Source organism: Physella acuta, unplaced genomic scaffold (assembly GCF_028476545.2).
Source record: "Physella acuta isolate Inbredline_101_S28 unplaced genomic scaffold, ASM2847654v3 ptg002051l, whole genome shotgun sequence".
NCBI lineage: Eukaryota > Metazoa > Mollusca > Gastropoda > Physidae > Physella > Physella acuta.
The window spans coordinates 1-117500 of NW_026733554.1; the positions used below are offsets into that span (position 1 = coordinate 1).

Sequence of the window (117500 nt, forward strand, 5' to 3'; positions counted from 1 at the left end):
TGGCGAAATAAATCGACGTTAGCTCTGATTAACTAAATAGTCTAGCTAATTACACTTATAGACTTTAAATACAAAATCACACATTTGGTGAAATGGTAAGGTTGAAATAACAATTAAAATACGAACCATCACGCCTAAGACTGGATTATAATTTATAACTACCGGGCGATCAAACCTTTGTGTATATTGATGTATAATAAAAGTCATAACATAACACCGTCTATGTGAGCGTTGGATGTATTTATGGGCGCGATATTGTCCACACCCACCCCTCCTCCTTTACCCCACACCCTGACCAACAACCAACCACTTTCTTCCAGCCAACCTATAAATAGTTACCATGTAGTACAGGGAAATTATACCAGGTACACCGTCACGGTCAATGGTTGTTGGCGCGCTAAAGGGAATTAGGTGATTGGCGTCGGACGGGGGGGGGGGGGGGGGGGGGGCGTTAGTCTGTAATTAATGTTGGTTTAAAAAACTTAATTAAGCATCCAAATTACATCAAATTTGACGCCACATTGCATTGGAAATTTACTCACGTGCCAAGTTTTAAAACATTTGGTCCGTTAGAAGTGGTCAAAATTTCGCTCGCGAGTTGACGGTGCATTTGTTTAAAAATTAGCATAGTCCACGATTGACTAAATCGTTAGCTATTTTTTTTTTTTAATTTAGTTTGGTTGTTGTTTGTTTTTTTTCGTTTTAAGATACTATTATTTAAATTAATCATGTTTTTTTTCCTTCAAGTTCTATTAAAACATTATAAATATTTAATCTATGATAATAAGACCGTGACAATGGCTAGATGATTAACAACACAATTGTAATAATTAGGGATAATTTTAAAACATTGTAAATATACGCGTTCTAATTATTTTATTACCCAAACAAAGCCCTCTGCCCTAACGTTACTTATTTACACACATACCCCCCCTCCCACACACACACACTTAACCCTACTACCACATACACGCGTTTGTGTAAAAGAATGTTGACTGTATTTAAGCTGAATACTTGTGATAACGTTGTCAGCTCTCGGCCATTGAACTACGCCGCCATGTTTGTTTTACCCAATGATGTGTTCAGTGTAAACATACTGTCGCCTTAAAGATGGTGTCAAATGTTATAAATATTTATTGTAAAATATTTTCATCCACTTTTTTTATATTTATTATCATTCATACAATATTGTACAGCAAAATAGAATACTAAATTTCTTCTTAGAATAAGCTAGTAAAGTTTAAAAGTAATGTTGAAAGATTTTTGTTAATTAAGATATAATTTACTTTCTAAAGTATACTTTTGTTCAGATTAAGTCCCTTTAATTAAATCACTATGTGAAGGGTAAAATCCAAAAAATATTATTTTAATTTTTTTTTTATTTTTTTTTTAAATTTAGACTAATGTACATACACAATTTGTATTCTTTCATATGTATATATTGATGTTTTATACTTTTTTACCCATCCATGTTCATATTTATATATAACCAACACATTCATATTTTTATACCAACACAGTCATATTTTTTATACCAACACATTCATATTTTTTATACCTACACAGACGTTGCTATATAATAAACTGATGCTGAATAAATCTTACAGTGTCTTAATTGTTATTCCAGTTGTGATTCGCGTGTTGTTTCTAAAGTAGAGATTTATTACACTATGAAAGATAGTTTGGGACAGAGTGGTAAGATGGTAGAGTGTAGAGTGTACAATTGCCAACCCTAAAGTCTCGAGTTCGGATCCCGGGTTCGAGTCCGTAGGGCATCCTTAATAAGTACACCCAACTCTGATGGGTACCTGACTCAGGTTAGGGAAAGTAACAACGGTTGGTCATAGTGCTGACAACACTATCCCTTCATATGCCGAGGTCACAGAGACAGGTGAACTCTACTTCACTTGCACAATGGATTGTCAGGTTTTAAAAAGTAACATTAATGAATTATTGTTGTTTATAAACAAATCAGCACCTGATAGTTTCTCACACCGTATTCTGATCAATCCACAATCCAGTCTACAGTAACATGAGCGGAAGGGGACCACTACCATATTTGTATCTAATCCAAAGACATATTTTTACAATGTCTTTACAAAACAATGTTCCATATTTTTTAATATAATATTACAACTAATATTTAAAAATTCAAATTTCATTTCTACCAAGTTGTAATTTTTTTTCTTTAGAAAATCGTTAACGTTAGGCTAATTAAATATATTAACTTTGAAATTTGGGTAATCAAACCAATATTTAGACGAGCGTGTGTATTTTTGTATTCAAGGGTTTATACCCCCTTGCTGGCCATAGGTTATCCAAGGCATGATACAGGTGTAATGAAAGAGAGAAGGGGATGAAAGTATTGAAAGCGGTGAATGTTATGTTTACGTGAAATCCGTCTCGGCCCCCAGAGTTCACCACTCGTGTTGTGAGCTGTCTTTAATCACGTGGTCATTGTCCGGTTTGTACTTGTTTGTGTAAGGGTATAAAAGGTGTGGAGCTGGACTGCTAACCCCTAAGTCTTGAGTTCGAATCCGGGTTCAAGTCAGTAGTATGTCCCTGAGTCCACCCAACTCTGATGGGTACCCAACTGACTTTAGGGTAAGTAAAGGCGGCTGGGCATAGTGCTGACTACACTATTCCTTCATATGCCGAGGTCACAGAAACAAGTGAACTCTACTTCACTTGCCCTATAGACCGTCAGGTTTGGAAGGGACCTTTATTTTAGAAAAGGTGTGTGATAACGTATTTGATTGTCTCAATCCAGTACTTTACATCTATCATGTTAATGTAGGTTAGTACTTTAGTTCTACACCCATTGTATCTTAGTTTCATTTACTGATTTGTACTAGTATTTAGAATAGGCTCTGAGTAGATAGTGTAGGTGGTATTAAAATTTTATTTCAGTATTGTAACCAGCCTTTGTTTTTTTTAAGTCTTGTGTTTTCTAACCTGTTTGTTGTTGTTCATCTTATATGTTGTGTGACACACTTGAATACACGTAACAGCGTGTCGTTGTGTTCACAACAACAGGTCTTTGGGTAAAGATGTATGTTAATTAACGTACGTATGACGTTAGTGTATTACAATGAATATAGCTTGGTTAAAAAACATAGAACATTGTTTTTTTAATAGTGTTTTTTTTTCTTTTTGCCATCCAAAGTATTTATTCAATAACCCGGTTAAAGTAAGGGTTAGGTAACCGCAAATCATTACATTGTTACATACGCAGTATATTGTTAGTGTAGGGACCAAAAGTAAGGGTTAGGTAACCACAAGTTATTTCATGGTTAACACACGCAATATATGGTTAGCAAATACTAAGGGTTATGATTTGGTATCTGAACAATGGATAACACTGGTATTTGTAAAGCCGTATCTCTCCTCGGTATGTCTAGGTAGTGGTTCTTAACCTGGGTTCGATCGAACCCCAGGGGTTCGGTGAATCAGTCTCAGGGGTTCGGCAAAGGTCAAGACACACACCCATGTCGTATGATTCACGATCGGATTGTTTCAGTGCAGACAGTAGACCTATTAAGAAGGTTTCGGTAAATGCGCATATGAAACTAGTGGGGTTCAGTATCTCCAAAAAGGTTGAGAACCACTGGTCTAAGTGTAGAGGTCAGACACAAGGCGAAGCTGGACTTGTCGGTCTAAGTAAGGAGATGATGGTGGGGAAAAAAAGAATGCACCAAACAACAGCTGATGCACATGGATATACAGTAATAGTGTATAATTATTATACATTTGCCAGCAAATAGGGATGTATCGCCAACGCCTTGGGGGGGGGGGGGGGAGAGAATGTAAAATAAGATAAGCAAGCGTTGGACTGGAACCAACAGCGGTGAAAAAGGTGGACAGACGTAAACAATACTGGAAAAGGTCTGTAGAAAGAGAAGCAAGGGCAGCGGGGATTACATGGGCTCAGATGAAGAGAAATGCCCCGAGTCCGGTGGAGAAGTGGCTGGAGTTTTTGGCTTCTTAGGGGTTCCACAGGATGAAGTCAAGTAAGTGAAGTCAGGTCAGATAAGTAAATTCGTGCAGAAAAAATTGATCTTTCTCATTTCAATTCGATTTCGCGTTTAAAGCAGAACCATCTGTATATATATATATATATATATATATATATATATATATATATATATATATATATATATATATATATATATATATATATTACAGACATATATATGAATATATACAGACATATATATGTATATATACAGATATATATATATGTATAGGTCTATATATTATATATATATATATAATATATATATATATATATATATATATATATATATATATATATATATATATATATATATATATATATATATATATATAGCTATATATATATATATATATATATATATAGCTATATATATATATATATATAGTATGTCAGTTGTTTGTGTGAGATAGAGCCCACGTTCAGTAATTGACCGGGTGATCGCTTCTCCGTTTAACCGCAGATCGCTTATAAAAAAAATGTGTTCAAACTTCACATATTCCCCCAGCTAAACATACGATCATCAAGTGCTTCGGTTTTAAGGCTCCACTACCCCAAAAGTGCATGAAGCTTTTGTCACTGCGACCGTAACATAACAAGGGCGACACATTCGGAAACCCGCCGGACAAGTTTTTCAACGACTCACGTTTGGCTCCCAGCTGCTAGGTGTGGTAAAACACAACTGCTACATCCGTGAATTTAAAAAGTATGGTTTTCATCGTTTGTTAATAGTTGCAAAGGATGGTTGAGATATATTTTTAGAAATCGTGTACAATCATTGATTAAGTAGGATTGTGGGATTGGTTTATGATTTTGTTATTTGCACTTTATATGATAGGTTGGAGGTGTGGAGTAATATTAATTTGATTTGATGATTTGGTCTAGATTACAGGGGTCTCCAAACTTTTCAGCCCGAGGGCCGCATTAACTATCAAATATCTGCTCGGGGGCCAGAGTTTCCAGGCATCTGTTTGGTGTAGCAGCGCCCCCCCCCCCCTCCCCCCACCGAAGAACGTCTAGCGCCGCCCCCGACTAAAAATAAATTATTTAGAAATGTATACAAATTTTCTTGGAGAAAAAAGTCTGAAAAACTGAAAAATAAACACTCTCGGCGCCGACAAAATGTCAAAGTTTGTTCTCAAATTGTTCTTCACTTATTTTATTCTTGAAAAGGTTTGTTCACACAGGTATGTTGCTCCAAACTTTGAAAGGTAGTTTAATGTAAAAGTTTAAATATTAGGAAGGTCTTTCTTGAGCAAAAACTTATAAAATCGCACCCGCCCTTCTTTGAACTTGTCTCTAAGGAGGTCATTTGCCTGCAATTATATGACCTCCAGCTGTAGTCCAACTGGGCACATTTGCTTCAAATGTATTTTGAAACAGTTTCACTTCTTCTGCCTTTGAATCCAAGTCAGAAAACCACTACTGAAACTGCAGCTGGGTGTCTTTGCTGATCTCGCATGAACATGACGTAAAGGTTCCTCAGCCACCTCCAACTAAAGTTGATTTTTTTCATGGACATCAAGATCCCCGCGGGCCGGATGAGAGGACCTCGCGGGCCGCATCAGGCCCGCGGGCCGTAGTTTGGAGACCCCTAGTCTAGAACAACGAGATTAAAATATTTTGAAAACTATTTCTAAGTCCTCTGCGTTTCTGTCGGCATATCTGTAAAAAAATAAAAATCCATGTAACGTTATTTGCGGTAGTGGTGGACAGGGGTGAACTGACCCAGCGGTCTACCGGGAAAAATCACGGTAGACCCCTAAGATCGGTTTATTTTGTAAGAAAAGCTTCATTAAAAGTATCTTCCATTAAGTCAAAACCTCCTATAAATAAAGCCTCCATTCAGTGCAACAACTTTAAGTAAAGCTTTAAAATAAACCCGTTGGGCAATAGGATTTTGTGCAGAATAAACCATGTTTACATAATCCCCAGGACTCTATAAACTTTTTCTAAACCTCAGGACATTATAAACCTCAGGACATTATAATCACCAGGACATTATAATCACCAGAACATTATAATCACCAGAACATTATAATCATCAGTACATTATAATCACCAGGAAATTATAATCACCAGGACATTATAATCATCAGGACATTATAAACCACAGGACACTATATTTCTCATGACATTATAATCATCAGGACATTATAATCCCCAAAACATGATAAACAAATACCATGTTGACCTAAAACCAACGACCCCACACCGCAAATTACCTAAAAAACGCTGGCGTGTTTCAGTAGCCAAAACTTGCAGCTCAACACAGACTTGCTCAGTATTGATAAAACAGCCGGCGTGCTATTTGAATCATAGCAGTGTTTTATCTGGCTCCCCGCTACACACCTGCCAGACTTGATTGGACTACTGTTTACCTGCCCCATTGGTAAGTCATACATTTTCTCATTGCCTCACTCTCAAACACTCGAGAGACATAGAATCATAACATTATAATTATATACCTAGTGTATCAATATATCTTGCATATACTTGTTCTTCTGTTATACTTAGCAAAATGTAGTTTTAAATCGTTTTTCTTTAACGTAACGCGATTATAACTATATATACATATATATATATATATATATATATATATATATATATATATATATATATATATGAAGTATTATATTTTGTCTAGCTTATACGATGTAATCATAACACAAAGTCAATATATTATTTTAGCTTATTAAATTTACTAAAATAAATAATTTATGCCTATGTCACATTACGTTTAGCATGTTATGTAAGCATAAGATTACACAGTCAGCACATTACATGTAGCATATTATTATTACATACACTACATAGTGTGTAAACTTATTATTACACAGCAATATAGTATGTAAGTGTATTATTACACACGCCATGTAATATGAAAGCATATTATTACTCTCGTATGTAAGCAAAGTATTACACACGCTATATAGTAAGTGAACATATTGTTACACAGTTAACATATTTTTACAGTTGGAAACATTTGGTCTTGCTCAGTTTATTTAAAACAGAGCTTTTAATCACGATCCACATTGGTTTTTTAAAAACGAGTTCGCCTCTCCCACTCCCATTGTCACACAGTGCAACACCCCCTCCCATAAAATGACTTCACACCTAAGCCTACCACCTGGCTATACATATTGTTCGAAATCCTTTTGTGTATTTTTTTTTGCCTCGTGTGGGGGGGGGGGGTCTCAGCCCCCTTTTCTTTTAGATTCGCCCCTGCTCCATTCTTTTCCACATGCTACCCGCCTCACATATTCTTCTAAGATATCCAGACAATTAGTTTCTGTCTTGAGGATTTATCACCACAATTGATCTACAGTCGCATTGTTAAGCATATTTAGTTATCCTTATTATGGTTATCTATTAAAAAACAACTTCGTAACATACATTAAACTTTGTCATACATCGCTCCACTTCTTTTCTTTACACAACGGCAACTTACAGTAGTTGTTTAAGGTCAATGACCTATTGTATCAGATGGGCATTGAAGCAGTACATATAAACTGTGCATTGAAATAACAGACATTGAAACTACTGAAACTTAAAGCACAGAAATGCTTGATAAAGTATCCATTAAAACAGCAGATATAAGAATGAGCACTTAAACAGCACATTGAAACAAGTGAAATTTTTAGCACTGAAACCACCCTAGAATCAGTTAATAAGTCATTCATTGAAACAACAGACATTATAATTTGCACGCATACAGCACATTGAAACAAGTGTAAGTTTAAACATTGAAACAGTTCTCGAAAAAGCTGATAAATTATAGATTGCAATATCAAACGTAGTAATTGGGCACTTCACAGTATTTAGAAACAGTTAAACATTTAGCACAGAAACAGTTAACATTTAGCACTGAAACAGTTAACATTTAGCACTGAAACAGTTAAACATTTAGCACTGAAACAGTACATAGAAACAGTTAAACATTTAGCACTGAAACAGTTAACATTTAGCACTGAAACAGTTAACATTTAGCACTGAAACAGTTAAACATTTAGCACTGAAACAGTTAACATTTAACACTGAAACCGTTAAACATTTAGCACTGAAACAGTACATAGAAACAGTTAAACATTTAGCACTGAAACAGTTAACATTTAGCACTGAAACAGTTAAACATTTAGCACTGAAACAGTTAACATTTAGCACTGAAACAGTTAACATTTAGCACTGAAACAGTTAAACATTTAGCACTGAAACAGTTAACATTTAGCACTGAAACCGTTAAACATTTAGCACTGAAACAGTACATAGAAACAGTTAAACATTTAGCACTGAAACAGTTAAACATTCAGCACTGAAACAGTACATAGAAACAGTTCGAGATTTAGCACTGAAACAGTTAACATTTAGCACTGAAACAGTTAACATTTAGCACTGAAACAGTTAAACATTTAGCACTGAAACAGTTAAACATTTAGCACTGAAACAGTTCAACATTTAGCACTGAAACAGTTCAACATTTAGCACTGAAACAGCTAAACATTTAGCACTCAAACAGTTAAACGTTTAGCACTGAAACAGTTAAACACGGTACTTGATTAGAGCACTTATTTTGTCTACACTTAGAGTGGAGTCGTTACGTCTGATGTGGCGCTTTGGTTAATTTATGTTTGAAAACAATATTTCAAGCATATGTTTGCACAAAATTTCATAGCATTTTAAAATTGTCTAATGTTATAATTTCTTTCGAAAGTATTGTTAATACGATTACAAAATGTGTGTTTTTCTTTTATAACTTATTTTTAACCACGAAAGTATTTTCTATTTTTCTGGTTTTTATTATCTATATTGCCATTTCCTGTGGTATTTTTAAATCTGTGATTGTGTTGATGTGTCTTTACAACAACTTTGGATTGTGGGATGTGGTTGTCGCTTCGAAATATTCATTTTGGTCGAGAATGCAGTTTCATTTTTTAACGTTTTTGTGGTTTCTGTATTAGCTCATTCGTCTTTCGGTAGTTGGACCGGTCTCTGTTTTTCAGCCAGTTTCTGTGTCTTTAATTACATCTTTTGTTTGTCCATCGTGTGTTCTCATTGTCTCCTTCGTTTGTTATCTCGTCGATGTGACCCAACCATCTTCTAACGTAATTATGGTGTCTGTATTTGCTGATGTCCTCTTTCTGTCTAAGACTGGACTTTTGTGGTTTTTATGTTAAATTATCCATTTGAGTTTGTTACTGTATGTTCTGATCTGCTGAAGTTTATCTTGATTTGTTCCTTTAATTCTGTACACGACATTGACTTGTGCAGTGGTCAGTGACCGCTTAGCTTCTAACTGACATTAGAGATGAAATTGTGTCGCAATAGCATTGAAGGCCATTCATAAAGAAAAGTCTGGTGAACTTGTTACAAAAACGTAACCGTCACATCGCCATACTCAACCGCTCTCGCCTGAAAACGCGTAGAATTATTTGAAATGTCTTATATTTTCCTAGTAATTCATATCGGTGTGCGCGCAGTTGAGGCTCGTAAACTGTGGACAGCAACCCAGCTAAGAGACAACTCCAAAATCAAACAACAGCTGCTTTGTAGTTTATTTCTTGGATGGACAAAGGCTATGGAAGCAAATCTAGAAAGTAAAGCAGGCTGAAATCTCTCAATATTTGTGGTGTTCTCTTCTTCTACGATCTTAACTGTAATATTGGAATGGATTTCCTCCAACACAATTAAGAATTACGTGTCAGCATGTTATGGGCTATATAGGCTGTTGACTCCGACTAGAGGCGTAGCGACCCTTCTCGGCGCCCGGGGACAAACTTTCAATTTTGGCGCCCCCCTCGGGAACAACCTTTCAATTTTCAATTTGCACCCCCCCCCCCCCATATGTTTTTTACATTTATAATGCAAAACTGCAGCTAAAATGAGATTTTAATTTGTTTTTACAACCCATTTTGGCGCCTCCTAAGGTCGGCGCCCGGGGGCAAATGTACCCCCCTCGCTACACCCCTGATAGCTATCTCTTTCACTCTAAAGATGTGCACATATTACACAGGTTATGCGCGATCTCCAAATGTGGAAATTAAAGATTAGAATTCGGGAGAAGAGAGTAATTTATTTTTTCGCCTCAGACTTGTAATTTACAGCGTCAGTTTGCCTTGTATGTTCGCTTTGGTTACAATTTTCATCATCGGCTTGTGAGGGCTGATAAAGATTTACATGTCTTACATGTAGCCTACTTTCCTTCATGTAAGATGGTTTACTTATACATAGATCTAATTCAAAACGTCTAATTACAATTTTATTTTTACACCTGAAAATGCAAATGTGTTATTAAATGGTGATTCTATGATTTTTTTTTTCATTGGCGTGGTGGATTGATGGGGTTAATAAAATATTTCAAATATTATAAGCAGCTGGAATGTTATTTTATTTAATTATTTATTTTTTCTTGTTATTTGGGATGTGAGGTAAGTTGAGATACAGCAACGCCAGATTAATGAGAAATGATGATTTTATTCTTCATTTTACTCACAAATATTTCTTCACTATAGTTTATTAAACATGACTAATAACTGTTTATAATCCAAAATCAATAACAAACGAAAATATTCTTTAACCATATGTTTCTATTTTAAAAATTGCATTTTTTATAACCAGTTTTTAAAAAAGTCTTTCTCCCTCTAAATAGATAATTATTCCCATTCTTCGTAAGTGAATACTAAGCCGTGTTTACCTCCCCTTCCCATGTATAACCCGGTCTATTGACAAAAATAAAACGCATAAAACCAGTTTGGCCTCTTTGGCTGCTCGGGCGCATTAGATTTTTTTTTTCAGACTTATGAAAAGAATTTTTTTTTTGTATGTCATAAAAAAATGTTTGGCTGTATGTTTATGTGTGCGACATTCCGGCCTATATGTATGCGCGGTTGTATGTTAAGTTTGGTCGTGTTTGACTGTTTTGTATGTGGGAGATGTTTTGCTAGATGCTGCGTAGTATGGGAACTGTATATGTAGTATGTGTAAATTATGAGGATAATGGTTTTTGTATAGTAGTGATACATTTATGATTTTGTATTACGGTGTGATTTTGTCTGATTTCTGTGTCTTGTAGCATGTGTCTTGTAAATGTGTCTTGTAGCATGTGTTTTGTAATATGTGTCTTGTAACATGTGTCTTATAACATGTGTCTTATAACATGTGTCTTGTAACATGTGTCTTGTAACATGTGTCTTGTAACATGTGTTTTGTAATATGTGTCTTGTAACATGTGTCTTATAACATGTGTCTTATAACATGTGTCTTGTAACATGTGTCTTGTAACATGTGTCTTGTAACATGTGTCTTGTAACATGTGTCTTGCAACATGTGTCTTGTAACATGTGTTTTGCAGCATGTGTTTTGTAGCATGTGTCTTGTAACATGTGTCTTGTAACATGTGTCTTGTAACATGTGTCTTGTAACATGTGTCTTGTAACATGTGTCTTGTAACATGTGTCTTATAACATGTGTCTTGTAACATTTGTCTTGTAACATGTATTGTATCATGTGTCTTGTTTCATGTGTCTTGTAAATTGCTCTATAACACACTCTTTATAAACAACAACATAAGATTACATAACTGAGAAAAACTAAAAGCAATACAAACGTATAACTAATCCCCCTATTATATTTATATCTGATGCATTTTATATATGCCTTTTAAACCTAGTTCATCTAATCTCTTGAAGCGTATCGGAAGTATATTTTTAAAATGCACATTTCAATAACAACACTTGCATGTACTTTGAAGAGAAAGTTAAACAAAGCCTTCCCTCCCCCTCCTCCCTGATGCCTAACCTCAGTGTTAGACCGCAGAACATTTTCTACCGTCACGCTTCAATGATTGGTTGGGGTATATGACCGACAACCACTCTAGGAGGTATTGGCATGGGTTGTCCCTACTGGTTGGTATTTAATGGTATGTAACTGTCAACCCCAATAGGAGATATTGGCACGGGTTGTCCTGAATGTTTGGGGTATGTGACCGTCAACCCTATTGTCACGGGTTGTCCTGAATGGTTGGGGTATGTGACCGTCAACCCCTAATAGCACGGGTTGTTCTGAATGGTTGGTATGTGACCGTCAACCCCTATGGCACGGGTTGTCCTGAATGGTTGGTATGTGACCGTCAACCCTATTGGCACGGGTTGTCCTGAATGGTTGGGGTATGTGACCGTCAACCCCTATGGCACGGGTTGTCCTGAATGGTTGGTATGTGACCGTCAACCCCTATGGCACGGGTTGTCCTGAATGGTTGGTATGTGACCGTCAACCCCTATGGCACGGGTTGTCCTGTATGGTTGGTATGTGACCGTCAACCCCTATGGCACGGGTTGTCCTGAATGGTTGGTATGTGACCGTCAACCCCTATGGCACGGGTTGTCCTGAATGGTTGGTATGTGACCGTCAACCCCTAAAGACACGGGTTGTCCTGTATGGTTGGTATGTGACCGTCAACCCCTATGGCACGGGTTGTCCTGAATGGTTGGGGTATGTGACCGTCAACCCTATTGGCACGGGTTCTGCTGAATGATTGGGCTATGTGACCGTCAACCCTATTGTCACGGGTTGTCCTAAATGGTTGGGGTATGTGACCGTCAACCCTATTGGCACGGGTTGTGCTGAATGATTGGGCTATGTGACCGTCAACCCTATTGGCACGGGTTCTGCTGAATGATTGGGCTATGTGACCGTCAACCCTATTGTCACGGGTTGTCCTAAATGGTTGGGGTATGTGACCGTCAACCCTATTGGCACGGGTTGTGCTGAATGATTGGGCTATGTGACCGTCAACCCTATTGTCACGGGTTGTCCTAAATGGTTGGGGTATGTGACCGTCAACCCTATTGGCACGGGTTGTCCTGAATGGTTGCGGTATGTGACCGTCAACCCCTAAAGGCACAGGTTGTCTTGAATGGTTGGTATTTGACCGTCAACTCCTGTAGGAGATACTGGCACGGGTTGTTCTGTCACGCATGATAAAGTACATTTCAGGTGTGATGGTGCCACTCAGAATTTCTTTCAGATATCTCTTCTGTAGATGGTACACTCAATCCTCCTTCCCCCCCCCCCCCCCCCACTCAATCCTCCCCCCCCCTTACCTCTTCTCCAATATATGATTTATGTAGAAAATATATACTGAAGCAAGCATCCGCACTGGAAATGTCATGTGCCACCCCCCCCCCACCCCCTAACGTTTTAAGAGCACCCATCCCTTCCCAGAAAAAGAAAAAAATGTCTGAAAGAAACTCTCGCGCCAAACTAGATGTTCAGCACAGTAAATAGATTCTTGACAAAAGTAGAAACTACGGAGTAAAAAACCCGGGCAAGATATCTCAATTTCATTAAGGAAAATGAAATACGATATTTGTAATGGGAATTAACTCCATTGAATTACAGCTGCAAAGTTACGTTACTTGAATTCTTCGTGATTGTAAAATAAACAAAATTGCCGATTATATCTATAAGGGAAACTACTCAGAAGTATTTTGCCAAAGTTTTTTTTTTTTTTTTTTTGTAAAATAGGCCTACGACATTATTTATGACGTCATAAGGCGTGGTGCGCTAACAGCTCTGATAAGGTAACGACGTCACGGTTGGGTGATTTCCTAAAAGGAACTCTCCTCGGCAAATAAAAATCAGTGAAATACGAAATAGCGCGTGTGAAGTCAAGCATGTCATTGCTTTCTTGCGCAACCATTCAACCATAGAAGCGTGCAACCAACCAACTACTTCAATCTAAGCTAAAAAAAAATTTCCCACATTTTTTGTCACATTTTTTTTTGTTGTTGTTGAACTTTCCTCAAGTTGTAATCACTGACCCATGAACAACAAAAAAAAAAATTCATGTTATTACGTCTAACTTCTTTTCAAAACCTTTCAAGGGTGATAACTCCTCGTTATTGTATCTTCAAAGTTCATTCTTTAATATTTTTTTATGCTTCTAGAAAGTGCGAGAGGCTCAGGTTTCAAAACAAATCATTCCCGTTACATGTAAGATTATCATTTTAGTGAATTTTATATATACGTAATATAATATTTTTAAAAAAAATAATGTTCAAATTTAAATCATAAACACTTAGATAATTTTCTTAGCCGTGTGCAAACAGCAAAGGGGGGTAACTCGTAGGAATAATTCACCCTTTGACCTTAGTCTACGTCACTTGTGGAGACCACTCAGCCTTGAGTTGTACCTGACCTAACTCGTTGAGTCGTTCTTGTACACACACCGTGACCACAGATGAAATGTCTGCCCATCTTCTCCTATAGGTCTAATCGTGTCTATAGGCTACTTGAAAAGTTTCAACTATGTTAGTCTTATGTGTAAATACTCATATATAACCTAAGTTTATTTTTTTTTTAATTTCAGCCATATTTTACATATGAATGAAACATTACAATTTTTTTTAAAGCATGCGTATTTAAACTTAGGCATATTTTACTTTATACAAAATTTATTCACTTTTACGTAGTTGTAAAGTAAGCCATTCATATTGTCCATGTGTACATAACTTCATCAAAATTGTATATGTGCTGAAATGATTTCATTCATGTTTTGTAAATATTTCAATAACTTTAGCCATTGTTTAGTAAAGTTCCCTTTACAAACCTGACGGCCCGGGGGTCAAATTAAGTAGAGTTCACGTGTTTCTGTGACCTCGGCCAGTGTCGTCAGCACTATGCCCACCCACTTAACTTTCCCTAACATGAGTTAGATACCCGTCAGAGCTGGGTGGACTCAGGGACGTTCTACTGGCTGGAACCCGGATTCGAACTCGCGACTTTCGGGTTAGCAGTCTAGCGCTCTACCGCTAAGCGTATCCTTCCCATTAGCCATGTTTATGTGTATCAATAATTTTATCCATAGTATGTACTTATGTGTAAGTATTTTCCTCCATCTTTAAATCAAGTCAAAGATAACCGAAAGTGCGAGCTTTACACACACACAAACACACCAAAACAACCTCCATCTTCTCTTACGTGACAACCCATACACACACACACACACACAAACACACGCCCTGGCAGAAAGACAGACCAAACATAATTCTTTAGAAAAGCCAAATTTTAAAACAGTCCCACCAATTGTCTTTTTAGTCGCTATTTTTACATCGTTATTTTTTCTCCCCCTTCTTTTTTTAAATTCCCCAGTCCATTGTTTACGTCTCACACGTGTATATCAATATTTACTTTCCAGGCTTTCTCTCTGCCCCCCCCACCCACCTCCTCCCTCCTACACACCCGCCTTCCTTCTTTCTTCGCCTGATTAAGAAACAAAACAAATTCTCACACCTGGTCAGTATTTGTTGTGGTCCACTGTTGATCTTATTCCTACCTGCGACAGGTTATTTTAACCGTTTTGTTTTTCACGCATATCTTCAACTTCTTGCCGTGTAAGGATTAAAATTGCGTCGGTGCGTCCGTTGATGCGGCTATTAATACGTCATCTGTGACGTTTACATCTCAGAAATGCTAATTAGAGCTGTAATCTTAAAAGGGCGGTGTTTGAAATTGTAATTTCCCTGGTGTGTCGGTGTTATGTGTTGTGTCTGCTAAGATTTACGTAACTGTGTTGGGTCGGTTGAGATTTACGTAACTGTGTTGTGTTGGTTGAGATTAACGTAACTGTGTTGTGTTGATTGAGATTTACTTAACTGTGTTTCGTCGGTTGAGATTTACGTAACTGTGTTTCGTCGGTTGAGATTTACATTGCTGTGCTTTGCGTATGAGACATAGTATATGATCTTCTGCACTGTAAATAGTCTTGTTGTATAGTAGTGTTGTGTCCCCTACATAGCAACTAGCCTGGTTGTATAGTTGTGTCCCTTACACTGCAACTAACTTGACCAGAGTGTGCGAGTCACCTTGTGTGGTAACTGAAGGTGTCACCCCAACCCACTCCAACAATTTTGCTTTGGTGTCACCGCTGACTGGCCAGGTAGGGATAACCTGGGGTGCAAACAAATTCTAAACTTTCCGGGTTTGTTCTCGTTTGTGTGGACAAATCTGACGGAAATCACACAGCTGTTTTGTACGTTACCTAATGAATATTTCATGGAAAAAGTTTTGTTTTAGACAAAGATTGCACTAGACGACAAGACTAGATACTACTTTCCATTTAGATAGAGACTGTTTATTAAAGGATAAGGCTAGACACAGTTTTTGTTTATACAAATTATAGCGATGTTTTTCCTATTGACAACGAATGCCTTTGGTCAAAACTTTTTTGTTGAGTGTGGCAGTTTTCATTGTAGAGTACCAGATCAGAGATTCAGCGCCCTTAAGGCGATATGATGTACATACATTTTAATAAATAACCTAGTTTGGAAAGTGGTGTTGAGGAAGAGAATATGCACATATAATTATGGGGCCCTTAGGATGTGTGCCATTTTGTCATTTCCTCACCCTAGCTTTTGATAAGTATTTCGAAATAAAAGTCTAAATTAACACAACTGTATACAGACGTATTTTATATTCTCGATGCGTGTCAGATCATTTAATTGTCAGCCATCTTGTTTAAAATATTATAAATGATTATATAACATATAAACCTAAACTGTGAAATTGCATTCAAAAAGATGACAACGTGGTCGGGCAGGGAAGCTTATTCCAGAAGTTTCGAGTTCGAATCCACGGGAATGATGAGTTTCTTTGGCTGTGGACAGCAACCCATCTATGAGAGACAACTCCAAAATCAAGTATATTAAAAGTACATATTTACTATATAAATTCCATTTCGTGGGGGGGGGGGGAGGCAAGAGACTTACTTCGAAGAGATGCCTGGAAGAAACTCTTCATAAAAGTGTTGATTGAACTGTATGTCGTCCATTAAAAGAAACCCCCACTAAGTGTGACACAGTAGGATTCAAACGACATACATATATATCCAAGCACAGTGCTCACTGCTGCTCCTAATCAAAAATTTCCAGGCACCCCTCTCCCGCCCCCCCCTCCCCAAGTCACCTCTCCCTCGTAACGCCACTAAAGCCCATACGAGAAATCATATACTACGGCTGTCTGATCGATAAAAAGCTGCATCTAACAGCAAACAGCCCTCATAACAGCCCTCACAACAGCCCTCACAACAGCCCTAACAACAGCCCTCCCAACAGCCCTCACAACAGCCCTAACAACAGCCCTAACAACAGCCCTAACATCCACCCTCGCAACAGCCCTCCCAACAACCCTAACAAACAGCCCTCACAACAGCCCTCACAACCACCCTCACAACCACCCTCACAACAGCCCTCACAACAGCCCTCCCAACAACCCTTACAAACATCCCTCACAACAACTCTCACAAACATCCCTCACAACAGCCCTCACAACAGCCGTCACAACAGCCCTCACAACAACTCTCACAACAGCCCTCACAACCACCCTCACGACCACCCTCACAACAGCCCTCCCAACAGCCCTTCCAACAACCCTAACAAACAGCCCTCACAACAACCCTCCCAACAGCCCTCCCAACAACCCTAACAAACAGCCCTCCCAACAGCCCTCCCAACAACCCTAACAAACAGCCCTCACAACAACCCTCCCAACAGCCCTCCCAACAGCCCTCCCAACAACCCTAACAAACAGCCCTCACAACAACCCTCCCAACAGCCCTCCCAACAACCCTAACAAACAGCCCTCACAACAACCCTCACAACAGCCCTCACAACAGCCCTCACAACAGCCCTCACAACAGCCCTCACAACAACCCTCCCAACAGCCCTCCCAACAACCCTAACAAACAGCCCTCACAACAGCCCTCACAACAGCCGTCACAACAGCCCTCACAACAACTCTCACAACAGCCCTCACAACCACCCTCACGACCACCCTCACAACAGCCCTCCCAACAGCCCTTCCAACAACCCTAACAAACATCCCTCACAACAGCCCTCACAACAACCTTCATAAACATCCCTCACAACAGCCCTAACAAACAGCCCTCACAACAGCCCTCACAAACAGCCCTCACAACAGCCCTCACAACAACCCTCACAACAGCCCTCACAACAGCCCTCACAACAGCCCTCACAACAGCCCTCACAACAACCCTCCCAACAGCCCTCCCAACAACCCTAACAAACAGCCCTCACAACAACCCTCCCAACAGCCCTCCCAACAACCCTAACAAACAGCCCTCACAACAACCCTCACAACAGCCCTCACAACAGCCCTCACAACAGCCCTCACAACAGCCCTCACAACAGCCCTCACAACAACCCTCCCAACAGCCCTCCCAACAACCCTAACAAACAGCCCTCCCAACAGCCCTCCCAACAGCCCTCACAACAACCCTAACAAACAGCCCTCCCAACAACCCTAACAAACAGCCCTCCCAACAGCCCTCCCAACAGCCCTCACAACAGCCCTCACTACCACCCTCACAACAACCCTCCCAACAGCCCTCCCAACAACCCTAACAAACAGCCCTCACAACAACCCTTACAACCGCCCTCACAACAGCCCTCACAACAGCCCTCACAAACAGCCGCGATAAACATTTGCTGCAGGCACACAAGCTCTTGCGCATGCTCAAACTTCTGACGCCGCGCCTTCAACACGTCCTCTACCATCAAACTGTTGATCAGCTGGACAATATTTGGTGTGATGGTGTTCTTCTGTTTTTGGCCTTCTCAAAAATTTAACCACAATCCTGCAGCCGGTAAAAAAAAACCAAAAAAAAACATTTAGAATGTTTCGATTTTTGTGTGTATAAAAATACCTTGATCTAAATAATTCTAGGAATATTCTACAAAAATATTGGGTTTATTTGGCATAAAAAAGTTGAATGTGAATGTTTTGAGTTTCAGTGATATTAATACTTAACGTCTTTTTGGGTGTATATATTGTGGGTGTTTAGATAGGAAAACATTATATAGGGCCTATTTTGGTGGAAAGAGTATAATTAGGTAGGTATGGCATATTTGGGTGGGCAAGTATATTTAGATGGAAAGGGCACATTTGGGTGGAGGGGGCACGTTTAGGTGGAGTGGGCACATTTAGGTGGAGGGGGCACATTTAGGTGGAGAGGGCACATTTAGGTGGAGAGGGCACATTTAGGTGGAGGGGGGCACATTTAGGTGGCGAGGGCACATTTAGGTGGAGTGGGGAAGTACATTTAGGTGGGTTCAATTTAAAAACCAACCGTTTGTGTGTGGTTCATTGGGAGCACGCAGAGTTCTTCTTCTTCTTCTTTGTTCTTGATATTAATGTTGGAATGGATTCCTCCCAACAAAATTAAGTATTACGTGTCAACTTTGTATGCACCATATAGGCCGTTGATTCCGCTTTGCTTTTTTTTTACATTTGCTTCCATAGCCTTTGTCCAACCAAGAACAAACTAGAAGGCAGCAGTTGTTTGTTTTGGAGTTGTCTCTCATAGAAGAGTGGCTGTCCCCAGCTAACGAGCCTCATCTGTCTGGGGGTTTGAACTCGAGACTTTTCGATTTAGCAAGCATGACCCGACCACGCCGATCTCACGCAGAGATCGAAACCCTGAACTCACCTAAGCAATCCGCCCCTCCACCCCCCCCCCCCCAAAAAAAATTTCCAGACTTTTTTCTCAGGGGTGCACTTGATATTTTCGGGGGGGGGGGGGGCGGACAATGGTAAAAGTATATGTTTTCTATGTAAATTACATCATTTCGTTCTGGGGGCGGTAAACTTTCTTTGGGGATGGGGGGGGGAGATGCCTGGAAGAAACTCTGCCCCCTCCCCCCTTCCCACCTACCAAACGGCTTTTATAAAACATGCTTTTATATAAGCTAAGAAACAGAAAGCTATAACTAAATTAAAACCGGTGAATACGAATAATTTTGTCCGTCAATATGTACACGAACAGCCTCCATACCAGCAGATCAATGAAATAAAAATATTGTCAAACGTTTTTCCATTGATGACCAGCTTTAGCCTGAGTGGGGAAAAAACTTAGTCAAGAGGAAAAGCAAGGGGTAACCAGTTGGGTAGACAAATACAAGGCGAGAATTGGTGCGTGAAGAGTTGAATCACGCCCTACCTACTGCTTGGCCGTCCTACACCCCAACTCTACTCCACTCTACTCCGCCTTACCTACATACACACACACACACACACGCACGTAGGCATACATACACGAGTGTGTAAAGAAAGTATTGTTGTCCCACTCCCTCCCTCCCACCTGCACAATATGTTACTTATACACACAGACAACCCCTATATATATATATATATATATATATATATATATATATATATATATATATATATATATATATATATATATATATATATATATAAGAGTAGTGGAAGGGTTTTAAAATAGAAGACTGATGATTAGGTCGTCTAGAAAGAAATAGGTTTAGTTGGTGTCTGGTCAAGACCTCAAAGAAAAGGCCAAAAAGGCAGACATTGGCTAAATGATGTGGAGACAAAACTACGACAGCTGGGTGTTCAGCCATGGGAGAAGGCAACAGCATACAGACTTGAGCACAAGAAGGTAGAAAAGCAGGCGAAATGTGTGCTGTAGAGCCAGACAGACAAAAGAATCCTAGTCACACATGATAGACAGACATACAAACCAAACCTCACCCATGATAGAAAGACATACAACCACACCTCATCTATGATAGACAGACATACAAACCCTTACATGCTAGACAGACAGACATACAAACCACACCTCACCCATGATAGAAAGACATACAACCACACCTCACCCAGACTACATATTCATACAACCACGCCTCACCCATACTACATAGACATACATACAACCAAACCTCACCCACGCTAGACATGCATACCAACCAAACCTTAGCCATGATAGACAGACACAGTGGCGTAGGCAGGGGAGGTGTTAGGGGGGGGTGCAAATCGAAAGTTTGTCCCCGGGTAAAAATTGGAACACCCCCCCCCCCCTTGAGACGATCCTGGCTACGGCACTGGACAGACAAACCAAACCGTAGCCGTGTAGGTACATACTACACAGACAGACAAGCCGAGTGAATATTATTTAACAGATCCAAATCATCTCCCCTACACATATCTGCGATATCTCTTTATGTTTGTATATTCGTATTTGCACGCCTAGACAACCGGTTCTTCCAGTTACCGAAAACTGAAAAAAAACTATCTTGACTTACTATCTACTTTACTGTTGTGTTGGTCTGTTATTTTTTATTTCGTGTGTAAATGTATTGACCTCGCAATCATGTTATTTTTAAATGTAAACAATGGTTTACACATTGTAAAATATGTAATAATTTTACGTGTATAACTTGCAATGTTATTGCTTTTAATTCTTTTAATGTCCTATTTATAGAACCCATTTTTCCCCATAACTTGCCTCCGGCTAGTCGATTGTTGACTCCATTAATGTATGCTATATTTAGCTGTGTAGTCACGTGACTCTGTACAACGAAAATCAATTAATGATTATAAATGAGGTCATTTTTTAGATATTAAATAAAGCGGTTTTTTGTATGCTGAAATGGTGGGGAAGAGGGTTGGGTGTCACAGACCTAACCTCGCCTACACCATATTTGCTGTCTTTTTCTTTCAGACTTTTTTTCTCTAGAGTGAGTGGGGGGGACACTTGTAACTTCCGGTGGGTGGGGGTGGACTTAAATTCTGGGGGGGGGGGGGCACAGGTTGGAAAATATACTTTCGATATAAATGTAATTGCAATTGGGCAGGGGTGGTAGACGTGCTTCTTGTGTTCCGTGGGTTCCCCACCCCCACCACTCCCCCGGAAAGATACCCGATATAAACTTTACGTCACATAAAATACAGATCCATCTAAATATGGTTTAACATCTTCATCATTATCATCAACAACAGCAACAACATCATCAGCAGCATAGTAGCATCATCTTCATCAGCAGCAGCATTATCATCATCATCATTTCTGTAAATAGAGACACGACCGCACCTCTCCATCGTACTCAGTTTTGATCTATTCCTCCAAGTTGGGCCCACGACTTTCCGGCCACTGATACTTCACTCGCAACTGATCTTTTCCAAGTTTGCTTTTAATCTATCTACTTTCCTTTCTCCTGTTATAATTGCGCTGAAATCGCGAAGATCGAACTTCTCATTGGACACCCACGCTGTCGTTTCAGTGTCTTGGAAGAATTGATAAACCACGAAGATCAAATTCCACTCTACACCCACGATGTAGTTTGAGCATTGAGAAATCTCCCGGATCGAATTCCACAGCCGACACGCCCAATGTGAATCTACAGAAAAACGTCAAGGAAAAAAATATAACGCTGTGCAAACAAGACGACCTGACCTAGCTGATAAAAATATATCGCATAGCTACACGTTTTCAACCGAGATTATGCAAATATTTAACAACACACACCCACGTGACATCAACAATGGTAGAATCGGTGGTATCATTCCGCTTTCAACATTCTCTCTGTGTCTTTTTTATCCGGTTTATCCTGGCTTTCCTATTGGTTAACTACGTGTCACGTGATGTCAACAATGGTAGAATCGGTTGTATCAATTCGCTCACAACAATGTCCATGGGTGTGTTACAAATCCAGCAGATCCTAGCTTAGTAATTGGTTAGCTACGTGTCACGTGATGTCAACAATGGTAGTATCAATTCGCTCACAACAATGTCCATGCGTGTGTTACAGATCCGGTAAAACCTGGCTCAGTTATTGGTTAGCTACGCGTCATGTGACACGGTTTTAACCCTTTATCTCGCTTCTCAACGTGCGCAACTTTCTATTTATTTTGTCATAGATATCTGTGTATTTTCCTTTAGAAAGAAAGAATGCTTCAGTACTCTGTTGCAGAGTTTCTTCCAGGGGTCTCTTTTCATGTGGGCTTCACCCCCCCCCCCCTGAATAAAAATCTACGGTCCCCGAACGAAATGGAATTTATATAGAAAATATATACCTCTACCAGTGTCCAGAGGCGTAGCGACCCTTCCCGGCGCCCGAGGACAAACTTTTCGATTTGCACCCCCCCCCCCCCTCAAGATTTCGATTTGCACCCCCCCCCCCCTCAAACTTTCGATATGCACCGTCCTCAACCTTTCAATTTATTTTTCCAACCCATTTTGGCGCCCCCTAAGGTCGGCGCCCGGGGACATATGTTATTTGAAAGATCCAGGGGTCACTTGAAAACTTCTGAGGGACGGGGACAATGGTCAAAGAATATATTTTCTATATAATTTTTTTCCGTTTCGTCTGAAGAGGGAGGGGGTGGGGTGGAAACGCAGAGGGGGGTAGGTCATTCCCTCTACCCGAAAGATGCCTGAAAGAAACACTGATCCACCAGCGGTCAATATACCTATATCCATTCAGGGACTATATTTTTTTTACAAGAGACCATTAAAGACGAAACACTATTGTGACTATTTCAGTGCCACTTCGTTCCCACATACCAATTGACAAACTCCCCTAAGTAAAAAAAAAAAAAAAAAAAAAAAAAAAAAAAAAAAAAAAAAACCAGAGTAAAAGCCCTTGGATTTTATAAAGTAAATACGGTACTATTTACCTACACACTGAAACGTACCGATCCAAGTACCGATACGCTTGACGTAATCGATAAGATCGATATATCAATCAGACGCGCTTGATGCCAGAAAACACGATCCTAGCTAATTGATACTTAGCTGCTTGCGGCGTTTTGTTAAGATCTTGATTGTGTAACATTTTTGTAGTGGTATTTTGTTACGATTGTGTGACGTTTTTTGGAGTATTATCCTGTAGTAGAGTTAGCTGAGTTGAAGTTACTGTCTTTGAAATATGACTGCTTTGTTTGCAGAACGACTGAGTATTCGTGAATGTAAGAAGAAGTGTAAAGGACGGTAGTTCTTGTATTAAGCTTAGCGGTACTTGGTGAAGATTTAGGAAAACGACGAGTCTTGTAATTTTTACGGTAGTGTCGATGTGCAATTGGGGGAATTTGTATACCAGTGTCCGATAATAGAATCTTCTTTAAAAAGGGGGTATTAGGTTACTGGTAGTTAACTAAATATACACACTGCTGGCTCATGTCAATGCTAACCCTGTCCCTAACCCTAACCCCAACTACAGTCCTACCATACGCCTAACCCTAATTTCTGACCATAAAATTAGTCGAGATTAGAATACTTTTATAATACTACTAACAACCCAACACACCTATTTTAGGGAAGAGCCTATTATCAGACATCTGTATCTAAAATCATCCGTGCAATTATATTCACGGATGGATGTTACGTTTTACAAGCGTTGTGTGTTGGGTCAGATTATCAGAATATGAACAAAAGAAAGAAAAAGAAAGGCTATCGATATATTGATAATACTAATAGGCTTACTACTACTACTACTATTGTTACTACTACTACTACTAGTAATAATAATAATAATAATAATAATAATAATAATAATAATAATAATAATAATAATAATAATAATAATAACAATAGTAATAATAAAAATAATATAAGTAATATTAATAATAATAATAATAATAACAACATTAATAATAATAATAATAGTAATAGTAATAGTAGTAATAGTGGTAATAATAATAACAGTAACAATAATAATACAGTAGCGTAGCGAGGGGGGGGGGGCGGGGGGGGGGGGACATATGTCCCCGGGCGCCGACCTTAGGGGGCGCCAAAATGGGTTGGAAAAATAAACTGAAAAGGTTGAGGGGGGGTGTAAATCGAAAGTTTGAGGGGGGGGTGCAAATGAAAATCTCGAGGGGGGGTGCAAATCGAAAAGTTTGTCCCCGGGCGCCGGGGAGGGTCGCTACGCCTCTGTAATAATAATAATAATAACAACAATAACAATAACAATAATTAATAATGATAATAGCTATAGCTATAGCTATAGTAATAATGACAGTAAAAGTATTAGTACTAGTAATTACAACAATAATAATATTTACAATACCAATAAAAAAAAGTATAGTAATAATAGTAACAATAACAAAAAAGTGCCGGCATAGTTTTAAAGAAAGTCTGTTTAGACATTGATTGTACTTAGGCAATTTGTGTTAAGTTTAAGCATCCAATGTATCAAAACATAATGTTGTTAAGGTAGAGGTTGTGTTAAAGCTGATGTTGTGTTTAAACTCAGATCATGTGTTCATATGTTGTGTCTCCTTTGAATGTTTGCGTTTATTCGGAATTTTTATCGTTAGAGATAAGCACTTCCGTTACTGTACTATCCGTTGTTTTATTTTAAGCGTCAGACATTGTACTGAAGCCTGTCAGCTCTCATAATGAAATATGTCAGCCCTTACACTTAAACCTGTCAGCCCTTATATTAAAACCTGTCAGCCTTTATACTGAAACATATCAGCCCTTAAACCTGTAAGCCCTTATACTGAAATCTATCAGCCCTTACACCTGTCAGCCCTTACACTTAAACCTGTCAACCCTTATACATGTAAACCATTATACTTAAACCTGTCAGCCCTTACACTTAAACCTGTCAGCCCTTATACTTAAACCTGTCAGCCCTTAAACCTGTCAGCCCTTATATTAAAACCTATCAACCCTTATACGGAAACCTATCAGCCTTTATACTGAAACCTATAAGCCCTTATACTCAAACCTATAAGCCCTTATACTTAACCTCTAAGCCCTTATAGTTAAACCTGTCAGCCCCTACACTTAAACCTGTCAGTCCTTATACTGAACCCACATTAAAATATATCTCCTTTTAATGCTGTTTTTTTTATTGCATTCCAGATACATAATGGGCGAGAGATAAGAGCCAGAATGACGTAACGAATGACGCAGCTGAACACACACTGAACCACAAACCACACACCACCATGTCAGGTCTAGAGGTCACCAAGAAGGTCAGCCACCTTGACACCTTTCACGAAGATGTCTTCACCGACGACATCATCAAAATCATCGCCGCCTCGGCAGTCAGTCAGAAGGGCAAGAAGAAAAAACTGGTTCTCAACAAAACGGGGATGAAACTCATCCAGTCCAGGTTTCTCCAAGAGCGAAAGGTTGAAACTTTTCCCATCTCCGAGATCAAAGCCGTTGAGAAAACTCCAAACTCCAAGTCAACTATCATGTTTGTGATGTCGGATCCTAAGAAAAAGTATAAAATCTTAGCTTTCAAGTGCAGCTCTGAAGAAGATGTGATTCTTCTGACTTCCATTTTCTCCAAGATCAAAAGCGACATGCATTCGGCTAACGTGGAGTTAAGAAAAAGAGAAAACGGGAATTGGACTTTGAGCCAGAGGAGCGCCCATAACGCAAATCGCCATCTGACTGAGATTTTTGTTGAACGTAAACAACCCTACGACGAAATTGCGACGAAATCTAACGGTAATGTTGCGCATGTGCCTGTTCTAGATCGCAGTAAAACGGAACCAATTCAAACGCAGTCGACGAGTACTTTTATCAAACGCTCCAATAACAACAACAACAACTACAATAACAACAACAACCACCACACAAAACCGGTGACCGTCACTACCACGGAAAACGTAGTGACCATCACAAACGAGCATGGGCAGACGAAGGTCAAGGATTTGGATGATGATTACGTCATCGAGACGGAAGTCTCCCCGTATCCTTACGCGTCGATAAAAAAGAAACCGCACGATGTCCAGGATGTAGAATCTGTTCGCGACGAACTGGAGAATCTGACGTACGAGGTTCGCGAGCTGAGAGCCAGGTTAGACTCGGACCGACCAGACGGCAGCGTCGTGTCCCACAGTCTGGCGCCCTCCGTTCGGTACCACTCGGGCCCGGTCGCCCTGCCTTCGAGGCCGGTCGTCTATGCGACGTCATCCCACGTGGCCCAGCCCGTAGTTTACCGAGCGCCGCCGAAGACGTACGAGGCCAGGATGTCGGTGCACGCGGGCTACTACACAAATCCATGGGCGTCACATCGCAGACTGACGGGGGAGTTCGCCGGCCCGCCCAGGGTGCTAAGGCGCCATCTTTCAGGTAACAACAACTGCTTATTTAATTAATGTACATTTACATTAATTACATTTACCCCCGTGAATATAAATAATTTTTTAATCCACTCAACAATCATACAATTCCTCAAACAAAACAAACTTTGGGTTTAACACAAACATATCTAAACATATCTAAAAATCAATTCAGTAGGCCTACTAATAGTATTTCAAAAGATTTTTTTTTTGGAAATGACAATAATATTTATAGAAACCCTATAAATGTGTAGTAATAGGGCTGAAAGTAGGTCACCAACCAGTTCTATGGCTCATGCAGGTTTTATTTAGCCGTACAACTGGTTGGTGACCTACTTACCAGCCCTATTACTTTAACACCATAATAAATACAGTTATCAATATACAATGTTATAAAAGGAAAGGGTGTGGTTTATCAAAGTGTTATATTGTTTTATATGGGGTGGGTAATGATATAGAATAATGTTATAAAACAGCGTTTTATGTTCTTTATTATTATTACTATCTATATTGGATTATAAAGATAAAAAAACTGGCTAAAACGTTATTTCTTTGAACGCTATGCCAGGCTTTGTGGTTTTATCACACATTATTTTCCCTATATTGACAGATTCCCAAAAATTTTAAAATCACTTTGTGTACTGTGAAATGGTGTTGTGTGTGAGGGTGGGGGTGGGGGTGGGTGGTGTGGGGGGGGGGGGGCTCCTAGGCATATCTGTGTGGGTGGTGGTAGAGCCGGCATTAGGTACGTACGGGGTGCTGGGATATGGAAATTATATTTAAAGTAAGTAACAAAGGCTGCGGTGTATCAAAAACCAGTGGCGTAGGCAGGAGGGGGTTAGGGGGGGGGGGGTCATAACCCCCCCATAGACCCCTCGGTATATATATATAGTTTGAGGGGGGTACAAATCGAAAGTTTGAGGGGGGTGCAAATCGAAAGTTTGTCCCCGGGTAAAAATTGGAAACCCCTACCCATTGAGACGATCCTGGCTACGACACTGTCAAAAACTTTATAATTTTTGTTACATGCCTATACATTATACACAGTGTGCAGGATCATGTATGTCCTCTTACTCTCTGGTACCCTTCAATGACGCTACAGCATGACGTTTTAAAAAAGTAACCTTCATTAACATTTACATAACGAATTGTATTTTTTTGTTCACACAGGAGAGTCAGACCACAGCAGCAAGATGAAATACGAGACCGACTCGGTCATCTCCAAGTCCAGCCACCGGTCAAGATCGACACACAAATCCGAATTCTCCATCCCGACTACGATACCTAGGACGATTGAGGATACCTACGGCCGTCACACGATTGTCAGACGTCGCGACCCCGCCCAGGTGTACCTGGTCAGGCCACGCCCCCACACCTACCACGATGTTGTCCTTTGATGTTGAGGGGTGGGGTACTGTTGTTTTAATCATTGTATCATATTACTGTGTATCTCTAGCAGGAATGTGTAAGTTGATTTACGTATACCGATTAATTTGAGTGGGGCCAAGGGAAATAACTCGTTTTTTAAAAAGGTAATTAACTCACTATATTTTTACTTAATAGATAACTTTGTAAAAATATAATCTTAAACCAAACAAAAAGGTCTATATTTAAATACTTTGCAATGTTTTAATTTGCATTCTTTTAATTCTGTTACATTATTTAAATAAGCATAAGCTCTTTTTTGTGTAAATTTGTTTAATTACTCTGTGAAAACCTATATTTGTTTTAATTGACAAGCCTAATTAATTAGCAACGTGTTTCTTGAAATAATTACTGGGAAAACGGTGTTCAGAATCCAAATATTTCATTCAAACAACATTCATTTAAGATGGTTTACTTATACATAGATCTAATACAAAACGTCTAAATATTTTTAAAAAAAGTAAATTTAAAAATAAAAAAAAAACAACCTTAAAATGCAAATGTGTAATTAAATGATGATTCAAGGGTTTTCGTTCCCTCGGCGTGGTGGGTGAGGGGGGTACGGGGTGGCATTTGGGTTTTTAAGTAGAGCTGAAATACATTTGTGATTACAGAGCCGGTGATGAAAACTGTAATACTAAAGCGAACACACACAACTGACGCTGTAAATTACATGTCTGAGGCGGAAAAAAAAGAAGAAAAAAAAAGAATTTTTTTTTTTTCAAACTATATTTAGTGTTTCCTGTTCAAATACCAACCTATAAAAGAACTGAAGGCTTTATGTTATGCCCTGTTATGGACGTTACGAAATTGAGGCCGATTGCGAAGCAATTCATCTCTCACCCCACTCCCCCACCCGTGATTGCTTATCGATTACGAGTTGGTGACGGGCGAGCCTACCAACACAGACACCTTTCCAATAACTACACTTCTGATCGGAATAAATTATTGGTAAAAATCAATGCCATCGGGTCAGCGTTAAAACATGGTATTCAGATTATGGAAACATGTCCTACTTTTGTAAAAAGTATCGGATCAAATATTAAATAATTCAAAATGATTTCAATTTCATTTTTCAATATTAAGTTTTCAAAACACAGTTGTGAATTTATTCATCTTTTCGGTGCTTTTAATGTTGATAAATGTATTTTCGTAGCTTATCAACGAATATATTGTTATTGTTGTTGCGTTTTGTCAAAAAAATAAAATTGTACTAGCTCGGTATTTAGTTTAGTGTAACCTTTAACCCCTATATCATAAGACACGGTGGTGATTTTCTGAGGGCTGAGAACGGTCAACAGCTGAGTTGACATTCACGTCATCACGTGGGTGTGGTTCATTAAAGATGAGGGGGGGGGGGGGGGGGTGCATGAGTATTTTGGAGACGCGCTACATAGGGGGAAGGGGAACGAAATGTGACGTACAGCCCAATTCCTCCGACCCAATATTTTGTGTTTCATCTGTTTCTGTGACCTTTGCTTATGAAGGGAAAGTGTGGTCAGTGCTTAGGCCAGCCGCCTCTACTTTACTAATGTGGGTTAGGTACCCGCGGTGGTCTCATGGGCGTCTTACAGACTCATGCCTGCGATCAGGCTTAAATAACACAAAATCAGACATTTGATACATCAAATCATCACAGATAACCTAAAGCTTAACACAAAATCAGACATTTGATACATCAAATCATCACAGATAACCTTAGGCTTAACACAAAATCAGACATTTGATACATCAAATCATCACAGATAACCTTAGGCTTAACACAAAATTAGACATTTCATACATCAACTCATCATAGATAACCTAAAGCTTAACACAAAATCAGACATTTGATACATCAAATCATCACAGATAACCTTAGGCTTAACACAAAATTAGACATTTCATACATCAACTCATCATAGATAACCTTAGTCTTAACACAAAATTAGACATTTGATACATCAACTCATCACAGATAACCTTAGGCTTAACACAAAATTAGACACTTGATACATCAAATCATCACAGATAACCTAAAGCTTAACACAAAATCAAACAATTGATACATCAAATCATCAAAGATAACCTAAAGCTTAACACAAAATAAGACATCTCATGCATTAATTCACCTCAGATAACGTAAAGCTTAACACAAAATCAGACATTTCATGCATTAAATCACCTCAGATAACCTAAAGCTTAACACAAAATCAGACATTTCATGCATTAAATCACCTCAGATAACCTTACTTAAAAATACACGACCAATCCTAGCCTACATCGGCGCCCTACAACGCCCCAAAAGCAGCTGGGCGCCGGTTTACCCAAGCCTACAACCACGCCTTACTACACCACAAACCTGCATATGTTGTCATATGAAATCGCACCACATAAAGACACGGTCCTTTAAGTTACTTGTAACACATCGATTAGATAACTGCTCTTATACAAGGTCTAACCCTAGGCCGAGCAAAGAAGCAGAGTTTCTATGAGGCGTTTCTCTGGGGATGTAATTCCACCACCCCCACCACGAAAAAATAAACCACATGATGTACCCCAGAGGCGTAGCGACCCTTCCCGGCGCCCGGGGACAAACTTTTCGATTTGCACCCCCCCCCCCCCCTCGAGATTTCGATTTGCATCCCCCCTCAAACTTTCGATTTGCACCCCCCCCCCCCCTCGAGATTTTGATTTGCACCCCCCCCCCTTTAAACTTTCAATTTGCACCCCCCTCAACCTTTCAATTTATTTTTCCAACCCATTTTGGCGCCCCCTGAGGTCGGCGCCCGGGGACATATGTCCGCCCCCCTACCCGAGCCCCCCCCCCCCCCCTCCACTCGCTACGCTACTGATGTACCCATAGACTCTGTTAGTGAATTCGTTGCTCACTCTTTACATTCTATAGCTTAGATTTTAGGGCAACCCGCCTATTTAGAACACTACCTAAGATTTCGTTCAATTTGTAAATATAGCCTATCAATTAATTAACTGTATTTAGAATCTACTTTGTTATTATTAGTATATATTTTTTTAAAAATCACATTCAAAATTTACTCACACAAATTTGGATAGGTCGGTTAAAGCAAGCAGATGTTTGTTTTTTTGTTGTTTTTTTTTATCCGAATATTCTAGAATTACTAGGCTCAGTGTGATGTCACAATGTGTTGTAAGTTAATATATACAACTTTCATCAAATGTTGGATGGACATAACCAATTTTCTCATTGAAATTTGAACATTTTCGTTTTTCTGTCACCCCCTCGGATGGCGTCACTTGGTTAGCGCCCCCTTCTCCTCCTTGTGACGCCACTATAAAACCATATTTACGTTTTTATCGGTCCCTGTAATAAATATAACCAAAACTGGATTTGTTTCCATATGTGTAATTGATCTTGGTATATTTGTCAGATTGTTACTATGTTCAAATACCAACCGATGCCAATAAAAAAATGAGTTCGTTTGTTATACAACATTAAGTGTATAGCTTTTATATTATTTATAACATAGATCTAGAACATTTGACTTTGATATCATTGTATATGAACTTGACAATATTAAACATGCGAAGTTTATTTAATTAAACAATTTGACAATTATAATATTAAATTACACTTATATTACACAACAGTAAGTGATGTATTTGAGTGTACAATTTGTTTGTATACTGCTTTTCAGCATCAAAAGAACTTTTTTTTTATAAATGTAGCCTATAATGGAGTATCTCCCTTTTACAGTTGTTAGAACATATAAATAAAAAGTACACCGAGTTGTCTATCATACATAAAACAATAGAAATAAAACAAACTGTTTCGCCTCAAAATTATTTTTGTTTCACTACTCAGCGTTTATCTGGCCAGTTGTTTAACTTTTTGAGAGTGTTAAAATACAATCAATAAAATCTCTCTGATACAAATATGTTCACGTTGTTTTTTTTTTTGTTATAAATGTGTGAACTAACAAATATAATATCCTGTACAAAATGTATTATTTATTAATGTAAGAAGAATGTACTAATAAAAAAACTGAAACAATCACTGCGCTTTTTAAAGCTTATTGAGAATCTTGGTTCATTATGTTTTTCTTTTAAAAGCATGTTTACATCGTTGAAAATATATATTGTTCCTAGGCACATGGTTAACCTTACATGTGTTAAAACTATATAATTTGTTGTTGTTGTTTTGGCTGTTGTAGTAGAACAGTTTAAAGCATGTCATGAACTAAAAATGTTGGAAATCTCCAAAATCGTAAAAAATATGAAAGTTGCTATTAAGAGTACAGAAATTTGAAAGTATTAAAAAGCTGTTAGATTTGCAATTTTAAAAAAAAACAGCTAATTTTAAAAATGCAGTGCTAGATTTGACATATAACAAAAATCTTTTTAAAGGGTCATTCAGAAATAGTCACGCATTTTTTTTTACTGAGGTCACACATCGTCAATAAAAACCAGACGCCCCCCTCCCTCCCCCCCCCCCCCCCACACACAACCTACACACACTTAGAAATTACCTCAAACCTCATTAGAATTTTTAAATAAATAATTTAAACATTTTTAGTTCACTTATTAAAAAAATATATATAATGACAATTTAAAAAAAACGAATGCGTAAAAAGCTATAAATCTATTTTTAGCCATAAAGCACATGTGACATTATGTGATTTAGGCGTTTAGCTAAATATGCGCCGAACATGTGTTTAAAATCATTCCAGAAACTCCTCAGTTAATAAAACTTTGTTTTTTAAATGTTGTGAAAAATAGAAGCTACTCAATTATAGTTACAGAGAAGAGGGGTCATCCATAAATGACGTCACGATTTTCTGGACGATTTTTACCTCCCTTCTCCCCTCCGTCACGCGTCGTCAAAGCCAGACCCCCCCCCCCTCCTAAAATGACGTCACACCTCAGACTACAACCCCCCCCCTCAAAATTGCTGTTGAATTTTTCTTAAAACATCGATATTTTTCCAAAATAATGTCAGAACTCTGTCAACATAGAATACTTTAATCATCAATTCCTATTAAAATTTATTAAAACCGTTTTCTAAAACGCGAAATAACGGCTAAAACTCATTTTCTAACATTGCTTTTTTATAATGCAAAAAAAAAGTGACGTCACACAATCTGACCCCCCCCCCTCCCCCTCGTCACACACCGTCACAAAATTACGAACCCCCTCCCCCCTACGAGTGTGACGTCATTTATGGACGACCCCAGAGGACGGTGGTGATGTGTGTGTGTGTGTGGGGGGGGGGGGCATCTTTAAAGACGTCATAAATGGATGCCCCATCAGCTGTCCCACCACTAGACGTACACAAAGTATGTGCTAATTATTTTGAGAATTATATCTACACATTAGGCACAGCGTACAACTGCTAACCCGAAATCGCGAGTTCGGATCCCGGGCTTTAGTCCGATACCCTGAGTCCACCCAGCTCTGGTGGGTACTTGACTCATGTTAGGGAAAGTAAAGGCAGTTCTACTTTTATATCTTTCCCATTGATCGTCAGGTCCGAAAGGGTAAGTTCGCTAATGACAGATTACAATCAACCTGAGTTTCTTCCAGGCATCTCTTCGGTGCACAGTCCGTCCCCCCCCCCCCCCGAAGAAAGTCACCCCCCCCCCTTCCCCGAACGAGATGGAATTTATATAGAAAACATATACTTTTACCAGTGCCCCCCCCCCCCGAAAAATGTTGTTTCCCTTTCCCCCCCCCCCCCCCCCCCCCCCGAGAAGAAACGCTGCAATCAACGAAGGATTAATTAAATAAAAACAAGTCACTGTTCTTCAGAAACACTAAAACTAACACGCCATTTTGTACGGAGACAAATCTTTCTGTGCAGTTATTTAACACAACATAAGAGTAGAAGAGCTAAATGGCAGTCCAACTTACAATGAATGATGAAGATTATTGCAGGTTACGAAAAGAATGCGATCAACTCTACTCCCCTCCCCCAGACTGACAACAGACATCGAGCAATCTCACAACAATAGGACGCCTATAGTATTAGCAATATAATATAATATAGCCCACCTTGTAATAAAGAAACATAAAAGAAATAAGGGGTCATCCATAAATGACGTCCCACTCGTAGGGGGGAGGGGGGGTCCGTAATTTTGTGACGATGTGTGATGAGGGGGAGGGGGGGGGGGGTCAGATGTTGCGACGTCACATTTTTGCATTATAAAAAGCAATGTTAGAAAACGAATTTTAGACGTTATTTCGCGTTTTAGATAACTGTTTTAATAAATTGTAATAGTTTAGACAAGATTTTGGAAAAATATCAATGTTTTAAAAAAAAATCAACTGCAATTTTGAGGGGGGGGGGTTGTAGGTTGAGGTGTGACGTCATTTTAGGGGAGGGGTCTGGCTTTTTGTGACGAAGTGTGACGGAGGGGAGGGGGGGAGGTAAAAATCGTCAAAAAAAGCGTGACGTCATTTATGGATGACCCCCAAAGTTTAAAAATTCTCTTTCATTAAAAAAAAACGAGAAAAAAAGTGTTAAATCTAATTAGTTAATTACTTTAAAAGAGCATTCTAGAGCAAATTCTAAAAAAAAATATTTTGCTATTAAATATGTAAAACAATAAACCTAACGCCAAACACATCACCATTTGCCTCAGATTCATTTACAGTTTAAGAAGATTCTTAAATCTGACAAAACTTAAAAATATAATACAAAAAGGAATTCAGCCCACGAATCATAACATTATTTCATGCATAACAAATAAAATAACAAAACTATTTTAAGTGTATCGCCTTAACACAAATTAGTTTAAGCGAACTTGCACAGACAAATTTACAATTATTCTTTCAGATGTCACCTGCTCCATACACACTTTCAAAAAACTGTTGTAGATGATAAGTATTTTTTTTATTGATGATCAATTACGTATCAGACACGACCAACCATGGATTCTTATGTTTGGTGTTCAATTTTCAAATGTGGTGTCACCCCAATCTCCCTTCGATGGACCGTGAATTTAATCCTGATCAGATTATAATGCGTTGTCATCTCTATTACATTTGCAGTTGTTGTCATCCCTTTCTTTATATCTATGGCGTCAATCTGTACACATGTAAGCCCTGCTAGGGGGGAGATACCTTAAAATCTACCCTTCCCTAGGCTTAACTAACTAATCTGTCCGGTCAGTGCAACCGTGGTAGAACCCACAGTGGTTAAACCCTAACCTTAGTCTAAATAATAAGCTACTAAAATAAAACAAAAACTTTTACAGTTAATAAAATTTATTGCATGGAACCAAAAGTTATAAAAAAGAATAGATAAAACTGACACAAAACAGAACCAAACGAAACAAACTTTTTACATCAAACAAAACATTACGTTTGACCATTTGCTGGTGTTGCGCCGACTTATGATGTCTAGGATGGTCCAGGCCCTGACACACAGAAACCTCCCTTCATCCATTCTCGACATCCAAAAGTCCACACCAAACAAAACACTACGTAAAACCACTACGTACAATACATTACGTAGAACACAATACGTACACAACAAACTTTTTACACCAAACAAAACAATTCATATATAACAAAACAATTCATATAACAAAACAATTCATATAACAAAACAATTCATATAACAAAACAATTCATATAACAAAACAATTCATATAACAAAACACCCAGCCAAGTTGCCCAAGCAACCTCACTGGAAGGGGGGGGGGAAGAGAAAAAGAAAAGGAAAACATAAGAAAAATGCATGGTAATGGCAGATATATACATAAATATATACACAAGTTCAAAATGCTACCTACTACTACTATCTAGCTAAAGCCTCGAGTAAAACTAATCCTTACTATACAATTCTAAAAGCAATTCTCAAAAACAACTAACCACTGTCTAAAGAAGAACTAGCAACTTAAAAATAACGTGTAAACAAATTCATCGTAGAACCAATCTTTCCTACACAAGGAGCAGCCCGAAGCCATTGGTCTACATAAACAATATCCATATTGATAACATTAAATTAACAGACTCCGCTAAGGCCCCAATGAAGGCAGACACAAAGCAAGCGATACTCAATACGACGTTGCACGAAACAGCACACACATTAATTTTAAACAACCTAAAACTCGAGGCAACTAAAATATACTAATCTAATTACTGTCTAACCAACTGACTATTGACTAATCCAATCCTAGTCAATAACACATCATAAAACAATCAAGTAAATGCACACACGCATTCACACCAGTTTAGGAAACACCCCTAAACACACTGGCCTAAACCACGTGGTCCGAAACACACGCCACGGGTTTAGAAAACACAAAAATACATTTTAATTCAAAATAACACATCACGTGCATACCAGACATGCCGATGCTCACTATCTCGTTTTAGACGAAAATGAAAGAAAACGAGAAACATCGACAGTCGCATTCATACAAATCACATAAAGATAAAGTATAAAAAAACAAATACCTCCACGCGTGCGGTGCGCCACGCAGAAACCTGACCCGACCTACATCTCGCCGCGGGTCAAAAAAAAGGAAGAAAATCACTCCGAGCGGTCAATTTATACTGACCGCTTCGAGCGGAAGGGGGACCCCGTGCTGTTCCCCATTGGACCACCATGCACTCCCAGATTCGCAACAAATAAAATTAATACAAAATAAATAATCCATTCACCCGCTCACATTCACCCCTTTTAAAAATCTTACAGTCCCTGTAAGACAAAAAAATACATATAACAATCTTAAAATAAAACATGCACCCATCTCTTACACCAAGCCTATCAGCTTGAATGCAAGAAAAAAACAATTTCCATTAACATTAATCTTGTGTCTCTGTGCTCCCAAAAAAAAACTCAAGGCACCAAGATAGTGTTCCCTTTACTGAAGGCTGATCCGCGCTACTAGTCCTGTCGATCGTTCATCCGGAAGGACAAGGGGGGAGGGTCAGCCTAGACCCGCCCAGTGCTAATGGCACACGTTGCCTGTCCATCCCGTCCACATGGGTCCACTACACAACACACCGTGTTCTGGTTCTGGCCTCAGCGTAAGCACACCGGTGGAGCGTCCGCTTGGTTGGTCCGGAGATGACGCAACCGCCTTGCCCCACTGGCTCTCCGACTGTTACCCGCCCCCAATGATCGTGCCTCCGCTCCGACACACCTGTGGGGCGGGTGTCCAGTAGCCCTCTTTGTGGGTCAAGGAATTGACGTCATAGGCCTCTCGTTGTTCACCGGTCTGCCGTACACACCAGATCCGTGCCACGCCCGTGTGTGCTGTCCAGTCTAGACCACACGAGGCCGCCATCTTCATCACACGCCAGGTCCAGTGCCACACACCGTGCCTTGTCCAGCCACGCACACTGAAGGCTCGTCGAGGCACGTCTCTCCGCCAACCTGACTGGGTGTTTAAACAACAAACAACTTCTACACAAGTTCACACCAAACAAAACACTACGTAAAACCACTACGTGCAATACGTTACGTAGAACACAATACGTACACAACAAACTTTTTGCACCAAACAAAACAATTCATATATAACAAAACAATTCATATATAACAAAACAATTCATATATGACAAAACACCCAGCCAAGTTGCACAAGCAACCTCACTCCACGCGTGCGGTGCGCCACGCAGAAACCTGACCCGACCTACATCTCGCCGCGGGTCAAAAAAAAGGAAGAAAATCACTCCGAGCGGTCAATTTATACTGACCGCTTCGAGCGGAAGGGGGACCCCGTGCTGTTCCCCATTGGACCACCATGCACTCCCAGATTCGCAACAAATAAAATTAATACAAAATAAATAATCCATTCACCCGCTCACACACATACACACCATATAAACGCATTTAGAATAGACATTGTTTTCTCTGGAAAAAGAATGTTCTCTTTCCCCTCCATCAGAACCCCGCCCCAATGTTAATCTGTTCTTAACTATTCAATTAAATCTATTTTTTAATGTGTTCTTTTCACATTGAGTTATCAATGTGGTGTCACCACCACACGAAGTCGGGGAATGACGTATCAGTTGTTGACACTACTCAAAATATTAGCAAGCTTTTCAGTTGGTATTAGTATTACCTTCCCACACTACAACATTCTGGTGATGGCTTTAAACCTGCAGTTGATGATAACAAACAATGATTATTACTAATACAGCTGGAAGTATAATTGTTTTCTCTCAAGTTAGCAAAGTTTACGTCATGGTGTCAGCACTCCCTCCCCCTCTCTCGTTCGTTATTCTAAATTTGGAGTTAAAAGACTATTTAACTAATTATATAATCATTAATTAAACTGTTTTTAAACAAATCTTTTTTTCCGATTTTTGCTTTGGTTTCGTTAAAACATAGATCTAGATTTCTCCTCTTTCAGAAAATAAACGAAAAACGATAATTTTGCGTTTATTTTCGTTTTTTGCTAGGCCCCATAGCAATCAAGGTGAATGTCAAAATGGCGACGCTGAAGATCTTCAGTGCTCGATCTAGCCGTAAGTGTTTACTAAAGCGAAGCATTAACTGCCTACTAGACTGCTAATGTTGTTATGTTTTATTTTAATATTAAGCCAGAACTGAAATAGCCGCTGCATGGTTATTAATTTAGAAATCACGTCTCCTCACTCTCTAGGACTCTACTCAGGCCTCTCTCGGTGCAGTCAGTGCTGTTGTCACTGTCAGTGTTGTTTTGTTTGTTTTGATTTCTTGTCTCATGAACTTGCTTATTACTAGATTCTAGATCTAACTAGAATACTAAAAATCTATATCTATACTTGGGCATTATTTGGCCTAACTCAGACACTAAGAGTAGATCTGTTTAGATCAGATATACTAGACTAGAAAGTTGAAAGTAGTCACTGAAAGTAGAGATCTAGTTTTAAACTTTTAGTCATTTAGATCTAAATTTTTCTAGATTATTTTTTTATTCTGAAATTCATTTCATGATTTATTCTGGTTCAAGACTTTAGACTAAATCTAGATTTACCTCAGATTTAGTTAGGCATCTAAAACGCTAGCAAAGGTACAAATTCCTGCAATAGCTGCAAAGTGCAAACACTTGGTTTTTGGCACATAGTCTACTAGCTAGATCTAGATCTACTACTTAGTAAACTTACTCTTAGACTTAAACAATAAAATTAAGGCCGATGCTAGCCAAACAATAAAATTAAGGCCGATGCTAGCCGGTATAAGATACGCATGCGCAATGGAAACTACGACTTGCCATTGCGCAGATGTTTTCGATGGTACTGCGCATGCGTGTGTTTACAACTGCAGAACCCTAACACTAATCCTATCTCTATCCCTAATCCTAGCCCTAATCCTATCCCTAATCCTAATCCTATCCCTAACCCTAATTTTAGCCCTAACCCTAGCCAAGGTCACTGCGCATGCGCAGAGCTATCTTTTGCCGACTAAGTGGAGACGTTGGGGAGAACAATCTTCTTCCGAGTAGTCACTTCATAAAATTAATAGGTTGTTTTTGAATGCATTGCAACTTTTTTATCTGAATATACTTGAATGTAGATCTAGTTCAAAGTCATTAGGCCTAAAGTCCTAAAGGTTTAACCTATTATTTTTTACAGTTGGAGGTTTGATGCGACAAGGGTTGATGCCTGTGTTTGCCACACAGCACCGAAATCATTACAGTTAGTATATCTTTCTATATTATTATTTAATTATAGTTTAGTTTGTGTTCCTTACATGATGTTGGTAATAACAAGAGTAGATTTGCTTATTATTGTTGAATATATGTAGCATTGTAATTTGTTTGCTTAACTGATATTATAACACATTATTTTTAACCTTAATGTTACAGAGCAAGTTGGACAAAAAGAAGAATCTTTAGAGTGGGCACCCATAGCTGATAGATTTGCTAATACAAATTTTTGGAATGACATGCTGAAAGGTGAAAGTATTTTTGAAATATTTTTATTTTACCAGGTTCGGGTTTTATGAAGAAATCACTTCTCTCCGGGGATTTTTGCTTGTGATTCTACTCATACCACATTCACTTAGCAGTATATAGGTTTTTGTTTTTTTACTTACCCGAGTTTGGGACCAGGCAATATTTTGAGTAAATTGATCCTTATTTGTAATAGACACATGAGTGCCCTACATAAGCTCTAAATTTTAGGCGGTCTGTTTGAGTCCACCCAGCTCTAATGGGTACCTGACTCATGTTAGGGAAAGTAAAGGTGGCTGGGCATAATGCTGACCTCATCATCCCTTCATATGCCAAGGTCAAGAAACATGAACTCTATCTGCCCTATGGATAGTTAGGTCTCTGAACCTTATTACTTCCCACATGAGTCAGCCTCTGACTCAGTTTATTCAGTCTTGTTTGCATTTTCTGTTCTAGGTATGGGTGTTTGCTTGGGTATGATTTTGAAAGAGCCAGCTAACCTCAACTATCCTTTTGAAAAGGGACCTCTCAGTCCTCGTTTTCGTGGAGAGCATGCCCTCAGGAGATACCCCTCAGGTGAAGAGAGATGTATTGCTTGTAAGCTTTGTGAGGCCATCTGCCCAGCACAGGTATAAACTTACCTCATATGTTTGAGTATTTTAATTAATCATTAAGCTAATTAGGGGTCAGGTAGGTAAAGCTCATAGTTACAAACCGAAAAAGTCCCAAGTTCGAATCCCGGGGCAAAATTGACTCAATAGCTGGGGACAGCAACACGTCTATGAAAGAAAACTTGAAATTCAAACCACTGATGCCTTTTAGTTTGTTCTTGGTTTGACTAAGGCTATGGAAGCAAATCCAGAAAGAAAAGCAGGCTGAAATCTGAGTCAATGGCTAATGGCTCATAACAAGTTGAATTGTAATACTGAATTGTGTTGGAAGAAACCCCTTCCAATATTACAATTAAGAATAAAGAGGAAGATTTGAGCTATACTAACAAGCAATGTAGCTTTTCCATTTTGTGGCAGAGATCTAATGTTTTCTCTACTGAAGGGAGAGATTTTTCTGTTGAAAAAGGTGTTACTTTTCTAGTGCCTGACTTTAAAAATAATTTGAAATTATTCCCACTATATTTTTAAAGAATATTTTCCCCTTATTTTTGTACATCCAAATGCAAACAAGCAAAATACTTATTCTATGTTAATGATGTTTAGAAGGTAAATAAATGACATTTTACTTTTCGGAACACTTTAGCTACTGTTTTCATTTTAGGCTATTACAATAGAAGCTGAACCTAGAGCAGATGGAAGTCGCAGGACAACACGCTATGATATTGATATGACAAAATGTATTTATTGTGGCTTTTGTCAGGAGGCTTGTCCAGTGGATGCCATTGTTGAGGTTTGTATCCAAGTGTTAAAATAGTCTCCTACCTTTATTATGGTTTAGATTTGTATCCAAGTGTTCAAATATTCTCCTACCTTTATTATGGTTTAGATTTGTATCCAAGTGTTCAAATATTCTCCTACCTTTTTATGGTTTAGATTTGTAGCAATCTAAAAGATTGGATGAGTGAAATAAAGAGTGTGCGCTGGGATAAGTAAATTTTAAAAGACTTGACCAAAGTCTTTCTTGTTGTTTACAGGGCCCAAACTTTGAGTATTCGACAGAAACACGAGAAGAACTTCTATACAATAAAGAGAAACTACTGAGCAATGGTGACAAATGGGAGACGGAAATTGCCGCCAACTTGCAGGCAGATTATCTCTACAGATAAATATTTTTTCATTGCATTAAATGTTGTATATAAATTATAATTGCAAGATATTTTGGTTAGCGTTTTATTTTCTGAGAAGGTGGTCAATAAAAAAATTTAATGTTAATTATTGATTGACGTCATTAAATGAGTTACTAATAATGACACGACAGTGATAGTGAAAGAGTTAATAAAAATTATCTTCAAGGATAAAGGAAATATTGTTAAAATTGTTTACTAGAGTTTCAAGTTGTTGAATGTGTATCTGGTATAGATGGAATAGTTTTGATATTTGTCTGCTGATAATTACTTATCAACTGATATTCATTGTGTAGAAACATTGAAAAAAATAAAACAGGAGATTAAAATGTACACAGCTGATATATTCAATTTATTTGGAAGAAAAATAAGTGAAAATACATAGTTCTACATTTATAATGTTTACTACAACTTGTATAAAAATCCTTGCAATTATCAACACTAAAACAGTAAAATAAAACAAGATTAAATTAAATGGTGCTGTTGAAGAATTTTGCCAGACTAATTACTTTTTGGGCCTCAGCAGCGAAATGGTATTGTTTTAATACACTCAATTTAGGTTCAGGCAAAGACTAGAAATTAGCTTGTCCAGCTCCCTAAAAAATTAACACATCCCTTTTTACCCATTGTAGCTTATCACAATTGTTAAATTGATCTAGGTATATAAATCATTTAGCGATAACTATTGAACAACAAAATATTTTTCTTTATTTCTGGTATATCACATATTTAAAGGTATTAGGTCAAATAGTAGAACATTCAACTGCTAACCTGAAAATCTTGAGACCCCTGAATCCACCCAGCTCTAATGGGTACCTGACTCACTTTAGGTGGCTGACCATACTATTCCCTTCATATGCAGAGTTCACATCGACCATAGGTTCAAATAAATTATTCAAATTAACGTCAAATTCATACTCCATTTTAGAAAGGCTATACTTTTAGTTTAGTTCATTTATTTTCTCACTACCAAATCCAAACCCCATTCATTATAATAAAAAGGGTACAGTTCAGTTGACAGTGTCGTATGGAACAGCAAGTCCTATGTTGTAGTCATAAGCCTCTGGTTCTGTGTATGTGGACAAACAAATGTCTGGTATTCCCTGAGTCTGTTGATTGGCCAGGAAGTCATACACTTGTACAGTACCGCGGTACCTGGGCAGTGAACAATAAATTATGACATAAACATTTCACAAACTTACAGGAGGTCATGTGTTTAATGAGAAAACATAAATTTTTTTTAACTGTAAAGGCCAAAAAAAATTTAAGGCTATTCGAACACCTTACTCAAAGTTATATCAGTAAGTGTAGTGTAAAAAAAGTAATAATGTTCGGGTCAGAAATTAAAATTTTGAGTTTAAATATAACTTCTACTCATTCCAACTGAAGTAATATGGGTATTTTAATAAAATGGAGAAGTTCCATAATTAGTCTTAAGTGCTTAATAGTTTTGACTTCTATAAAATTGAAAAGTAAACAAGTTTTTTAGATTAGGCTACAATACTCCACAGACCTACCTTAGTAAACAAATGTTTAGACTAGGCTAGAAAACTCCATAGACCTACCTTAGTAAATAAAAGTTTAGACTAGGCTAGAAAACTCCATAGACATACCTTAGAGAAGACACAGTTTCAAATTCATCTTGCTGAGGGAATTTCAGATATGGAACATTTCCAATAATGAGAAGTCGATCATCAAAATGGCAATATTCCACAGGATGTCTGAGGGGTAAAATAATGTACTTTCCTGGATACAAAATTACAAAATTCCAACAGAATATATGGAATGACAAGAAACACTGACATTTAAGTCAAGTACAAGCCAGAGGTAAGAAATGTCAGTGTAACAATCACTAATCTCATTAAGAACAAAGTAGCAATTCAAAGAGTTTAAAAGATCTATTTGACTCAGATTTTCAGAAGAGCAACCATGTGCTCTATCACTGGTCCATCCCATATCTTCTAGTCTTATTTTACAAAAATCCAGTAGTTTCCAACAAAACTGTGCGCTAGTGAAGCCTTGAGACACACTATTTACTGTACACATCATCACATTCATAATTGTAATGTTGGGATTTCCTCCAACAAAATTTAGCAGTATTATGTGTCAACTTGTTATGTGCCATATCGGCTGCTGACAACAATTTCAGCCTGCTTTTCTTTCTGGAGTTGCTTCCATAGCTTTTGTCAACTCAAAAACAAACTTCAAACATGAGTTGTTTAACTTTAAAGTTTTCTTTCCTAGATGGATTGCTGTCCCCCAATTCAAGCATTCCTTTACTTGATATAGAGTTAAATTAAAAACCTGTTGTGAATATCCCAGAGCTTTCTGCACATTCTCTGGTCCCAAACGTTGACAAAACCTGCCTCGTCAGCAGAAACAACCTTCCAGTCATCCATCTGGACAGTTTTCACTCTAGCTATGTGGCCCACCAAGGTTTGGGCCGCATAGGAGCCAACTCTAGTGTCATACAACCTAATTCTGTCATAGAAATTTAGAGTCATTAAAATTAAAAAGGTTTAGACAGATATGACTTGTGTATGTTTAAATATCAATTTCACTTCTAATTTTATAATTATTAATAGTAATTAAATTTATAATAAGTCTAAATTTAAAATTGATATAATTAATTCTTAAAAATTGTTTACTTTCTATCTCCACTTCCCGTGACCAGTTCATGAGGCAGACAATCTGGCATATGGATGCAGGAAATAAACCAAGTGTGGCCAGTTAATGTAGATTTTAAATGGCTTGTATTTGTGTCATAAATGTTCACCTTAATGTTTGGAAAAATTGGATTATGAATATTTTAAAATTTCTATTACTGAAAGTAAAAAATCAATTAAAAATCCGAAGATGATTTTTTAAAATTTGAAACTTTGATGGAAGGTAAAAACTGTTAATTACAAAAAACTACAAGAATCTAATGAACTTGTTTAAGCCTAACAACCCTCTGCCTTTAACTCCCTGTACAAACAAACATTACTAGACCTTGACTTGTGTTGATGGGGTGTGCACATTAAATCCAACAGCCAACTCAGACAAGCTCTCTCGTAGTCCAATAGAGGAGACTGGAGCCCAAATTATATTGTGAATCTAAAAGAAATTTGTATTATTAAAAATTATTTTTGTATTATCAATTTGTGGGTTTTCTATATATATTTGATTGTTGGGAATTGTAACTGATTTAAAATTTTAGAAAAACAATTTTAATCTTGGTTTAGCTATTAACTATGTAGGCCTAATTTTAAGTAATTATTACAATTACTTAAGTAATCATCAACAATATTTAAGCAACATTCAATTTGCAGTGAACCTTAAAATTTAGTGTATGGGTGTTGATAAATGTGAGGGGAAAATACTTTGAAACTGTGTGTATCTTCAAGAAAGTCGAGAACTTTTTATTAAAAATAATTTATTTTTAAACCACAAACGTTTAATCAGATAAAAAACGGTAATTTTAGAACTGCAACCATCTAAATTATTTTACAATCTTACTTCTGTGAAACTGTTCTGTTCAGGTGAAGTTTTAGCTAAATTTGAGTCCATGGCAATCTTTTTTAAATGCACAGAGCTGTGGCACGTTATGACAAGCAGGGCACAATTGTCCTGGCAACTGTCCTTATACCAGTCCACTTGGGATATCTGTGACAGAAGAAGCATAGCTATATTACAGATAAATTAATAAACAAATGTCCTGCAACCGCCCTTATACCTGTTCACTTTGGATATCTATGACAAAAGAAGTATAGCTACACTACAGATAAATTAATAAACAACGGCAACGGTCCTTATACAAGGCCTCTTGGGATATCTGTGACAGAAAAAACATAGCTACACTACAGATAAATTAATAAACAATTATCTATTGAGAGAATGAAATAATAAAAGAAAATAACATGAAATTCACAGTCCAATTTGTCTATTCTCCAAAATGCTACTCTATTTCATTTTTTCTGAAATTATAAAATTATAAAATAATATTTTTCTTTTTTTTTTAAATTATCATTAGCACAGGATAAAAATGCTTACTGGTGTACTCATGTCAAAGTCCTGAATGTTTTCTGCGTGTAACCCTTGCATACATGCAACCTGCACCCGAGTGGCTTGGGAGGCAGCTACCACAGAACATTTGTGACTGAGATCGTGGGTGGACAGGCTGGTTATGTCTGGGTTGTTGAACCTACAAGTGTGGACTGGCTCTGTGCCTGCATCATTGCTCCAGATATCCACAAAACCTGAGAAATACATCGGACAAAAAATTATTACATCAGAAATAAATTAGATTCAGAGTTTAGTATAATCATTTGTGATAAATTACGGGATTAAAAAGTGATAGCGCAAAGTAAACTTTATGCAAAATTTTGAAATATTAACAATGAGTAGCCTACATCTACTTTAGATGTACTATATGGTGGCTTTAATGTTTATTTTTTTATTTTTTCAAACTTAGATTTTAGATGAATACATTGAATGTACATTCAACAATAAAGTTAAGCTAGTGTATAATAATTTTACAAGCAGAGTACTCAGTGCAATTATTTATTATTAAATCTTAAGGGAACACTAAATTTGCTAACATGGGCACAAAGGGAGCAAAGTGAAACTGAGTCCAGAGGAAAGGTGTTACTGCAACCCTTTGCTCCTCAGGAATAAGTCAAGTCAAATTAGCTAAAAACAAGTAATATTTCTCACTCAACAACAACAAATAGTAATTGTTACCAACCATGTTTAAATGAAGCAGCTGTGATTAGTTTTGTTGTGGATACATGCTTGATTTCATTGTGAATTCTACCAAGTTCCTCAGCATTTTCATCAAGGACTAAAGCAGTGTTGCTGGCATTTAAAGTACACTCATCTCCAGTTTCTATGTTCCATGACCTCACATTACAGCTTGTGTAGCTAGAGTAAATTTAGTAATAATGATCATGCTAAAATAGTTGAGAAAAGAAATAAACATTTTACTAAAGTAGCCTATACAAAATTCAAATAACAGTTTGCAAAACTAATACTGTTTGTTGTAAATTTAACTATACACAGTAGTATAACTGTATTATCAACTTTAATGAATTTTGCCATAAATACACTATGTGCTGTAGATGTACCCTGCTAAGTTATTTCAATTATGTTTAATAAATATCAATACCAACCCAGCAACAATGATTGAGCTGTGTGAATGTACCGCACAGAGAACACCGCCTCTGGGAAAACTTAAATGATAGGGTTTGCCGATTCTTGCCTGAATTAAAAAGAAAAAATAGTAACCAATTTAAAAATAGTAATAGTTACCAATTTAAAAATACTGTAGGCAATTAGTAGCGACAATCAAAAAATTCCAAGATTTCCATTTAAGGCATCCTAAGCTACAAGCATTGTTTAAAAAAAAGGTGTTTTCAAGAAGTGTTCGATATTTAGGCTTTGCACATTCTACCGCGTAGGTTTTTCTTTATTGTGGAAAATGTAACATAAAACATTCAAAGTAAAGGTATTAATCTTTCTTACAAAACATCAGAGAATTATTTTTTAAAAATGAATTCATAAGTTACTTACCTTCCAATTAGCTTTCTGTATTCTCTTTTGCTCTGTGTGCCACCGAGCTTTTCCTTTCCAGTTTTCTCCATCAACAATTTGAAGTTCTGTATCAAATCCCAAATTATGACATATCCGACACCAAAGAAGTTCATCCTCTGCTAAGCTACGCCAACTTCGACTAACCTATAATTACAAATTTATCAAAGAATAAAAATTTTCTTTAATAAACAAAGTTTTTTTTTTTTTTAATTGTATTTTAGTGTAGCAAAGTTTACAAATCTATCAAGCAATTTTAATATATTTCTTAATACTGGTTTAAGTGTTACTAAAAAAAATCAAAAGTGAAAAACTATAGTTTCAAATCTGTGTCAAAATAAACATAGTGTATTGGTCATTAAAATGTGTTATCAGATCATGGGCTACCTACTTAATACATAGATGATTACCTGAGAACAACTGCATAATGACTTCAAGTCTAAGTGTTGGAATATTTGAAGAGCTAGCTCCCTTGGAAGATTGATGTCGAAAAAGGGGATTTCAGTTATTTCATCCTAAAATAAATATTAAGTATTGATTAAATTTAGACATGAGATTTTAAATATTGTAATCGAGCAGTTACAGTATTATAATTGTTGACAAGGCCTTATCAAAATCTCAGTTTTTTTTTTTTTGGAATCAGTGCTAATTAGTATCATTCATTTGTAGTATTATTCACATTCATTATAGCTCACAACATATATTAAATTGTATATTATTTGTAAATTAAAATAAATTGAATACTACATTACCAGATCCGCAATAAACAGATCCAGAAACTTCTTCTCTGCTTTTTTATCATCATTTTGTGGCTTTAATTCTTGTGCATTGTCCACTTTCAATTTTTTATTATCATTTTTATGTTGCAAGTCATGTACAAAATATTTTCGTTTAGAGTATGAGAGTCCTGCCGATTTAATGTCAGATTTTTTATCTCTGACTTTCAACCTCTTTGGGGCTTCATTTAAAAACTTTGTCAGGATTTTAAAAGGATAATATTCTCCAGCTTCGTCTGTAACATTGGCTAGTGCTTTAACTGCTTTAGTGTCATCCACGTCTTGACTATTATCGTCATCGAAGTGTGCATACTCTTTTCTGACTGCAGGCAAATAGTCATTCACAAAATGGCTTAGCTCACTGGTGCCCAAGTTATGTTGGACATTGTCATTTTGATTGGGCCCACTTAATTTGATTGTATCTGTTGTTGTGTTTGACGGGTGTGATTTCGAACCGATATTTTCTTGGACACTGCTGCTACAAACTAGATCTAGATCTACATGAACCTTTGAATACTCTGTTATATTATTGCTATTGTTAGTATTACTACTATTAGCACTAGAACAATGCTGTAACTCTTTTTTCCACTCTTGGCGAAATTTTTCTAAGTCATAGTCACTACCAGGCTTAGACATTTTTCAAAATTAGGCCCTAGCTGTTTTAGGGGCTTTTTTTTTTGGTATGCACTGTATTTTAGTCTGCTGGTAACTTTTGGGTAAAACAATAAGGCGCAGTATTATGAGTGTTAAACTCAAGTTAACTGTTAGGTGTAACAACTGTTAGTTGTCAGGGCCTCCTACTCAGTAGTAACTACTGTTTTAATTATTTCATGTTTTGTCTAGCCGTGGTAGCCCTAGCAGTTAGCAGCTAGTCTGGCAGCAAGGCTTTTAATTTGACTTTTGAGTCCTGTAGACTTTCACTTTTGAAGTTTTCACACTTTTGTTTTATTATATTAATAACTAATTACTAGCTATTAAGCTACTATTAGTATTAGTATGCTTCTTGGAGCTAAAGACCTGAGAGAAGTGTTGGTCAAGTAGACTAGATTACAAGAATCTAGTTTGCAGCATATATTAACTTATTAGGTTATAACTATTGACTAGATATTCATTTTTATGCCTTGGTCACCATTGTAAATAATGGTAGTATTCAAGATTACATTATAGTTTTCTCCCTTTACAAAATAAAATTAAAAATATAAAACTAAAACAACTTATTTCCCAAAACAAAACCTTAATGTTGTTCATGTTTACATTACCTTTTGATTGATTTGCAATATAAAACAGCGGCACTTGTATATTTAAAAATGTGTAGTAATCACTTATCTCTTTTTAAAGATTTATGATACTAAAAAATTATTTTTTAAATATAAATTTCAATAGATCTTGATCTAGAATTAGATCAAAGAAAAAACTATAACGAATTTCGCTTCCGCTTTAAAACGAAAGTAAAAGTGGATAAATAATCATTAGTTACATAACCTTTATATATTATATAACTATAGAGTAGAATCTAGTCTTAGAGTTGACAGAACTATTTCTTCAGTCATGAAAATATCATTCTACTTACCTAGTAGATCTAGATCTACTACTACTGCAGTAGACTAGACTGCTGAGTCACTTTGTATGTTCACTTTTTTGGACTTGGCTTCTTTGTCAAAACTTGTCTTCACTCACTTCAGTGTCAGAGTAGTTCAAAAGTGTAATACTAGTAATAGAGTTATTGAAGTTAGTACTAGTTTGTTAGTTAGGCCTACTCGTAGGTGTGCATGAATTACTAAATTAGATCTGTCGATTATACTTTAGGCCCTATAGAATTTATATTATAGATATTTATTATTTTTAGGCCTACTCAATAAAAATAAAAATGCTGAAAACCATAAGTTTTGCTATTCTAAAAGAAAAACATAGATCTATAGCTCGTAGCTTGTTTAATTTAAAATCAAATCTACACTATCAATGTGTGACTTTGACAAACAACTTAGCAGAATCCCATGGATCATCTAAATTTGTACCAGCCTGTGAAGATGTGGATGTTTCACAACTAAAAAAACTTCAAGAATTTATCTCTACTTACGATAAGTTGTTTATCTTGACTGGAGCAGGAATATCAACTGAGAGTGGAATCCCAGATTATCGGTCAGAAGGAGTGGGCCTGTACGCAACAAGTACAAACAGGCCTGTTCAGTATATTGATTTCCTAAAGAAACCTCACCTACGTCAAAGATATTGGGCTCGTAACTTCATCGGCTGGCCCAGGTTCTCCTCCTTTCAGCCGAATTCTTCTCACTACACTCTCAGCGACTGGGAAAGGAAGCAGAAAGTCCACTGGCTAGTAACCCAAAATGTGGATGCTCTTCACTACAAAGCTGGCTCTCAGTGTTTGACAGAGCTGCATGGCAGCGCACACCGTGTTCATTGTCTGTCGTGTTCGTTCAAAATCTCTCGGCACGCCTTTCAAGACATGATCAAAGAACTTAATCCGACTTGGTCTGCTGATGCTGTAAGCATAGGTCCAGATGGTGATGTTGATTTAAATTCAACGCAGATAACAGAATTCAAGGTGAGACTCGCTGATAATGATTTTTTTTTTATCCTCTATGATTTCTAACAAAGAGATACTGTAATGTAGGACTAGCACTTTTTTTATTTGTTCTGCTTGTATTGCTGTTAGGATTAGGAATTTAGGCCAGTGTAAAAGTAGCAGTCAACAAGAAGCTCTTATATAAATTATATATTACTAGTAGCTTGCCCATTTCTTCAATCTCAGAAGAAAGGAAATTCAGAGAAAATTCTATAAGACAATATTCCATTGCCACGTATGGTGGTATATAATATATGTATAGACAGGTCACCTCATTTTCTGGCCATGCTTTGTTGTAAAAAGTAGTTACCTTTTGAAACATAAGGGAAGTGAAGTAGATCTCACTTGTTCCTGTGCCTTCGGCAGTGGCCTTTACTGTCCCTAATGTGAGTCAGGCACCCCTCATAGCTGGGTGAACTCAGGGATGTTCTACGGATTTGCTTCTCATTCGAGAGAGAGAAAGAGATTATAAACATACAAGTACATTACTGTTTGCAAGAGATTTTTAGAACGTGTATAAACTATCTCCATCAAGATAGCATATGTTGTTGTGATTTTATTACACAATCTTTTCACAGGTACCAGACTGTCCACAGTGTAAAGGCATCCTAAAACCAGAGATCATCTTTTTTGGAGACAATGTTGCTAAGGACACTGTACACTTTGTCCTAGAAAAGATGTTTGAAAGCGATGCTGTTTTAGTCATTGGCTCATCCCTTGAGGTTAGCGGAAAGTCATGTTTTTTTTGTTGTTTTTATATAACTTTCTGATAACTAGTTGAATAAAAATATTACCAACTGATGTTTTTAACACTTATCCTAGCTATAAGATCAGATATTACTTATATTACACTGTTTTTAAGACACTTTTTTAGTCAATGACTCATCCCTTGAGGTTAGCAGTCATTTTTCAAGGGTCTTTTTATACAACTTTCTGATAACTAGTATTTCCAAAATCATGTTGTTTGTAGTAAACTAGTCTACGTCAACACTTATAGCTCTGAACTATGATTTAACTTTAACACTGAATGGTGACAAAACCCCCATTTAGGAGCATCATCACTGGTTAAGAGGTGGTTGGAATAATACATATTTTTCTGTTCTTTTTCATATTCTAAAGGCAAAGGTCATTTACACTTGATATGATGGTCAACAATAACTAATAACTGTTTAATGCTGAATTTAGCACATATTTTGGTTTGGGGGACTAATACCTTTAAATTTACTTTCATTTACCCTCATTATTAAAAACTAACATTTTCCAAAAGTTCCTCAATAAAAAATGACAAGGTATCAACATAGCGCTTATTATTTTAAGAAAAGTATAAGTAGATTGATAGTGATAGAATAATATAACTACATATAATTTATTAATTATAGAAGAAATTATATTGGACCCAATGTGTTAATTTAATATAGATCTTTTATAATTTAATTACTCTTTTTTTCCAAAGCAATTATAAATTTTAATATCTATTAAAACAACCTCGTTACTCCCCCCCTCCTTAAAATAGCCATAATTAAATATGAAAACAATAGTTTTAAAAAATCACTTGGCATAGTGCTGACCACATCTTCCATTACTATGTCGAGGTCAAGAAACACATTAACTCTGCTTCATCTGCCCATTGGATAGCAAGGCCTAAAGAGGAATCTTTTCTTTTACTTCACTATTTCAAACGCTTTTATTTTAATAACTCTTCAGGTGTACTCAGGCTTCAGATTTGTGAATCGTGCAAAGGAACACGGAATGCCAATTGCTGTCATCAACATTGGGCCCACAAGAGCAGACAAGCTTGGGATTTTAAAAGTTAGCGCCAAGTGTAGCGACGTCTTGCAAAAACTGAAGCTTCATTGATTGTGATTTTACTTTATAAAGAAGATTTATTGTAATAAAAACGTGGATATTAAAAAAATCTAATAAGCATAGCCTGTTCATCTTTGAATATTTCTTTTTGTCAGTACTGTAATACAAGGGTGGTGGTGATGTTATTTCAAATTACAATACCATTCAGAATTTTAAATTTTTTGTTTACCTTAAAAATGATAAATTGATATTAAAGATGTTTATGTAGCACAAATCTCATCAAAGTTGTATAGGCTGAAGTATATTGGGTGCTGAATGGTAAATAAAATTATGCTAACAAACAAATACAGTTCAACATGTTAATTATTTTCTACACCAATTTATTTTCATGATCTTTTAATTTAAGAATTTTTTTTTTTCTCTTGAAAATTTTGGGGTTAATGGTCTAATAGGTGTAAGTAAGTAAAGTAAAGTTCCCTTTCAAACCTGACGGTCTATGGGGCAAGTGAAGTAGAGTTAACTTGTTTCTGTGACCTCGGCATATGAAGAGATAGTGTGGTCAGCTCTATGCCCAGCCGCCTTTACTTTCCCTAACTTGAGTTAGGTACCCATCAGAGTTGGGTGGACTCAGGGAAGGTCTACTGACTTGACCCAGATTCGAACTCGAGACTTACGGGTTAGTAGTCCAGCTCTCTACCGCTAGACCACTCCGTCCCATCATAATAGATGTACAGGATTAAAATAAATTTGGTTTAAGTTTAAGACAAAAATTTTATTCCATTAGAATTTCTTCACACCCTCTCCTACATTCAAGGCAGGATGATGTAACTTGTAAATAGACTTGAGTTTATAGATTTTATTGAACCTTAGGCAAACAAAGAATACACCAAAACTTGACGGGATGGATGTTGATTTCAACACTGAGAAGTTACTCTACATACTTTTAAAACCTTTAAAAACTATGCACACAAATAAACAATTTTGTACAAAACAAATTTTATCTCTGTATGAGGAAACTTGAAAAAGTTTATCATACAACATATCTACCAGGAAATCATTAGCAACAATATGAATCAGTTATACTCATTTTACATATTTTAGAAACTTAACACAAATATCCTCATTTCATTCATCCGCTCATGTGCAAAGCAATTACTTTAAAATAAATACTTGTAATTCGTATACTTGTAATTCGTATCGGTACGGAATGATCGGAAACTAGATACATGGAAAGTATATATGAGTTCCTAGTTACTGTAAAATTAAAAAAATAAGTTTCATGTACTTGGTAATGTTTCTTTATAATCTTAAAGCATCAATTTTCATCCTCGTTCTTTAAGAAATACTTTTTTTAAATATTTAATTTTTGGAATTTAACACACAAAAAATGTACAACCATTACACTTTGAATTAGCATTGGACACTGCATTGAGTGAATATAATTAATTGCATCTAGTGAATGTAAGAATAAAATCAATATATATTTCAACATTTAATTATTCTCAAATCATACTTTGACATTAGAGACACAGATGCAGATATCTACAAGTGCTTATACACTAACATTACACCTAAACTCCCAAATTTAGGAGACAAAAACAGAACAATACTAGCAATTATAAAACTATTTGCAACATAATTTACAAGATTTTTGTAACATTAAAAAATTGTTTAACATGAAATGCCATCAACAAAACAGTTGCCAAAATAGTTTAAAATCACCCACTCAAGCTGTTGATGTTTAAAATGCTCTATATACACTAGTTAAAAGCTTTTTATACTTTGCTATTTCTTAAAACTACTATAATATGTACTTCACAAAAATAATAAAATATGTAAATATTTAGAGACATTATGAATGTAAAAATGTGTAAATGCTCTACAAAATGGCGAATTATTTCTACTAATTTAATTAAAGCTTAATGGCATCTCTTCTGTTGGTTGAAAAACTTTATTTTTTTGGGTAACGGAAAACTTTTTAAAATATAAAAATGCATGAAACTTCAAAACACTTAGAGAATAAATATTTTTATGCAGAAATTTTAAAAATTTATTTCCATGGCAAATATGTGAACAAAAATATTTTTAAAAAAACAAATTATATAATTACTGTATGCTGTTTTTCAGAGCTGTAAAGCTAATATTTGACTGCATACCATTAGTAGTTTCCATAATTTAAAAAAAAATAAAAATGTCTGCGGACATTATCATGTAGCAAGAAAACATAAACCAGATTATTCTAGTTTTTATTCCAAATATTGATCAGCTATCTTAAACAATATGAACACAAAACAAATCAATATGGTACAAAAGTTGACTTTTTTAAAAACACCTTCAACACATAAGATAACTAAGAGGATGCCATTAATAAAAAGACTGCTTTTATTTCACTCCAAATAAAAATTTTGCATATAAAATACCAGCTCAATCAGCAGAAATCAATCAACTCTTCATATAAAAAGTTAGCATTAGTTTAAAAAATTGTAATAAAAAGAATTTTAAGTATAAAATAGAGTACAAAGCATAGCAAGCAGTTGGGCAAATTGAACTTCACATGAACTAATAACATAATCATTAAATAGAAGTTTTCATATTTTCCAACCCGATACATTGTTCCTTACATCAGCAGTTCCCAAAGCATATTGTGTAGTAAATTGTACCTACATAGTCACCTCGAGGGTACAGAAACACCTCTCACAAAATGTAAACAAGCAGATCCCTGACAACGTAGCAAGACAAAATCAATACTGGAGTGAGAAATTTATGACAAATCTACCAAACTTTTACTATGAAAGTTGAGACGTCTGTCTGATGCATCAGACAAACAAACAGACGCAGCAATAAAGACAAGGGTATCAATGGCTACCACACAAAAGTTTGCATACAGCAAGGCTCATGCAATATGGTGGTGTGGTTTCATTTTTAAGGGACTACACAAGTACATCAACAGAGTGCCCTGAAAACTAAAACGCAGTCATTTAAAAAAGACAAACTGGAAAATAAATTCCATGCAATTGTCCACCTTCATAAAAAATTAGCACAACTTTTCTTTAAAAAACAAAATTTAAAAGCCTTATGTCTCATCATACAAAATTCTGTCTTCATTCTTCTTTACAATTAAAAAGAACCCCCCCTCCCACTTCCCCACCCCCCAGTGATGTAATGTCGCCGCTTGTCAATAAGAATAAAAACTAAAAATGAGCCATGTTCATTTTTCCGTCTCTCCATCTTGTGTTACATCTTCGTCCCTTTTCCAGATACAAACCAAGTTGTTGTCTGTTCCCCCTGTGATGTACTCGTGACTACTACTGATGGCCACTGTGTTTACCACCAGTTCCTGTACAAACAAATTCCAAATTTTTAATCAGCATGTAGGGAAAATGAAATAAAGAGTTTATAAGTTTCAGTGAACACAGAGATACCAAAGTTAGACAGCAGTCCATACACAATGTTATCAAAAACCAGCTAGTGGACATGGATCAGGAATGCCCTGAGGAGAACTGAAGTCAATATTCCAAATCAAGCGCTAGAATGGAACCCAAAGGGGAAAAAATGGGTAGACCTAGAAAATCCTGGAGAAGGGCTGTTAAAAGGACTGAATGGCTTAAATGGGAGAGAACCACCAAAATTGCATCTGTTGGAGGTCTAGTTGCTGCCCCTTTTTCCCCTCAAGGCTTTACTTAATTAAAGTGTTCAGTTCTTTGCCCAGTCCCCTATTCTTTTCATAACATAAGTCAGATACACATCATTGCTGAGACTCAAGTCCTTATTTTTATCTCAAATTTACCAAACGTATCTCAAATTTACCAAAAGTATCTCAAATTTACTATAAATGATAAAATAATAAAAGTTATTTATTTCTACAAGCTTTTATTACATACCTGTCGTGGAGTGTTTGTTGACTGCAAATTTACAATATTTGGCCACTCAAGAATCTGAGGATAAAAATGCTACAAATTTATAGAGGTAAAACCTATAAACTAAAGCTGTGAATTATTAGCGGGAAGAGATTGTTTAAAAACCCCTTTCATCAATTGTCCAGTAAAAACAATGACTTCCCCTTCAAATTAAGCCTTCACAATGGACATTGTGATTTCAAAGCTATGGAAATTGTTATGATTTCAAAGCCATGTGAATTGTGATTTCAAAGCCATGTCAATTGATGTGATTTCAAAGCCATGTCAATTGATGTGATTTCAAAGCCATGTCAATTGATGTGATTTCAAATCCATGTTAATTGTTGTGATTTCAAAGCCATGAAAATTGTTATGATTTCAAAGCCATGTGAATTGTGATTTCAAAGCCATGTCAATTGATGTGATTTCAAAGCCATGTCAATTGATGTGATTTCAAAGCCATGTCAATTGATTTGATTTCAAAGCCATGTCAATTGATTTGATTTCAAAGCCTGTGAATTGTTATGATTTCAAAGCCATGGAAATTGTGATTTCAAAGCCATGAGAATTTTATAGGGAGATGCCTGAAAGAAACTCTGAATGCAACCTTTAACATGGGTGGCTTGCCCCCCCCCCTCCTCCCCAGTTTTCAAACAACTTGTTCAATAGTATTTATACATCTACATGCTAGTCTAAAATGAGGAAAATAAAACTGAAACTGCAAGTAGTCACAATTTGTTTCATCCAAAAAGACAAAACCTAAAAATAATTACTCTTTCAGAAAGTTTTCAATTTAGAAGTACAGCTAATGCATTTTAGGATTTAAAAAAAAATTAAAAATTAAGTACGCACATTTGAAGCCTCCCACACATTTTCTTCATCCTCGCTGTGTTTTTTCAGGACGTTCTGTATGTTGTAGAGCAGGAGGTTACCCTGGTCATCTCCCACTCCCAGCAGACCTGAAACATTGGAAACTCCATTTTGAAAGCTGCGGCTTCAATTTTATTTTGTTTTTTTGTAGTGTTAAAAAAAGTCCTAGATTGAACACCTAGCAGTTAGGAGGAAACAATAGGATCTCAATTTTTTTAAAGCAGCAGCTAAATCAGTTATTGAATAATGTATTTTATGTCTTCCACAAAAATAGTCAAAATGTACGCCAATCAATTTTGCAGCGTACATAAATGTTCCAGATTGAACACCTAGCAGTCAGGGGGAAACAATAGGAATCTCAATTTTTTTTAAGCAGCATTTAAATCAGTTATTGAATAATGTATTTTATGTCTTCCAGAAAAATCCATTTTAAATTTACTTCAATCATTTCTGCAGCGTACATAAATGTTCCAGACTAGCAGTGATACAACTTCTAAAGCACAATAAGGAATATTTTTGGTGCCTACAGACTCGAACAGCATGTAGTGCGCTAAACTACTAACCCGAAAGTCTCGAGTTCGAATCCAGGCTCAAGCCCGTGAACATCCCTGAGTCCACCCAGCTCTGATGGGTACCTGACTCTTGTTAGGGAAAGTAAAAGCAGATGGGCATAGTGCCAACCACATTATCTCTTCATATGCCGAGGTCAAGAAACAAGAACTCTACTTCATCTGCCATATGCTCTCTAGGTCTAAAGATAAATCTTTACTTTTTTTTTACTGACTAGAAAGAATTTTTATTCCCACCATTGCTAATCACTAAAAAGCTATTTTTTTGTTACCATTGTTTAGCTCATGTATCTATTACTGACTTCTAAATCCCTAGAAAAAAATGTGTTATACTCTTTTAAAATGTATATATATTGATGAACGCAGATTAATTTACTGACCGTTGCTAAAGCCCAGGTTTAGATATTTAACACTTGTCTGGGGGTATTTGAGTTTTATCATTGGTTCAATTAGAACCTCTTTGATTTCTTTTTGTACATGCTTGGTGAGGTCCCATATCAGAATTTCTCCAGATCCAACTTGTTTGGTAGCTGATAAAGAAAGCGATAGATAGACATGAGACAGTGTAGTACTACTAATATTAAGGCTTTAATGTAAACACATTTTTGAACTATTTTTAAATTCAAGATTATACAGTTAAAACTGATTGACCAAAAAAAAAAGTCAGCTATAAATTTTATTGGTTTTTATTTTTAGGTCCCTGAGTCCACCCAGCTCTGATGGGTACCTGACTCACAATAGGGTAAAGTAAAGGCGGCTGGGCATAGTGCTGACCACACTATCTCTTCATATGCAGAGGTCACAGAAACAAGTGAACTCTACTTCACTTGCCCCGTAGGCCGTCAGGTTTGAAAGGGAAACTTTACTCACTTTTACTTATTTTTGGCATGGAAAGAACTGATATTTTATCAAAATATTCCAAAAATTCTTACCTATTAAGTCGCCAGGCAAGTTAATCAACCCATCAATAGTTTGTGTTTTAGATTTCGGGTGTTGGAACACAATATCTGCACGCCTGGAAAACAATTTGCAGGAATATAAAATTGTTTTTAAATGGTGATGAATACACCACAGAGACAGAAAACACAATACAATTGAAAAACTACAAAACAATGTGATCTTTGACCTTTCATGAGCTAATATTGATGTTTTAGTACACCTCTAAAAAAGACCTGAATAAGACATTTATAATGCAAAAGGACTAAACAGTTTCAAGCCGAGAAACACTGTTTTTAACAACTAAAAACAAAGAAATAATACTTTACTACATTAAAAAGGCTACGATCACCCATAAAAATTAAAAGAAAGAAATTACATCATTTATTTTAAATATAGTCCAAGGTGCATTTAAACTTGGCTTATAGAGGAGGGGGAGAGGACTTGAATATGCAGCACTATATCCAGTTATCTTTACTTTCTATGGCTACACCACCACCCAGCCCTCCAAGCTAGATGGACAGGGGTCATCATACAGACTCAACTCTGTAGCCCAACTCATGTCATTCTAGCAGACACCTTACCTCTTAAAAATATTACTTACTCAATGACTTTAGCCCTTCTGACTGGGGTTAGAAGCTGGCAGTCACCAACCACCCAACCCACACAGCCCCTCTCAGCCCCAGCAATCAACAACTGCGACCTCTCACAAAAGATGAGATTGAGAGCATCACCAAAGGAGTCTTGGAGGGAAATCTTCAACAGTGGCCTATGGGAGAAAACATAAGGAAAACAAATAATTTACAGGGGTGTGTTAAAAACACATATGGGGAGTAAATAAAAAGAAAACAAATAATTTACAGGGGTGTGTTAAAAACACATATGGGGAGTAAATAGAAGGAAAACAAATAATTTACAGGGGTGTGTTAAAAACACATATGGGGAGTAAATAGAAGGAAAACAAATAATTTACAGGGGTGTGTTAAAAACACATATGGGGAGTAAATAGAAGGAAAACAAATAATTTACATGGGTGTGTTAAAAACACATATGGGGAGTAAATACAAGGAAAACAAATAATTTACAGGGGTGTGTTGAAAACACATATGGGGGAGTAAATACAAGGAAAACAAATAATTTACAGGGGTGTGTTATAAACACATATGGGGAGTAAATACAAGGAAAACAATTTAGCAGCCTGAGTTCAGTATCTGGTAAGACTTTAAAAACAAGATATACAGAGAACAAGTAGAAAAATTAAAAAGTGAAAGTGAAACCGTTTTGTATACTTACACATATGATGCACTTGGTGCTTTGTCTGGGATTCCTATATCCCAAAGATACACAAAACCATCCCTTGATCCACCTGAATAATTTATAAACATTTAGTCAGGTCTTCACAACACATTCTAGCTGTGACTTACAAATGTTTTGTTTACATTGTTATGGTGGTAATTAACACCACAGAAAGTCACAAAGTTTCGTTTATTTTTTTAAAAGTAAAATTAGCGCTATTTTTCTTTTAAAATGAGAAAATCTAAAAGAACAAGGTTAGATCCAGAAAAAAGGTGGACAAAAAATGTCAAAGGGTAAATTTTAATGTTGGTATGTGTTAAACCAGTGTCCAATAATGTCACATGAATAAGAAGTTTCTTATATAGATTACTGGCTAATACAAATGCAAATTGCTAATGTCAACACTAATCTCATCCCTAACCCAACCCTAACCAAGCGCTACCATGGCCTATATGCCAATTTCTGACCATAACACTAAATCTGAGATTACAATACTACTAACAACCTATTTTCTATATACCAGTACTCCTTAAAATAATTAAAATTTTGGTAAAAGATGAAACTTAAACCTATGTTAAACCAGCAGTAAAGACTTACTAAACAAGAGTCTTGTCAGGGTAGGATGGAAGAGCAAACAGCTAATGTATTTCTTGTGGCCACGAATGGTTGCATACATCAACAGTTGGCTGGGGTAAATTAACTTGATGGCGGCCCCTTCCCCTGTAAAACAAGAAAAACTGGTAAATTCACTTGATAACGGCCCTTTCATCTCTAATACAAAAAAAAGGGTAAATTAACTTGATAGCAGTACTTTCATCTGTAATACAGAAAAATGGTAAATTAGCTTGATAGGTGCCCCTTCTCCTGTTATACAATAAAAATTTGGTAAATAAACTTGACAGCGGCCTTCCCCTGTAAATACAAGAAAACCTGTTAAATTAACTTGATAAAAATTCAAACTGCATTTGCATACGACTAAAGCTAAACGACTTTTCTTTATACTGGAGAACCTATGTAGTGAAAACATGTCATTAAAGTAGTAGGTTATAGGACTAAATTAGTTCCCTGAAATAAATTTCTTATAAAAGAAAATCATACTAACTATAAAAGAATCATATAACATAAAGACAAAGTATCCAAATAGAATACAAACCTTCTAAGATTTGATTGTATTGCTAATATTTTGCCTTAACATACAAGCTTCACTTACCTGCAACTGCTAGTATGTTTACTTTTTTCTTGCCTGCTAGCTCAATGCTGGTCCAAGCCAATGTGTAGAAATTCTGAAAGTTTATAAACATAAAATCTTTCATAACACAAATAAGTCATGTGATTCCTTTGTTTATTTTTGTTTTGTTGCAATGCAGTAAATGGGCACTTTTTAAAATTTACTTAAGTATAACGTAGGTTAACTCAAAGGGGAGCATTCATCTATTTATTCAAGACCCCAAAATTTTATCTGTGCTATTTTCAAAGTTAAAGGATGGATTAATTGGAAAATTGAGAAATAAATGACAATAATCAATTCAATATTCAAATAAAACAATATGGTTTTGAACAACCCCATGTATCAACTCGTGGTCGAGTCGGTAAAGCTCATGGTTGCTAAACCGAAAAGTCTCGAGTTCGAACCCTCGGGCAGATGAGGCTCGTTAGCTGGTGACAGCCACTCTTCTAGGAGAGACAACGCCAAAATCAAACAACTGCTGCCTTGTAGTTTGTTCTTGGTTGTTGGACAAAGGCTATGGAAGCAAAGCCAAAAAGAAAAGCAGGCTGACATCGGAGTTAATAGCCTCAATGGCGCATAACCAGTTGACACAAATTCAATATTCAAATAAAACATTATGGTTTTGAAAAACCCTATGTATGAAATACTTTTTTTACCTTGAGATTAATATAAAATATTAACAAATTTTAACAGATGAGGTTATGTAGTCTATGTATTTTACTTGTGAATAGATGTTAGAAATGCAGCTATAAAGGACAAAGCATACTTCATATTTATCTGTGTCCTGGAACCTTTTTAGAACTTGCTGAGTGTTGACATCTATGATGCAGACAGTCTTTCCCCCGCACGTTGCCAGGAGATTGGTCGTTTCATCTAAAATAAAGTCCATCAATTTTCTTTTATCAACTTTTATAGGTCTTCTGATGAACCATACATATTTTGTTTTATCAAAAATAAAGTTGGTCAATTCTTTATCAACTTTCATAGGTCTTCTGATGAACCATACATATTTTCTTTTATCAAAAAAAAAGTTGGTCAATTCTTTTTTATCAACTTTTGTATGTCTTCTAAAAAACCATACATCATATTTCATTGTATCAACAATAAAGTTGGTCAATTATTTTATATAAACTCAATTGTATGTGTTGGTGATTGAACTATTCATTGGTCGAATATTTTTCCCCACTATTGTATGTTATTGGCTAAACCAGGGGTGGCAGTTTTTTAAATAGTTTTTTGTCAAAGTATGATATAGGAGAAGCAGCAAATAAATTATCAGGACTTGATTTCAATGTTATTTATAAATCATGTTTTAAACTCCAGCTGTGTCAGACTTAAATAACTAAAAGATACAATGTAGAAAATACAATTTGACTTTCGAGAAACTAATAGCGATAGATCAACTGTTTTAAACATCATTATCAGATGAGATTTACCACCTTTACACTTATGAAAACTTACCTGGATTTTCAAGAGAAGGCTCAAAAGCACATTTCCAAATTTTAGTTTCGTCATCTTCTTCCTTTTGGTTGTGACATCTTAAAAACATAGTAGGTGTAAAATCACCCAAGCTAGGCTGGAAAATAAAAGCTGTAAGAATGAGTTCGTACTATTTTCAGTTTTTAGTTTCTGGATATTTAAAGCTCAATATTAATGCTTGATTTTTAAGTATGTAAATGCATTAACTGAAAGAAATTTTAAATAGGAAATAGTTTTAAAAACTATTTTAACTAAACATGTATGTTAATGGGTTGAGAGTTGTATAGCTTGTGAAAGTTATAGGCTACGTATTTTATTTTTGTCGTGTGCGTTTTAAAATCAGAAACACAGAACTAAAATTTTTAATTTACAAATGACACTTAACTTATAGTTTGTAAATGGTTTAGGAAAATGTTCTCAAATACTTACCAAATGACCTAGGTCGGGTGCTTTCCTTTTTATGCCTCTCCTAGCCATTTATATGGTTGAAACTGTTGAACGAGCAAAACATAAGGGTTTAAAATAAAGAATGCAGTTAAATTGTGTTGGTTCATCTATTATGCATATACTTTTTTCTGCTGACAGTATCAATGTTAGTATAAATATAAGGCAAGGCATGTTAGTATTGTTAAGCCTAATTTTGATTACTGTTTAATTAGACTAATTAGTCTATTTTTGCTAGGACAGTTTTTAAAAAAACTTAAATGGATCCTATTCAATAAAAAAAAAGCTAAATAATAAATATAGGTCTAGGCCTAATGGCCCAATGCCCAATAAGCTGTAGAGTACTACCGTAGGGGCATAGCAACCCATTTCAGCGCACGATATATATTAAATATTTTATCGTTTTAGGTACGTAAAATCGCCCGCGACTAGTAATGTGAAAAACAGGTGACTCCTTAAATTTTAATAATCATTTCACATTTTGAGGAGGATTTATGTTTTGAAAAATACAAAAATGTTTCCATGTTTCATTTATGTACCTGTTTTCAAACAATTGAATTAAAACTTTTCAATAATAAATGAAGACTAGCGATGTTTCCAACAGATGGAACCATTCTCATTTACTATAGCAGCCATCTTGTTTAAGTTCTTTCTTTTTTAACTTATAGCACGAGATTCAGGGAAAGGCAACTCTATTTTACAAATGGCTGCTGTTTATATAGGAAATCTTGCTCGCAAACACTGCTGTTTAAAGTTAATTTCTGGCCTATATTGATATATTTAGCCATTGATTTAGGTTTATTATTCATTTATCTATGATATTTGACACAAATATATCACAATATTAAATTTAAAGCCTTGACAGTGAGGTAACTTTTTCGCACATTTCTAGCCGAGGGCGATTTTACGTACCCAAAACGATAGATTACCAACTTTTTCTCACATTACTAGTCTGAGTACTCTAGGCTACGCATCCTTGAAGTTGATAGACTCGGATAGAGTTACTGAGTAGATTAACCTGCCCTGGAATCTAACTAGATCTATTTATTATTTAAATTTAATTAAATTGAACAGTCAGTCAGTGTCATCGGCCACTTACTACTAGATCTAGATCTACTTCTTAGTAAGTTCTTAGCGCTTAGCCGAAGGGCTTAGATTTTAGATTCTAGAACTAGATCTTCTAGATCTAAATTTAGCTAGACTCTCCAAAATTTAGAACACTGCAGTGCTGGTTGTGCACACAGACAGCAGAGTGTTAGGCCTACTGTGTGACACAGTAGAGAGTAAAGAGTAGTCCGTAGTCAGCCGTAGTGTCATCACGACATCAGTCAGTAGTGTGTGCAATTTGCTGCAAAGCAATGTCTGAGAAATGTCTCACATCTCAAGTGTGCCTGTAGTGTAATTTACTAAATTTATTACGACATTAACTTATAAGTAGGCCTATTGCTTTTTTTTACCTATTTAAATTATCTAAAACTTAAAGATTACTAGATCTAGCCTAGATTTAAAATTTAGAATCTAGTACACAGTAGAGACTTATCATCAGCATACAAATTCAATAAAATAATACAGATGCCTTCTACTATGGCGGTTTTAGGTCGGCATGTAAACAATATTTAAAAATAATTTCGCATTTTACACTACGAATTTCTTGCTAGTATTTTGATTGGGATAAAGAAAGAAGATTATAACTAGAGTCTAACTAAGGCAAAAGAAAAAGTTCATAGATCTAGACTGACTAGAGTTAGTTATTTTTAAACTACCTTAGAATGTATATTAAAATATAAAAGAGAACGTCTATTCAGCCCCCCCCCCCCCCGAAAAAAGGCGCAATACTAATTAAAAAAAAATCCATTTGATCTTTTTCCTCAGGTCCAACTATTATTTTTATCTTAATAATTAAGAACGAAGAAGAAGAAGAAGATTAGAAAAAATCCAAAATCAAAACTATTAAAGGACATCAAGGCGTCATTCATATTTATTATACGACTTCACGTTTTTACAGGCGATTTTTTAACTCCCCCCTCCCCACCATTTTACATAGCGTCACAATAAGTCCCAACCTATGAGATCGTAAACAAATGTCACACTTGTAGGGGGAGGGGGTCACGTTTTTTTTTACGATTTTCCCCTCCCCTACGTCTAAAATGACGTCACACCTCAGCCTACAATACCCCCCTCACCCACCCGAAATTGCAGTTTAATTATTTATTTCTTTAAACATTGCTTTTTTCCGAACATTAATTAAATACTGTCTGAACTCGGTAACAAAGAGTATTTTATCAGTTCCCATTACAATTTATTAAAACAGTTTTCTAAAACAAAATAACGCTATCTAAAATTCAGTTTCTAACTTAACTTATTTTAAATGCAAAAATGTGACGTCACACTATCTGAACTGCCCCCTCATCACCTATATAATTATTTGAATTAAGGTTTGTTTTCGAGCATAAAATTTGAATTACATTTTAATTACATCTTATTTCTTTGAGAAAACAGGTATTCTTTGATATTGTGCTAATGGGGCGCCACCCAACAGCAAAAGAACGTTTTAGGGGTCATGCATAATGACGTCACGCTTTTTTGGACGATTTTTACCTCCCCCCTTTCCTCCGTCACACATCGTCATAAAAAGCCAGACCCCCCCCCCCACCCCCCATAAAATGACGTCATACCTCAGCCTACAAACCCCCTCAAAATTGCAGTTTTATTTTTCTTAAAACATCAATAATTTTTCCAAAATCTTGTCTGAACTCTCTCAACATACACTATTATAATCAATTTCTATTACAATTTATTATAAGTTTTCTAAAACGCGAAATAACGGCTAAAATTTGTTTTCTAACATTAGTTTTTGTTCATGCAAAAATGTGACGTCGCACCATCTGACCCCCCCCCCCCCCTCCATCCCCCTCATCACACACCATCACAAAATTATGGAACCCCCCACCTCCCCCCTACGAGTGTGACTTCATTTATGGACGACCCCCTTATAATAACAATGTCATTCCCCTTTTTCATTTTTTGTTCAGATTTATTTACCGCTCGTCGCCCTAACTGGCACGCCATAAATTTCATATACGAGCCGACCCGCTGCGTATCATACGCCGCTATTTAGTTGTTTTTTTTTTCTACTTTTCAGTAATTTACCTATAATTTGTGAATTCGACAGTACCAATGCTGCCACTGAAAATATTTGCTTAAAAACACTAAACCCCCCTCCCCCCCACGTGAAAGCAGCCTCCTCTTAGTTACCTCCTCTAAGTTTAAATCGTTTCAAACTAAATTATCTGCCCCTAATAGCCGTCACCAAACCCGTCTCTATGATTGTAAAATGTAAAAAACGTGACCACAGCTTACCAGACAATGTGGGGGTGGGGTGGGGGTGGTAGTGATAGTGATAGAGAGAAAGAGAGGGGACTGCAAGGAGGCGCTTGCAGCTTGTTTTCTAACGGCTCCCAGAAGAGAATTATATATATAGATTCTTTGTTCCCCCACCCCCGAAAAGATGTCTGAAAGACAGAGGCGTAGCGACCCTTCCCGGCGCCCGGGGACAAACTTTCGATTTGCACCCCCATCGAACTTTTCATTTGCACCCCTCCCCCCCTCAAACTTTCAATTTGGCGCCCCCTAAGGTCGGCGCCCGGGGACATATGCCCCCCGCCCCCCTCGCTACGCCTCTGCTGAAAGAAACACTGATTGCAGCTAGGCCAGTAGATCTGGAATATGTTGAATATCTTTGTGTGCTGTTTATCTAGACTTTTGTATTGAAACTGATAGTAATTTGTATTTTGGAAAAGCTCCAACAATCAAGAGACATCTAGCCATCCATATCTTCTCTGTCGTAATTCATTTAAGTTCAGAAATTTAAACTTTTACGGGTGGGGGGGGGGGGAAGCACCAGTGGCGTAGGCAGGGGGGGGTTAGGGGGGGTCATAACCCCCCCATAGACCCCTCGGTATATATAAAAAGTATGAGGGGGGGTGCAAATCGAAAGTTTGAGGGGGGGTGCAAATCGAAAGTTTGAGGGGGGGGGTGCATATCGAAAGTTTGAGGGGGGGGGTGCAAATCGAAAGTTTGTCCCCGGGTAAAAATTGGAACCCCCCCCTTGAGACGATCCTGGCTACGCCACTGGGAAGCACACTGGTAAAAGTTTATTATTTTCTATAGAAAACATCTATATCCGTTGTTGGTTGAGATGTGGCATAATAATATGATGTCACGAGTACAGGTTCTTTCAGACTGTTCTTTCTGGAGGGGGGGGGGGGCATTTGATATTTTCGGGGAGAGGAGGTGGGGGCGGACTAAATTTACCGGGGGCGGACACTGTTAAAAGTATATATTTTCTATATAAATGTCATTTCGTTCGGGGGGGGGGGGGGGGGGTGTAGCCCCGAAGAGTTGCCTGGAAGAAACTCTGGTCACGGGTAGGTCTCAGAAAGTTCACCCATCTCATTTTGTGTACACTTTTGTAGACATGCAGTATGGAAAAGGTGGAAATGTAAAAGAGAAAGAAGGCTCTAATTATTTGCGACATTGGGCAGCTTTCAAAACTACCGTGTGTTTAAAAGTATAAAAAAATCTTATTGATAAATATTGGCGACGATGTTGAGACGTTATGTAAAGGCACGTGAAAGCTCTGAATTACCGGAAATACAATTAGGTTATCAGCGCTTTTGTCTTATTGGTTATTATAATATTACTGGTAAACTAAAATGTTTCAGATTTTTAAAATACAATAAAAATAGAAAATACCATAAGGTTTAAATTTAAATTGAATGTCAAAACGTACAGCACAATAATAACGTCCATTCATGATCATCAGGAGTATAAAACCACGACAAACTAATGCTATACACCAGGGGTCGGCAACCTGCGGCTCGCGAGCCGCATGCGGCTCTTTTGATATCAAGATGCGGCTCTCCAGCTCTTTGAACAAATACTAATAATCTTAGTAAAAAAATAAAATATTTGAAATAAAAAAAAAAATGTTAGTGGCTCTTTAAAACCAGGGAAATTTTGAAAATTGTAACTTTTGGCTCTTCCGCTTCAAAAGGTTGCCGACCCCTGCTATACACGATATTCCATCTACAGTACGTTGTAAAGTCGTGTTCCATTGTAAAATATAGATCTAGATCTAAATATAGATCTAGATCTAGTCTAGTCTAGTCTAGATTCTAGAACCTACATATTTTTAAAAACATACTTAATAGGCTATATTATAGATCTAGGCCTACAAAGATTGTTTCAGATAACAAAATTTGGAAAATTATATCCATACCTTACAAAGTACTGTTGTAAGCAAGTTTGAGCTAGGCTGTTGCGCTACTTGTATGAATCCGATGAAACGTGCGGGATTATTTTATGTAACTTTTGTATTAAGCTAATAGGCATATTAAAGGCCCATTCGTGTTTGATCAATCGACTAGGCACGTGCACATCTGACAAAGTAGCCTAGCCTGGTCTAATGTGATAAACTCTGTGGTCTTGTTTTATAGGCGAGGTCAATCACGAACCCACTTTTTATATAGGCTTATTTTATAAGGCTATTTTAGGGAGAGCTCACTTTAAATAAACAATGTCTGACATAAAGCGATGACAGATGCAGTTCGCACCGTACAGCCTGTGCAGTAAAAATGGTGTCCAGCTAGACCTTGGCCTAAGGAAAAACAGCATAATTCAATTATGGTGGGAGGGGGGAATATATTTGTGTGTTTTTATAGGTTATATTAAAAAAAGTGATGGCGTGGTCGGACGGCAGAGCTGCTAACGACTGCTAACCTGAAAGTTTAGAGTTTGAAACCCAGGCTGGAGTCTCAAGGATGTCCCACGAATCCACCCTACTTTGATACAGTGGCGTAGCGAAGTCGGGTGTCATCCGGTGCGGCACTTAATGGTGTCACACCCCCCCCTCCCTCAGAGACGTTGCGACCCTTCCCGGGGACAAACTTTCAAGTTTTCGATTTGCACCCCCCCCCCCGTTCAAACTTTCGATTTGCACCCCCCCCCCCCTCAAGTTTTTCTCTATATATTTTGCTATTTTTCGCCTTGGTGTCACCCCCCTAAATGGTGTCACCCGGTGCGGTCCGCACCCCCCTCCCCCCCCCCCCCTCGCTACGCCCCTGCTTTGATAGACCCCTGACTCACGTTAGGGAAACTAATGCGTCTGGGCATAGTGCTGACCACACTATCCCTCACATTCCGATCAGAGTTTCTCTCCCCCCCCCCCCCCCCGAACGAAATGGAATTTATATAGAAAATGTATACTTTTACCAGTGTCCGCCCCCCCCCCCCCCCCGGAAAATGTTGACACTCCCCCCCCCCCCCCCCCCGGAGAAAAAAGTCTGGAAGAAAACACTGATTCCGATTTTGTTGAAACAGAAGAAATCTACTTTATCTGCTGCATACTGCATGTGTCTTGGGCACGAACGGGAAAGCTAAAATTCGAGGAACTACCGATGTCTGTCTGTCTGAATGCTTGCAAGTGGAAGCCAGCTGACGGGCTAACATAGCTACGACAGAATGGATAGGTCTGGGTCTATCACTAATAGGCCTCTACCTATCACTACCTTGTAATTTTATTATTATTATTTTCTTGTTAATTTTTGTATGCAACTATAGCTATTAAAAAAGACCACCCCCCTCCCTTTTCCTCAACCCGCTGCTGCGCGCAGTTACTAAACCATATTACGCAAACTAGGCTCAGAGGCGTAGCGACCCCTCCCGGCGCCCGGGGCGAAATTTCATTTTGGCGCCCCCATATATATATATATATATATTATATATATATATATATATATATATATATATATATATATATATATATATATATATATATATGCGTGTGTGCTTGTGTGTGCGACAGTTTTAAAAAAATTAACAATTACGCTGATTGTCGTTCCCTAAAACTTCACTGGACGCCAATTAAATTCCCCTTAAGATGCCGAAACGAATAAAAAGTAGAAAATCAAGAGAGCTTAGAACAGTGGCCACCATTGAACCCGAGAGGTTTGGTAATTCAGTCTCAGGGCTTCCGCTGATGTCAAGACCAGAGTTTCTTCCAGGCATCTCTTCGGGGGGGGGGGGGGGGGGCTAAGCCGACCCGAAAAAATTCTACCGCCCCCCGAACGAAATGAAATTTATATAATTTATATAGGAATTATATACTTTTAACAGTGTCCGCCACCCCCGCCCCTGAAAAAAGTCTACCGCCCCCCACCCCGAAAATTTCAAGTGCCCCCCTCCCCCCCCCCCCCCGGAGAAAAAAGTCTGGAAGAAACACTGGTCAAGACACACACCCGACTCATATGATTCACGATCGGATTTTGTCATTGTGGACGATACAACTATTAAGGAGGGTTCGGTGATTGCGCATATGAAACTGGTTGGGTTCGGTACTCCAAAAAGTTAAGAACCACTGCTTTAGAGTGTATTTTGTAGAAGGTGCAAGCCTTATTTGGTCTACTTTTGGTCGTGTCTTTAGAACAATTTCAATAATAGTAGGCCAATATTGCAATTTAGAATTATCAGTTAGGTTGAACAAAGTAATAATCAGTACAATATACTAATTTTCTTCTCTCTTAAAATTTTGGCAAAGAGTGTCGCTTCCCATCCACCCGCTCCGACAGTCTGCTAAATCTTTTTTTTATGTTACACAATCGTAAAATACGCTTTAGTTCAATGGATTACTTTTCTGGGTTATATCGGTTTATTCCTTAATCCGGTGTGAATTTTTCAGATTTTAGTCTTCGAAAAAGCGCCCCCCCCCATCTAGTCAAGCTGGAAAGCGGTTTTTCCGGTCAATGTTTCTTAAAGATATACGTTTTAGAGTTACACAACCAAGGTAGAAAACAGTTAAATCAGTATGCAGAGGCTTTTTGCCGTTAAATTTCTTTACTTTGACTGTTTATAATTCAAAATTGCAGCTTAAAATGAGCTTTTAATTTTTTTTTCTACCCCTTTTGGCGCCCCCCTAGGGTCGGCGCCCGGGGCGGCCGCCCTCCCCGCCCTCCCCTAGCTACGCCTCTGACTAGGCTATGGTGGGAATCCTCCCCATCTTACATACACATATATACACACATACACTAGGCCTAATTGATAAGGATTATACCGTTGTTCATATGGGCCTTATACATAGCAATTACGGCATCCAGTTATAATTACGTGAAAATCTTACATTTTTCTATATCGTGTCACCCATATAGTGCCCTTATACTGTTTCAGTGAATGATGTGTTTAACTATATCATCTGTCACAAACAGATGTTTACGACATGATAATAGGGCCAGAAAAAAAATCCAATAAAGACCTGTGGCAACACACCTTAATCAACAGCCAATAGACAGGGATATAAAAGCTAGAAAATGGGGATGGATAGGGCATACCATCAGAGGCGTAACGACCCATTCAGGCGCCGGGGCGGACTATTAACTTTGCGCTCCCTCCCTCCAATTTCTATATATAGTTATTTCTATATAAAGTTATTCCTATGACTGTGTATAATTTGATACTTCATCTTAAAATGAGCTTTTAAATTATATTTTCCTACCCATTTTGGCGCCCCAAGGGAAATCGCCCGAAGCGGCCGCCCCACCCGGGGGTACACGAAAGTAGACCGGCCAAGGAAATCCTGAAGGAGCACAGTAGAAGATGAGAGAAGGACTGCCGGGCTAACATGGGCGAAAATAAGGAAAGCAGCCCAAAACTGAGTCCGATGCAGAGGCGTAGCGAGGGGTGGGGGCGGGGGGGGGGGGGGGGGTGGGGCATGAGGTCGGCGCCAAAATGGGTTGGAAAAACAAATTGAAAGGGGGGTGCAAATGAAAAGTTCGAGGGGGGTGCAAATTGTAAGGTCGAGTCGGGGGGGGGGGGGGGGTGCAAATCGAAAGTTTGTCCCCGGGCGCCGGAAGGGTCGCTACGCCTCTGGTCCGATGGAGAGGTGTGTCTGCATCCCTTTGCTCCCCAGGGACCACAAATAAATAAGTGAAGCAAATATGATCTGTAAATTATCTCTTTTTGTTGAATTGTTATTTTTTTTATGTTTTAGCTGGCGTCAAAATATGCATATGCATATCAATCAATCGCGTTCTTTGTACATTCTTTAATCATTCTAGTGTCACCCCTCATCGAGATAAAGAAATACAGAAATCGATGTAGTAAAAACTGCAATTTTGAGGGATGGGAGTTGTTGGAAGAGATATGACATTAGACATCTTTAAAAAGCATGACGTCATTGATTGAAGACCCCCCCCCCCCCCGGGGGGCGGTAGACTTTTTTCGGGGGGGGGGGGGGCGCCCCCTGGATGAAACTCTGCCCCCGATCAAATCAGATGAGAAAACAGACATTATACACTAAACAACAAAAGAAAACTAACTAAAGAACACGGATGTAGATCTAAGCTTTATTTGTTAGGCTATAGATATAGTAAATTGGAATAAAATAAAAAATATTGGCGGTTTAGGAATCGGGTATTTGATTTAGGCCTAAAACACGATAGGCAGGGCATAGGCTATACGTGGATTATTATTTTGTAATTCTGTGTTATATGGGGTAGAGCTGGAATAGAGTTATTTTATAAAACACTGACTTTGATTTTCAGGTTTTTAATTTATGCTACGTCGCGTTTTGCGAAAGAGGGGCGGGTTTCTAGAAATTGTATAGGCCTATTTTAATATGAGGTTTCGTGGTCTATGTAAAATAATACAATAACACTGTAGCGGGTCGGGGTGATAAAACTGGAATATTCTTTTATATAGTCTAGACTATAGATCTAATACGTGTACAATCCCGTAGAACCGTAGTCAATATAGTATTTAGGCTATACATTGGAAATCCTAAAGTTAAAGGGGGGGGGGGTGGGTCTTGATTCGTTACTGAGAAACAGCTGCCCTTTCCGACCTCGCCACCATCTGTGAAGATAATAAATAAGGTTTTTGTTTTGAAACGAAATCTTTATTTATTGTAGATAGGCATAGATCTTGATCTATGCATATTTATTAAACAACTTAGCCTAAGCATGAAACTCGCGAAACTTTAAAAAAATAATATCAAATTCCGGTGATACTTTTAAATTTGTTGATAAACACAAGATCTAACTCTAAATTGTAACTTCCGTTTTGAAAGTAAAAAAAAAATTATCACGATAACAAACGGTGGACACAATGTTAGTTTAACATTATTATCAGAAATCAATAAAGGCTTATTTCTTTGGAATGCTGAAGCTGATTTAGAATGCCACTGTTTCGACGCAAAACCTGTAAGACAAAAATAGTAGGCCCTAATGTAATTTAACCTTAGCCTCAGCACCCCCCTGTGAATTAGGTCCTGGGAGTAGGCGTTGCCCATTCTCGGCATTCTCACTCTTCTTCTTAGGTCTTAGGACTTAGGATCTTAAATCTTAGCAGTTGTAGCCTAAATTCAAAATCTAATAAAACATACAGAGATCTAGGCGTAGGTTCTATGTAGTAAATTATTCAATGTACCAGCTTTTGTGACTAGTCTGTCTGTGTGAAATAAAGTCATCAAGATCACACTTAGTCCTATAATTTATAATTTATTCTTTTTTAAAATTTAAAAATCGTAGGCCCTAGGCCTACTTTATTTTTTAATTTTTTATTGATATTAGTTTATGAGTTATGAATAAATTCAGATCATGTTACTAAATTAGAATACTTATAGATCTAGAACATGTTTAGCTCATTCTCTAAGTCTAACAATGTAGTTTTAGCCTATTCTTACCCTTGGTTTTAACTAAAAATTTTGTATCTAAAGCTGAGAGCAAAGCGAAGTCACCAAGTTCTGGGTCAGGGCTGATACGAACACCATCCAACAGATCCAACAAAAGTTCTCCACACTCACCCACATCACCAGACTCATGGGGGGATGAAAATGATATGGGTTAGTGCATAATTTCTTTTTAGGCCTACTTACTTGTATAATGTGCATTTGACTTTTGGTAGATTGTTGTGGAATTGGAAAAAATAATTCAGTTTGTATTTTTTTTTACAATGTCAAAAATTATACTGTTTTTCTCATGGTTGAATTTAGTTATAACATGGTAAATACAGTTAACCCTAATGATGAGATTACTTCACTTTGAAAACCATTATTTTTATTATCAGTATTTTGATGTTTTTTTTTACTATTTGTTGTGTCAATGTCAGGTGTATCACAGAATCTCCACAATGGAAGTATTCCATGGGAGCACAGGCCTAAAACACTTATACTCTCTGATTCTGTTCTTCAAGAAGGTCAAGGTTAGTGACAATGTTAAAACAGATGACACTGGTGTTCTCATGATTAGACTATTAGATTATAGACTGCACAACGCAGAGTTGTATTGTTTTGTTGTATTGTTGTCAGCTGTGTTGGATTTGTATAATGGGTAGAGCAGACTTAAATTTTCTCTGTTTCACTCAGTTTACTATATAAAAAGTCTGGCCATTCTGAGATCAAATGTAGATAGTTTATGGCTGAGTTTCTTGTGACCCAGGGTACAATTTGTCAGTGTATAAACTGTCATTTTGACTCAACTTACAAATTGTCATTTTGACAACTTTACCAATTGCATAAATTGGGCAGGTTTATGCTACTTTGATGAAATCTGCTATTCTAAAACTATCTCTAACCACGCAGTATAAATTTGTATCCACTGACACCTTCAGTAAATAATTTATGTGTTACTTTTTTACTACACAGATATACCTGAAGGGGGCACAAAAATGGTGCAGTTTTATGCTACTTTGATGAAAACTGCTATTCTTAAACTTTTAAACTAGCTCTAACCACGCAGTTAAATTTGTATCCACTGACACCTTCAATAAATATTTTACTTTTTTACTACACAGATATACCTGAAGGGGCCCTGGAGTCACCGCTGAGAAATTCTTCTCGGCTGTCAAAAACGCTGCAGGAGATTTTACGCGACAAGCATGCCTTATCATGTTTCAAATCATTCATGCGAAGCCAGGCAGCCGAGCATATCATACAGTTCTGGTGCGATGCAGAGTCTTTCCACGCCTCGACACTTATGCGCCTTCGTACTCACTCTCTGCAGAGCATCTCCAAAAGCTCTCTTCACAAACGACGCTGTCTCAGTGACAGCAATAGGGCGGATAACTCTAGTTCAGGTTCTAGCCTAGTTTCTCCTGGCGTGAATTCCCTCCCCTCACCCAACACGGATGCACCAAGTGGGGACCTGCACCTGATTAGAGTTAAAGAGCACGATCAAAATAAAACTGAAAATTGTACAGATTTAAAATCTTCGCAACCTGACAGTATAGTTTCACAAACAACAGAATCTAGTGAAATAATTGTAACCAACGAGGAACTCAAAGACTCGTCTCCATGTGAATTAGAAGAAAACACCAGCTTAAATAACAAACCTCAAGAAAAGTCTGTGTCAGACTCGGTGCCGGTACTTAAAATCTGTGATAAGAACTTGCCCACTTCCTTAAGTGTGACAACCCATGGGGATGGTGGCAACCATGTTGTATTGAACCATGAACTTTCACCCTCCCAGCAGTATGAGGTGCTAGAGAATGAAAGCCTAGAGGACCAAGCAACACCTTCAGAAAGCAGCAGTGAAGACATTGGGACAAAGCTTAAAAAAAGTAAGCACTATTGTAACATGCTTTTGAATGTTGCTTTTTATGTTTCTGTATTTTCTTTTTATACATATAAATTTGACTTCAGTGTTTCTCTATGAATTGCTTGTTATCACAAATGTGTAAATTTGATTGTTTTATTTTAATTGAAGGAACATAATTTCTATTTAGATGACATTAGCAAAAACTTCTGTATAAAGAGTATAAGTAAATATTCCCCTTTTAGACCTAGTTATTCACTGGGCAAATCAATTAGTTCATATGTTTCGTAAACTCAGCATAAAGGGATAATGTGCTCAGGAGTACTATGCCCAGCCACCCTTACTTTCCCAACATGAGTAATCTCTATATTTTTACAGGTATAGAGAGAAATACTGTGAATGTGACCATATTTTCTAGTTCTATGAAAATCTATATTTCACAGGTATAACGAGTGATGCTGTGACCATATTTTCTAATTCTATCAAAATCTCTATTTTTACAGGTATAGAGAGAGATGCTGTGACCATATTTTCTAATTCTATCAAAATCTCTATTTTTACAGGTATAGAGAGAGATGCTGTGACCATATTTTCTAATTACATTGCCAAAGATGCACCAAAACCAATAGGAGTGGATGACAGTCTACGTGCTGAAGCTATTAGTAAATTTTTTTTTTATGAGAAGGTTTTATGTGTTAAGAAAATTATTTACTATAAACCAGTAACAATATATAAAAGCAGATCTCACTTGAGTATGGAATTTGTTACTGAATATTATTGCTAGATAAATGTGTATGTTGTAAAATTGAAGTATCTTTATAATGATAAAAAAATTTTGATTGAAAACTATCACATATAGAAATAGTTACTTTTTTTCAGTCAAGCATAATATGCTTAATCATTAGGGGCCTAATTAAAATTAATTAAAATAAAATTAATACAATTGTTGTTTTGTTTTGTCAGAATTTAAAATGTTTTTATTTGAGGCTTGTGCCATCATGTAGAAGAAAGTGAAAATGATACATTTTAATTTTTTACTTAAAACCTCCCCATACACAAAACAGTGCCCATAATGACCACGATGATTCTGCATTAGCATTCAACTTTATTGACAATAAATGTATTTCAATAGCCATCTGTACTCAACATAGTTTTTTTGATCCCCAGGCAAAATTTGTAAAGAAAATGGTGAGGTGGACCCAGAGTGTTTCATCTCCTGTCAGAACTTTGTGTTAAATAAACTTGATTCAGAGTAAGTCATCCTTGTATCATCAGCTTGTTGTACTACACCACTTGTTTCATTTATCCGGTACTAGACAGTGAATTCCCAAATTTTTTTGTAGGTATTACAACTCTTTCAAAGACAGTGAATATCCAATTTTATTTTAGGTATTACAAGTCTTTCAAAGACAGTTAATTCCCAATTTTTTGGTCAGGTATTATGAGTCTTTCAAAGACAGTTAATTCCCAATTTTTTGGTCAGGTATTATGAGTCTTTCAAAGACAGTTAATTCCCAATTTTTTTGGTCAGGTATTTCGAGTCTTTCAAAGACAGTTAATTCCCAATTTTTTTGGTCAGGTATTACGAGTCTTTCAAAGACAGTTAATTCCCAATTTTTTTTGGTCAGGTATTACGAGTCTTTCAAAGACAGTTAATTCCAAATTTTTTTGGTCAGGTATTACGAGTCTTTCAAAGACAGTTAATTCCCAATTTATTTTGTCAGTTATTACGAGTCTTTCAAAGAGTAAATTCCCAATTTTTTTTGGTCAAGTATTACGAGTCTTTCAAAGACAGTGAATTCCCAATTTTTTTTTGGTCAGGTATTACGAGTCTTTCAAAGACAGTGAATTCCCAATTTTTTTTTGGTCAGGTATTACGAGTCTTTCAAAGTCAGTTAATTCCCAATTTTTTTTGTCAGGTATTACGAGTCTTTCAAAGAGTAAATTCCCAATTTTTTTTGTCAGGTATTACGAGTCTTTCAAAGAGTAAATTCCCAATTTATTTTGTCAGGTATTACGAGTCTTTCAAAGAGTAAATTCCCAATTTATTTTGTCAGGTATTACGAGTCTTTCAAAGAGTAAATTCCCAATTTTTTTTGGTCAGGTATTACGAGTCTTTCAAAGACAGTGAATTCCACTGCCGGCACCAGGTCCATGTTTTGACAACAGAAAAAGTTTTCCTGCCAGACATTCTGCTCAATGAGAACGCCTTATGTTATTTCATGGAGGTGAGTCATTTAGTATGGGGGGGGTAGTCAAAATGCCTTATGTTACTTAATGGAGGTGTGTCCTTTAATATGAGGGGGGAGGGGGGAAGTTGTTACTATGCTTAATAATACTTCATGGCGGTAAGTCATTGAGTATGGGGTAAGGTGGTCCTCTTAACTTCTCACTTAAAAAGGGGACATTTTTATCTTATTTTAGACAGTTAAAAGTAAAACATTCAAAGGTCAGAGACTACTTATTCTAAATACTAAAAGTTTTTCACAATTGAAAAAAATAAATAGAGTGCTTTACTCTTAACCAAATAGGACATAATAACCTCAAGGTGCAAAATGGCTCTTGCAGTGATGGGGGGTAAAAAAATTGCTCATCAAATTATATTTAATTTTAAGAAAATAATTTACACCTTGCCTCAAAAGATTTCTTCCAGAAATTGTTCAGTAAATTAAAAAAAAAGCATGCTTATTTAAACAAGGTTCTTTGGAACAGTTTATAATGACACTAAAATGATTGATATACCTTTACATGACCCAATTGTTTTCTATGGACCAGTTTATAATGACACTAAAATAATTGATATACCTTTACATGACTCCATTGTTTTCTACTGATCAGTTTATAATGACACTAAAATGATTGATATACCTTTACATGACTCCATTGTTTTCTACTGATCAGTTTATAATGACACTAAAATGATTGATATACCTTTACATGACTCCATTGTTTTCTATGGACCAGTTTATAATGATACTAAAATAATTGATATACCTTTACATGACCCACTTGTTTTCTATGGACCAGTTTATAATGACACTAAAATGATTGATATACCTTTACATGACCCACTTGTTTTCTACTGATCAGTTTATAATGACACTAAAATAATTGATATACCTTTACATGACCCCATTGTTTTCTACTGATCAGTTTATAATGACACTAAAATAATTGATATACCTTTACATGACCCCATTGTTTTCTACTGATCAGTTTATAGAACAAGAAGGGGCCAGTGACTTAATGCAGCTGTGGCTAGCTGCTGACAACTTTCAGCAACAGCTGACCATCACAGGTGGTCAGTATGATGGAGAGCAGGCCCAGGTTGATGCCATGGTTATATATGACAGGTCAGTTTGGGTTAGTCAGGCACACAGGTGGGTGGGTGTAAGGCTTGGAGATGGGTTAGTGCAAAGCTTAGAAGTGGATGGGGGGGGAGGGTATAAGGCTGACAGGTGGGGGGGGGGGGGAGGTGTAAGGCTTGGAGATGGGTAAGTGCAAGGTTTAGAAGTGGATGGGGGTTATAAGGCTGACAGGTGTGGGGAGGTGTAAGGCTGGCACTTGGGGGGTATAAGGATTACTGGTGGGTGGGTGTAAGGCTTAGAGGTGTCTATTTTGTCCCCACAGAAATTCCCCTCTAACTGTATATTTTGCCCCCCCCCCCCCCAATACCTTCTCTAATTTGTCCCCCCCCATACACCCCCTCTCACTGTATATTTTGTCCCCCCATACACCCCCTCTCACTGTATATTTTGTCCCCCCATACACCCCCTCTCACTGTATATTTTGCCCCCCCCCCCCACCCCAGGTACCCCATATCTCACTGTATATTTTGTCCCCCCAGATACCCCCCTCACTGTATATTTTGTCCCCCCAGATACCCCCCTCACTGTATATTTTGTCCCCCCAGATACCCCCCTCTCACTGTATATTTTGTCCCCCCAGATACTTCTCCCTGCAAGCAACACACCCAGTTGGTTTTGATGACAAACTAAGGTTTGAGATTGAAGGCAATATCTGCAGGGAAGGTGGACCTCTACCTGACTGCTTTGTTAAAGCCAAGAATATTGTCTTGAAAATATTAGAGAAGGTATTTTGGTTACCACAAGAATATTTGTGTGTAAATTTTAACTCACATCATATATGGGCTTTATATCTTTATGTGGGAGAGTATATGTTTCCATAGTTGTATTTCAAGTATGCTTGCCTATATTTCCCTAGTGTATTTCCAATATCAAGTCTACTTTGCTTATATTCCTCTAGTTGTATTTCAAATATCAAGTCTGCTTTGCTCATATTCCTCTAGATGTATTTCTCCAACTACCTAAAAAGTCTACTTTGCTTATATTCCTCTAGATGTATTTCTCCAACTACCTAAAAAGTCTACTTTATATTCCTCTAGATGTATTTCTCCAACTACCTAAAAAGTCTACTTTGCTTATATTCCTCTAGATGTATTTCTCCAACTACCTAAAAAGTCTACTTTGCTTATATTCCTCTAGATGTATTTCTCCAACTACCTAAAAAGTCAAGTCTACTTTGCTTATATTCCTCTAGATGTATTTCTCCAACTACCTAAAAAGTCAAGTCTACTTTGCTTATATTCCTCTAGATGTATTTCTCCAACTACCTAAAAAGTCTACTTTGCTTATATTCCTCTAGATGTATTTCTCCAACTACCTAAAAAGTCTACTTTATATTCCTCTAGATGTATTTCTCCAACTACCTAAAAAGTCTACTTTGCTTATATTCCTCTAGATGTATTTCTCCAACTACCTAAAAAGTCAAGTCTACTTTGCTTATATTCCTCTAGATGTATTTCTCCAACTACCTAAAAAGTCAAGTCTACTTTGCTTATATTCCTCTAGATGTATTTCTCCAACTACCTAAAAAGTCAAGTCTACTTTGCTTATATTCCTCTAGATGTATTTCTCCAACTACCTAAAAAGTCTACTTTATATTCCTCTAGATGTATTTCTCCAACTACCTAAAAAGTCTACTTTGCTTATATTCCTCTAGATGTATTTCTCCAACTACCTAAAAAGTCAAGTCTACTTTGCTTATATTCCTCTAGATGTATTTCTCCAACTACCTAAAAAGTCAAGTCTACTTTGCTTATATTCCTCTAGATGTATTTCTCCAACTACCTAAAAAGTCTACTTTATATTCCTCTAGATGTATTTCTCCAACTACCTAAAAAGTCTACTTTGCTTATATTCCTCTAGATGTATTTCTCCAACTACCTAAAAAGTCAAGTCTACTTTGCTTATATTCCTCTAGATGTATTTCTCCAACTACCTAAAAAGTCTACTTTGCTTATATTCCTCTAGATGTATTTCTCCAACTACCTAAAAAGTCAAGTCTACTTTGCTTATATTCCTCTAGATGTATTTCTCCAACTACCTAAAAAGTCTACTTTATATTCCTCTAGATGTATTTCTCCAACTACCTAAAAAGTCAAGTCTACTTTGCTTATATTCCTCTAGATGTATTTCTCCAACTACCTAAAAAGTCTACTTTGCTTATATTCCTCTAGATGTATTTCTCCAACTACCTAAAAAGTCAAGTCTACTTTGCTTATATTCCTCTAGATGTATTTCTCCAACTACCTAAAAAGTCTACTTTGCTTATATTCCTCTAGATGTATTTCTCCAACTACCTAAAAAGTCAAGTCTACTTTGCTTATATTCCTCTAGATGTATTTCTCCAACTACCTAAAAAGTCTACTTTATATTCCTCTAGATGTACTTCTCCAACTACCTAAAAAGTCTACTTTGCTTATATTCCTCTAGATGTATTTCTCCAACTACCTAAAAAGTCAAGTCTACTTTGCTTATATTCCTCTAGATGTATTTCTCCAACTACCTAAAAAGTCAAGTCTACTTTGCTTATATTCCTCTAGATGTATTTCTCCAACTACCTAAAAAGTCTACTTTATATTCCTCTAGATGTATTTCTCCAACTACCTAAAAAGTCTACTTTGCTTATATTCCTCTAGATGTATTTCTCCAACTACCTAAAAAGTCAAGTCTACTTTGCTTATATTCCTCTAGATGTATTTCTCCAACTACCTAAAAAGTCTACTTTATATTCCTCTAGATGTATTTCTCCAACTACCTAAAAAGTCTACTTTGCTTATATTCCTCTAGATGTATTTCTCCAACTACCTAAAAAGTCAAGTCTACTTTGCTTATATTCCTCTAGATGTATTTCTCCAACTACCTAAAAAGTCTACTTTATATTCCTCTAGATGTATTTCTCCAACTACCTAAAAAGTCTACTTTGCTTATATTCCTCTAGATGTATTTCTCCAACTACCTAAAAAGTCTACTTTGCTTATATTCCTCTAGATGTATTTCTCCAACTACCTAAAAAGTCTACTTTATATTCCTCTAGATGTATTTCTCCAACTACCTAAAAAGTCTACTTTGCTTATATTCCTCTAGATGTATTTCTCCAACTACCTAAAAAGTCAAGTCTACTTTGCTTATATTCCTCTAGATGTATTTCTCCAACTACCTAAAAAGTCAAGTCTACTTTGCTTATATTCCTCTAGATGTATTTCTCCAACTACCTAAAAAGTCAAGTCTACTTTGCTTATATTCCTCTAGATGTATTTCTCCAACTACCTAAAAAGTCTACTTTATATTCCTCTAGATGTATTTCTCCAACTACCTAAAAAGTCAAGTCTACTTTGCTTATATTCCTCTAGATGTATTTCTCCAACTACCTAAAAAGTCTACTTTGCTTATATTCCTCTAGATGTATTTCTCCAACTACCTAAAAAGTCAAGTCTACTTTGCTTATATTCCTCTAGATGTATTTCTCCAACTACCTAAAAAGTCTACTTTGCTTATATTCCTCTAGATGTATTTCTCCAACTACCTAAAAAGTCAAGTCTACTTTGCTTATATTCCTCTAGATGTATTTCTCCAACTACCTAAAAAGTCTACTTTATATTCCTCTAGATGTACTTCTCCAACTACCTAAAAAGTCTACTTTGCTTATATTCCTCTAGATGTATTTCTCCAACTACCTAAAAAGTCAAGTCTACTTTGCTTATATTCCTCTAGATGTATTTCTCCAACTACCTAAAAAGTCAAGTCTACTTTGCTTATATTCCTCTAGATGTATTTCTCCAACTACCTAAAAAGTCTACTTTATATTCCTCTAGATGTATTTCTCCAACTACCTAAAAAGTCTACTTTGCTTATATTCCTCTAGATGTATTTCTCCAACTACCTAAAAAGTCAAGTCTACTTTGCTTATATTCCTCTAGATGTATTTCTCCAACTACCTAAAAAGTCAAGTCTACTTTATATTCCTCTAGATGTATTTCTCCAACTACCTAAAAAGTCTACTTTGCTTATATTCCTCTAGATGTATTTCTCCAACTACCTAAAAAGTCAAGTCTACTTTGCTTATATTCCTCTAGATGTATTTCTCCAACTACCTAAAAAGTCTACTTTATATTCCTCTAGATGTATTTCTCCAACTACCTAAAAAGTCTACTTTGCTTATATTCCTCTAGATGTATTTCTCCAACTACCTAAAAAGTCTACTTTGCTTATATTCCTCTAGATGTATTTCTCCAACTACCTAAAAAGTCTACTTTATATTCCTCTAGATGTATTTCTCCAACTACCTAAAAAGTCTACTTTGCTTATATTCCTCTAGATGTATTTCTCCAACTACCTAAAAAGTCAAGTCTACTTTGCTTATATTCCTCTAGATGTATTTCTCCAACTACCTAAAAAGTCAAGTCTACTTTGCTTATATTCCTCTAGATGTATTTCTCCAACTACCTAAAAAGTCTACTTTATATTCCTCTAGATGTATTTCTCCAACTACCTAAAAAGTCTACTTTGCTTATATTCCTCTAGATGTATTTCTCCAACTACCTAAAAAGTCAAGTCTACTTTGCTTATATTCCTCTAGATGTATTTCTCCAACTACCTAAAAAGTCAAGTCTACTTTGCTTATATTCCTCTAGATGTATTTCTCCAACTACCTAAAAAGTCTACTTTATATTCCTCTAGATGTATTTCTCCAACTACCTAAAAAGTCTACTTTGCTTATATTCCTCTAGATGTATTTCTCCAACTACCTAAAAAGTCAAGTCTACTTTGCTTATATTCCTCTAGATGTATTTCTCCAACTACCTAAAAAGTCAAGTCTACTTTGCTTATATTCCTCTAGATGTATTTCTCCAACTACCTAAAAAGTCTACTTTGCTTATATTCCTCTAGATGTATTTCTCCAACTACCTAAAAAGTCTACTTTATATTCCTCTAGATGTATTTCTCCAACTACCTAAAAAGTCAAGTCTACTTTGCTTATATTCCTCTAGATGTATTTCTCCAACTACCTAAAAAGTCTACTTTATATTCCTCTAGATGTATTTCTCCAACTACCTAAAAAGTCTACTTTGCTTATATTCCTCTAGATGTATTTCTCCAACTACCTAAAAAGTCAAGTCTACTTTGCTTATATTCCTCTAGATGTATTTCTCCAACTACCTAAAAAGTCAAGTCTACTTTATATTCCTCTAGATGTATTTCTCCAACTACCTAAAAAGTCTACTTTGCTTATATTCCTCTAGATGTATTTCTCCAACTACCTAAAAAGTCTACTTTGCTTATATTCCTCTAGATGTATTTCTCCAACTACCTAAAAAGTCTACTTTATATTCCTCTAGATGTATTTCTCCAACTACCTAAAAAGTCTACTTTGCTTATATTCCTCTAGATGTATTTCTCCAACTACCTAAAAAGTCTACTTTATATTCCTCTAGATGTATTTCTCCAACTACCTAAAAAGTCAAGTCTACTTTGCTTATATTCCTCTAGATGTATTTCTCCAACTACCTAAAAAGTCAAGTCTACTTTATATTCCTCTAGATGTATTTCTCCAACTAACTAAAAAGTCAAGTCTACTTTATATTCCTCTAGATGTATTTCTCCAACTACCTAAAAAGTCAAGTCTACTTTGCTTATATTCCTCTAGATGTATTTCTCTAACTACCTAAAAAGTCAAGTCTACTTTGCTTATATTCCTCTAGATGTATTTCTCTAACTACCTAAAAAGTCAAGTCTACTTTATATTCCTCTAGATGTATTTCTCCAACTACCTAAAAAGTCAAGTCTACTACAGATACTTGTCTGATCTCATTAGCACTGTCCAGATGTCGGAAGATATGCCCACTAAACCTTATAAGCACAAGAGAACAGGTATGGGATCTTTTAATGTAGGGGTTGGCTATGTTTGAGGGGTGGGGGTGGATGTCATGGGTCAGTCCTGTAATGGAGATGACAATATGGCCTGTGTAAGTCTTGGTCTCTCTCGCTTAAATTAAAATCTCATTAGCCAGGGAGATTTTCAAACAAAATTTTTTTAACACGCTTCCCATTGAAAAAAAAAATGGTGGCTATTTGTTTATGGACCTCGCTTCAAGATTTTAAAATACTAGGATTGGCCAAAATGCAACATTTGAAAATATTTTACTAATAATTAAGTACTCTAGGCATAAATGCCTTAAATATTATATTAATATTGTAAATATGTTTAGGAGAACTTGTTATGGATTGGAATAAATAATAACAAACTACGCTCCTTTTAAATAATTTTTTAACGAAAGCTATATTTTTCTTCAAGCTAGCCTACATCCTGTAGTCTATCATTATCACTGTTTATGATTTTAAATAACAATAGCTGAATTTTTTTTTTTTTTTACCTATTTTATAAAATCATATTCATATTTGGATTGAAAAGTACATGCAAACAAGGACAAGAACAAGAACTTGGTGACCTTCTTACAAGTTGATGTCGAGGTTATCTTTTACCTTGTGTCTTATCATTTTTTTTATCTTAACCCTCTCTCCCCTACACAGAGAGCGACGCATCATCTGAGCACAGCGCAGGCAGCCACAGCACTGGTGCTGAGAGTGTTGTCTCACGTAACACACTGCTGGCCGTTGACACACGTAAGCTGCGTAAGGTGGGGACCATTGAGGGTGACTTTAGCATGAACATGGACATGTTGAACCCTGATGATCTGTGGAAGAGGCCGGTTGCCAAGTGAGTTTGTTAATGGAGTTGCTAAGAGACGGGTCTATAAACATTTGTTGATGTTGTTGTTAGAAGATTGGGGGGGGTTGCCAAGTGAGTTTGTTAATGTAGTTGCTAGGATACAGGGTCAATAAATATTTGTTGATGTTGTTGTTAGGAGATTGGGGGGGTTGCCAAGTGAGTTTGTTAATGTAGTTGCTAGGTGACCGGGGTCAATAAACATTTGTTGATGTTGTTGTTAGAAGATTGGCGGGGTTGCCAAGTGAGTTTGTTAATGGAGTTGCTAGGATACAGGGTCAATAAATATTTGTTTATGTTGTTGTTAGCAGATTGAGGGGTTGCCAAGTGAGTTTGTAAATGTAGATGCTAGGACAAGTGAGTTGGTTTATGTTGTTGCTAGGAGTTGGGGGTTCCCAAGTCAGTTAGTTAATAGTGTTGCTGGAAGAGAGGGTTTCCTATTCAGGTTGTAGATGTAGTTGCTTTTAGTGACAGGGGCTGCTTTATAAGTTTGTTGCTAGGAGAAGTGTTCACTAAGAGTTTATTGATAGTGTTGCTAGGAGAAGTGTTCACTAAGAGTTTATTGATAGTGTTGCTAGGAGAAGTGTTCACTAAGAGTTTATTGATAGTGTTGCTAGGAGAAGTGGCCATAAAGTTGTTGCTAAGTAAACGTTGATTAACCTACACACTAGCATTGCATGAAACTCCCAAACTAGTTACCAGATAAAGTTGTTGATGTTGCTAGGATATGAAGCCTGTTGCTAGGTGACCTTTGATTAACCAACACACTAGCATTGCATGAAACTCCTAAACCTTCTTGTAGTTGCCAGATAAAATTGTTGATGTTGCTAGGATATAAAGCCAGTTGCTAGGTAAACTTTGATTAACCAACACACTAGCCTTGCATGAAGCTCCTCAACCTTTTTGTAGTTGTCAGATAAAAATGATGTTGCTAGGGTATGAAGCCTGTTGCTAGGTAACCTTTGATTAACCAACACACTAGCCTTGCATGAATCTCCTCAACCTTCTTCTACAATAGAACTGATTCTTCCCTCGGCAGCAGTTTGATCCTTGGGTCTGTTGCTAGTTAACCTTTGATTAACCAACACACTAGCCTTGCATGAAACTCCTAAACCTTCTAGTTGCCAGATAAAATTGTTGATGTTGCTAGGATATAAAGCAGGTTGCTAGGTAACCTTTGATTAACCAACACACTAGCCTTGCATGAAACTCCTCAACCTTCTTCTACAATAGAACTGATTCTTCCCTTGGCAGCAGTTTGATCCTTGGGTCTGTTGCTAGGTAACCTTTGATTAACCAACACACTAGCCTTGCATGAAACTCCTCAACCTTCTTCTACAATAGAACTCATTCTTCCCTTGGCAGCAGTTTGATCCTTGGGTCTGTTGCTAGGTAACCTTTGATTAACCAACACACTAGCCTTGCATGAAACTCCTCAACCTTCTTCTACAATAGAACTCATTCTTCCCTTGGCAGCAGTTTGATCCTTGGGTCTGTTGCTAGGTAACCTTTGATTAACCAACAAACTAGCATTGCATGAAACTCCTCAACCTTCTTCTACAATAGAACTGATTCTTCCCTTGGCAGCAGTTTGATCCTTGGGTCTGTTGCTAGGTAACCTTTGATTAACCAACACACTAGCATTGCATGAAACTCCTCAACCTTCTTCTACAATAGAACTGATTCTTCCCTTGGCAGCAGTTTGATCCTTGGGTCTGTTGCTAGGTAACCTTTGATTAACCAACACACTAGCCTTGCATGAAACTCCTCAACCTTCTTCTACAATAGAACTGATTCTTCCCTTGGCAGCAGTTTGATCCTTGGGTCTGTCAACCAGCTTGGGCAGTTTGTCTCACACTTTGAACACGACGTCGAGGCTGAGAAAAAGAAAGGTAAGAGCTCTTCAGCTCTTTGAGTACATGAATGTAACTCTGAGTACACGAATGTTACTCTAAAACTATTTAGTTTTGCATGTATTTTTTTATTTCTATTGATTGTTTTGGCTTTAAGAGCTGTTTATTTTTTTTAAGGGCCTATACTTTTTAAAAGAAGAAAAGAAAAAGAAAAGGTAGTTCATTATTTTATTATTTTTTAAACATTACATTTGTAGATATAAATTATCATGTGCTAAAAGAAATAGCAGGCCAGATAATTAAATTTTAATTGTTTCATATCTTTTGACTTGCAATAGCACTTTTTAAAAAATATACCAAGGGAAATAACTAATGGGTAAATTATCAGTTATTTATTTTTGGTGCTCTCTAGGAGGAAGAGGAAATGGCGTTAAGAATAGCTCAGATGATCATCTCAGATGTCAACACAATGACCAAGACAGGTGAGAACATGATGAAGAAAAGCTGACATCCTATTTAGCTGTGTACAGAAACCCTGACATCCCCTTTTAGCTGTGTACAGTAAGACTGACACCCAATTTACTTATGTACAGAAAGGCTAACGTCACATTCTGGCTGTGAAAAGAACTGACCTTCCGTTATTGCAAAGAATAGAAAGGCAGGCTTGCCATCTTGGCTCTGAAAGTAAAGCCGACTTGCCATTTTGGCTGTGAAAAGGACAGACATCCAACTTTGGCTGTGATTTCTCGCATCCACCCAAAATGTTATTAATAGGCAGACTACAATCTACTCACATAAACATTAACCAATGTAAATAGTGGCTATTTATAGACCATCCAACAAAACCTATGCCCTATATTGTGTAGATGTTCATTGATGGGAAGATAACTCCAAAAGACCAACCCAAAGTTGTTTCCCCTGCAAGTTTGTTGTTTGTAAATATCTTCACAGAGTCCTTCAGAATAACCTGCAGCATTTATGATGGTTGTTGATTTCTAGTGTGGTTTTTTAAATATTATTTTTTGCTTTACTGTATTTGAAGTGATTTAATTAATATTCTTTTAATGTGATTGTACAACAAACTGGTGTACACCAGTTGAAATGTTATGAAGATGTGAATCAAATTCTGTTTTTAAATTTGGTGACTGTTATGTAAGAAAATAAACCCCGAGCTTCCTGGTGTGACTAGGTAGATAGGTATATGAAAGGTGTAGGTGAGCACTAGGTAGATAGGTATGTGAAAGGCGTAGGTGAGCACTAGGTAGATAGGTATGTGAAAGGTGTAGGTGAGCACTAGGTAGATAGGTATGTTAAAGGCGTAGGTGAGCACTAGGTAGATAGGTATGTGAAAGGCGTAGGTGAGCACTAGGTAGATAGGTATGTGAAAGGTGTAGGTGAGCACTAGGTAGATAGGTATGTGAAAGGTGTAGGTGAGCACTAGGTAGATAGGTATGTGAAAGGTGAGCGTTGTGCTGGTATGGAGGCTGGTGGAAGTGTGAGCCAGCTTGTGAATCGTGGACTGCTTGGAAAAACATATTAGTAAATTTAAAGTTGAGTCAGTAGTTTCACTATCAGTATTGTAACCCAGGGTGTCACCCCCCCTTTTTTTTTTATATGGTGTCACCCTGTGCCTACTGATGAATAGAACTTTTCTAAATTAATAAACTAATTCACTGAAAAGCAGAATTTCTCATTAAAGTTTGCTATTTTTTGTTGTGGTTTCATTCTCTTGAATGGTATCACCGGGTGTGTCCACCCCCTCCCTCCCCGCCTTGTGACACTAGTTAGTGGATTAAACTAGACAGATAAAAACAGGGTAGTTTAATGTTTTTTAAAACAATTTTTACTTAACCAACCAAAGAGAGTCAAGCATGTCTGGATTTTGATGACTTAAAGTTGGGGGCGAAGTTGATTCTGGTTTTTGTTCAGTCTTCTTCATCTGAATCAGCCATCTGTGACCAAAGCTAGTACTCTCACGATTTAATCTTGTTATTTCCTCACAAAGAATATTAGTGTGTGTGTGTGCGTGTTAGAACACTCTGACCAATCCAATGTAATCAAAGTATTTAACAATGTAACCCAATCCGATCCAGTGTATGGATACTTTAAGGGTTAGTTCTTTTGTAAAATACATGTTGAAAGAGCTCATGCAACATAATTCAGCCTAACTGGCTTGTTATATTAGGACTATTTTTTAAAAAATTATCTCAAACTTTTAAAACTTTTGAGCAAATATCTTCATAAATTTTTCTTCTAGACTTGATACTGTGTACCAGTTTGTGCTGATTTCATCAAAATATGTGCACTCATAAGAAAATATGCACACATTTACATCAGCTAGAGAAATTTGAATGCCAATTTGTATGCTAATTAATTCACTAATTCCTATCAGGTTGCGTGGCTTACTAAGGTCCACTGGTAGCAAATTATATGGGCCCACATAGGACTGCTATGTTGGTGCTGATAGCACTATTCCAGTCACCAGGACTTTGTATGTTGTTACAACTTTAAGAAACACAGGGTCCTCTAATCTTCTAAGCTCCTTCCCCCCCTCATCAGCTGTAGTCCTTCTCACCCTCCCTCCCCCCCCCCCCCCCAAGCAACCACACTCTGCCTTCTTATGCTAGGCTCATAGGAGCAGATAAGCTCTACTTCATCTGCCCAATTGATGATCTGTCCATTAGGGGTAACTTATTTCTATCAGACGGAAAGCTTTCATGTAGTTTCCAGTATTTGTCTTGTGATAAGTTCCAGAAGCCTAACTATAAAGCCTGTTTAACTCAACTAGCATACAAAGATGTGGGTGACTGAAGTCGTGTCTACTGTACGTATGTACTTATTCACTTATTTAGATGTTACTGTTTCAGATTCCTGTGTACATATTTATATCATATTACATGTAAATATCAAAACAAAAAATATATATATTTTTCTACATTCTGCAACTTTTTAACATAAACTAGTCTTCCTTGTATTTCTGCAACAGAGATTGTAAAGATAAAAAAAAAAGTGGCCAAAATAGAACAAATCGCTATGCTGTTAAATTGTTTTGCTATTTTTACTTTTTATCTTAAATAATAGAAGTATGTAATAACGAAAGTGTGCAGTTTTAATTTTGTAACTTAATTTTCAAATTGTGTGCTTTAAAGCTCAATTGTTATTTCTATATAAAAATTATTGAATTTTAAAAAAGCTATTGTATGATAGATAATTGTTTAATTTAAATTTGTTGGAGTATTTATCGTGATTACCTATTCATATCATAATAAAAATGTTATCATTCCTCCTGCAAATAGAAATAATCTTTTATTAATAACTTAAATTATTGGCAATAAATTTTTTCACATCAGTTATTTTACTAACTAAAAAAATAATTTATTCATGTCTTCTGAAAGATGTAAAAAATGCTAATATATACGGAAACAGTATTTATTTGATGTTACTCTATAAAATGGCGCAGTATTGACTGTAATTTCTTAATGAAGGAAAAGGTTGATTGTTGACCTGTTAATTTTGAATTAATGATCACCATGTTACTTAGAAATTCTTTATTTTGTTCTGTAAGTATTTTTTAGTTTGTCAATTAGTGTTGCATGGCCTAGTTTAAGCCAGACCCCACAACCCATTAAAATAACATCACAACTCCGTGCCTAGCACTCTCCTCAAAATTGTTTTTTTTTAAAAATATCTACTGAGGTTGGTCAACACTCAGTATTTTGATTAATTTTTATTACTATTTACAAAATCATTTTAAAATACGAAAGAACTGCTAAAATTCATTTTCAAACTTTACTTATTAAAATGCAAAAACTGTGTCTCTTTCTACTCCCCTTCCTCTTCACTAAATATTTTTTAGAGAGACCTAAAAATATCCTGAATTATTTACCTTGATATAAGTCTGATAGTAAGTAGTGTTTTTTTTTGTCATTCATGTGGAGAAAAAAGTATTTTGGAAATAAATTTGATAATTTATTATTTTTATGTTTGTCGTTATTTTATAAAATCTTAATTCATATTTTACATAATTTAATAAATTCCCAAAATATTCTGTACGAGCCGACCCGTGGCGTATCATACGCCGCTATTTAGTAGTTTTATTTTCTACTTTTCTGTAATTCCTAATTTGTGAATTCGACAGTACCAATGCTGCCAATGAAAATATTTGCTTTAAAACACTAAACCCCCATTCCCCCCCCCCCCCCCCGTGAAAGCAGCCTCCTCTTAGTTACCTCCTCTAAGTTTAAAATAGTTTCAAACTGAATTATCTGCCCCTAATAGCCGTCACCAAACTAAATATTTAGCATGAACTACAACTCACCTGACCATGTGAGGGGGGTGGGGTGGGGGTAGCGATAGAGAGGAAGAGAGGGGACTGCAAGGCGCACGCTTGCAGCTTGTTTTCTAACGGCTCCCAGAAGAGAATTATATATATAGATGCCTGCCTAATCTTTCTTTTTTGTCACTATAGACCATCTTTTTAAAACCAAGGTTTTGAGTATCCCTGGGATTAGGAATTTAAATTTGTGAGCCAGATTTTTCTAGCAACTGGACTTAATTCCTTGGAGGTCCTGAAACAAGTTTAAAATTCAAGTCTTAATTAAAACTTCCAAAACATGTAATGTATCACATGCAGCCTAAAATATTTTTGGATTCTTAATTATTTTGTGATAATAGTTTACAAGCCTCATCATGTACTACTGTGTCACCCACCACTAGGCCAGATAAAAATATCATTCATCAAACCAAATGTCTCTTACTTAAAACCAGAAATAGAACATGAGGTATAAAAAATGTAGGTGCATTTTGAAGTTAATGATTTTATTTTTGTTTGGTTCTGTCATATAAAAAAATAGACAAATAAAAAACAAAATTCTGTCTGAAAGTAATTTCTTTAAAAAAATATTTTCTTCTCTTTATGGCAATCAATATAAAAAATTATTTAAAAAATGTAAACAAGCAAAATAAACATTACATGGACCTATATTATACACATGGTAGAACTCTTCTATTGAAAAGTAAGACAATTCTTGGAAGTTGCTTGTACATGCAAAACCCTCTAAATTAACTTGACTACATTATTAAAGTAACATTATTGTATACATGTACAGCTTCATAACTGGAATGTTAGCATGGAATAAATTATATGTACCCCTTTTTATGAACCCCTTTTTATTATACTTAAACTGCAGATACCGAAGAATAAACTATATATTATATCAAATAATCTGCTAACCAATTAATTAAAAAAAAATATTTTTCCTTATGTGGAACTACACTCTTTAATTCATGTGTATATTAATCATAGAACAAACCATACAAATGTATATTTTAAATCTTCAATTAAAACTAAGATAAGAAAATATCTGGAATGGCTACAAGGACAACCTTCTACAAAGAACACATTGAAACATAAACGTAAAACAAAAAGTATAAACAGTAAAAAAAACAAGTGAAACAATTTTAAGATGATTATCTTTTGAATTATAACAACCAGCTCTCAGTATCCTTTTTTAATGTACAATTTAATGGTACAAAAATTATGTTTCATTGGGAATGTATGCCTAGGTGAGATACATCTCACCTGTATTTGATAAATGAGTGGGATATTTACATGTAGGTAACAAGATAACAATAACTCTAAAATTTGGAATGTTGAAGTCCTTTGTTTGCATGGGTTGTTCCATGCTTAATTGAAGCTTTGAACTATGTACTTCCCTGATATAAGTTTTTAAGTACACATAAAAACATATGTCAAGGTCATTCTACACAATAATAACTCTATTTGCTCTTGAAGAGGATAAATTAAAAGAACTATCAAAGTCCTATATATATGCGAGTTTATACATATGTTCAATGTACAATAATTATATCCATTAGTGTTGTCTTAAAACAGATGATTTATAAAGTATATCTGAATTGAAACTATTTTTATGATATTATTTTTAAAAGTTGTATACTGTAAATTAATGGGGAAAATCTGAATTAAAAATAAATGTTCAAACTGTATTCTAAAGACACTACAGAGAGAAAATGACAACTGTGAAGTTGATGTTTAGAAAAATGAGATAATTAAATGCTTATCTTTTGATACTTTTATATGACAACAGGGTTAAATTGTTTTGAAATTATACAAGAATTAAAAAAAAAAAACAACAACATTTAAAATGAAGTATTTTAAAGATAAGTTTGTTATCTATTATTTTAATTTCCATTAAACTTTGATTTAAAACTTAAATTCAGTAAATAATCTTAAAACTTGACTGATGTGATTCTGGGCAAGCTATGTGAAGCATTAAGTATAAATGATATCATTTGATTCTCTCACCTATAGAAAATTTTAAGAAAACCTATATAAAACACTTTAAAAATCCAACAATTTACATTTTAAAATTGTGGAATGTGAATATTTTTTCTTACCCTTTATAAATCTCATGCAATGCCAACACATTTTTTTTTATAAATAAACAAAATCAATTGTTATAAATACATTTTAAACATTTCTATCCTCCTATCACATTAATAAGCCAGTTAATTCCTTACAAAAACATATTATCATGAGACGTATGTAAAAAATAGATAAAACAAATTCTGAAAAGCTAAAAACAAGATTAATGACGTCAGCAAATACTTTTTTTTTTCTGTTTACCAAAAAGTAGAGATTGAGATTCCTGTATGGCCATTACAAATTATTTCATCCTTTAACTCAAAAAAATGAACATGGAAAATGACAACAGCATTATGGCAATAAATAATATCACGATTATCATCAAAACCATCTACAGAACACAAGCATCAACCTCAACAATGCTCACAGTATTTCTGTAAGTGATTACAACAACGTAAAAAAAAAAAAACAACGATACTAGCATTTTGATGAATGTATCACATATCCATGTTGGTCCTTAACACGTGGGTCATGGTAGTCCTGCTCCAGTTTATTTTGTAACCTATCCTTAACTCCACCAGCATTTGCTGCTGAATTAGAACTGAATGTTTTCATAGGGATAAAGTTTTGACCGTATGACCCAGACTGAAAACTTTGGAATGAACTTCTGGAGTCCCCATACCCAGATGTTGCTAGCTTTGATTTAGGGTTGTACATGTTGCTTTGAGCCGCTGCCAGTTTAGATTTGTAATCATCTCCGTTTTCTAAATCCCAGTTAGAGTTGGAGTCCAACATGGAGTAGTTTTTGGTTTCTGAGCTAGTTTTAAACTGCTGGTCGCTGCCGTGTGATCTTCTGACAGCATTTGGTGAACTGGTGTAACAGTCAAGTGGTGCTGGGTTAGAGAGTTTGGCATGGAGGTGAGGCTCAGGATTTTTCTGGCAGCTGGTTTCTCTGGGGTTGTGAGGTGGGTAGAACGAATGTGAGGAAGGTGAGACAGGCGAGATGGTTTTATAACCAGTGTGGCTGTAAGGAGGAGGGGGGACACTGGTGTAGTGGGCACCACTGGGTAACATGGGAGAGGTTTGGTCGCGAGATTTGGGGGAGTCCCGGTTGCCCAGAGGTCTGTAGATGGTGGAGAGGGTGGAGGATGATGTGGAGTACTGGCTGCTCATGCTGTTGCTGCTCTCCGGGCGGGCTTGGAGTGCGTTTGTTCTCACCAGAGGCACAGCCGGCTGGGGGAAACTTTTTGTGGACTGGTTAGTGTGCATTGAGTGTTTTTTCATATTCACAGACCTGGAAGAAACAGCTAAAGATTGTTTTGGAGTTTGGTTGGGGAATAAAACATTTGATAAGGGATTAATATTCGGCCTGTCCGGTCCATTATCTGTTCCTGTTTCATCATTGGAGGCTCGGCTGAAAGGAGAAGAAGATCCGGAGGAGTAGGTGAACGATGGAGTTCTGTTGACAAACTCCTGTGTGTACAAGCCTTTGTCTTGACTGACATGACTAGGCGGGGGAATTGTTTGTGCTTGTCCTAGTAATCCACTATTTTCAGAGTGATATCCGCTGGATGCAGAGGACTGAAGGTTGCTCTCTGCGCCTTCGCTGTGATCCGACGAGATGCTGTTTTCTCCTGTACCGCTGCCGTTTTGTGCGGAGGTCAAATGCCGCGGCAGGATAGAGGGCGAGGAGGTCACTGGTTTGCTGGAGTGGTTGAAGGTTATCCTTGGGCTTGGAGACTTGTTGGGCCCACCCAGGGGGAATAAAGCATTGTACGCAGACTGCTGAGGCTTGGCTTGTTTCCTTGGAAGTGGAAGCTGTTGGTTTCCTGAAGCAGGCAGTGGGTAGGAATGTTTTCCTGGCGCATCCGGCTGGCCGCCATTAAACCCAGTGTTGTACAGTCCCGACCTGGAAATGACATCACTTCCTGTTGGAAGCTTCTGACTAGAATTATTTATTTTTAAACTATTTACATGTTGCTCTAAATCCACATTAGAAATACTGGCAAGAGAATTATCCTTCACTTGTGAACTGGCTGGTATATGCTTTCTCTGAGCAGGTACTGGGTAATTAGCTAAACCTCTCTCCTCACGAAGTTTACGATTGGCCTCTTGGGATTGTATAATACTTTGCCTCTGCATACTTTCTACTGCTGTCCTTTGGCTTGACACGTCTGCCAAGACTTTCAGAGCAATGTTTTCATTAGAATTTACCCTTTTTTTATCCGCCACATCACTGGTTAGTAAACCACTTCCAGATTTATTAAATCCGTTTGAGATATTCTGCTGGTTCAGTTTTTCAAAATGCTCTCTAAGTTGAAAAGCAGTTTTGGTTGAGTTTTGGGAATTAGCATCACCCACCCCAGTATTGCTTTGTCTAAAATCAGTCACAGATGTTTCCATGTCTAACATTTTGTGCTGCATGTTTTTAGACGGCTGAGTTGGTAAACAATCCAAACTGGCAGGGTCATACCTGGTGTCTGCAGCGTCAAACGAAATTTCCTGGCTAATCAACTTCTCAGCGAATGTGACAGATTTACTACCTAATTCTTCCCGAAAGCTGCTGTTTTTGCCATGACTGCTCAAAGATTGTAAAGACATTGTGGACATTCTTGATCTATCCATCCTCTTGTCTTCAAGATCAGAAAAAGAACTTGACAACGAAGCCGAAGATTTCCGAACATGTAAAGAATTATCACTGGCCGATTGTTTCATTTTGTTGCTTTCCGTTAGATCTAAATTTAGCCCGACCTCCTGGAGGTTCAGTTCCACCACCTCGGGCGTGGTCTTGCCTGACTCCGAGGTCATGACCCCGGCAGCGCTGTGGTGGCCGTACATGGTTCGGATCCTGGCCTGGTGGGACAGCTGCAGCGCTGGGTCCAGCTGTGGGGACTGGGGTGACCGGGGAGAGGCCGAGGGCGTTGACTGCTCTGATGTGCTTGAGAGGGAATATGAGCCATCCAGATGCCGCCCTGTTAGGCTTCCCTATAAGAAAAAAATAAAATAAATTGATTATTTAAAAATAAAATTGATAATCTATAACACTAATTTTAGGGAAGTAGTTATATGGTTTGTAATATTAAAATACAGATCAAGTTTATTTAAAGTGTTTTTTTTTTCAATAAGAAACATTACTTATGTGCATATTTAAACAGACAGGGAGGAAAGCAAAAAAAAATCCATCAGATGTAAAAGTGTTTGAAGTTAGAACATATGTTTAAGATTTTCCTTTCAATGAATTCACTAGTGGCAGTATTTCGGCTATTATTGTTTGATTTCAACCATACCTCTGGAGTCATATATAAAAAAAAAAAAGAATTTTACTTATCTAAATATATAAATGATATGAAAAACAAAATTCTATAATTAAAAAAAAAACAGCAAATGAATAGAAACAATGACTAGGCTACACAATGCTTATGATAAAGAACTTAGTATTTTTTTTTACCTGCAACATAAGAGAGTTCCTGTGTAAATTCTTCACCTTTTCCATCTCAGCGGGGTTGAACAATGACCTTTTACTCCTGCCATGTGGAGACAGGGGTGGGGTGGCTGATGATTTGGAGAAAGTGGAGGAAGATGGCGCTGACTGGTTAGAGGAGAGACTCTCCATACTGCTAGAGGTGTCTAGATGGAGGGTGCGGGGTGCATCTTGGGTATCTAAATATATGTCATGGTGATATAAAATTTTAATTTTGCCTCTTTTATATGGAAGTTACTATTTAACGAAAACAGGGCTCTCCTCCTTAGAATGTAACAAATAAATTAGATCTAGTGTTAATTGAAAAACTTAACTTTAGCTACTGTAATAATAATTCATGGAATATATCTAAAAAAATAATAATTCTCAAGTCAATTTATTTTTTTATGTCGTGGATGTACCACTTACCGAAAACAGACACTAAAGCCTGTAGAGCAAATTGTAGATGTCTTCTCATTGCTTGTTTGCTTAACCTCAGGGTCACATTGTTGGTGCCCACATCTACAAGATCTAGGCCTGCAGGAACACAACATTCAAATTTTACTCCTCATAATAACTATAGGAAATCTCTAGTCATTTACAAATCATTTATTGGCTAAAAATTATTAGGAAGCAAAAAATGCCTAAACTTTATTTTAATATGTCATGCTACAAAATATTTAAAGATAACAATAGAAATATTTTAGAGTTTATGTGTTCGGAAAAAAAAATTGAAATTATTGGAGTAAAAGTGAAAAAATGGAACATTTTTATTGATGTCAAATGAATGCATTTACATAAAAATAAACAGACCAACATATTGTGTAACAGTAGAAGCTACAACTTTAATCTATTATTTCAATTATTTTTTACAATCATTAACAATAAAAAAAAACCTTACCAAGAGAAGCCAGAAACTCATGACAGCCAGTAACAATGAAAGTACTCACCAAGAGAAGCCAGAAACTCATGACAGCCTGACACACCCCACAGCTTGACATCTACCATGACGTCAATGCCAGACTCCTTGGCTGACAATTTGCTCAAGATATCTCGCATCTGATAGAGAGAGAAGATAATATTTCACATGAAGACTAGACAACATTCCACAGTGTCAACTCTCGCTAAGGGACTGTAATCCATTTCACATTGTAAACTTGAGTTTATTAAGCATGTTTAAAAACTGAGTTATTTAATAAAATAGATTGCAAATGAAAAAAAAAAATACAATGGCATGCAGTACCTGAATCAACACAATTTAAAAATACAATTTAAAAAATACAATTTAAAAAATACAATTTAAAAAATACAATTTAAAAATGGCATGCGGTAGCTTTATCAATAAAATAAAAAAAAATACAATTTAAAAATGGCATGCAGTAGCTTTATCAATTTAAAAAAAAAAAAAATTACAATTTAAAAATGGCATGCAGTAGCTTTATCAATAAAATAAAAAAAAAAATTACAATTTAAAAATGGCATGCGGTAGTTTTATCAATAAAATTAAAAACAAAATACAATTTAAAAATGGCATGCGGTAGCTTTATCAATAAAAAAAAAAGATACAAATGAGAGAGGGAACTTACCACATGAATAAGAGCCTCCCCTACATCAAAGTTGCTGACAAACTTGGACATGGCACTAACAGAGCTGGTGGGTAACCCTGGAAACAAAACACAACCATTGAACACCCAGTAGATACTTGAGTCATCACATTAACAAACCACAATCCCCACTAACTTTTATATGATTTCATAACATTACCTATGGACTTAATGTAGTTTTAGAACTTAAAGAATTTTAAGCCAGAATTTTTTTTCCATAACTTGGCTTGTAAAATATCAAAACCTTACTTTGTTAATTATCAAAAAATTACAACTTATTCACATTTCTTCAACGAAAATAGATTATAAGCTTTATTTTTAAAAAATTTGATATATTAAAGCTATTTAATTTGGTTGTGAAATAAGAACTAATTGTTACACTGCAATGGAAAACTGCACACAAAAATGTACTCTAGAGCATTTTTGTTTTCTTAAATCAAGCATTTATAGACATTAACAAAGAATGACCACATGTACACTGTAGCAAAATAAAACATTTTTCCATGAAATATGACCAAATTAAAGTATCATTGATTAGTGTTTTTATCATTTTTCTGTTGCACAGTTTTCCATTTCAGCCTTTTTTTCTGGGAACAGAACTAAACACATCATTTTGTTTCACTGTTTTGGTCAATCCATGTTTTTAAATAAATCTCCTACCTAAAAAGGCCTGCAGGCTGGCACTAGCTTGGGTCAGCCTCTCGTTAGGATCAGCTTGTGGGAAGAAGACTGCTGGGGGCAGACCCCCAGTGGAGGGTTCAAACCTAAACCCTACAGCTTGCAGGAAGTCCTTCCATCCGCTGACCTGCCCCACTTTGTTCTCAATGCTCTGCTGGGTGGTGAACATGGAGTTCTTGCAGCCCTGCTGGATCCTCTGGAGGGATTTCTCTACCTGTGGGGCATACATGTACAGGTGGACTCAGTGAATGGGCTTTATCTAACATACAAATATACAACCTGTGGGGCATACAGGTGCACTCAGTGAATGGGCTTTATCAACTTTATGTAACATACAGGTATAGGTGCACTCAGTGAATAGGCTTTATGTAACATACAAATATACATACACTCAGTGAATGGGCTTTATGTAACATACAAATATACAACCTGTGGGGCATACAGGTGCACTCAGTGAATGGGCTTTATCAACTTTATGTAACATACAGGTATAGGTGCACTCAGTGAATGGACTTTACATAGCTTATCAATATACATACACTCAGTGAATGGGCTTTATGTAGCATACAAAAATATATACACAATGAATGCTGCTGACCACACAATATAGGCAAAGGATAGGTCAAAGAAACAGATAAGCTCTACGTCATCTGCCCACATATCATCAGGTCTAAAAGGGAACTTTTTATTTCCAATAATACAGTGTTGTTATATTATAGGTTCATCAAATAAAAACAAATCAATGTTCATATTAATAAAAATCTCCAAAAGCTTCTAACAGCTAATATAAGACCAAAAACAGATAACTAATCAAACAATTGTAAATCCTAATTAGTTTCTAAATAGTTTCTTATACTTTGAGGCAAAAACCATTTGAAAATTTCACTTCTTCTACTTGGATTTTGTGTGTAATTTGAATTAGCTCAATTTCCCAAATGTATATACTGAACAATATCAAGTCTTGTTGCATTAGTCTCTGTACAGTGTACAGAGGCTAATTAAGGGCATTCAGCTTTCTAGTGAATGGTGAAAAAAAAAACAACTTACCAGGTGGAGTAAGACTTTGAGGGTCTGTCTGCACGTGCTGTGGGCCTCAACAATCTGACCCAGGGCGTGGCCCATCAAAGCGACCTTCGAACTCAAGGTTATATCCGAGCCAACCAGCACCCACCCGCCCCAGTTTGACGGGTGCGAGAACTGAGCTGTCGTCTGCACCGTCTTCACCGCCAGAGATAAAGCTTTGGTGACCTTGACCCCGTCCAGAAGAGCCGTATACAGAGTTTTCATCAACAGCTTAGACGCTGAATCTGGCACCGGCCAAAGTGAGAACAAAACACATTGAGCCCCAGCTGACAGAAGAGCTCGTGTAAGTCCCACAACTCCGTCGGTATTAATCCGTCCAGCGCGGTCGTCCGTGTATCCGGAGTTCAAAACCACAAGCTTAGCTCGGAGTTTAAGGTTAAGTATGTCCGCAGCAGTGAGGAGATATTCAGACAAGGAGGGCCCTCCCATGGTGCCGATATCGCTGGCGCTGTCATCAGAGTCCATGAGAGGAAAATGCTGACTGGGACTGGAGAGGAACTCCCCAGGGGAAAGAACTACGGAGGATAACTTCCAGGAGATGTGGGCTGCAAAATGGATGACCTCCACCTGCTCGATCTGATGGAGGATTGCGCCTTTTGTTGCTTCTGAACCGATCAATGGACGACATGTTAACAGTTCTCCTAGAATTCTTGCTTCAAATTCCGCACCTGGAATTTCATGAAGGTGCCAGTGTTTGCAGATGATTGGCGTGAGCCTGGGGTTGCCGACAACTAATGCACCAGAAGAATGAACAAGAGGTCGACCTTTATTGTCACTCTGAGCATTCTGTAATGCGCTGATGGAAGGTACGATCAGGGTGGTGTATTTCTCAAACAAAAAACTCTCCGCCTGCTCGCGTCGGAGCATCAGGAATGGAATCAGGTACAAATCACCTTGCAAGACAAGAACCAGGTCAACCGGGTCAGATGTCCCGTGCCCCGCCCCACTTGTCCGAGACTCGGCTTCTTTTATCTCAGAAATCATCGACTCCATGGGTTCAATCAAAATTTGATACAACAACGCTAACGGAGACTTCCCACTGGCAAACTTTGACCTTTGACCCAACTTTTTCCCTAACCCTCGGAGACTTCCACTCCCCAGACTGGTCAGTCCCAGACTCCGCATGCTGCCGCCATAGCTGGTCAGTGGGTTGCTGGTCAAGCTAGCGGCTCCGGTGCTGAGCACACTGCCCAGGCTATAGCTGCTGGCGTTGAGGGTATGGCTGCGGTTCAGCATGGCTAGAAAACCGGTCCGGTCACTGTCAGCGTTGAGCTTGTCCCCAAGCTCCTCGAGTTGCAGCTGGAAGACGTCGTCCACCTCGCTGTCAGTGTCACTGTACTCGTGACCTGTCATCAGGGTACTGGACCTAAAGCAAACAAAATATGACATTTAGCCACATCATCAAAGTACTGGACCTAAGGCAAACAAAACATGACATTTAGCCACATCATCAAAGTACTGGATCTAAGGCAAACAAAACATGACATTTAGCCATATCATCAAAGTACTTGACCTAAGGCAAACAAAACATGACATTTAGCCACATCATCAAAGTACTGGACCTAAAGCAAACAAAACATGACATTTAGCCACATCACCAAAGTACTGGACCTAAAGCAAACAAAACATGACATTTGGACTGATGGTGACACATCATTATACTGGACCTAAAGCAAACAAAACATGACATTTAGCCTGATGGTGACCTGTCATCAAAGTACTGAACCTTAGGCAAACAAAACATGACATTTAGCCTGATGGTGACACATCTGGATCTTAAGCATAAAAAACATGACATTTAGCTTGATGGTGACACATCAAAGTACTGGACCTAAAGTAAACAAAACAGGACATTTAGCTTGATGGTGACCTGTTATCTGAACCTAAAGCATAATGAAAACATGATATTTAGCCTGATGGGTTCAACATAATCTGATATCAAACAGAAAGTTTTTAATTGTTTACAGGTGTAGAATATTCATAAGTCCACCCTGCTTGGATGGGTAGGTCTCATTAGGGAAACAAAGGCAGCTGGGCATAGTGCGACCACAGTATCCCTCTGCATGATGTGATCATCAAAACAGATTGCCTTTACTTCATCTAAACCATGTGTCTTGGGCACGAACGGAAAATCATTATGATAAAATGGTATTTGTACTTAGATCTAGAACATTTTATTTACAAGTATTCCAGATACATGTAGTCTCTACACATGACCAAAGAAAATGAGCAAAAGACTGACCTGTGTCCAGTGGCTGTTGTTGTGATATGGCTCTCAATGCCCATGCACTCCCTGACCTGACCCACACACTGGTCAAGTAGTGACAAGCCGGACACACTAATTAACGAATGTGTGTCAACGACCTCATTCTCAGAATCTAGGTCACACAGCCGGGTGCAATGGAACTTTATGATTCCTGAAAACAAAACCATATGTATTAAAACAAATTATTTTAGAAAAAAAAAACAGCATTAGCTTGAGCCAGTATTATTTAAACTAGTCAACATCCACCCCAATATAACATTAAAAATATTTTAAAAATTTAACTAGTGACCTAACAATATAACTAGCGTCCTACTAAAACTCAGGCATGATATAAACTTACCTTATTGGGTATAACTAGCAACCTTAGAGTGTAACTAGTGATCTTAAAATGTCTACCCATAATGTAAACTTACACAGAAAGGTCACTAGTTACGTTTAACCAAGGTAACTAGTGACCATCCAGTGTAACCAGAGACCTTGTAGTGTAACTCATGACCTACCAATGGCCAGACATCATGTAAACGTACCTTGATTAGATGTAACTCATAACCTACCACACTAACTCATGACCTACCAATGGCCAGACATGATGTAAACCAGGGGTCTCCAAACTACCGCCCGTGGGCCAGATGCGACCCGCAAGGTACTCTCATCCGGCCCGCGGAGATCATTTTGTCCACGGAAAAAATGTTTGTTGGAGGTGGCTGAGGAACTTTGCCCAGAAAAATCAAAGGCATGCTTGGAAGAAATTGGCCCCCGAACTGAAATTTGGTAGGTAATGCGGCCCTCGGACTGAAAAGTTTGAGACCCCTGATGTAAACTGACCTTGTTTAGGTGTGAGCAGCCAGCTATACAGGTACCCAGCAGCCAGCTATACAGGTACCCAGCAGCCAGCTATACAGGTACCCAGAAATGTAAACTGACCTTGTTTAGGTGTGAACAGCCAGCTATACAGGTAGCCAGCAGCCAGCTATACAGGTACCCAGAAATGTAAACTAACCTTGTTTAGGTGTGAGCAGCCAGCTATACAGGTACCCAGCAGTCAGCTATACAGGTACCCAGAAATGTAAACTGACCTTGTTTAGGTGTGAGCAGCCAGCTATACAGGTACCCAGCAGTCAGCTATACAGGTACCCAGAAATGTAAACTAACCTTGTTTAGGTGTGAGCAGCCAGCTATACAGGTACCCAGAAATGTAAACTGATCTTGTTTAGGAGTGAGCAGCCAGCTATACAGGTACCCAGAAATGTAAACTGACCTTGTTTAGGTGTGAGCAGCCAGCTATACAGGTACCCAGCAGCAATGGAGAAACACAGGACGATGCTGCTCTGGTTGGAGACAGTGTTGAGGATCTGCTCTATGGAGACTGGCGTCAGGTCCATGGTGGTGCCGTTAAACAGCCCAGCCGAGCCGGCCTGGCGCTCCAGGAGAAGGTCTATGAAGGCCCGCGTGCAGGCTCGTTCTGCTATGACGAGGGCCTCGTCATGACGGCTGAGTGACACTAGAACTCTCTGGAATTAAAAAAAAATGTGTCACTGATTAAATAAATAAATGGCTCCTTAGTCTGGGTCAGAGGCGTAGCGACCCTTCCAGGCGCCCGGGGACAAACTTTCGATTTGCATCCCCCCCCCTCAAACTTTCGATTTGCACCCGCCCTCGAACTTTTCATTTGCACCCCTCCCCTCAAACTTTCAATTTGTTTTTCCAACCCATTTTGGCGTCCCCCTAAGGTTGGCGCCCCCCCCCCCCCCCCCCAAGGTCGGCGCCCGGGGACATATGTCCCCCCGCACCTCCTCGCTACGCCTCTGGTCTGGGTTAGATAGCCAACATTCTCTGGAATTAAACAATGTGTCACTGTTAAATAAATAAATGGCTCCTTAGGCTGAATTAGATAATCAACACCCTCTGACTTAGATTATAATGTTTGCAACCATATTTTGAAAAATACATTACATGCAAACTCAAACAATTAAGACAGGCTCTATCCTAATCATTCTAATTGTTTCAATGTCTAGTTGTTACTATTAATTTTGTTGTGAAATATTCATCTATCAAAAGTGACTATAAGCCTACAGCCAATAGGCAAGCTATGGTTCTACCAGCAGTACTTGATTAAAAGTTAAGCCAAGGCTTTAAATTATTTTAAATTATAAAATTTCCTCAATATTTTGTTCGTAACTAATGTAAAAACTAAATATGTTTGGCTACTATTGTAATCCATATAGCAATTAAGACTATTTAATCTAATTTTGTCAACTTTCTATTTGCGATGTATTGTTAAAGATTACTAATTATGTTTGTATATGGGACAGATCGGCCACAAATGAGTAAAATAGAGTGGTTGTGTCCCTTTGCTCCACAAATGTTCTAAGAGAATGATGCCGACAATGATATAGCAGCATTTATATTGCTCAATACTTGTTTAAAATGATGAGCAATGTATCAACGATGCAGTAGCGTAACGACGGGGGGGGGGGGGGGGGGGGGACGACGACGACACTTAATATGTCCCCGGGCGCCGATCATAGGGGGCGCCAAAATTGAAAGTTGAGGGGGTTGCAAGTCGAAAGTTTGAGGGGGGTGCAAATGGAAATCTTGGGGGGGGGGGGGGAGTGTAAATCGAAAGTTTGAGGGCGCCGGGAAGGGTCGCTACGCCTCTGCAACGATGCACAGAAAAAAATTCCCTCTCTTGCTGTACTCACCTGCAGGGTTTGGTAACAGGCTGTCTGCAGGTCAAACAAGGACAGCCTGTACTCGGAGCTGCACTGCGACTCCCTGCGGATCATCTCAAACAGGTCAGCGGCCTTGTGCAGCTGCAGCTGGCACTGGTCAAGGTCACCTGCTGCCCAGAGGGCAAGGCCGAGCCGGTGCCGGATCTTGGCCTCATCCTCCCTCCTCTTGAGCTGCTCGGCGATGTTGAGACCTTGTTGCAGGTACTGGACGGCTTGGGTGTAGTGAGCCAAGGCTAGGTGCACGCGTCCTGAAGTTAGATCATTACAACATTGGTTAGATCCAGAGAAAGATGTTAACAACCTAAAGTTAGATCATTACAACATTGGTTAGATCCAGAGAACTATGTACTGGTTCTAAAGTTAGATCATTACAAAATTGGTTAGATCCAGAGAAAGATATACGCGTCGTAAAGTTAGATCATTACAACATTGGTTAGATCCAGAGAAAGATGTTAACAGCCTAAAGTTAGATCATTACAACATTCGTTAGATCCAGAGAAAGATGTACGAGGCGAACTATCTAATTTGTACCACATGGGCGAAGAGCACCCCCACCCCCATTTTACTAATCACTATCCTTTGCCATTTATTATGTCACACAAATTGAAAAGTTAGTTAGGAAAGCGAGTATATATATTTTTTAACTTCGACTGTGCGTAATTCGGCGAAGCAGCTCAAAATTAGTTTTTAACCCCGTTTGGAGCCCCCTTATGGTCGGCGCCCCCTTATGATCGGCGTCCGGGGCGGCTGCCCCACCTGCCTCTCTGTACGTAAAGTTAGATAATTACAACAAACTTTAGACCCAAAGCGAGATATACGCCTACACATCCTACATTTTTGAATAGATCCAACCAAGCTCATTCCTTTTACACATTCCCTGGAGTGGACTTGCCCAGACTACTTAACAAAATGACCCTGTTGTACCCAACACTTAAAGTGGACTTACCCAAACCAAACACCCTCCCATACCCATTCCTGACAGTGGACTTGCCCAGACGACTAATCAACAGACCCTGCTGTACCCATTCCTTACAGTGGACTTACCCAAACCAAACACCCTGTCATACCCATTCCATACAGTGGACTTACCCAAACCAAACACCCTGTCATACCCATTCCATACAGTGGACTTACCCAAACCAAAGAACCTGTCACACCCATTCCCTACAGTAGACTTACCCAGACTGCTAAACGCCAGCGTCTTGGCCACAGCATCATTCATCTGGGCAGCGATACTCAGGTGCTGCTCCTGGTGTCTCACGGACTCTTCCAAGTTGCCCAGAGACTCGTAGGACAGACCCAGGTTGCCGTAAGCTCGACCTAAGGGGGCAGAGGTTTATAGAAACATTAGCTTCAATTAGTCCTGTATTAAGAAGTGTTTCTTTCTGGCATCTGTTTGGGTGTGGGGGGGGGGGTACGACGACGACGGGGGACACGACGTTGTGAAAAAGAATTTATAAAGAAAATATATACTTCTAACAGCGTCCCCCCCTCCACCTGAGCAGTGTTTCTTCCAGAGTTTTTTCTCCGGGGGGGGGGGGGGGCGGTAGACTTTCTTTGGGGGGGGGGGGCGGACACTGTTAAAAGTATATATTTTCTATATAAATTATAAAATTTTCATTTCGTTCAGGGGGGGGGGGCGGTAGTATTTTTTCGGGGGGGGGGGGGACGAAGCCCTCCCCCCTCCCTCCCCCGAAGGGATGCCTGGAAGAAACTCTGCACCTGAGAACTAAAATATGAAAGAAACACTGATATCAAAGTAAATATGAAACAGAAAGATGATTAAAACTTGCTGGAGATTTCGTTATTACTTGGTTGTAGGTTTTCTAAAAATGTTTTATCAGGACATATTTTAAAAAGAAGTATTTTTTCAACAATTGATTTATAACCTGTTGATGTTTTGATAAGACTTCATAGCTATTCAAGAACACACTCTGACTTGGAATTAACTACATTTTAAACAAAAGTACATTTCGTAAACAGATATACCTAAGTCACTCTTGGTTTTGAAAGACTCAAGGTGGACAATTTGCACCAACGTAAGAGAACTTTAAGAAGTAGAGTAAGACAGAACTCAACGATCTATAAATTTAAATAAAAACTAAGTGTTAATTTTTTTGGAACTCACATTGACATGCAGTGTTGTTTGTTTCCTCGGCAATCTTCAAATCCATCTGGTGGTAGGTCAAGGCCGTGTGGTACTCCCCCATCTGCTGGTACACGCCCCCCAGCCCGCAGGCGGCGTCCCCCTGGCAGGTCTTGTCCCCCATCTCCTGAGCCAGACTGAGCTGGTGCTCCAGGCACGCGATGGCCTGCTCTAGGTTACCCAGCAGACTGTGCAGGCAGCCCAGCTCTCCGTAGGCCGACGCCTTGGCTCCAGCACTATCCGTCTGATGCGCGACGAATAGTCTTTTCTCAAAGCAGACCAGCGCTTGCTGTAGGTTGCCGATAGCTTTATGAGCATTGCCTAAACCACGGTACGCCCTGTCTTGATCAGTTAGTGAACTTGTCTGTTGCGCTATGATCAAAAACTGTTCATGCCACTTCACAGCTTCTTCGTAGTCTCCTAAAGCTTCGTAACAGTCGCCAAGGTTACCGAATGCTTTCCCTTTGTCTTGAAGAGTTGTGGGCCCGTAGTTTTGTTCCAACATGGCGAGCTGCTCTTCAAGAAGACCAATAGCTTCTTCGTACTGGCCCATGTTCATGCGGGTTATGCCAAGGTTCCCGCAAGCCTGGCCTTCGAGACGATGGTCCTTGAGCTCCCTGCTTCTATCCAGCATCTCTTGGTAACACTTAAAAGCTGTGAGAAAATTCCCGAGCGACATGTGGACATTCCCCACATTCCCGTGTGCGCGACACTCACCCCTGAGATCGTTTATCTCCTGGCGTATTGTCAGTTCCTGTGTATGATACCCCAGGGATTTGTCGTACTGTCCTAACATACGATGAGCGGATCCTAGAGCACCATAAGCAGTAGCCAGCAAATCTGGACTGTCGCACTGTTTAGCCAGACTCAGCTGTTGCTGGTATATCTTGATAGCCTCGGTGATGTCACCTACCTTTAGCATCAAGTCCCCAATATTCCCCAGCGCACGTAATTTTCCAGGTGTGTTTTCTAAGGCATCCATCAACCGCAGGCATTTTTTCTGGCACTCTAAGGCATCATCGAATCTCAACAAAGACTTATGCGCCAGTCCGATATTGCAGTATGCTCTAGCTAGAGCTAACCTGTCCTTTCTATCACGGGCAAAAGCTAAATCCTGTTCATAATACTTCACAGCCTCGTTAAAGTTCCCTAAATTAAAATGAACATACCCAAGGTTGAAACAGGCTTTACTCTCCCCTTCAGAATCATTCAGCTCCTTCGACAAGGCCAGGAACTGTTCGTAAAAAGACACAGCGCTGGAGTGATTCCCCCTAGCGCAGTGAAAATTCCCCAGGTTACACAAAGCTCTCGCCTCGCTGGGCAGGTCTTTGAGTTCTCGTGAGATGCTCAGATGAAGCAGGTAATGATGGAGAGCGTTCTCTGTCTTACCTAACGCCTGATACGCTACAGCCAGATTCCCATGAGTTGAGCCTTCAGAATGTTTATCATTTACTTCTGAAGAGATCTCCAACTCTTGTTTATGTTGTTTAACCGCCAGCTCATGTTTACCTAAAGCACTGTAGGCATTACCGATGTTTCCGTATGCTCTACCTTGGCTAGCCCTATCCTGAAGAGCTTTCGCAATCTTCAAATGAACCTTATGAAGCTTTAAAGCAGCTTCGTACTCCTCAAGCTGATGAAAGATAATCCCCAAGTTCGAACACGCCCGACCTTCGGCCACTTTATCTTTTGTCTGTAACGCATTGTCCAGCTGTTTCTCATGATACATCTTAGCCGCCATGACGTCACCGCTGCACCTTGCAGCGTGACCCAGACCCGCGTACGCTCTGGCTTCCAACATCTTATCCTTACTCTGTTCAGCAATCCTCAGCACCTCCTTGTGAAACATCATAGCCCTGTGGTAATCCCTCTTATAATGGTACGCACTACCGAGGTTACTGTAAGCACGAGCTTCTTCAATGTTGGACTTGACACTGCGGGCAATCTTCAGGTGCTCCTGGTGGCATTCCACAGCGTTTTCAAAGTTACCCATAGCCAGGTAGACAGCGCCAACGTTGCCGATTTCTCTAGCCTCAGCCAAGACTTCCCTCGATTGTTTCAGCAGCAGAACACACTGCTTGTGGCTGGCCAGCGCATTAGGGTAGTCGCCTAGAGGGATGCAGTGTTAAAGTGAATATTAGGATAATTGTTTCGGTATAAAAAATATGGTGATTACAAAAATTGAGAAATCTTTAGAATATTAATGATGATCATCATGTCTTTTTTAAAAAATATTTCAGACGTTTTAATTTTGCCCTTGAAAGTATCAATTTCTTCCTAATAAACTATTTGAAATTTTATAAACATATTTGTTTGGAGTAAAGGATAATTTTAAAAAAAATAGGAATGACTTTTATAGGTATATTTTGCTTATTAGGCTAATAAGTTTATAGTATATTCCAGAATGGTATAAGAATGGGTCTATTAAGCCAACATCAACTTTTCTTTTTAACATATAGGCCTGTAGATTGGAATATACCAATCCCACGAGACAACAACTGGTGTATGACACCCTGCCCCCCCCCCCCCCTGACTTCTGAGATGATTTTCCTGGGTAAAACAATCATCTTATACAATGGAAAATGTTTTTGTTACAAAACAAGGTAAAGACAAAAGATGTTCACAAGGTAGTAAATATTTGATCAATTTCAACAAAATTTGAAACTACAACCTTCCCATTAAGAAATATAAGAACAAATTACCTATTGCAGTATAGACATGGCCCAGACTGCCCAGAGCATTAGAGGCCACTGTTCTGTTCTTCAGCTTCATGGCCAGCACCAGCTGGAATCTGTGGTTGGCCAGAGATTCTTTGTAGTAGCCTTTGGTGAAGTAGGCGGAGCCGAGGTTCCCGTAGGCTCGACACTCTCCTTCATGATCTCCTGTAAGTTTTATTTACAGCCATTAAATGATGCCAGTATTTTTGTGTGCTCCTTGTGTTTTGGGCTCAAAAAGGTATATATGTATATGATGTGTATATGATGATTTTTTGATGGGTAACGATAAGTTCTAAAAACAAAACAACAAGAACCGCTGCAGAGGTGTATGATAATTAAAAAGAATCCTCTTCAGACTCAGAGATCCATTGAGCAGATTTGTTTCTGTGACCTCGGCATATGAAGGGATAGCGTGGTCAGAACTATGCCCCAGCCGCCTTTACTTTCCCTAACATGAGTCAGGAACCCATCAGAGCTGGGTGGACTCAGTGACATTCTACTAACTTGAACCCATATTCGTACTTGAGACTTTTTCATTTACAATCGGATGCTTTACAATTCGATCGACCACGACAACAAAACTTAACCCCCAACCCCAACCCTAAGACAGGAAAACCAACCCAGATTTTTGGCCACAGCCAAGTCTTGCTGCATGTGGTAGATGGCCTTGTCCAGGTTCCCCAGCCCCCATAATGCACTGCTCAGCGCTGAGAAGACAGAACCTCTGAGCTTCAGGCTGCATGTTCCCACCTGTAACAAGAGATATATGAATAAACGCAGGGACAGTACTCACATTATTTAGACGTCACCAAAGGAAGGTTGTGATTTCTAGGATTATGTAAACCATTCAAGTTTTAATAGTATTAAATAATGAACACTTGTTTTGGTTCTATGTCACTATGACATGTGAGATATGTTGGCCAATGTTCTTGGTGATTTAAAAATCTGACAAGCTAGTTAGGCCTACGTTTTTGAAAACATGAGGTATGACATGAAGCGTATATTCTTAATGTCATGGCATTATTTGACATATAAGGTAATCCTCCTTTATGGATGACATGTGATATGACATCGAAGATAAGCCTAGTTTCTTGAAGACATGTGAAATATGACAAGGTAAGTGTGCCCATGTTCTTGAAGAAATGTGAAATATGAAATCTTTGATAGACCAATATTCTTGATGGCAGTTGAATTGGAACAATTAAAGTAAGTCTACATCCTTTGGTGACATGTGAAATATGCTATAGTAAGTGTGCCTCCATTCTTGATATGTGAAATATGACATCTTAATTAGACTTGTGTTTCAATGACAAAACGTCTAGGCCTTCTCCTGTATACACTTTTTTTAAACACACTAACCTTATTGCCAAAGTGAATAAAGTGCAGTTCGTGTCAATTGTTTGTGTACCTACTTTTAAACATTCAACTTCTAACATACTCAACCCTAACGGTCAATCAGCTCACCTTCAGTGCGGCCTCTAGTATTGTGACAGCAGCACTGAAATGACCAGCGGCCACCAGCTCTTGACCAATCACAGCGATGATAACAAACGGGCTGGACCTGAGTCCGAACTTCTCAAGCTGCTCAAAGGTTGGTTCCAGCTTGGCTGTAAAGTAAGAGAAAATAGTTCAATGTTCGGTGAACAAGAAGGGATAGTTCAATGTTCGGTGAACAAGAAGGGATAGTTCAATGTTCGGTGAACAAGAAGGGATAGTTCAATGTTAGGTGAACAAGAAGGGATAGTTCAATGTTCGGTGAAGGGAAGAAGGGATAGTTCAATGTTAGGTGAACAAGAAGGGATAGTTCAATGTTCGGTGAACAAGAAGGGATAGTTCAATGTTAGGTGAACAAGAAGGGATAGTTCAATGTTAGGTGAACAAGAAGGGATAGTTCAATGTTAGGTGAACAAGAAGGGATAGTTCAATGTTAGGTGAACAAGAAGGGATAGTTCAATGTTAGGTGAACAAGAAGGGATAGTTCAATGTTAGGTGAACAAGAAGGGATAGTTCAATGTTAGGTGAACAAGAAGGGATAGTTCAATGTTCGGTGAACAAGAAGGGATAGTTCAATGTTCGGTGAACAAGAAGGGATAGTTCAATGTTAGGTGAACAAGAAGGGATAGTTCAATGTTCGGTGAAGGGAAGAAGGGATAGTTCAATGTTAGGTGAACAAGAAGGGATAGTTCAATGTTCGGTGAACAAGAAGGGATAGTTCAATGTTAGGTGAACAAGAAGGGATAGTTCAATGTTAGGTGAACAAGAAGGGATAGTTCAATGTTAGGTGAACAAGAAGGGATAGTTCAATGTTAGGTGAACAAGAAGGGATAGTTCAATGTTAGGTGAACAAGAAGGGATAGTTCAATGTTAGGTGAACAAGAAGGGATAGTTCAATGTTAGGTGAACAAGAAGGGATAGTTCAATGTTAGGTGAACAAGAAGGGATAGTTAAATGTTAGGTGAACAAGAAGGGATAGTTCAATGTTAGGTGAACAAGAAGGGATAGTTCAATGTTAGGTGAACAAGAAGGGATAGTTCAATGTTAGGTGAACAAGAAGGGATAGTTCAATGTTAGGTGAACAAGAAGGGATAGTTCAATGTTAGGTGAACAAGAAGGGATAGTTCAATGTTCGGTGAAGGGAAGAAGGGATAGTTCAATGTTAGGTGAACAAGTAGGGATAGTTCAATGTTAGGTGAACAAGAAGGGATAGTTCAATGTTAGGTGAACAAGAAGGGATAGTTCAATGTTAGGTGAACAAGAAGGGATAGTTCAATGTTAGGTGAACAAGAAGGGATAGTTCAATGTTAGGTGAACAAGAAGGGATAGTTCAATGTTAGGTGAACAAGAAGGGATAGTTCAATGTTAGGTGAACAAGAAGGGATAGTTAAATGTTAGGTGAACAAGAAGGGATAGTTCAATGTTCGGTGAAGGGAAGAAGGGATAGTTCAATGTTAGGTGAACAAGAAGGGATAGTTCAATGTTCGGTGAACAAGAAGGGATAGTTCAATGTTAGGTGAACAAGAAGGGATAGTTAAATGTTAGGTGAACAAGAAGGGATAGTTCAATGTTCGGTGAAAAAGAAGGGATAGTTCAATGTTCGGTGAAGGCAAGAAGGGATAGTTCAATGTTCGGTGAAGGGAAGAAGGGATAGTTCAATGTTCGGTGAAGGGAAGAAGGGATAGTTCAATGTTAGGTGAACAAGAAGGGATAGTTCAATGTTAGGTGAACAAGAAGGGATAGTTCAATGTTAGGTGAACAAGAAGGGATAGTTAAATGTTAGGTGAACAAGAAGGGATAGTTCAATGTTCGGTGAAAAAGAAGGGATAGTTCAATGTTCGGTGAAGGGAAGAAGGGATAGTTCAATGTTCGGTGAAGGGAAGAAGGGATAGTTCAATGTTCGGTGAAGGGAAGAAGGGATAGTTCAATGTTAGGTGAACAAGAAGGGATAGTTCAATGTTAGGTGAACAAGAAGGGATAGTTCAATGTTCGGTGAAGGAAAGAAGGGATAGTTCAATGTTCGGTGAAGGGAAGAAGGGATAGTTCAATGTTCGGTGAAGGGAAGAAGGGATAGTTCAATGTTAGGTGAACAAGAAGGGATAGTTCAATGTTAGGTGAACAAGAAGGGATAGTTCAATGTTAGGTGAACAAGAAGGGATAGTTCAATGTTAGGTGAACAAGAAGGGATAGTTCAATGTTAGGTGAAGGCAAGAAGGGATAGTTCAATGTTAGGTGAACAAGAAGGGATAGTTCAATGTTAGGTGAACAAGAAGGGATAGTTCAATGTTCGGTGAAGGGAAGAAGGGATAGTTCAATGTTAGGTGAAGGGAAGAAGGGATAGTTCAATGTTAGGTGAACAAGAAGGGATAGTTCAATGTTCGGTGAAGGCAAGAAGGGATAGTTCAATGTTAGGTGAACAAGAAGGGATAGTTCAATGTTAGGTGAACAAGTAGGGATACTTCAATGTTAGGTGAACAAGAAGGGATAGTTCAATGTTAGGTGAACAAGAAGGGATAGTTCAATGTTAGGTGAACAAGTAGGGATACTTCAATGTTAGGTGAACAAGAAGGGATAGTTCAATGTTAGGTGAACAAGAAGGGATAGTTCAATGTTAGGTGAACAAGAAGGGATAGTTCAATGTTAGGTGAACAAGAAGGGATAGTTCAATGTTAGGTGAACAAGAAGGGATAGTTCAATGTTAGGTGAACAAGAAGGGATAGTTCCATGTTCGGTGAACAAGAAGGGATAATTCAATGTTAGGTGAACAAGAAGGGATAGTTCAATGTTAGGTGAACAAGAAGGGATAGTTCAATGTTAGGTGAACAAGAAGGGATAGTTCAATGTTCGGTGAACAAGAAGGGATAGTTCAATGTTAGGTGAACAAGAAGGGATAGTTCAATGTTAGGTGAACAAGAAGGGATAGTTCAATGTTAGGTGAACAAGAAGGGATAGTTCAATGTTAGGTGAACAAGAAGGGATAGTTCAATGTTAGGTGAACAAGAAGGGATAGTTCAATGTTAGGTGAACAAGAAGGGATAGTTCAATGTTAGGTGAACAAGAAGGGATAGTTCAATGTTAGGTGAACAAGAAGGGATAGTTCAATGTTAGGTGAACAAGTAGGGATACTTCAATGTTAGGTGAACAAGAAGGGATAGTTCAATGTTAGGTGAACAAGAAGGGATAGTTCAATGTTAGGTGAACAAGAAGGGATAGTTCAATGTTAGGTGAAGGCAAGAAGGGATAGTTCAATGTTAGGTGAACAAGAAGGGATAGTTCAATGTTAGGTGAACAAGAAGGGATAGTTCAATGTTCGGTGAAGGAAAGAAGGGATAGTTCAATGTTCGGTGAAGGGAAGAAGGGATAGTTCAATGTTCGGTGAAGGGAAGAAGGGATAGTTCAATGTTAGGTGAACAAGAAGGGATAGTTCAATGTTAGGTGAACAAGAAGGGATAGTTCAATGTTCGGTGAAGGAAAGAATGGATAGTTCAATGTTCGGTGAAGGGAAGAAGGGATAGTTCAATGTTCGTTAAAAGGCAAGAAGGGATAGTTCAATGTTCGTTAAAAGGCGATAAGAAGTAGCTCAAGTTTAACGGAAAGGGAAGAGGAAATACTTCACCAAAAGGACAGTCGGAGACTTGGTATTAATGGTGGAGGGGGGGGGGGGGGGAGACGGAGGGGGGTTGTCCAGCAGGGTTCAACGTTGAGCGCGGTCAAAATACGATTAGACTGGGTCGACATTTGTTTTAAAAAGAAGTCTGAAGCTATTATGATTATCGACTATCGGAGTTAAAGATTGAAAAACTGAGGTCTATAAGGTCAGTTTTATTTGTGTACATTTTTTGTATATTAAAACCTAGTTTCATATGAAAAACATTCCGAAAATAGAAAATAGTTTATAATACATCTACAATCAATAACTATGGCTTTCTATCACGTTTCTATTTTGTCTCTCTAAAGCTTGACAAGATGTACGGAAATGGCGCGAATCGCTCGGAGAACCCAGGCATCTCATAGCTGAATATGATATCATTAGTGAGGGTGACGCGAGGGGGACAAAGTATTCTACGTACACTTATCATGACAAATAATCTAAGTACACCAATGGTGACAAGTATTCTATGTACACTAATCATGACAAGTATTCTATGTACACCAATCGTGACAAGTATTCTATGTACACCAATCATGACAAATATTCTATGTTCACGCATCATAACAAGTATTCTATGTACACTAATTGTGACAAATATTCTACGTACACTAATTATGACAAGTATTCTATGTACACTAATTGTGACAAATAGGCCTATTCTACGTACACTAATTATGACAAGTATTCTATGTACACTAATCTCACATGCAAATGCTTTCTATGAAGCAGGCGTGCTCACCTTATAGTAAACACAACTGTATCATTATCTCACCTGCATACACCTTACATAAAAAGTAGCAGTCATTCAACACAAATCTAAAATTATTTTACCTGCAAACATCTCACCTTAAAGTAGAGTGTATCTTACACAAATATAACATTATCTCACCATAAAGTAGAGGGTATCTTACACAAATATAACATTATCTTAAAGTAGAGGATATCTTACACAAATATAACATTATCTCACCTAAAAGGAGCAGACATCCTACACTACACAAATATAACTCTTACATGCATAAATCTCACCTAAAAATAGAAGGTATCTTACACAAATATAACATCATCTCACCTAAAATTAGCAGACACCCTACACAAATATAACATTATCTCACCTAAAAGTAGCAGATCTCTTACACATCACATGTATGAATCTTACATACAAAAAAACAACAGCCTTACAAACTCACCTGCCAGCACCTTCCATACATTTTGATGAACTTTAGATTTCTTTAACTGAACATATTCTCCCATGACACAAAATTCCAAGAGTTCATGCAGTCATGCATGACATTGAGCACCACAGTTCATTCACGCGC

At 37.5% G+C, this 117500-nt stretch overlaps 7 protein-coding genes across 13 annotated transcripts in view; 4 read left to right on the top strand and 3 right to left on the bottom strand.

Annotated features, from left to right (window-relative positions):
- The first annotated feature begins 6330 nt into the window (after nucleotides 1-6330).
- Nucleotides 6331-29677, top strand: LOC131931899 (uncharacterized). The gene is made up of 3 exons (XM_059288728.1): nucleotides 6331-6407; nucleotides 25701-26924; nucleotides 28085-29677. Exons 2-3 carry the CDS (start codon nucleotides 25787-25789, stop codon nucleotides 28309-28311), a joined length of 1365 nt encoding a protein of 454 aa, XP_059144711.1. The 5' UTR covers nucleotides 6331-6407; nucleotides 25701-25786; the 3' UTR covers nucleotides 28312-29677.
- Nucleotides 29678-38664: 8987 nt separating this feature from the next.
- On the top strand, nucleotides 38665-42317 carry LOC131931898 (NADH-ubiquinone oxidoreductase subunit 8-like). The gene is made up of 6 exons (XM_059288727.1): nucleotides 38665-38782; nucleotides 39872-39934; nucleotides 40105-40194; nucleotides 40648-40820; nucleotides 41464-41592; nucleotides 41837-42317. Exons 1-6 carry the CDS (start codon nucleotides 38746-38748, stop codon nucleotides 41966-41968), a joined length of 624 nt encoding a protein of 207 aa, XP_059144710.1. The 5' UTR covers nucleotides 38665-38745; the 3' UTR covers nucleotides 41969-42317.
- LOC131931897 (F-box/WD repeat-containing protein 8-like) lies at nucleotides 42318-49232 on the bottom strand. The gene is made up of 12 exons (XM_059288726.1): nucleotides 48307-49232; nucleotides 47965-48069; nucleotides 47537-47701; nucleotides 47137-47225; nucleotides 46713-46888; nucleotides 46019-46224; nucleotides 45485-45631; nucleotides 44978-45082; nucleotides 44635-44762; nucleotides 44291-44467; nucleotides 43600-43707; nucleotides 42318-43141 (listed from the first exon to the last, which is right to left on the bottom strand). The coding sequence occupies exons 1-12, from the start codon at nucleotides 48964-48966 to the stop codon at nucleotides 42997-42999; spliced, it is 2211 nt and encodes a 736-aa protein (XP_059144709.1). The 5' UTR covers nucleotides 48967-49232; the 3' UTR covers nucleotides 42318-42996.
- Nucleotides 49233-49767: 535 nt separating this feature from the next.
- On the top strand, nucleotides 49768-52861 carry LOC131931894 (NAD-dependent protein lipoamidase sirtuin-4, mitochondrial). Its single transcript, XM_059288723.1, has 3 exons — nucleotides 49768-50893; nucleotides 51493-51636; nucleotides 52619-52861. The coding sequence occupies exons 1-3, from the start codon at nucleotides 50198-50200 to the stop codon at nucleotides 52769-52771; spliced, it is 993 nt and encodes a 330-aa protein (XP_059144706.1). The 5' UTR covers nucleotides 49768-50197; the 3' UTR covers nucleotides 52772-52861.
- Nucleotides 52862-55876: 3015 nt separating this feature from the next.
- On the bottom strand, nucleotides 55877-65036 carry LOC131931900 (leucine-rich repeat and WD repeat-containing protein 1). Of its 3 annotated transcripts, none has more exons than XM_059288730.1 (13): nucleotides 64964-65036; nucleotides 63424-63485; nucleotides 62977-63091; nucleotides 62282-62388; nucleotides 61498-61570; nucleotides 60885-61007; nucleotides 60285-60357; nucleotides 59596-59760; nucleotides 58988-59070; nucleotides 58436-58585; nucleotides 57469-57575; nucleotides 56602-56655; nucleotides 55877-56057 (listed from the first exon to the last, which is right to left on the bottom strand). In XM_059288730.1, the coding sequence occupies exons 2-13, from the start codon at nucleotides 63469-63471 to the stop codon at nucleotides 55929-55931; spliced, it is 1227 nt and encodes a 408-aa protein (XP_059144713.1). In that variant the 5' UTR covers nucleotides 63472-63485; nucleotides 64964-65036; the 3' UTR covers nucleotides 55877-55928. The 3 variants fall into 3 exon arrangements, with proteins under 3 accessions (XP_059144713.1, XP_059144712.1, XP_059144714.1); XM_059288729.1 differs by having other exon boundaries at nucleotides 64896-65030; XM_059288731.1 differs by having other exon boundaries at nucleotides 64990-65010.
- Nucleotides 65037-73556: 8520 nt separating this feature from the next.
- Nucleotides 73557-90455, top strand: LOC131931901 (A-kinase anchor protein 10, mitochondrial). Of its 5 annotated transcripts, none has more exons than XM_059288735.1 (14): nucleotides 73557-73691; nucleotides 74207-74332; nucleotides 74599-74691; nucleotides 75283-76047; nucleotides 76586-76684; nucleotides 77190-77274; nucleotides 78127-78250; nucleotides 79239-79375; nucleotides 79971-80115; nucleotides 85138-85255; nucleotides 85916-86102; nucleotides 87924-88003; nucleotides 88142-88179; nucleotides 88377-90455. In XM_059288735.1, the coding sequence occupies exons 1-14, from the start codon at nucleotides 73667-73669 to the stop codon at nucleotides 88470-88472; spliced, it is 2118 nt and encodes a 705-aa protein (XP_059144718.1). In that variant the 5' UTR covers nucleotides 73557-73666; the 3' UTR covers nucleotides 88473-90455. The 5 variants fall into 5 exon arrangements, with proteins under 5 accessions (XP_059144718.1, XP_059144715.1, XP_059144716.1 ...); XM_059288732.1 differs by having other exon boundaries at nucleotides 87900-88003; nucleotides 88377-90454; XM_059288733.1 differs by having other exon boundaries at nucleotides 87921-88003; nucleotides 88377-90454.
- A 2271-nt stretch (nucleotides 90456-92726) lies between these two features.
- Nucleotides 92727-117500, bottom strand: part of LOC131931895 (tetratricopeptide repeat protein 28) — a gene marked incomplete at its 5' end in the record, with an annotated part of 72561 nt that continues 47787 nt past the window's right edge. The window contains 15 exon segments of the mRNA XM_059288724.1: nucleotides 92727-97334; nucleotides 97798-98009; nucleotides 98239-98346; nucleotides 98760-98868; nucleotides 99396-99472; nucleotides 100074-100305; nucleotides 101139-102540; nucleotides 103417-103591; nucleotides 104699-104951; nucleotides 106143-106420; nucleotides 107352-107492; nucleotides 108301-110427; nucleotides 111021-111200; nucleotides 111656-111785; nucleotides 112500-112642. Coding sequence (XP_059144707.1) covers nucleotides 94827-97334; nucleotides 97798-98009; nucleotides 98239-98346; nucleotides 98760-98868; nucleotides 99396-99472; nucleotides 100074-100305; nucleotides 101139-102540; nucleotides 103417-103591; nucleotides 104699-104951; nucleotides 106143-106420; nucleotides 107352-107492; nucleotides 108301-110427; nucleotides 111021-111200; nucleotides 111656-111785; nucleotides 112500-112642 — 8075 coding nt within the window.

Coding starts and splice junctions, on each gene's coding strand:
- LOC131931899 (XM_059288728.1), top strand. CDS start 25,787: ATGTCAGGTCTAGAGGTCACCAAGAAGGTCAGCCACCTTGACACCTTT. Junction 26,925..28,084: donor GCTAAGGCGCCATCTTTCAG/GTAACAACAACT, acceptor TTGTTCACACAG/GAGAGTCAGACCACAGCAGC.
- LOC131931898 (XM_059288727.1), top strand. CDS start 38,746: ATGGCGACGCTGAAGATCTTCAGTGCTCGATCTAGCC. Junction 40,195..40,647: donor TTGGAATGACATGCTGAAAG/GTGAAAGTATTT, acceptor TTTCTGTTCTAG/GTATGGGTGTTTGCTTGGGT. Junction 40,821..41,463: donor AGGCCATCTGCCCAGCACAG/GTATAAACTTAC, acceptor TTTTCATTTTAG/GCTATTACAATAGAAGCTGA.
- LOC131931897 (XM_059288726.1), bottom strand. CDS start 48,966: ATGTCTAAGCCTGGTAGTGACTATGACTTAGAAAAATTTCGCCAAGAG. Junction 46,225..46,712: donor AGCTGCTTCATTTAAACATG/GTTGGTAACAAT, acceptor TGTATTTCTCAG/GTTTTGTGGATATCTGGAGC. Junction 43,708..44,290: donor CTCTGGGATATTCACAACAG/GTTTTTAATTTA, acceptor TTTACCCCTCAG/ACATCCTGTGGAATATTGCC.
- LOC131931894 (XM_059288723.1), top strand. CDS start 50,198: ATGCTGAAAACCATAAGTTTTGCTATTCTAAAAGAAAAACATAGATCT. Junction 50,894..51,492: donor CGCAGATAACAGAATTCAAG/GTGAGACTCGCT, acceptor ATCTTTTCACAG/GTACCAGACTGTCCACAGTG. Junction 51,637..52,618: donor TCATTGGCTCATCCCTTGAG/GTTAGCGGAAAG, acceptor ATAACTCTTCAG/GTGTACTCAGGCTTCAGATT.
- LOC131931900 (XM_059288730.1), bottom strand. CDS start 63,471: ATGGCTAGGAGAGGCATAAAAAGGAAAGCACCCGACCTAGGTCATTTG. Junction 60,358..60,884: donor CCTGACAAGACTCTTGTTTA/GTAAGTCTTTAC, acceptor TAAATTATTCAG/GTGGATCAAGGGATGGTTTT. Junction 58,586..58,987: donor CTTGCCTGGCGACTTAATAG/GTAAGAATTTTT, acceptor TTTCTTTATCAG/CTACCAAACAAGTTGGATCT.
- LOC131931901 (XM_059288732.1), top strand. CDS start 73,667: ATGCCACTGTTTCGACGCAAAACCT. Junction 77,275..78,126: donor TTAAATAAACTTGATTCAGA/GTAAGTCATCCT, acceptor TTTTTTGGTCAG/GTATTACGAGTCTTTCAAAG. Junction 88,180..88,376: donor GAAGAAAAGAAAAAGAAAAG/GTAGTTCATTAT, acceptor GGTGCTCTCTAG/GAGGAAGAGGAAATGGCGTT.